At 40.7% G+C, this 144,179-nt stretch overlaps 1 protein-coding gene across 1 annotated transcript; it reads left to right on the plus strand.

The window, feature by feature from the left end:
- Positions 1–10,554: 10,554 nt before the first annotated feature.
- CD109 (CD109 molecule) lies at positions 10,555–99,753 on the plus strand. Its single transcript, XM_075144619.1, has 34 exons — positions 10,555–10,626; positions 14,523–14,590; positions 16,083–16,243; positions 32,628–32,656; positions 36,308–36,538; positions 36,684–36,809; positions 45,658–45,697; positions 46,340–46,424; positions 48,700–48,796; positions 49,868–50,003; positions 50,890–50,999; positions 52,725–52,964; positions 53,316–53,417; positions 53,512–53,574; positions 55,048–55,224; positions 59,196–59,348; positions 60,057–60,131; positions 60,540–60,600; positions 61,149–61,284; positions 62,051–62,168; positions 64,920–65,033; positions 65,247–65,465; positions 67,017–67,161; positions 67,976–68,152; positions 72,293–72,374; positions 73,702–73,930; positions 74,470–74,635; positions 75,776–75,966; positions 79,438–79,593; positions 79,679–79,744; positions 86,975–87,111; positions 91,293–91,449; positions 91,864–91,966; positions 94,449–99,753. Exons 1-34 carry the CDS (start codon positions 10,555–10,557, stop codon positions 94,637–94,639), a joined length of 4,413 nt encoding a protein of 1,470 aa, XP_075000720.1. The 3' UTR covers positions 94,640–99,753.
- Positions 99,754–144,179: the final 44,426 nt, after the last annotated feature.

Genomic DNA, 144,179 nt, shown 5'->3' on the forward strand with positions numbered 1-144,179 from the left:
AGCGCCCTTGCCAGGGCTGAGTGCTGAGTCATTATGACGATCCCAACGGTCATCCGCTGAAACCCTTGGCTTTGCTAGATGCCCATGCCATCATACCGATGTGTAAATAACTGCCTGGAAAATTTTGCGTACTGAAAAATGGAAGAATGTAAAATATTCCTGGCAGCATATTCAGCTATATGGTTTCACAGAAGGTAGATACACTGAGTTTGCAAGTATCAATAGAATGACTGTGGCTGTGTGCCAGTCATACAGTGTTACATCTATGCGAACATGTGAAGCAAACCAGGACTTCTGTTCTGGTTCTAAAATTTAGCCTGAGAGTGTCGTCTGTGAGTCAAACTTACCTGGAAGTCACTCTTACAGCCAAAATCACAGAAGCAAAACCAATTGCTTTATTCTGACAAAGCACACATCAAACATGTTTTGCAACGTTTTATGACAAGTGGAGATTTGGTTTGTAGTACTTGAAGACACTAGCTTTGCATTTCACACATCCTGTACTTTTCCCGGCCTTTCTGTACATACCACCAGAGAGAGACCCCAGCGCGCTGGCACCCAGCCCATGAGGAAGGAAGTCTGGGGGCATACGGCCAAGACTGATGTGCTGCACAGGGTCATGAGTATGATCACTTCCATCCATAGGCTGAACCCCAAGCTCTCCCTAGACTCATCTCATCATAACACAGGGAGGATGAGGGACTTCAGGGACTGGAGCAATAGACAACGCTTTTCCTAGGCTTCCCCTTTTTTTTTACGTCTCTCTCATTTCTTTTCACCAAGGCAAGTTGTATCTTAAATCTACCTACACTCTCAGCATGGGATAATGCCAACAAACCTAGCAAGGAACGTGGATTTCTCTGCCCTGCTGCCTCCTTCTCGGATCTCGCAGACCCTCATTGGTGAGTGAATCTTCCTCACTTAGCGACATGCTGCACCAAAAGCAGCTTGATTGCGAGGCTGCAGCCCCAGAGTCAAAAGGTGACACCCATAAATATGGATTTAGGAGTGTGTGAGGAGCATTGACCTATCACAGCAGATAAGAACATCATTCCTTATTCTCTGGAGGCTGACTTTTTATATAGCTGTATGTAAACAGGTATGGTTTGCCTCTGACCGCCTACCAGGCAATGCTGGTTGTTGCTTGCACTCTGCTCTGCCAGGCTCTGTGTCATACTTGCGATGCAGTCCTAATGTTTAGTATTTAAAGTATTTTCTGACTTTATTTACTTTTATTTCTAAAAGGACTGTTGTTTGTAGTCAACCACTTTTGCCCTGGTGACTTTGAATGGTGTATGCAGCTGTGCTCTGTGCTAGGCTGGGGAGGTGGTGGACAGCACTGCTCAGGTCCCTGCTTCCCTTGGCATCTGGCTCCGCAGCACGAGAGAGGAGAACAGCAAAGGTTTGCACTTCCTTCCCTAAATCCCACCCTGGCATTTCACATAATCAAGCTAAAAAGACACGCTGCAGCATGTCTCGTGCAGAGCAGCAGATGGCCCTCTTTCCTCTGAAGTCCAGTTGGGAAAGGAAACCTTGGATGGTGCCTGGGTCTTAAGAGAAACTCCAGCCTTGTTCTCTCCAGTGCCATGGCTCCTTAGGGCAAACTCTCATACTGATTCAGCGGTGCAGACAGGATATGGCTGTGATGATGTAGGAACACATTTTAAACTGTTTAACACTACCTATACTAAATAGCAACCCTTAACCCGAAATGTTGAGGATTGCTTAGAAGATGAAGAAGGTGGGCTTGGAAAATATATCAGTGATACTAACCTAAGTCGCAGCATTTCCTCACGGAGCAAGATAATGACTCTTCTGTCAGGCTATGAAGTTTTACAGGATATAATAAAAAAGTTGTCTGTTTCTGGGTTCCCATATCTTTTTTTAGTCTTTTTTTAATCAATATTACAAGATAACCTTTATTTATTTATGCCCTTTTAATGAATCTGACTTTTGAAGTCTTGTTTTTCTAGATAAACAGAAGAAAGGAGCAGAGAAATAGAGCTCGTACTGATTCATATAAGAATCATCTGGTTATTCTTAAATAACTGGAAGTAACATAAGCAGAATTCAATGAGTGAAGATTGAAATATCTACTTTTAAATTTGTCTAGGTCTCCTTATACGTAGTACAGTATACAGCATTTTTATGTTGTAAATGCCTAACAAGGATATTTATGTTTTAGACCAGTAATTTACAAAATGGAAGAATATAAAGTTAAGGTACCAGATCATTTGGACAAGAAAAGATATGCACATGCATACAAGCAAAAAATTTCTCCCCCACAAGACAGCAAGTTACAGTCAATCAAAAAGGAAAAGAATTAGGATGCCTTGAGCTGTGCAGTCCTTCTACTGTAAAGCTGAATACAAAATCATTACTAAATCATGCATAAGATAATGCTGACCAAGTCAGAAATGGTTTATGTTGCTGTTAGTACAATGTGTTTTCATCTGTCTGGAAATATTCTGTCTGTTGCAAATGCCTCAGGGCTCCCTGTCGCCACGGATATTCTTCCCTGGGGGTTTATGTTGGGAGGGGAGATATTCATCACGCCCGCTTTTCTTATCATTTGTTAGCAGAGGCACTCCATGCAGTTCAATTTTTGGCAATGGCCATAACAGCAGAAAGCTTGGGACTTTCCTTGGTTAGTAGCATTGCTTTCATATGGAAGAAAGGAAGCACGTATTGCGTCCTTTACGAAGTACTCCTCTGGGTTGTACGGCAACGCGCGACTAGATTCAGAGAAGTGACTTAGGCTTTGTATTGCTTAAATTTGAGTGTTGTGGTAGCCAGTGGAAGTATAGAATGGAAGTAAAGGCAATCTTGATGTCTAGACTCTCTTACTTAAAGGTATTCTTCCTAAAGGAAATGGGAGTAGCAATGACGCTGGACATTTCGTATTAAACAGCTGGTCTCTGTTCAGGAGACTCATCTGTACATGGAAACATGGACTCATACTTCTCCTCTGTCAGTGGCATTTAGTTTTACCTCTGCAGTGAATGCTGAACTTTAGGCAAGACAATGCACTGGGGCTTTGTGGAATCTTCTTTCTTTTTAACTGTAACTGTTTCCTCATGTATAGAAGCCATGAATGGCCTTAGGGAAAAGAGTAGATTCCACATCAGCGCTGTGGATGAGTTCTGTATTTGCTGGGTTAATGGCTTTCAATGCTTCACTGTGGATATATGGACTACTAAGGGATGTTGGAGAGCTCGCTAAAAAGTGCAATTCTTTTGTCAATGGGCTTATAAAAACATATGAATAGCTATAGTGCGTCAGACCAATGGTCCATTTCCCTCAGTATCCCTGTCTCTCACAGCAGTCAATAGCAAGTGCTGAGGGAAGGACTTGTACAGACCAAATACAGGGTGATGCATCCTCTGAATAGTCTCTGCATGTTTGAATACACTGACTGGTGACTCAGGCCCTTCCTGAGCTGGATGTGTACCTCTGTACTGAGTAGTCCCTGACAGATTTGTCTGTCGAGAATTTATGCCATCAGTTTTTTAATCCATGTAAAAATCAGTATCCATGTTCCCTGTGGCAAGGAGTTCCACAGCTGAATTATATACTATGGACAGGGGTATGCCTTTACCGTCTTAGACTAAGCATGCTCTGAGAATAAATGCTTATTTTTTGAATCCCTGGTGAAGACTTACCTCTCCCTGTGTACACGCCTAGCCATAGAAACATTGGCTTTTAAGGCATTTTACTAGTGGAGAGTCAGGTGCTGAAATATTAGGGATTTACAGGTTTTGGGATGTATTTTATGAACTCCAGTGGTGTGCATAAATGTTGGATTTATGCTTTCAGCTGTGTGGCTCAGTCTTGCGAAACCGTGCCTTTGCACCTGCCTGGTGCCAGGCTAGAATGATTCTTTTAAGAGTTTCCACCCCATGATGTGGTGCATTATAACACTGCAATGTTGAGGCTGTTAGATCTGTGGCAAAACAAAATTAATCTGAGTTATCCTGTCATGAAAGATGGAACGATGAGGATAAAAGATGCTGGTATCTCACAGGTTATCTCAATAGAGTTTTGTCCTGTTCCTGCCGGGAAAATCTGCTGGGAACTTGATTGGTAGCTGGATTTGCCAAAGCCTGGAACTGCCCAAGAACATGCTGCAGCTGTCACTTAAGTGTTTTCTAACTTTCTTTGAACACGAACTCTGTAGTGCAAGTTAATGATAAAATGTTTTAAAAATAATTCCAGCGGTGAAGAAGCTTTACTTAATCTTAGAAGTGCTGATATGTGCAAACTTGCCTTATGCATAATAGGTGAGCGATCCTGAAAAATATGTTTCTCTTTGTTATTTTTGTACAGATCTCAGAAAGCTGGATGTAAGCTGTCATGCAGGACAGGAGGATGTGGTTTTTTATGCTGAAAGAACACAATATGCCAGTTAAGGTAAGGACCTGTGAATTAGGTACTTAATACTGGGTAGTCTCTTGCATAACAGTGAATCTAGGAGACTTGAAAATGTGTGTAATAATGACACACTATCCCTTAGACTGGCTGGGGAAATAGAAAATGACTTTACTAGTTTTTACCAGCAGGTGTCTAAGGAAGACTTAAGTCTTAATATTCTCAGATGTTTGGTATCTAGGTGTGCCTAGCAAAAAGAAACAAAGCTGCTTGCAACAATAAAGACACTTCTCCTTTTATATTGATTTGAAAAATGTTGAATTTTGAAAGAGTAAACGTGATCTTTTTTTACTAAAGCAATTTGTTACAATGTTGCCCAAAATTATGCCTCTAATTTGTCACTCCATGCTCCAGAATTAAGCCTAAATTTATGGTAATTATAATACTTTCATAACAGAATCAACCTGCCTTTTCTTTTGCAAATACTGGCAACTATCCCCAGCTATTAAGTCTAGACGATGTACATAAAAATACAACAGGACTATTACAAAACAAATGAGAAATAAAGAGGAAAAGGAAGAGAAAGAAAGAGAGAGAGGGAGGACAAGGGAGAAAAGGACGTGGGTCCCATCCAGTTAGCTTCTAAAAAGCTGAACCTGGTTGTACAGCAGTGCTCGTACTGTCTCAGATGAGTCATTTGCAACTGAGGAGCCTCTACGTAGCTTTTTGACGTGCTGCATGGTAACTGTGGCAGGGTGCAGAAGCTGCTACGTAATCCAAGCCTCTGGCTGTGGAAGCCAACTGTCCCTCAGAGGTGCCAACGTAGTGGGGTCTCTGGCACCCTGCTGCAAGCCCAGCCTCATCCTGCTATGGAGTGGTGGAGCCTCTGCGAAGCCTTGTCTTTTCCCTCCTGCAAACTGGCTCCACGTCCTTGCCTACTGCAGGACATCTCTCTAGGCCCTCTCTACAGGTTACCTTGCAGTTGCTAACTCCGTGAAGATTTTGGTGTATGACTTACAGCTGTCACTCTCTCCACCTCAGGATTTGGAAAATAATACCAATGTTTAAATTCAGGCTTAAAAATTCTCAGCTAAGTAGGCCAATACACCCCTTATGAACTCTCAGTTTCTTCATGAGGTTTGTTTTTTTGTCTTACCCTACACTTCAGATAGCTGCAGGCAAACTGCTCTTTCTGGCTAGCATGGAAAAGTCTTCTCCAGTCTTTCATAACTTTTATATGTTTTTTAAATACAAGTATTTTTCCTTCTATTTGCTGCGGAGCATCAAGCCTCAAGGGCTGGAATTTTTTAAGACAGATGTAAAGTATATCTATACTTTCTTTGAGACCCAAGCCAGGGAGTAAACCCTGGCTTGACTCAGTTGGTGTCAACACATGCACATTGCTCAGGATCACTTTTGGGACAGCCTGGCCATGTACACTTTGAATATCTGTTGGATCGAATCCTGGCTTGATGCCTATCCATAATCCTTTGTACCTGCTCACTCAGAGCAATTTCTAGTGTGCAACTGCCATACCTCGCTGAGCGAGCTGAAACAGTGGTATCACAGACTCTCTGCTTCCTTACCACCAATTCTCATTTTGATTCTATTATGCATTGTATAAGAGCTGTTTGTCCTGTTGTCAAAATTTCTGTTTACTAGAGAAGGGGAAACAAGGCAATACTAATTACTGCAGTCACTCAAATAGCAACCTGATTGTGGTTTACATTATTTCAATTAAGATGAAACTGTATGAGCATTGGAGCTAAGCATAAGTAAAGTGCAGTTGGAAAATTTTAACAACTCTGTTTCAGACATAGTAAGGAATGTAACTGCAAACTCCTGAGCTCTGTATCGTCTAACCATCAGGTTTTGCAGTCTCAATCCTTGGAGGTTTTCAAGATCTTTCTGGATAAAGCCCCAAGTAACCTTGTCTGACCTCATTGCTCACCCTGCTTTGAACAGCAGGCTAGATTAGATGACCTCCTGAGTCCTTTGCCCTGAATTTTCCTGTGGTCCAGTGATCCTGCGACCCCTCTCAGGAGTAAAAAACATCATGTGCACTAGGTGCTTTAAATATAGTTTGTTTGGGTTTTTTAATATCCAAAGTAAATTACTGCTAAGGAACAAAATGAGAAGAAAAGAAGAAACTCCCAGAACTGCTGTTAGTGGTCAGAAAAATCACAGGGTGAATCTTTAGCCTAAAAACATGGCTCAGAGGCCTTAGAAAGTTGTCTAATATAGGACACATTTCAGACATATGACAGCTTTTCCAAATACTCGGTTGCTACCGTAAGGTTTGGAAAGATGTAGCTCTTGGGTTCACACCCTTTTCATTTAAATAAACAGGACTGCTGCTGTGGGTGGTTGGCAATGGAACAAACAGTTGCTTTTTGAACAACGTGAATGAATATCCTATAGTGGCATTACTCAAGGGCTAAGTTTATTTAGACCTTGGCTTATTTGGTGACTTGAAACATGAAACCTTTACTCAGGTCCTTCTTAATCACTGAGATCGGGCTCCTCACCCTCCCTCTTTTCCTGTAGGCAGTATGTGGTAAGAGTTAGTCTTCAGGGAGAGACAACTGGTATTTACCTGTGTCTAAACTAAACACAAAGTTTTGTGCAAGTTTTATAAATAGTTTGAGTGTATTTTTTTAAAAATAATTCTTAATCACTTCTGTCTATAGAAACCATTTTAGCTGCTACAGAAACTGATTCTGTAAGAGACAACTTGCGTAACATGAGGTTGACTCTCATGTTATGTGATTGTCAAATGGATGTCATCTAAAATATAATGGAGGTTTTGAGAGGTTTTACCTACATAATTAATGTCTACTTATCTCTACTCTAAATAACTATTGCTTCTTGATGTCATGGTGGAGTTGGTTGGAAAGTGAAGGATTTTTTTTTCTCTTTTTTTTTTTTTAGATTTAAAAAAAAGACAAACTAAACTTAAACATGGTCACAATTATAGCTTTTGACCAATTTCCAAGCAGAAAGTTTGGTTTTCTTTTTTAGAAAGAAAAAAAGCTGTCCCGCAAGAGATCACATCCTACAAAAACTTTCCATTTAGCAACTATTTCTAATTCTGTCTTCTTTTCTGGTGTTGACCTTTTCTGGACATGCCAAGATGGAGGAAACCAGGACTGAAATAGTATAGTCTCCACCATTATTAGGTGCTTTTCTTTCTCTCTTGTCAGTTCTATTTAATTTCCTTTAGAGCAGATTCCTGCTCTGTCCATTCTGGGATACATTCATCTCTCTGTGTATGATTTTGGTCCCTTGGCTCAAGAGCAACGTCATGGATTTTTGTCATGCTGCCTGGAGATCCCTTAGCCTGATCTTCTGTATGTCATGGAGTACAGAATTTCAGCAAGTTGTCCCTCTATTTAACCTAATTACTTGGTTTAGACTTTCGAAAAGGCATTCAGGTTTGATGGGAAGACATAAAAAGAAGCAGCAGCCACTGCTTTCCTCGGTAGTGTGTTCAGGAAGATAACCTCTGTTGATAGTATGTGTCTCATTTCTAATTTGCATTTGATTGACTTTAATGCCTGACCATTAGTTCTTTTTACACTTTTCTCCCATAGATCAGCACCTGTTATTTTCTTCCTATGAAAGTGTCATGGTGTTGCGGCATACATGCACAGCCTTTATCATAACAGGGCAGCCCTCCCATCTCTCTCTCCATTCATTGCATCTCTCTCCTCTGTCTCTCTCCGTTGCCTCTCTTATATCTTCCTTCCGGCAACGATCACATGCTCACAATTCCCTTCACCTGTTTCTGTTCTTGAATCAGCTGGTACTCATTAGGCCACCTCTTAATTCTTCTCCACATCTCCCCCTTTTTTGTTTATGGTTTTATAGCATTGCCAAAGTCCTATCCGAAACTCCTGATTCCAGAATTCTTCTCCACATCATGGAGGCCCCTGTCAGTCTTCTCTCTCTGGTGAGTTAAAATATGCATCTCTTTAGTCTGTTGCTTTAGGGCATTGTCTCCACACCTTGACTTCTTACTTCTGTGTAAAATGTGGGAAATGAGGTTGTCTGCTCTGTGAATTGATCTCAGGTCAGTCTGCTTTTGAAAGGAAGCTGCCTCTGCCTATAGTGATACACTGGTCTATAAAACAGACTGCTGTACTAACATCCCCTTTTTTATGGTAGATGAATGTCGTAAATAGCTATTACAAAAGCACACATTCATTAAAAAATCTGCCAGTTTTTATGTACTTAATTAAAAGTGAAGTTACAATGTATGAATGCATGTACTCCAGAATGCTGTGATATACTGCTCTATGACATGGAAACACTGGATTTAGAAATTCCTTTTTTAAAAGCTGTAATTTAAATTTACAGTTTAATTATAGGCTATAGTTTAAGATAATTGAATCCTCAGGGAATTCACACCTTCTTTAAAATGAAATAGTGTTAATGCACACTAAATTGTTTAATAAAAATAAGGTTTTTCTTGGCCGTTTCAGCAGTATTTGCAATGTCGAGGGGTTGCACTGACCTTTTGAAAACCCTCAGAGAGCAAAGGGAATAAGGGTGGCTAAGATAAAATGATTAATGAAGCTTGGTAAATGGAAATTCATCACATACAACTGTAAAAAATACTGCCCTAGGAAAACAGATTTTTGAGGACAACCTCTCCTTATTTGTAAAAGTTTTTAACTTCTCTCACTTTCATAAAAACAGCAGTTTTTACATGTTTTAACATGCCCCTACTGTATGGTTGAACATTTTACAATCAGAGAAAAATGCTAAAACAAAATAAAATTAAGGCATAACTTATACTTCACAATAAAAAAGGCATTACGTGAACCTGCTTCCTAAATGTTCTGCTCATATGTATCAAATAACATACAGTATATCAATCAAAGTTAAGGGGCTAAATGCAGCAAATTATGCAAGAAAGCTCAGTTCTTCATATCAAAGTTACAGAGATTTGAGCAAGGTGGAGGATACAATTTTGAGTCCTGACCTCACTGAAGGCAGTTACTTCAGTACCATTGATTTCTGTAAAGACAAGAGTCTACTTTGAGGATGCCTGCAGAGGAAGTCTGAAAATTCAGCTACACATAAAAACCTGTTACAGATGCCACATTTACTTGCACCTTGGAGGACCTTCAGCACATCAGCAATGAGAACATAGGGTCATTTCACAGTAATTCATTATGGTTCTGTGAGATCCATCAACTGCCAAGAGCTATTGTTCTGGGAAAAACAGGGGGCAAGGTCCTCATTTTCATTCCATTATGATGCTTCCGCACTGCTTGGTCAGTTCAAAAGGGCTGTAAGGCCAGGGAACTTGGTAACTGAGGATTATCTTTGCTGTAAGGGAACTCCTAGGTGTATCATTTGTAGATTTGCTCCTCAGACTTTCACATTTCCCATAGTATAATTTCGTCATTCCTTCTTTAATTCCCTTTCTTTCTGAATCTCATTTCTAAAGGTGAATCTGTCAAAACCTCATGAAGTCTTAACTATGATGTCCTTCTACATTTGATGTGTTTCCTAAAAGACAGTGCTTTACTTTGTTGGGGTATTTCAAAGCACACATATAATATTGCATATAATGCAATAATACAGTATTTACAGATTTGATCACATTATTTTTTTATGGGTATGGTTAAAATGCATACAGGTATTTTAATAATAAAAATTAAAATATTATGAAAATATAAGCATATCATTCCAAAATAATAAGCTCTTTCTATGCTATATTAACAAAGAAGCATCTTTTCTCCTGTTTGGACACTGCTTGCTTGTTCTTATGCCAGCCTTTGAACAAATAGAAACAAAATCTAATCCCTTCAAACAGGCCCTGATCCAAAGCTTGTCAAAATTAATGTCTATCTTTAGGTTTGACTCATTGAATACTCAGTGAGGACACTTAAGCTATAGTCATCTTACATGGTCTGGAAAAAATATATTTCAACTACTTGTCTTGACTCCCTGTTTAGACGTTTAATAGAAATTGGTACTTTTAGGATGGGATTCACTTGATTCATTTAGAAGGCCACTTTTGAATGTGGCTCATTCAAACGTTGGTATCTTAATGAGTCATATAAATCTGGTCTGAAAAATGCCTACTTTGCTCCATTGTCTACCCACGGAATGTAAATAACTAGTTGTAAACAATTGCAGAGTCCACATTTGACCAGGTGAATCCTACCCACTATGCCTGGAGGAACAGTTCAAGTTGGAAGTGAATTTGCAAATAATATTATTTATCAAGAGAGATGTCTTCAGGTACTAGGAAAAAAGATCTTAATTACAGTGCAGACCACATTTTCATGAAACTCCACCCTGATAGCTAAGGGCAAGTTTCAGTGTGTGGCACACCCTTCGTCAATGTAATGTAAAACGTTTTGACACATTCCATCATCAGGACCAGCACGAGAAGCGTTATTACTGAGCACTTCTGGAGAGCTTTATATCCTATGCTCCTATCAGTACTTTCCAGCAAACGCAAATTCTTCAGGCTTACATCCAAGCAAGGAACGTGCCCTCCTACTACCACGAATGATCTTCCACCCACCTATTTTTAGTATTCACTATAATTCTTGTCCACTCACTATGAGTGATAAAACAGACTTTTGCTTCCTTCCTGGTTCCATGAGCTGCTGAATCACAGGTCTGCTAGGACCTCATCTAAAGACTATTGAGATGAATTAAAAGATTTATCCAGCCCCTAAATGAGCTTTGTTGCAGGCCTTGGGTTCAGTGATGCATAAGGCAACTGGCTAAGCTTTTGAAAAGACAGAATATTGTGCTGGAAGAGACTATAGTGATCATCCAGTTCAAATTTCCACATAACATAGCTCTTCAGATTTCCCTGAATTTGCCTCATTTCATGGAAACACGCTTTGTTTGCACCACAATCTGGTTGAATGCCTGCTGAATCCAGCTGAATGTCTGACCAGCCAAGTTTACTGTTTAATGCTAAAAGCAGGACAGGGCATTGACCATTCAAGTCCTTGCTGTCATAATTTTTGTTGAGATTTTCCCCAGTATTTTAAGTACTATAGTGCTTAGGTTTTTACATTCACCAAACAGTACTATTTTCTACATGTGATATTAGAGAAAAGCAAACCTTGCTGTCCATGTGTTTATTTCCATCTTCATACAATTAGTAGTGGTTGCTAGGTGCTGTGATCCTTCTTATTTATCAAGGCAGAAGTTACTTTCTGGACTCATTAAGGAACCATTCCGGTTCTCTGTATTTACTTAAACACATTTTTAGTTACAGTATACCTAGGCTGCAACTCAAATTTCAGTGATTTCAGCTGATACTGATACATACGTTTGGGGTAGACTTAAACGAAGTTATACAGGAACAGACAATGGTATAGTTGTTAGCTGCCTGAGACTTTAACCAGTGCTGTAGATGACTTTTGCAGCCTTTACAGGCTCTGTTTGTAAGAGACCATGAAGGATTAGCAAAATTAGGCTCCTGGGGAGCAGTGAAGGTGGTAAAAGTGGAATTTGCATTATGGTGACATATCACAGATGGGTGTAAAACTTGAGTCTGGTAATGCTTGCTTAACTCCAAAACGTGAAAATTGAACAGAGAGGGATTTTTCAGCTAGCTTCCCTGGTTGGCATGCCGAACACAACGACAACCTGTTTTACCTCCCAAATTGTGTCTCCAGAGTATCCACTTCACTGGCTTGGAGCAGTTGAAGATTATTAAATCCTTTCATGCTAGGTTATACTCTTCCAAAATTATTCCTAATATGCAGAAGTCAGGTCCAAAACAAATTTCCCTCACATGGTGATCTCAATAAGTTGCTGTGCAGTTCCCTGCTTCCAGTTTTGTGCACAAATTAGTCTCTCAGGTGTTTGTCAGAGCCAGGCATTTAAAACCTACTCAGGCCTGAGACACTGCCAAATTGTTGTTTCTCTGGTCTTGAAAATGATGTGTATGCCAGCTAAGGTCTTTTGTTTAGTTAAACACAGATCTCCTACCAGTTTAATAGGCCTGTTCTGGGTGAGCAGGTATTTATTAGCTGAGGATGTTTTGTGCCTTATAACAGAAGCAGGTGGGTATGCAAAAACTTTTCCAATCTGGGCACCCCTAAGTTTAAATTTGACCAATTTAGCACAAATTGAAGTGCTGCTTGTTTTTGTTTGAGTTACCAGTCTGACCTAGATCAAACTAAACAGTAACATGTAACTGCATAATGAAACTCTAGTGTAGACAACCGTAAATGGAAATGAGCAGATTAAGAGAATGCAGGGGAATGTAACAGTCCTGTAATCAGTAAGGTTGCGTGATAAATTATGCTTACCTGACACACAAGTCAAGTCCAACAGAACAAATAGTTTAACCCTTAGTGAGTGTGAATAGGATATCAGCTTAGTCCAATTCTCTGTAAGTATGCTTATTTTCCAATTACTCCTGAATAATTTTTATTCTCTGTATGCAGAGGAGGCTCGAGATGCATGGTGTAGTTATAGCATACACTGGCTATAGGGTTGAAGTTGGCTTAAGATTTCCTTATTTCACCTCATATCTGCTCACACTCCACAGTTTCCTACCTACATACTGTGCTGATAGCCACTTGTGGGGCTGTGTTGCAAACAGGGCCACTGAAATGAGCTGTGTTAGAAGTAGACCTCTCTCCAGAAAGAGCTGTATGGCGCAGGCTGCAGAGTAGGGCTGGGAGGGCTGCGGGCCACAGAGCTGGGAGGTGCCGAGTGGAGAATGGGAGAGGGAGCTCCTGGGGCTGCCCTTCTCACGGGAACCATCACACAGTGCAACTACTCCCTGTTCAGGTACAGTATTTCGTGTCGTTTGGGCACCAAAGAAAGACCACATTTGATAAAAGCATGTAGGAGTTGAAGTGGTGTTTCGGGGAAATCACAACTTATGTTACAATGAAAATTAGCAGAGCACTTTTGAAAATCAAGACCTTGTTTAGATGCTGGTAAGATGTGAGTCTTACAATTATGTCTGAAGTCGGCTATTATGTGTTTAAGTTTTCTGCTAACTGGGAACTTACTGAATCCTTACGTACCACATTTGATTCCTAAATGGTATGTTTAACCATGAAAATCCTCTACAGCGTAGTATATCCTTTTTGGAAATGAAATGATGAAGAGGGGCTTTAAGTGTCTTCTGACAAGGCAGAGGGAATCAGAGGGTTGTGTAACTTCAGCAGAGGAAACTCCATGTTGGATTAGGAAGCAAATGAAGGAGGTATGTTCAGAGGACTTGGGACTTCAGAGATCTCCAAGCAGTAGGATGGTCCTCCATTAATTTAACCTGTCTCTGGGTACATGGATATATCTGTAAGAAATGGAGCTTGCATGTTGTTATGGAATGCATCTAACAATTTCTGCTTATCCATTTGTTCTTAGTGATAAATCTATCCAGGACAGATGAAATCCTAATATTAATAATCCATTTCATTAATAATCCATTTCTTCTCTTACTTCCTGCTGTAGGATTCCTTTATTGGTATTTTTGTAGCAGAAGAGATCAAATGCCTATATAAAAGTATCTTTGAATAACAAGCCCTTAGGAAAAAAAAGGGAAGATGGGAGTCCACGATACTGTTGCACAACTGGGCAAAATCTGTGACATTTGCAAGCACTTTCACTAATGGACTTTTGGGCTACATTCATGCTAATGAATTAAACAGTGCCAGCAAATGTTCTTGGGACTGGGATTTGATTGTCTCTACCCTCAAGTTGACCTTGGCATGGTTTTGTCCTGGCCAGCAAGTGCTCTCTTGAACAATAAGCGGTGCAGTTTGGGGGTTAGCATGGACCATACCCAATAGGAACTTTGGATGTGGCCACCTTGTTTCGGAGGCTGAGAGAGATGATTAGTGTTGACAGGTATGGTGGAGTGCTAGCTGGGCTCAGTGCCAGAGACTGGAGAAATGTGTACTATAAGTAGCTTTACCATCCGAGGCGGGGGTGCTTGGGATGCAGCACTACTTGTAAGCACTTTTTCTCACCATCTCCAAGAAAAGGAGTGGCAGTTCATCTTCCTGCCTGTTTCTCACAAGCAACAAATAACAACAGCAAACATCTCCCAAACTTTGCCTCATCATGCACCTTTTGCAGGTGAGGAGGTGCCAAAACTGACCTTCCAGGCATCAGCTGTGGCTGCTGTAATATCATCCCTTCCCTAGTCTACAGAGGTGGTATACCCTCTTTCCTGTCACTACAAAGACTGGCTCTCCAAAAAGAATCAGCAGAGGTATGAAAACTTAGAAAAGCAAATTTAAAAGATGTGAAAAGACTGCCTGACTGCCTGGAATACTGTTAGAGCACAGTGTTTATGTACATTACTGTTCATATCTGATTTTCTCAAGAACAAAACATGATGCTTCTATTCAGGGCTATAACTGACTGTATTTTTTCTGTGTAACACAAGGCAAGAGGACGTCAGCCCAGCACTTCTGAAGAGGCAGACTTCAAGAACTGGATGGAATTTCTAAATGTATTAGACTTGCGCAGGGATGGAAGAATTCACATAAATCAAAACATCGTTAGATGTGTCTAGTCTACATAGTTACAATGAACATGCCAAAGGAGCAGAATCTCACCCATGCTGCTTCAGTGCACTTTTTGGACTCTGAAAGTGGGTTAAGATGCATATGCAGACATGACCTTACTTTGCAGATATTGGGGACAGAGCACAGTCCAGCCAGAGCTACATTACCAATCGGTTCACGTTTAAGTAGCTACGAGGCTCCTTGAATTTCTGCCAGCATCTTGTTCAGACCCAGAACCGTTCCCGACTTGCCTCCGAGCCTGAGCCCCACGCCAGCGCGCCTCGGCGGGCTCTCCATGTCTCCCCAAATCTCTGCAGTGCAAAGCCTTGTCGAGAAGCGGGCAGTTCCCGACAACAGACTGCCACCCTGCTCGATGCTACAGGCAGAAAACATTACTCTCGGCGTTTATTTTGCAGGAGGTTGTGTTCGTCTGAGAATCCCACCCGCTCCCCAGCTGCGTCTGCCCGAAGATGTGGGGTGCGAGGGCTGCGGGGAGCAGAGATGCACCCGTGGATGCAGATGTGTATACGGATGTATCTTGCTGCTCGGCTGCCCCCCCCCCCCCCCCCCCCCCCGCTCCCCCCGGGCCGGCCTCGGGAACGCCCCCGCGGGTGCTCATGCGGCTGCCGCCGGCGGAGCGCCGGCCTCTCCCTTCCCTCCCCCGCTCGCGAAGGCGCCTCCCGCCCGGCCCCGGCCCCGGCCCTGCGCACAGCGGCGGACTCACCGGGCTGCGGGCAGCGCGGCCGCGGGGCAGCGCGCACGGAGCGTCATGGCGCGGACCCGCGGCACCGTCCGTTTCCTCCTCCTCCTCCTCCTCCTCTGCAGCTCCGCGGCCGCCGGGTACGTGGGGCCGGGTGGGCTGGGGGCGGGCGGGTGCGCGGGGCGCCGCGCCTCCCCTCCCCGCCCGGCGGGAGGCTGCGCGGGGCAGCGGGGCGCTTCCCGGGGGCTCCCCGGCGCCCGCCTGGCAGCCTGTCCGGAAAGCGGGCAGAGCAGCGCTGCCTCCTCCCCGTCCTGCAAACCCTGGGTGCGCTCCGTGGCGCCTGGTGAGTGAGCATCACCTCCAGCCTCCGCAGCGGCGTGCAAAGGGAGAGCTTTGCATCGTGTATCGTACGTTATTGTGTGGACGCCGTTACTTTTTGGGAGATTGTATTTCACTCCCTGCCCCTTCTCCCTCTGCCCGTTTGGATTTTCCAGACCCACGTTCCTGGTGGCAGTTCCCTGGAACATCAGGCCTGGAGCAAACGTGACTGTTGGGGTAGCTCTGCTGCCGGACAGCCCAGCACAAGTCACCGTAAGGGGAGAAGTGATCAGAGACAACGAGACCATCTTGAGCAGGGAAATGGTCTTTGAGAAAGGTAAGAGACTGGAGTTGGCTTAGAAGGATTTAGATTTGCCTTCTCCCACAAATATGTTGTTGCTCCCTAAATACCACAGCTTCTAAACAGTACTAAAATAGGAACTTTATTTTACCAAGTAGGAATCACTTATGGGAAAATAATCTTGTACTCTGCTGGCTCTGTGTGCAGGTGGGCAACTGAGCTGGATTGTGAGTGGTTGCATGGGTGTGCTAACTCATTGTAAACTCTGAAAACAATCAGATAGTAGCAAAGTGTTATGGATGTGGGATTTCTGATGAGCCAGGAAGTACTCTGGTCAATGTAGTGGGGCCACTGAAGAAAAAGTAGAGGAAGAGGTGCTCACTGGTAGGCTTGTTGTTAAGGTGCAAGGTGGAAGCAAGTGGGATAATCATAAGGGTGGAACAAACAAGGTGATAAAGCATCTGGAGCTGGCTGCTTCTCATGCCCTAAGAAAGGGAGGACCTGAGGACAGTACGAAACTGGAGACGACCGTGTCAGACACCGTTACTTGGAAGCTCTGTGCATTTGTGGAAACAAATTTTTAAGGATCAAGAACTGAATTGTGGGACAGGTTGGGGATTGAAGATAAGTAAACCTTAGACCAGGCTGATTTAATGTATGCCCCCTGGGCAGCAGAAGAGGACGTGGTGGCAGTTCTGAGTAGTTGGAGAATTGAGATATCCTGGTCACTGCTCCTTTTCATAAAGGCCAGCTGGGAACAGAAGCATAGAGATGTCCTGCCTGAGACTTGCCCTCATGAGAAAGAAAATACTTTGTCTGAATAATCCAGCTTTCAAACTGCTCTTAGTACGAGGCAATATAAATGACACCCAAACTCTAGCTTTTTGTTTGTCAAAAGTAGAGAGTCTGGGGGCAGTAAGAGGTCCTAGGAAAAACTACCCTGCTATGATGTGCTTTCTTCTTGTTGGTGTCAACTAATTTTTCTATTAATGTCTTATAGTTAATGTAAATGCCTTAATAGGAAGCATCACACCTTCATTTCAAAAACTTCATGAAAGCCCACCTCCCTTCACAACCTGTAGAGAAGACTGAGGCTTTGAGTGTGATGGAGTGCATTTGACCAGAACAAAAAATTCATGGCCCCGTGATGCAGAAAAGTGTATGTGATCAAAACCCTTCTTGCTATTTCAAATATTCTGAAAAAGTTTTCCAGGTTTTACTTCAGATTGGGTATTGTTTATCCACTCTAATTTTATATTGTTATCAGGTATATGTCCTCCAGCAGCTAGTGTAAAAGCATAAACCTGAGACAAATTTCCTGTAGTGCTATGGCTAATAAAAAAAAAATTAATCTAAGTGTTCATTCCTGATTTAAATCAAATTTATACACCTGATCTTTTAGTGTCCAAATCTAACACTAATAGTTGTGGTGATGTATGCCTAAGGCAATTACTTTAGGAGGACAGATTTGCTAGCACCTAAAATCTGCATGCAAGTAAAACAGACTGGCTGTCATGCCTATGGTCCTTAATCTTAAGTATCCATAACACACTACCTACCATATTTAGATTTTGCTTATTCAAAAGTATAGACCAAGCCTATTGGACCAGACATAGCGGAAGATTCAGCAGTGGATAAAGAAACATTCTTATTCTGTGGAGAAAATAACTTTGATGTATTTATTACGCTATTAGTAGTGAGCTTGCCTTTTTAAGTTCACAATTCCTCTTCAAACCTTTCCTGGCAGTATTTTGATCCAAAAAGAAAACAAAAACAAACCCAAACCAACTGATTTATTGTTTTTAAAAGAAAAACTGTCTTCTCCTTTTCTTTCTCTAACTATACTGGCTTCTATTTCCTGCTTCTGTTCTGTTTAACATCAAGTGAGCCTTGCATAAGTTTCAACCTGTTACCCTTTTCAACATTAAAAAGCAAACACCCAACTGGTAATTCCAAGCATGTGAAAATATGTGGATGTCTCGCTGCACAGCACAAATAACGATGTGTGACACTGGGAGTTGCTGAAGTCAGAGGGAATGGTGGGTGATCAGGAACAGGTATGACACTGTATCAGACTGGATACAGTGAGGAAAAAGGAGAAATGCTATAGTGCATTACTTGAAGTGCATGGATTTATTGTTAATTGTTAATCTTTTTCCTGTCTTTTAAATATATACTTGAATCTTCCATGCTTTTTTACCTGATAAATGGAACAGCAAAAAAAAAAAAAAGGTGCTGAGCATCCAGTGCATTTCCTGTTGCAAAAATCTTAAAATTTAGTATGTGGCCATCCATTCTTTAAAGTCAAGTTGTATAATTTGTTAGTCATTTTTTCTCTGTGAACAAATATGTAAGCAAAACTGTTACGGGCCAGGAGCAAGGGAACTGCCCTGAAACAGAGGATGTAGTGTGGAAGGCGTGTATCCGAAGGTGCTACGTGGGTGGATCAGTTGTGAATAGAGTTACTCAGAGAGAAAGCAGTTTGTCAGAGAGAAAGCAGTTTATCCGAATAAGATTCTAAAGCTTTAAATTCTTCACTGAAGAACAAAACAACGTTAAGATAAAATATATAGCGATATTGCTGTAGCTGTGTCTAAGAATGAGTGAGTGAAGGAAGACTGGGGGAGGTTTTATTAAGCCAGCTGTTGCAGATGAAGGAAAAAACCCAAACATATCTCCAGGCGCACAAAATCTTCTTTAAATGACATCATTGCTGCATATACTAGTGCCCAGAAAATGTTGCTTTATCTGTCACTTGGGCCCATTAGGTTACACAGAGTGACTAATACAGTGGTGTTACTGTTCCTGTGGTGCACATGAGTTTGATGACTTTTATTGCCATGTGTCTATGCAAAATAAGTATTAAGGGAGGCAGTGTGTAGCTGAAGTTGTTGACTGTGCTGAATATCCAGAAAGCTGGAACTGATCGCCTACCTTGTTTAGGCTGCAAATTCAGTGGCACTGTTGCCTAAGCTGGCTCAATTATGCCCTGTATTTTTCCTTGCATGGTGACAGCAAAAGCAGGGGATTAACTGCTTTGAGAAACGCATCTGACTGAAAAATAAAGTTTTTATTTTGTGGAATGTTCTTTTAGGCAGACAAGTTCCCTGCTTCGGTGTGCAAACATTTGTGCTGATGGAACTGAGATGGGGGCAGAGTTGGGAATTGGATGCTGGGGACAGAGGACGGGCTGAGGACACTGTTTTTATTAGTGCTGTTTAATCTTGCGGACCGAGTTCAGCCGAGTACCTAAGCGTAAGAGCTACGACATACCTGTCTGGCAAAGTGCATCTGCAGTTGCTTAAAGTTAAGGATGCGCTCTGGTTCTCCAGCAGCAGCTCAGTATGGTACATGTACTGGTCTAAATTTCTCAGTTAGCCCCATAAAAGGATCTTGTTGAATTAGAGGCATGGTTATTTTTTCTTTATATAATATAACTCTTACTTTATGTAAGAAGTAGAGTGCTTACCCTCTGATGGTTGATAAAACGTTCACTGTTGTAGTGTTACTGGAAGTGGAATTTTGATATCTGAGTGATTCTTGGGAACTTGTCCATTAGAGAAAGGCTTTAGGAGTGGAGGTTGGTTCACATCTTTATCGTGCTTTTCATAAAACAAAGGGAAAAGAAATATATTTATTAATAAGTGGCTAGTTTGTATTCTTTAGAGTGAGGGAGAAAGTGTGCATACACATGCATTTAAAGAAGTGCTGATATTTTGAGCTTGGCTCCATATTCCAGAATCCAAATGTAGCACGGGAGATTGTTTAAGACCAAAGTTTTGGTACAGAAATTAAGTTAATTAGATTAAATGTAGTGAAAACAGACCAACTGAATGTCTGCAAGCAGGATGTTGCTGCTACAGGTAAACTTTGTGTGAGCAAGCACAACCGAAAAAAAAAAAGTCAGTGCGTCACCAGGAGAGAATAGGTTTCCATTGTCTGCAGCGTACTCCAGAAAAACACAAAGCACTAGCTAAAGCTGTTTCTGTGCACCGTATCAAGCCTTGACACATTTTCTGTGGAGATGCAGTATCAGAAAGATCCTCACCCTGATTGAAAATGACTGCAGAAGATAACAATGGCTTATGTGCAATTTGAGCTGTTGGGTTTTCTGGGTCAACAACAAAAAAAAATTACGGGAATAACAGACAGGCAAGTTAAATTTTATGCATGAATGTCTTGATTTTCAGTGATTACAGTGAAGGGTGACTCTTGCTGTGCATATTTATCCAGTCACTGATCAATAAAGATGTAGTTTGAATTGACAAGAAGTGTTGTCTTACAGGGTTTGCTACCCAGACATTGCAGTGTGTGTTAGTATATAAGAAACCTTATACCTTAATTGCGAGAGCTTCTGAAAAGACTGTTTTCCTTGTTGGTGCTAGAATGATTTGGAAAGACCAAGTAGCATGTAAGTTGAAAAAACAAATTTATTTTAAGAAAAGCTTTCATGTGTAATGAGATGTCATCATTTACCCGACTATGAATGTTTTTAATTCTTAAGAATAAGATTTAGTTAGAGCTTCTGGTATTTAAGGTACAACATAATGTATTTAAGGCACAGTGAGTGAGAACTACTTTGTGAACGGAAGAATCGGGTTTACAATAGCATGCGTAGTTTGGGTTCCCTGTAAATTACGTGTTAATGAATTTGCACTGCTTTTCTGTACTTCTATAGAGGAGTAAATGTACTTGTTAACAGAGGTTACTGAGCTAGAGTGTGGTAAATACTCAGCTAGGATTTACAAAACATGATAGAGTTTGTGAGAATGTCTGTCAAGCTCAGACATGTAGTGATCATCCATATAGAGAATGGAAAATCTGCTTTTACCGGAAGGCATGTTTTGCATACTTAATAATATGGTTCTGATCACGTTAGTATGTGGAACAGTGAAAGACACTAGGAATAGTGAGTTGTAAAGTAACAGCTAAATGGGAATGTATGGCATAAGTACGCCAGTCCTTTTTGTTACTCTTGAGTTGCCTCTGTACCTTATTTCAGAATAAAATGACTGACTCATTGGTGACCACAAAATCTATGCTGAAAATCTGTGCGGTAAAGGGGTTTGCTGGCAGTTTAGTGGGACAGCTCCTTTCTGCCTAGTTCTGCATCAATGCCTAAAAAGCCAAACAGCAAGAGAGTGGGAGTCCCATGATTTTGTGTCCATAACCTCCACCTCCAAATGTATGTGTAACTGTGCTTCATGAAAAATAAGTTGTCAAGTAGTCAGCACAAGCAGATAACCTACGCAAAATCAGAATGAAGGAAAAGTGTTGGGGAAGGAGGTGTTCGGGCTCGACCCAGAGACAAGGGAGCTAGTAGAGAAGAGGGTGCTCTCTTATGGGCTTTTGTATTGCTGGAGTACATATAAGAAAAAAAAAAACAGATTTCTGTGCCTGTTGTTGAATCCATCCTGCTAACAGGCCCATTAAGTAGTTTGGAGAAAAATGGAAGTAGCAATCCCATCCAGTACTTGAGCTTTATCTTACTCATTGGATGCTGTTCCGAGATTTGAGGGAAAGAGTCCTTCTGTGGCTCAAGGCTTACGTGTTCGTATGCGAGGTCGTTCTGGTCACCATGTTCTTCACCGATATCCAGCCAAGGAGAGTGTGGCAGATCGAGCGCTACAGGCTGTTTCACAGTACCTTGGGAAGGGTGGAATAATACACTCAGCAGAAATGGTGGCAGTGGGGCAACTCTTACAGAGGAGGGAATATTACGTGCGCCAGTGTGGGGTTCCCTGTTGCAACTGTGAACTGGAGGGGCTTTACAGCTTTTAGGAAGGAGAGAGAAAAACAAAGTAAAGGCTGTGAATTTGGGGAGGGGAGGAAAAAAGTGATGCCAATAAACAACAGGAATTGGGAGGTAAGATGCTATCAGAAACAAGAAGGAAGGGAAGCAAAGGGAGGAAGCTCTTGAGGGATTCGTATTAAACGGATGAGTACACATTACCCTAACATAGCATAAGGGTAAGAAATAAAGTAACTAAACATGATCTTATCACTGGCCAAAAAACAACAGAAAAAGGAAAGCCATATGAGAATGAGATCAGATTGCAAAGGTTGAGCTTAAAGGAGTAGCATGGGTAAGAAAGGACAAAACTGGAAAGTCCAAACCATGAATAGGAAAGAATGTGAAGGATAATAAGGCAGGATTTTTAAATATTGTATTGGTAGCAAGAAAGCTAGCAGAGGATGTGGCTTGCTACTCACTCCGATGAGAAGGGCATCGGTCAGTGATGCTGAGAAGCAGTAAGTGTTCAGTCTTCACTAAGAGGATCAACTAACTGCCATGGAGGAGGGTTAAGAATTAAGGCAACAAAAGGGGAGGAGCAGGTTAAAGAGTACTTTGGTAAAGTAGATGTTTAGGCCTGATAAAATTGTCTGTAGAATATTTAGGGAATTGATTGAAATAGTTTTGAGAATGTGAGTGAAGAGAGAGGTTCTGGAAGATTGAAAACCTGCAAATAAAATGTGTTCGACCATGGGCTGGCAGGGATTATAGGTGGAGAAGCAGCGGGATATTGTTATATTTTGACTTCAGTAAGACTTTTGATAGTGTGGTGTGGCACTCTGACAAGCCAGCTGAGGAAGTGGGGGCAGCATGGAACTCTTATTAAATACGTTTGTGGCTGGATGGAAAATAATATTCACAAAGTAGGTCTAAGTGGTTCAATCTCAAACTGGAAATGGGTTGCCCTGAAACTGTATTGTTCAGTATGACTGACATGGATGAAAAAGGGAGCATGTTTATTAGATTAGTGAAGGGGTGGCAAGGCTGCTGGGAGGGAGGATTAGATTTTGAACTCATTTTGGCCATACAGGAAATGATTAGAGGAAAAACTGGAGTGTGATTCACTAGGCCAACTGCATAGTTCTGCTCTTGTTGAGAAATAAAAGAGCGTGCATCTACTGGATGGGGAACAAGGTGAGGCAGCAATCCTGCAGAAAAGGGTTTGTGTGGGGTGGGTGGGTGATGGTTTAAAGGTACCAAAAGGTGAAAGCTTGTAAGTAGTACTGTGGTGCTCAAAAAAGAAGGCAAATGCTGTACTCAAATGTATATACAGAAATATTTTCTGTAAGCTATGAGAAAGCATTGTAGTAATCTTCACAGCTCTAATTAAGCATCTTGGGGAACGCTGTGCCTGATTTGAGGCACTCCTCATGGAGGCTGTGAACCAACTGGAGAAATTCCAGGGAGAGCAGAGGGAAAGATCAGAGATCTCTCAGGAGACAAGTTCAAACCAGACAGAAGAAGGTAGGCTTTCACATGAGATGGAAATAAATTGTGGAACTCCGTGTCCCAGGTGTTGTGGATGGAAAATATGATTGCACAAATTCATGAGATAAAAGTCCATCAAGGGCTGGTCCAGTATAAAGACACTAATTTTGGCTTTTCAAGCCCCAAGCCTCAGATCGCATAGGCTGAGGAAAGTACCCAAGGAAGGGTCACTGTGTACTCGCTCTGTTTTTAAGCTGTTCAGATGTCTGTCCTTGACCATTGCTGGAGATGGGTTCTTGGGCTAAACAGACTTTTGGTTTGACCCTGGGAGTCTCTTCTACATTCTGGAAAGCATTTAAGGAGAGATGGGAGGAATTGGGGCGAAGTGTCAGGAGAATCGTGCTGTGCACCTGATTATTACGCTTCAGGTGCATAAAAGGTAGCTTTAAAGAGAGAGGGGTGGGAGCTAACAGTGGATCTCCAGACGGGTCTAGGGTGATGTCCTTAGTGGTGTCTAATTAGAAAGAGATCCAAGCTGAAGTGTTGAGGGTTATAGAAGTAGGCAGGAAGCAGTTGGGAAATTCATGGGTCTCCAGTCATACACAGGTGACTTCTCTTTTCATGAGAGTCTTACGACTATCTGCATTGCCAGCGTTGCTGGTTCCCATGCTCTGCGATCCCTGACTACCTGTTTGTGAAGGCAAAATTGAGATCCTATCTGCAGAGTTTGAATAGCACATGGCAAGAGGTGATGCTGGTTCACCTAGATTCACTGTAGTCCAACTAAGTATGTGCATAGAAAACATGGCCAGAGTGACAGACCCCTTCTCCCCCACTTCTCCAACTTCCTGGAGGTGCAGCTGTGAGGTCCAGGTGCTCATTTTGTATGGTTAGGGATTTATATTGCCTTCATTTACTGGTGAAGGAAGTCTCTGGTAATATTTTTATATATCTAAGTAATTTTGTGATCTCAGAAAAGTTATGTGGCTTTGTCATCACAGACTCTGAATGCATTCCAGAAAAAGGAAGAAAACCAATATGAAAACAAACTTTCTTCTTTCACTCCCTCTAAGAGGAAACTTAAATAGTTCCTGAAAGTTTTATTTGCAGTGAATGAGTTTGAGAGGTGACTTGACTTTGGAATTTTGCTCCAGTTGCAGCAATTGATGCGATGAGGGTGGTATTAATACCGCCAAATCTCTGGCATAGACAGGCTTAGCCACATTTTGTCCCAGTATGATTTCCCTATGTTTTAAGTCAGAATAAAAACTGCAGCTGCTTTAAATTGCAGTAATAGTGGCTTTGTCTGTGTTTATTTCATGGACATCAGAATAGATAATAATGATGGCAAATAGTGCCTTGAAAGCAGGATGTGCAGATGCCTGTGAGTTTGTGTATGGTCACCAAGGGAAAACTAAGTGAATGAAATGAGTTTCCCATTTAGTTGTGTAAAAGGCTTAAGTCTGAGATGATTCTGAATTGTCTGCGTAGTTTCATAGACTGGATCTGATGTCAAGAAAGTTTTCTCTGTAGTATTCAAAACTTGTCTTGCTAGCAGCTGTAAATTTATAATTCATGGCAGTATAGTTGTTTGGGTATGGTAGGCAGTGATAGTGTCATGTGCATGACAGAAAGTCCGTGGATGGCTCTTAGAGGCTGGTCTTGGGAAAAAGTTGAAAGGAGCCTGTATTTGTGTTTAAGCGTCGGGGATGGTAGCTGCTGGACAGCTGTCAGAAGTTCTCTGATTGAAGAGATGATTTAGTTTTAGAAATATGAAGCCATTTTGTTTTCCTACCCAGCATGCAGTGTCTCAGATAAACCACAGAGTGTTTTAAGTGTTGTGTTCTTGCAACTGGCCGCGCTCTGACCACTCGGCTGGAAGTGGCAATAATAGTATAATCCATAGAGTTGGTTGTTTTACTTTAGAAGTCTGAGTGGAGAATTAAATGTCTGAATTATGACCTAAGTCTGAAAATAAATTAGAAGGGCCTGTCTGCAGGAAACTTGGTGCTTGCTTGTGGCAGGGATCGTGGATGCGGCAGGGCAAGGGAAGGGTCGCCCAGCATCGGCAGTGTCTGTCTGTCTGAGGGGGTGGGGAGATGGTGGTTGTCCTCAGGGGTGGATCTGGCAGTGCTGGTGAGAGAAGGGCTGAACCAGTAAAAAGGACAAGCAGGGAAGTACCATGACTCCTTTGCCATGTGAAGTAGAAAGACACAGGGAATGCCATGGTGAGGGGGCGGAGGAAAGGAAGGACAGCACCCCTTCTCTTCATACCGTCTGGTAAATCTGTATCTATTCTGTCCTGGCCATGAATGTTTCTGGTTGTGCTTTCTATGGTTGGGTTTCCACTCTTCTCATCGTGGGGTAAAAACATTGGGGAAAAACCTTTGGATTTAGCTGGAGAAGTTTTTTTTGTCATGAATTGTCCTGGTTGTCAGGAAAATATCCCTACACTCTGCATTGCAGACTGAAGCTAGAACTTGCCAGTGACTGCAGGATTTGGTAAAATGTGGCTTTAATCGCAAAAATATCTGTGCATGTTGCCTTTCTCCTGTCCTTTAGAGCTGCGGTGCCCTGTCTCTGGACCGGACCCTCAGGTGATAAATTCTGGTCCAGTTCAGATTATTCCTCCTGTCCCTTTATACCTTTCTCCATAGGCAGTGCTGTTACCCAGCCTCTCTCTCTCTCTTTATAATTTCTGAGTGCTTTTAACCTCCAAAATCGCAAAAAGGACTGAAAAGGACAAGGGGCAGTGGAAATAGAGAGTAGGGTAATGGGTGGAGGGAAGCATACGTAGTGCTGGTGGGCAGGAAGGGTTTAGGAGGCTTTGTGGAGCAAAGTATATACCCTTTTGCTACAGGCCTGTGGGCTTCATTTGGCCTTGGATGTCAGCCTGTATACTGATGTCCACTAGCAATCCCTATTGCATGCGTTTGAGTGCTGTATTGCCCCTCCTTCTATCGTCTGGCCCAAATTTAACCATAACTTAACAGCAGTGGCTCACACCATGTATTTTGGGCTACTTGCGTAACTGAACAGTGCTGATTTCGGTGCTAATTTTAGGATAATAGATGAGGAGTATAACACATTTAAAGAAAACTCTGAACTCGACAGATTTGCAGGCCTTCTTTTATGAAGAAAAAATATTTTTCATTCCCTCGACAGTTTAGGCCTTGGTATTTATGCTTCCTTCTTTTTTTCTGAAAATGCAAAAATAGTATATGTTTTGGATAGGAAGAAAAATCTGGAAGGACATTGAAGAACATTATTTTTTATTTCTCTGATGTGAGTTTTTGAAATAGACTCCGCAGTAGAAAAAATTCCATTTACCACTGCAAAGCAAATGCTTTTCTGTAAACATTTCTTAAGCAGGGATATGTGAACACAGCTGCCAGAAGAAAGGCGTGGCATCATTTCAGTAAATCAATCTGAAGTGATTCCAGTTATATTTTTCCGCTCTCACACAGGACTAAGAAGGAATGAGGACGTAGGTAGAAAAGGTCAAGTGAGAAAGTCTCTTTCTAGCAATACCTGCCACATGAGCTAGAATATAAAGTCAAGGCTTGAGTTTGTGTAAATTAGTTAGAGATTGAAGTGCTGCTGTACTGATTTATATTGGCACAAGCGCTAGTTCACTGTGCCAAGCCATACGGTCATTTTTGTGGAACCTCTGTCCTTTTTGGGGAGTGGAAGCTGAAATATTCATCTCTAGTCCTAGTGCTGGTGGTGTCAGCTCAAGAAGGGGTAGCATAAGTTTCTGGGTTTGGGTCAGGCCCATGCGATGGGAAGAATGTAAGATGCCATTGTTTGTGCAGCTCTCCATAAGTCTAAAAAAACATGCATGTATTTGGCTCTGTAGAATTTTTTCCTATTTGCTTTGCTGATAACAAGACTATTAGACCTCCAAAAAATGGCATGGTGGCAAAGTACATTAAAAAGATGACTTAATTTCCCACTGCTGTGTATACTGGCGATGTGTCACTACCACACTGCCTTTGGTTCCTCTTCTGCTGGACTGTCCTAAATGCCAAGGACTCTGAAGAAGAGGAGCCAGGACAATGTGGCATTTGTTTCCACAGTATTTCCATGTATTTCCTCAATGCGGTATTTATTGAATGAATACAGTACAAGCTTCAGGAATTCTGTGAAAGAAGTGATTTTGCGAGTGACGAGGAAGGATATTTTTTCTTGAAGGATCATGTGACTTCTGTTGGGATTTTTTTGGTTGTTTTTTAACTTTCCTCAAGATTAGTCTGGAATGGTCCACTGAATTTTTCCTGCCTCCCCCTGCAGCTAGGGCATGGCTCCCAGCTGGGAGTTTTCTTTAACTAATCCCTTGTGGTAGCAGGGACCTGTGCTCTTGCCTGGTCTTTCCCCACTGTGGCCCGTCGCAGTCGTGCTGGTTAGTCCGCTGCTGCGGAGAGCAGATGTGATGGGTCAGGAGGAAGCATTTTGTGGTCTGCAACACTTGGTGCAGGTGGTGTAGCTGTTCTGGGCTCCTTTATAAACTTACTTCTGCTGGCTGGAGTTAGTTACCTGTAATTGTTGGCAGCTGTATTTAATAACTGAAGGGATCCCTTGCAGGGATGTGCCGAAGGAGCGTGACGACTGTTGCCATTTCTGGGGACAGTGGACTCGACTGATGTCATGTGTAAATCGTGTGGAAGTGTTGCACGTGGGTAAAAGTGTCCAGCTGCATGATAGCACAGCTTCCAGCAGAGCAGTGCTAGCTGTTGGACCGTGCTTAACTCCTTATAAACCGAAGATTGCTGTACGATTAAATATAACTTTAATTCATCAAGCGGACAGACAAATATGGTGAATTTCAGCAATTCAGCATTGGCATAAAGGAAATATTTTGCCTACGGCTCTAGCTTGAGTATATCCCAAGCCATCCCTGGGCGTAGCTGAGCAGAGCTCCAGGGGATTGATTGCAGCGTGGTAGTCTCTGAGAACATGGGAAAATCTTGCATGACAGGGAAGTTCACTGCAACGCCAAAGAGTTTCGGATCTGCCCAGGCTGCTCAGTTCCTAACAAAATAATTACGTAGTGACATGAATTGGAAGATTACCTCATGCCCCGGAGCCTCTTTATGATTTTCACTGGCTGGGAATGAGACGGCGCTCTGGGCTTTATCAAGGCAGCCAGGGAGGCTGTAGCTCCCTAACATGGCTTCAGAAGGTAAATGCTTTCTGAGTTGCACAAAGGAGAAGTGTGATCTAAATTTCCCTCCTCCCCAGCTGCTTCCCCCTCTGCATCACGGCTGTATCTGCTCAGACTTGATGTTAGGTCTCCCAGGCCTGGGAACGTGGAAGAAATACAGTATTTCTGCCTTGAGATTTCTGTCTTTTGCATGCTAGTTGTTCTCAAAATAGGTGGAGGCAAGCAGGCACTGCCCTGATGAGAAAGCTGCAAAGTACCTGCCCTGTTACGTGAAAGGTTGCTTTGAAAGCTGTTAGATGCTGCGCAGGGCGATGTATGGCAGTCCCCTTCGGCGCTCTGCCCTTGCCCTGCGTCTGTACTAGTGTGTTTGCATTGGCGCGGGTAAAGATGGAAATAGAAACCCTGTGGTGTGGACTATGGTGTGAATATCAGATTTGTGCTTGGTGTCTCCCAACGTACTGAAGTCACTCTATAGCTGTTGCTATAATTAGCTGTGTTGGATAGATTAAAGCTAGTGTAGCACTACGTACCACATGTGTATCCTCTCAGGTGGGTGTGGTAAATAAAACTAAGTTCCTGTTCCTTGTTAATAACCGATTATCAGCAGTGACAAAGGTTTTTTTTTTCTGGTGACACAGTGTCATGGGTTGTGGTCGTACAAAATCCAGCTTTAGCACAGTGTTATTTCACAGATGGATGGGAGCTAGAGAAGGGTTAGGCTTTTAGTATACAACTGAGAGAAATTTCAGGAGGTAGCTTTATACCATCTCTGTTGTTGCTAGTTACCCTACATCCAGTCTTCTTTACCAGTGAAATACCATAATTCCTTCAAAAAAATTCTTCCTAGTTAACAGTAACTGTCTGTCCTGAGTTAGGATGACGTAAGTTTCCTTTAGCTAAAATGATGTCTCTCTTTGTGTGGTTGTTTGGGCATGGAGTTTTTTGGGTAGATGTTGGGAATACATATATCAGCGAGAGGAGAGGGGTTTACATTGCCTATGAATCGAGTACTCTGCAAGACTGTGTAATTCCTCTCCTGTAGCTGGCAGTTGTCCTGTGGCCCTGTGTGCCAAGCAAGCCTGGCCGAGCGTGGGGCTCCCTGCCACCCTGCAGTGGGGCAGGGTGCCCCCTCCGCCGGCTACTGAGAAAAGAAGTGTGTATTTTGCCTGAGACTCCTGGCTGGAAAACCTCAAAGGCCAGTGAGGTTGCTCAGAGTCAACAACCGCGTGGACTGCTGCTTGAGTGAAGAGGAGAGAGGGATGATAGGAAAAAAATTGTGGCTTTAACGCTAGCATAAACATGTTGTGGAAAGAACTGTGTTGCTTAGGGCCCGATGCCACCCATCCCCGTTAAGCTTTTGAATACCAGAACGAAGTACTGGAGTGTGCTACCCACAAACTTCATTTGTGGGATGTGAGTCATTTGGTTTAACCCAGGTTATAATTTGAATAGATGGTACACGCTGGACGGGATTTTTCCTTTAGCGCTCTGGCAGCAGCCAGGACAACCTGTGTTCAGCTCATTGAGACTTCCTTCTGTTTGCCACTGTCAAAGGAAAGAATTCCTTGACTTTTAAAATTAATGTTTATTGGAGTTCAAAGGTCAAGTGATTGCTTCATCCTGGAATGCTTTTATGTCCAGGATCAAGAAGGACATAAATTAAATAAATTAATTAAATTTTTTTTTGCTTACTCCATGAAACAAGTGAGTAAATGATAGGTATAAACCCACTTTTTTAGGAGATATAAAAAGGTGTAACTGAATGCAATCAGCAAAAGAAAATATGAGTCAGTAGGAGTCAGCAGTGTGCCCTGGTAGCCAAGAGGGCAAACCGCAGCCTGGGGTGCATCAAACACAGCATAACCAGCCGGTCAAAATTGGGGATTATCCCACTGTATTCAGCGTTGGTGCGGCCTCACCTTGAGTACTGTGTGCAGTTCTGGACCTCACAATTTAAGAAGGATGTGGAGGTCCTTGAATGTGTCCAGAGGAGGGCAACAAAGCTGGTGACAGGGCTGGAAGGAATGTCCTCTGAGGAGCGGCTAAGGATGTTGGTTTTGTCTAGTTTGGAGGAAAGGAGGCTGAGGGGCGACCTTACTGCTCTCTACAGCTTCCTGAGGAGGGGAAGTGGAGAGGGAGGTGCTGAGCTCTTCTCCCTGGTACCCAGTGCCAGGACGTGTGGGAGTGGTTCAAAGCTGCGCCAGGAGAGGTTTAGACTGGACGTTAGGATGCATTTCATTACCGAGAGGGTGGTCAAATACTGGACCAGGCTTCCTAGAGAAGTGGTCGATGTCCCAAACCTGTCAGTGTTTAAGAGGCATTTGGACAATACCCTTCATAACATGCTTTAATGCTTGGTGAGCCCTGAAGTGGTCAGGCAGTTGGACTAGATGATTGTTGTAGGTCCCTTCCAGCTGAAATTGTCTAGTCTAGTCTAAAATACATTACATAATTAAAATAAAAGCTGTGGCACTAATGGCTCCATGATGTAATGATATCCAGGAGTTTAACAGCACATTTATTTGGATTCTAAAAATATTTGAGGCCAAATCTAAAATATCTAAAATTATCTAAATTAGTTAGATAAATTATCTAAAATAGTTAAAATAATAAGTTATATTAACCCACATACATTAGTATGTTAGTTACTTATTCCCATGGTGATGTAATACAGTGAGGATGGTTAATTCTGGGTGCTCCTTTGCTTAAGGGTGGTAAATCCTGTGCATGGTTTTGAAAATTTTAGCCTTTATCTGAGCTGCAGAATCAATGGAAAATAACAACTCAGGTGGAGTAGAGGACTGAATAGATTGTAAAGGTGTTTCAATCTATGTGAATGTAAAGGAAGATGTTCAAGTGGAGAACATGGACGTCAGCCCCCATCAAACAGAGAAGTAATGTTGCTGTAGACTGGAGTTCATACTTTTGCAGCCCTGCAAAAGGTATCACACATCTTCCATCAACCATGTAAGGGAGGAAGGGGTGGAGTGCCATTTTGCCTTTCTCTAGTAATGTGTAGTTTAAAGTCTTTCCTTTTTTATTCCTTTTAGAAAAGTTATTAATCTTGATAAAAATGATTACAAAAAGTAGTTGCCTACTAAACTGCAGAAGAGATTAATACAAAATATCCTGGGTTTTTCTTACATGTGAAGGAGTTGCAGAATCAACTTCTTTGCAGAAGCAGAGGGATGCTTTGGTCTTAGGGCAGTGGTACCCGAGAGGGGAGTCGTTCTCAAGGACAGCAGTGCCAAACCATACCCTCCTTGTTCAGGTAGCTCCCAGCTGGGACACCGTTGGCACCCTCAGACCATTATTTAGGTGGAGCACTGCATTTCAGTTTTTCTGGGCTGTTCTGCTCTGGCTGGTTCTTGTAGCAGATTTGGGATGGTAGTGATTGTTAGGGAGTTGCGGAATCTGGTAGCCTGATGGTGAGGGGATCGTGTCTCTGACTGGGGTATTGGGGTTCCCCCCTGCTGGTGTGCCTCCGGGCTTGTGGCGATGGGTGTGTAATGGGCTGAGCGCTCCCCTGGGATGGGGCTGGGTGTTACTGGGGTTCCCCCACCTGCCGTCCTTCCTTCGTGATCCTTCATGTGTCTGTGGAGATGAGCTGCTTTTCCCATAACCTAACGGTGGCTGACGGCGGCCTTGACAGGAATTGAGAGGAATAAATGCAGGGAATGAGATGTTGAATGAAGTATAAACACTGTATGTCAATACTGACTAATATAGCCGTTGCTCCAGGCTGTATATTTTTTGATTTCGTGTCCAGACGGTGTTTGGCAGCAATCAGCTTGCCGATAAGCGTGTACATGCTGGCAGCCAGTCGCAGCCATTGCATGTCTATTGGCTGGATGGTCCATGTGCCCTGAGCTCCAGATGAGCCGCATCAAGGGAATTTGGTTGTTCGATGGGTATTACGGGCAGTGTGGGAATGGGGGAGGAGCACTGCTCTTCTAATTAACCTGATAATGTTGATGTTTTGGTAAGTTTTTATAAGGTTTCTGACAGTGTGCTATTTCTTCTTTTTTATTCAGATTCCTTTGGGACTCTGGTTCTTCCAGTCGTAAGTATTTCTTTCTTTTCCTCCTTCCTCAGAAAATGTTGACTCTCTGTAACTTTTCAACAGTTGATGTTGATGAGATGATGTATTTTGTATGTGATCCTAGCTGTTTTCACATTCTCAGATGAGTGTATTTACTGACCAATAAGCCAAGGAGTTTTCAGATCAAGTGCTCTGCAGCTTGTTACAAGTAATTACAGGATTTGGGAGCTCATTTCCAGCATCAGCACAAGCTATCATAAAACTTGAACACAGGACTTTGCTTTGTGGTTTTTTTGACTGGCTGATACTACATCTCTATTTCAGATACACCATGAGGGCTAATTAGAGCTGAAAGAATTGTGCAAAGCAATAACTGAGAAATATTAAAATAGAAATGTATTTATATACAGTCTTCTTAAGGATTTGGAAAAGTACATTCAGTGAAAGTACATAATAAGCTAACTTGTCAACAGAAATGTATATGTGTGTTAAATATGAATCCTAAATTTATAATCCTGGATGTTCATCTTGAAAATCCGATCTAAAGAATTATGTATTTGTGTCAGGAAAAAAGTTTTACCAAAGTCTTTATTTTTTTTTGAACATCTGTAAGTCTGAGAATCCCTAAATCCAGTGGGATTTTGATCTCAAATAAGCTATATATCTGATGAAATAATCTGGAAATGTTTGCTAGATGGATAATCAATGACAATGAGCAGCTCAACATTATAAAGACTACTAGATTAAAATGCATCTGTACGAACTGTAAATTAGCAAACATAGAAAATTAATTAAAAAAAAAAAAAAGATTAAATTAACAAGTTCCTTAATAGAATCTGGCCAGGTCTTAGAGTGTTCAAGCACCTAAAACTAGGCGAGGTGAATTCCTCCCTCTGTTACCACTATCTGATGTGATGAAAATTGACTCATTTTTTAATAGTAAAATGTTTTTTTCATTTGTGTAGCCATGGTAGACTTATGTTTTGCCCAAAGTGTAGCAGAAGGTGGGTAATGAGTTTCTGGTTTCAGCCATCATCTTTTCCAGAGGAAACAGTAGCTTCCTTGTCTGAGGTGCTCGTGACAGTGGCTGGTGTGGTCAGGAGAAGTACGTGAGATGGCCTTTTTCTCTCTTACGTTAGGAATGCGAAAATGGGGGTAGAAATACCATTCACTTGGGGGATGTATTGACTAAGATAAAATACTTTCACAGCAAGTTCCTACTACCTACTGTTTAAAGCTGCCTTGCTCATATTTGGGTTGAGAAACAACCCTTTAGAGAAGGAGTTGGTAAGGCTGAGGTAAATAGATACCATTATTGTAGCAGTGACCTCCTGGAAGTGTTGCGTTAGTGCCGTTTCTGTTAGCATAGATTGTGTGAACCAGAAGGTGGGTTACTTTGCACCTCAGCTGTTGTAATAGACTGCCATGGCAATGCCAACTTCATTGCCGCTGACTTTTACATCAAGAAAGGTACAACAGGCAGTTTTGTCACCATGTTGCAGGAAGGAAAGATCTTTTGAAATATAAAAAGTATAAAAATCAAGGGGGCAACCCATGCTATCTGTCATTATTTATGATAGGAAAAAGATACAGAAAAATATATGAGGTCTCTAAGTGGCATTTACCGACTTTTAAAGAAGAAATCAAAGACAATCCTTGCAAGTATGTTAAAATAATGCTGTAAGAGCACAATTCACTGCTATGATGAGACAAAACAAGCTTATATTCCCTCCATTTTGATTTTGAATGTTTATAATGTTTCCTGGACTTCTTGTAGGGAATCCTGTCTGTTTTTTAGGGAATACACCTTCTTTAATAAATGGTAATATTTGTAAATGAATTAATTTTGAGATAATATTTGACAGATGCAGTAACTAAGGCTGTACCTCCTATTTAATATATTCCAGAATACTTGGCATGGAAGTTGGAGAGTGTTGAAATATGTGAATCATATGTTCTTGGCAATGTGTATACAAAAACCTGCAGTTGAAGAAAATGCAGAATCTATTTTAGTGTGGTGCTTTGTATCTAAAATTTAGTTATATAAGTCCAGATTTTAGAGGGGGAATCTCTTCTTCCTGTGTCATCATACACCTGCTCATGGCTGAAAAAGAGAGCCTGTTTATTTTTCCCCTTCCTGATTTTTTTTTTCCTGCCTTGTTTTTAAAAACAGAAAGTCAACAGAGAGGGATGAAGTTGTAGTTGATTCCTCTTTATAGGTAAACACATAGAGAAGGAAATGTATTCGATACAGACACTTGCATCTCCCTCATTTGTCACCCTGTGACATTTTTCCCTGTTTGGGAATTTCCGTTACCTCACTGTGTGTTCTTAAAATGAGTTTTGACAGCACGACAGCCTTTCACTGTAGAGCTTGGTAGGATACTTTTGAAGTGCTGTGCCTGGTGAGTTAACAGCTGTAATTTTCATTACCAGTGCAAGAGGAGTGCTTCATTTCCATATGTTATGCTGAAAAATGCAAGCCTGTCTGTTTTAGTTATCTTGACTTCAGAGGTTTTACTCCAGATTTACTGTTGTAACTGCAAAAAGAAGCATGTGACTCTTAAGCTTTTTCGCAGGGCTACTTGTTGAAACCAGCTGTGTTGTGTTAAAACCCTTTTCCTTCTTCAAAGAGACACTCCTAAGCAGACGGCGGTACAGAAGCCGGCATCTGGGCTGGGATGTCCCTGGGGTCATTCATTGTCTGTGTAGGCTCTGCTCGAGGTGAAATTCCCATGTGCTGCAGCAGCTCTGCTTCGAGCCTTTTGACCCCTGTGGCTGGGATTCCTCCCACCTGACTTTAGGAAATGAACTGATGCATCTGAATTATGAGCTCTAGATTTCCTCTGTCCACTGGAGAGACAGAGAGACAGACCTGTGCATGGTCATTCTGATCTCGCGTGGTCTAAATTTCCTTGCCAGTGATGTCTGCCTGTGTTTACTGCCATCACTGAAGGAGCCTTCAATGTCTATCCTAAATAAGTTAACCATATAAAATGTCTCTTCTTTTATTCCTTAGTATTTTGGAAAGAATAATTATTTTACTTTTTAGATGCGTTGCAATATGTGCTGTAATTATGAATCGTTAAGCTGAAATGAGAAAAAATCAGTGAGGTTTCTACTGAAAAACAGTACCTCACCTCATGAGATCTTCATTCTGAATTTGATTTTTCTACCCCATAGGACATGAAGCTGAAGCTTGTAAAAAGAAGTGCAAGGTTTTCTTACTGTCCTGCTCGTCTTGCCTGCATATAGCTTCTTCAGCTCTTTTATTTTTGGAAAATTCATTACCAAAAAGTTATGAAGTCTGAAAAAAATCAGCCCCCAAATCAAACCCAAGAAATTTCTAAATAACTGTGAAAAGAGAGAGCACAATGTGTGTGTGTGTGAGTCTGTGAATGGTATATGAATACATAGATACTTACATTGTTGAAAACTTGATTACTACTGAAAATTAGATGCAAATATGTTGAAAAGTTGCTTCTGCTTACACATTTTCAGGTAATTGTTGAAATGACAGTTTAAAGCCCTGAAATCCTCTTTCTCTTTCTGAGAATTTGCATAAGCTGACAAGTTCAGGAGTATGTCAGATCTTTGTCACATGTTTTTGGAATAATAATATCCTCAAGAATATTTTGGATAGTTAACAGAGACTCGGTATTTTCTTTTTAGCTGCCTTTGAACAGTGCTTCTGGGAATTATGAATTACTGGTGGAAGGCCATGCTGATGGCCAGCGCATCTTCTCCAACCGTACCAGCTTGATGTACATGTCAAAAAGCATCTCCGTATTCATCCAGACTGATAAATCTATGTATAAATCGGGACAAGACGTGATGTTTCGGATTGTCACTGTCTATCCTGATCTCAAACCTTACAAAGCATCTCTGAATATATACATCCGAGTAAGTATCCACAGGAACCTAGTTATACATCAGAATTTGTCATATGTTCCAACTTTGTCTGACAAAGAAAGATCATATGTATTGCTATGTAAATCTTGCTAGCAAGACCACTCACATTTAACGTGCAGCCTGACTTTTCTCCTAGGACCCTCGGAAGAAATTGATTCAGCAGTGGTTGATGGAGGAGGGTGATTTGGGCGTAGTTTCAAAAAAATTTCAGTTATCAGTGAACCCTCCACTAGGAGACTGGTCCATAGAAGTGGAAGTGAACGTGAGTATTAACATTGCCAAATCTCAGATTTCATGTCTCCTGATAGATGTGAATAAAATTGTGTTTACTTTGGTGAAGCAAAACCAGAAATAAGCATGGACCACGAGAAGAGGAAATTCTTCCCTCATGGCAAACCCAAGATATTATGCAAACCTCACAAGATTTTCAGTAGTATATGTTTTTGTAAGGAAAGATATTAAAAAAAAAAGCATATTTTATCTTAAGGTCTGTGTTTTGATTCTAAAATACGAATGTTATTTAAAAAGTAAGGGTTTTTAATATTAATATAAAACAAAGGTCTTACGGAGTACTAATTTTTTTTTTTAGTGAAATGCCCTTATGTTTATTTTGTAAGTGAATATACAGAAATTCATTGTGCCCTGCTGTGCAGCCAGTTACTGTCTCAAGGGGTGTGGAATCAAAGACTGTCATTTACAAATCTCTGTCTAGTTTTAGGGGTGTTTCAGCAATTCACAATGACCGAGGAGTTACTGAGGAAAAAATAACTATGCAAAATAGAAAGGATGAATAGTAAAGCAGAACTATTGCATAACAAAACTGGTATGATCCAGTTTGCGTGTTGCTATTAGTAATAGTTCTGTCAGTCCAATCCGTTAAGCTGTACACTCCTCATACACCATAGAACATGTTGCAAAAATAGCTGGAGGTTTAGCTTTTCAAAACTCTGTGTGTCAGGTTTATTCAGCCTGCTTTAAATGCCTGTAATTTGGGGACTGCATTTCCGACATGGCTTGCATGGCCATTCAGAGACATTTCACAAGTACAAACAGGACTGCTTAATGTTCCCTAATAAGGGAGATGATGGGGTAGAAAGCAGAAAAACTCATGTGAACATGTATTACTCAGGAGTAATATTTACCAGTACCAGTTATATGCTTCATAGATTTCTATAGGCTGAGGCAGGTGTGGGTGGTGCTCAGGTGAGTGTCAGGACTGGATTTTTTGAACACGTTCTCATGTGGGTGTGGAGTCGTTACTATTGTCTTTGATGGGAAAAATGTTTTAAGTTGTTCCTGCCCTTGTCCCTGTGCTCAGCCACTCCTTTCCATCCCTGTGCTGCTGTTCAATAGCTTCTCAGTCACGCTGAGGCAGCTGTAGTAAGGCTGAGATCTAAAGCGCGCTGGGGAAGTGACCCAGATTGAAAAGCATCTCTCTGTTTTTCTTTGCCTAACCCAGACGAGCTCACTGATCTGGTTGACAGCACAGGCCCGCTCACAGCTGCACAGGTGCTTTTCAGGAGGTGGAGAAGTGTGACTCAGACATGGGAACAAAGGCTGGTGGGCTCCTTCAACAGCTCACTTGTCACGCGAAAAAGTGTGTGTGAAGTTTTGCTTGGGCTTTCTGCGAAGTCTTGAGTAATCCTTAAGTCAGGAGGACACTGCTGAAGGAACTGCAGCAGCTGTTTTCAGGATCTGAATATGAGTGTCACTCCTTCCTGAAACAAAACAAAACAGAAAAGGAAAAAAATAATTGTAAAATTGAAAGAAAAATGCCTTAGATTCATCTGGGCTAATGAAACAGCTGTGAGAAAACAGACAAGTGAAGTGAAATGTTAGTAGACCATAGGAGATGGTATTTTAAATTTTAGCTGTTTAGTGTGTACTACAGAAGGTTAATGAGCATGGAAAACATATGACAGGGTGGGAATGTCTCTCAAGTCATGAATAAAAGGAAGAAGATAAATAGGGAACTTTTTGTTCACTGTCTCTTCCAATGCATAGCTAGAAGGCACCAGGTGAAGGAGGTAAAGAGCAATTTCAAAACAATTAAAACAGCATAACTGAACTGTAGAGCACAGCACTGGTGGGTGTTGTGAATACTGAAAACTCAGGTGGGATCAAAAAATGTCTGGAAAAATTCACAGAAGAACAGTCCATTAAGAACTGTTAACTGGAAAGCCCCGAGGCTCAGGCTGGCACAGTGTCTACCCTGCTGGCTACCCTGATGCAGTTCTCTAGGTGTCGAACCTTGGCTGCTACCAAAGACTGGACATTGGCCTGCATGTTAGATCTACCAGGGTGCGCTCTTTCCTAAGTTGTCTTTATCATATTTTATTAAGAACATCTCATTTTCCCTACTATTACATTTTTAAAGCTTAGGGTTTTACCACTGAGTGTGACACTGAATGCAGTGTTTGGGGTTCTTAATAGAGCTCTAAATACCTCAGCGGCATGAAGAATATCCAGGGGCTGGGATAATGCCCATCACACTAGGGTATCTTTCTCTATTCACCATTGCTAGAGAAGACAGTTCAAGGTGGAAAGGACTGCAAAATGCTTTTGGTACATTTAACAAAATGCTCTCTTGGGAAAAGGTAAACTTGGGCAGAACAGAAATGAGATTCTTTTTTTCATTGACAGAGGAAATAGTTAATATTTAAGAAACACTGCATTTAGTAAATGGATAAAAGGGGAACTAGGAGATAGATATCAATATAAATGAAAGTCTGAACTCTTGCATATTTGTAGGAAATCTAAAGATCCCGAGGAAAACTTGGTCGTTAATAAAAGCATGAAAGAGTTTTTAAAGTTTGCTAGGAACAAAAGAAAATCCAGCGGTGGCAGAGCCCAGTAACATGAGGAAACAGTAATTATGTGGCAGAGATGGAAGCATTTAACAGTGGTGATTGTTCTGTGTGGTTAAGTGAATCTCAGTGTGGGGAGATTTGAGAAGACCAGCGGAAGATGAATGTCCTTAACAGAAAAGAGTAGGTGAGGTAACTTGGGAAACTCTAGACCTGTCATCTGGCATGCGAAAAACAATGACAAAGGTGATTTGGGATTCCACTGATATAGCCTGAAAGAATTTAATTCTTTTATGGATTTGGTTAATAAGGTAGATTTACTGATGTAACAGATTTTTGTAAAGGCTTTTCATCATACAAAAACCTAATGAAAAACAGCAATGTATGTAAAGGGTGTCAAAGAAGGGTGGTTTGGTTTTTGGGCAATCGACAATCACCCAGGGTGTTTCTAATACAAACTGATGACAGAGGTTGTGGATGGAGCGGGGGAAGAAAGCTCCATGGTGGGAGACTGCAAAAGTCCCATCTGTTGACTGTATATCAAAGGATCAAATGAATTAACAGATTTCTTGATTACAGTCTGTGAGTGCCGTTACAGGTTTTAAAAGGCTTTTTAATTTAATGGAGGAAGGCATAGTATGAACCAACTAATAGAATTTGAAGCCAAACAAATTCTCTTTGGCATATATATGTCTTTCATCAATGAGGCTCTTAATCACTGGAACAAAAAAAAAAGAAAAAAGGGAGTGAGGGCTTCTCTGTTACTTAATGTTTTAGCATCAGGAATGTTTGCCTTTTTGGAAGATGCATTATAATAATGCTGGTTGCTGGAGTAGCGGAGTACTTGAGTAACCAAACCTGGGATATGAGCAGGTCAGGCTAAATGGTTCCTTCTGTTATTAAACTCTTTGAATTGAAAATTAAAATAGAGGAGAAGAAGAACAGTATATTATATAAAAAAAAAGAATTGTAGGCTTTGGGGTCCAGAAAAACCTGGCTATTCTTACAATTCTTACCCTGTGGGAATAAAGCAGCAACCCCAAGCCCCACACATAAAAACCTATGTTGTTTACTTTCAGACTCCTTTTCCTCCAACATTCACACCTCTGCTTTAATTTTCAAATTCTATGTTAAAAGAATATAATTACAAAGCAATGTGCATTACTTCTGTAGCATGTGCCTACACAGCGTCTTATGTTGCGTAAGGCTATCATGTGCAAAACATATTAAATAACTATTGCAATATTTACACTATTACACTAGGTCTGTCTAGTGGGTTGTCTCACAGACTTATTTTTCTGATAGTATGTCATACCATTGGATTAATGAAACCTGCAAGACACCTTGCAGAATAAAGGAAAAGAACTTTTCTGATGGGAAACTCTTTTTGATTCTCTTGGATACAAGTGAGCTTATGCCCTGAAATAAAAGGTCATATGGGATGGGATTCAGTTTGAGGTTTAAGGTTGTCTGTATGTAGGTGATGCGGTGGAGATTTATTTGGTGTTCAGTGAAAGCTAGTGAGTCACCCGAATCACTTCGAGTGGATATTCCTAGCTATAGCCTGGGTATTCCTCGCTGTTCTGCAGCTGTTCCGCTGTCCAAGGGAGGTACAGGTTTTTTCTGTGTCACATATAAAGTTGCATGGATTCACCAATCCCTTCCTGATAACAGAGGTCACTGAGAACTTGGATTTACTGCTAAGGAATACTTAGTGTATGTCTGGCATTTTTAATAGATATGCCTACCTATCCTTAACTAGTACTGCTAGCCCTGGCTCCACATGGGATCCAGCACAGCTTATGGATCTACTCAGGGCTTTAGGAACATCTTCAGGTGGCAAACCCAGGCTGATCTCTGCATGACTTAGCTATCCTGATGCCACGACCTGAGCTTTCTAGTTAAATAGTCAGCTGTCCAGCCTTTCTATCTCAAGTTTCCCTCTTGTCTTTAAAGAGTGTTGTTAAGTCAGTAAATAACATTTCTCTTCCAGTGGTTACAGATCAGTTCCCAAGTGTATCAAGTTTGGATTCCTGGAAGTACTGCCTCTGAATCCTGTTTTAAATCAGGTTCTGGCTGCTTGCTGCTGTTAAACATCCTGTAGTACTTTTTAATAAGAGTTCAGGTGTTAGTACAGCTGTTCCAAGAAAACTCAAGACAGAGTAATTGCAGTCTGGTTCCCAAGTCTCCACCTTGTATTTTAGTTGGATATCTTATATTTCCTGTTGTGGAGCCTGGCACTGAAAGGGTTTTAGTTGCTGAGTTTTAGTATTAGGCATCTCCGACCAGAAGTTGTTCCTAGTTATAAGGCATTTTGTAATCTAATTTATGGAAGTTGTCATTTGGAAATTTATGATCGAATACTAAAGGGTAGTAATGTTTCAGGTGCAACAAGGGCTTCAGCTATAAAGCAACTTTCAAAATCAACTGGGCTTGATTATATACCTTACACTTTGAATTTTTTAACTTTTGAGATTTTATGTACGTTACAGTGTAACCACAATGAATTCTGTGATGTTTTACTGCTAGGTCAGCTACAGATTTCACATTTGATCCATTGAGTTTGAGGTTACTTAAAAAAAGTGTCACCCTCTTTCAAAATCAGACTGTACGTAAAACCTTTGGAATTGGCTGTGTATTCAGTAGTTGCAAAGGAGCACTGATACTTAATTGGGATCTGATAGTGTGAATACTGGTGACATTGGTGGGACTCTGCTTAGTTTCTGGAGATCATGCTGGTGTATTTGAACAGAAGTTTGGGAATTCATATTTTATTTCGGGGCTTATTTCCTGCATGTGAAAATAAAGCATGAAAGTCATCATGAAATGCTTCTGCTAATTCTGTCTAGATAAAAATCTATTTTATTTAGCCGCGAAGCAGAAGCAGAGGAGTGTTTCTGGCACGGGCCGTGAGATGGCGGTGCAGCCACGGGAATACAGCCGGTGCCAGCACTGCGCTTTTTCAGGGCAAAGCCCTGAGACCACACCCAGAGTCTTTCCTGATGCTATAACTTGTGACGCATGTAAATGTCAGAAACAAATAAGAAAGTGGACCTAGACCACATTCATTTCAGGGACTTTGAATTGCCAAAGAAGAAGAAAAAATTTTGGGGGAACAATTCCTGTGATCTCACGTGTTGGATTAGACCCAAATGACTCCAAACAGGACTGGTTCATCACAGCAGCAAAATCTGGACTCTAGTTGTTAGTGATTCTTAGATGTCAGCATCCACAGCATCTAAGGCTCAACTGCAGAAAGACTCCATCATCCTCACGATCTCAGAATACTTACATGGATCTCTTTTTGGCACTGTTTTCTTAATACTCTGGGCAATGTGCATAGAATGTAATAGGTGTTTTGCAGTTTAAGAAATGCTGCTTTAGAGCAAAATGCTAATAGTCTGGAAGGGTGAGCGTGTTTAAGAAGCAGGAGAAGGCATGGAAGACAAAAACTGTACTACAATAAAGCAGCACTGGAAATAAGTGGAATAGACGTGGTGTTGTTTTCCTATCTTCAAAAAAAAAATATATCTCTTGGGTTGCATATATAACTAACTGCTTGTCTCAAAAGCCATCACTGCTGGAAACTGGTTTAACAACTTCCACTCCAGAATATTTGAACAACATTTGCCAGAGAGGGAGCCCTGGCCTGAGGAACTAAAATGATACGGGGTGGTTAAAGTGCTGTTACTTGTCCTATTCCAAACCAGTTTGGCTGAAAAGTGTGTGTTAGTGGGAAATCTGGCCTTGGTGTTCAGATCATCAAGATGACCTAGTAGGGTCTTTTCCTTTCCCCTGCACTCTGAAGCATGGCTTGCTTTCTGTCATAAAGGTTGTCATTTTAGAGAAGGCGCAGCCAGGAGCGCTAGTCTCACTTTAATCTGTTTTCTACTGCTTACAGTTCTCTTAGCTTTTAATTAATTTTTTTTTTGGACTTCTAAGGTGAAACAAAATTTATTTTCAAGGGCGATGCTTTTTCATCCTGCCAGGTGGGGTAACATTCTGTTCATGGTTTGCTTAACGGCAAGGGTTAAGCACATACATATGCTTAACGTTGGAAATAGAAGATGTACAGAGAACCAGACATGAGATAAATTCACTACAGGTCATTTTCCTAAGATACCTGTTCCTAAGATTACCTGATAGTAATCTGATTGTGGACTGCATGTCAGTGCTGTAGCATTTTTTGTTGTAAGGATTATGATCTGCCCAAATGTTGTGAAAATAGCAGATTCTGCATATATCTTTTCAAACCTGGGAATATAAATACGGCAATTATTTTGGTGATCAGTGACTTAATCATGAAATCGGTAGCAACTGATTTTTACTTTGATAGAAGTCTTTTGCTAGGAAAAGTGTAAATATAGAGGTATAAGAGGCTTGGTCTGAGATGCCTAATTTGCAAAGTTGTTGATCAGGTAAGAGAGATCAAGTTTCCGGCTTGGATCCTGGTCCTAGGGTTTTTCCCACAGGAATTCAGTGCCACAGACACTCATTCCCATCTGACGTGTCTCGATGCTACCTGACAATTGGCTATCCATATTCAGTCTCCTTTGCCCCACATTTCAAACCATGTTCACTGAGATACTCCAGCACATATGACTTGTGGTGGTGTCATTGTTCTCAGGAATAATCAAAGTAATCAGACTTCTGAGCTCCACATCAGTTATGCAATTGAGCAGCAGCTGGTGATATTAACCTTTCAAAATAGCCACCTCCTAGTGACAGACTGTTGTCTTTCTTGATCTTTCCCCTATTTCCCAAAGATTCTTAAGCGAAGAGGCAAAATAGACTTTCAAAAGAAGCCTCTCCCTTACTGTCCTTTGGGCAGTGAAGACTTCCTTGGTTTCTCAGCCCATTCTTCCAGCCCAGCTGAGCTCAGATTTTCCTCTTGGAAAATCATTGCTCCAGTGTAATCCCTGTTTCAAGCAGATCAGCTGAGATTCAGACCTCCACTTCTAGGCACTGCTGGTAAATCATCTCATGCCATTTCCCTGCTGATGGCAGCTTTTGGTGTGATGCGGTAAAAAAATCATTGAACGAGGGTTGTAAGTCTGCAGACGAATGACATGCTTGCTTGGTCAGAATCATAGAATCGTTTAGGTTGGAAAAGACCTTTAAGATCGAGTCCAACCATAAACTTCACACTGCCAAGTCCACCACTAAATCATGTCTCTAAGCACCATGTCTACACGTCTTTTAAACACCTCCAGGGATGGTGACTCAACCACTTCCCTGGGCAGCCTGTTCCAGTGCTTGATAACCCTTTCAGTGAAGAAATTTTTCCTAATACTCAATTTAAACCTCTACTGGTGCAACTTGAATTACTTGCACTTTAGCAAGGAAGAACAATCGAGTAAGACAACAAAAAGCAAAATTTGTGTGGATGACTATCATGACTTTTTGGTCAACTGTCATTGTACCGAAGAACAAAAATAGCTGCTGAATTTTTAATATTCAGAGAATGAAAAAAAAACCTTTAAAATTAATTTCTCAATGATGTGCTATATATGGCCTGATGTACCACATCTCAAAGATATGCCAGAATATGCTTTCAGATACCTTCCTGAGGAAAATCAGGAGATAAGTGAAAAAATTAGAAAAATAGGAAAATAGAAGAGAACCCAAATAACAACATATTGTATAGTTGTTTATTTCTTCCATTGATTTTTAACTTACAAATAAACAAGACAGGAAGATATAACCCAAGAGTATCTCTGATGAAGTAAGTATGCACTGTAGACTGTAGCGAAATTTTAGCTGCCTTTTGAGTAAATGAAGAACCATAAGATTATATATGCTTTTGAAATGGTCTTGTCCTGAAGATAGACACTGTAGGAGCTTCTCTTTTGTGTAGAGATACTTGAGTTAATTTTAAATGAGCTAATAATACCTTTATTATATACCTGACTGCTGATAGGTCAGTCATGGTTCATCATGATGACTCTGAATACTTATGCTAGGTAGTTTTATGCTAGCTGGCTGGGATATTTTTTTTTTTTGTACAGAAACCAGCTGTATGTAGATGTCTGCAGTTTGGAAGCTCCACAAACTCTTCATTAAGTATACTTAGTGTGCCGCATGTGAGCTTCTGAGTCCTCCTGTGGTGCAAATACATACTACTGGTTCCTGCAGGAGCTTGATAACAGGAGCTGATAATGGTTGAGCCATGATTAAAACCACATCATGTCAGAAATTGTAATTTAACTTGAATATGGGTGGGATTTGGCCTAGAAGGTATGTTAAACTTGCTAACCTAACCACAATTGTATGTATTTTCTCATATGATTTTGTTTTCAATAGGGTCAAGTTCATTATCAAAGATTTAAAGTGATGGAGTATGGTAAGTGTTACTTAAGGGCATTTAGTAGTGACCAAAATTGGTAGTTGATCCTCCATTAATTTAGACTAACTTCCCTTGGCTAGCACGAACCTTTTGAATACTCTCAAAAAGTCTAGTTTCCAAATCTCTTGCTTCTCTGAGACTGTCTCTGTGTCCTGGGAAAAACATTGTCTTATCAGCTGCCCTGTTTATCTTTGGTAGTTTTAATGACCTACTACTATAGCGTCTGGATGTCATGCAATCTTTAAAATAGTTATCTTAAGCATATGAGATGCAGTTATTGTCCATGTTTTTCCAGGATCGTGCAGGCAATGTGTTCATCCTAAAATATCTGTGTAATGTCTGATCATGAAACTTGCTGATGATTTTGTAAGGGCTGAATAAGCTAAACATTTTATATTTCAGTCTTACAAGCTTGTGTGCAGGCTGCTCTTATGATGCTGCTTGTTTTCCTTTCAACAAAAAGTCTTAGTCTGGGGCATGCATAGGGTTGGGTTAAAAAATATATTTACTTTATATTCCTTAGGAAACTGTAGTAGTCTTTATCATATTAAATGTTCTACCCTTATTACTTAAAAAAAGAAAAATGTGTTATTTCTTGTGTGAATTTAATGCTTTCTGTAATTTTTTTTTTTTATTTAGTTTTACCAAAATTTGATGTTATGATAACGACACCCTTATACTACTCTTTGAGAGAGGAAGATGTAACTGGTGTTGTCACTGCAAAGTAAGTAAATCATTGATACCATTGTCACCCTCGCTCTTAAGAAAATTATTGTGGGTCTCTAAGTGTCAGAGTGAAAACTTATATTTAGAAAGCTGAAAAAGTGCATTCTAGTCAAAATTAGTTGGCTAGCATCCATTTCTAGTCACTGGATTTTGTTGTAACAATGTTAGACAGATCGTCAGACTTCTAGTTAGTTTTTTTTTGTCTGGTAAAGGTATTTCTAGACTATAGCTATTTTCAAGACATTTTTAGCTACCTTACTCAGAAAATTTCTTGAGTCTTTTGCTTATAATGTGTATTTTGAGGCATTTTTTTGTCCTTATGGCTCTTTTATGGTGCTCTCCAACTCATCATGTCAAGGTCTGTAGGTAGAGTAACTATATTTTATTAGACCACTTGGAAAATTATGCAAACTTCTATGCACATCCTTCTTGATCCAATTTATCCACATTGTGGTTTTGAAGTGTAGGCTTCCACTGCCTATCAAAATAGCTATACCTGAAAATGGGTGAAGAATTGAAAACTCTCTAGAAATTCAGAAGAGGCTTCACTGTAGACTATTGGATAAATAATATTTTATTTTTCAGCTGAACAAATATCTAGACAAAAAAATTAGTATGCATTAATCTCAAATAGAAATTAATTTTATTTTGGGAAGATGAGAGCCAGATAAAGCTACCTGATAGATCCATTCAAAAAGACCTGAAATAAAAGGTCTTTCGTGGGTTATTTAATGGCATAAAATACATACCTTGTAAACAAGCACTCCATTTATAAGTGAAATGCAGAAATGATTGTTTAACAAGCTATTTAAATTAAATGTTTGGACTTTTGAGAAAAAGCTTCCTTTCCTAGAGGCAACGCAATCTAACATTATAAACCATCCAGGTTTCTCATAAGGGGCAATTTTTTAAAAAAAGTTTTCCTCAAGTTTTTTCCTCATTCTGCTTTGCTTTTGGAATCCATTATATGCCAATGTGAATTTGGTTTCCTAAGTTGTTTTGGTCTTCCACTCCTTCATTAGGTATACTCATAAGGTATTTGAAAGGTCTTGGCTTCTTCATTAGGTATACGTGTAAGGTATTTGAAAATGTACCTGTCTGCTGCAATAAATCCAGACTTGGGCGCCAGTGAACTGTCTGAGATTGAATCCCAGCAATGCCAAAGTTTTACTGATATGTCATAATTATTTAGAGGGAATGACTTCATTCCTGGTGACTGTTTTAATAAGCATAATGCCTCTGTATATGAAGAGTTTATATGTCCCTTACACTTGTAGATGTCATAAAACCCTTTTCCTTTCTCATCTCTGGAGTATTATTAGATTAAGTGCAGGAATGCTACCCAACAGCAGTATCATTTCAAGGTTAATGGCAGCTTATTACTGTAATTAGGTCTTCTTGGAAAGACTGAGTTCAGGTGCAAGACAGTGTTGTCAGAGTTCTTCCTGTAACTACGCTATTTGATTATTCTTTTCTTCTGCTTTTCAGCTTTGATGTTTCTTAAGTGGTTGCCAATCAAATCCATAATGATTTAAAGTACTTAAAATTACCACATCTGAATGTATTACTACTGATGGACTAGAATGATTTTGGGTTTCCCCCCACCCTTTCTCTGTCTGAATCTGATAATGTCATGATTTCTCTTATGTATAACTTGGAAACATTTATATAAAATTTTTATTTTATTACTGCTCACTGACTGCAGGTTGCTATTCGCATTCTAAGAAGTGAGTATGTTACAGTTTTCAGATTTGCCACAGCTGCAAATTATGTTTGCCATGTAATAATGCCATGATTTCTTTGGACTGTGATTACTAAATAATTTGAATACAAATATCTTGAGATCTCTCATTTTGTGTTAGCAGCATTTGGGAAGCAAAACACTTGTGCTTCCCATGTCCTGTTTTAACTCTACTGCATAGTAGTTATGATGCTACATTGGTGTTCTATTCAATAACTTCTTTCCAGCTTAGCTTCATGTAGTTAATTTTCCTACATTGTACAGCCCATAATAATAGTAATAGGTTTAGTGCAATAGAGCTTGTGTGCAGGAAAGAGCAGCGCTGTGTATCTTCTCCACGGTTTGGGCTTCTGACTTTAGTGTCAATAAACTGGTCTCAGTATTGAAACCTCCGTGTTTCAAAGTACAAATGTGTTCTAGCCATGTTTGAGGCCAGGGAAAAATATTTTAGTAGAATCTTTTGCCTTGAGAGCTCTTCAGGAGCCCAAGCCCCGGAGGGGTGCACTGTTTGACTTCGACTGATGTGTTTCAGATACACGTATGGAAAGCCAGTAAAGGGAACTGTAACGGTCACTTGCCTTTCTGTCTCTTACTGGACAAACAAGAGAAATATAACAACAACAATGGAGGTGAGTCTTGTGTTAGCAGTTTGTAATGTTGTAGATTTTAAGCCTGTGTCTGCTTTTGTAGGTTAAATATGTCTGGGATCATTCTTGAGTGCTGAATTCAGCTGGCGTGGTCCACGGAGTGACTTGCATGGGTAGTGTTAAACTCTCTTTGATTTCCAGAACAAAGTGTCTATATTCAGACTGCTTGTCGGGAATGATACTTGGCCACTGTGGTCCCTTGAACTGTGCCTGGAAGTTATTTTGGAGAGTGCTAGTTGGCCCAGGTAGAAAAACTTTCCAGGAGCCGCTGTAGCAGCGTAGGTGATGGAGGACCTGTGGCCAGGAACGCTCCCTGGCCCCGTGTGTGCCCCTGCACACTCAGCCCTATGTTACAAGGCCAGAGGAGACCACTGTGATTGTCTAGGTGGAGCTCTAGCATGGTAGAGACCAAAATGTTTTGCCTACTAATTGCCTAGTAATTACACGGGAGTTACTGTACTAGCTGTAACCTGGAGCATGAAATTTAAAAAGGCACGCAGTTTTGATCTGCAGACTTAAAAGTGGTATTAGATTCATAGCATCCTTTTGCAAAATCAGGCATTTTACTTTTGAGCTGTTGACTATGTTTAAAACAGGTTCAATTTCTGCTAAGTGGTGTGCCTGTCGTTTTCTGTTGGCTGACTTCAGCGCCTTCAGCAGCAGTAGCCTACAGAAACTCTGAGCTCAGGGACATTGGGTAGGGTATACCCTCCCTCCTCAGTCAGGGACCTGTTCATTGTATTTTTCTGTAAAGTATAGGCACCACTGCTCTGGCCATGTAGAAGTGGATAATTCTAGATATTAGGAAAAAAAAAGGAACTTTCTCCATAAGGCATTGTTGACTCTAAAAAGTAATGAACTTCTACTGGATTTAATGAAAATGGTTACTGAAAGCAAAAAATAAAGGTCAGCATTCATAATTTTCTGGTGTTGACACTCCAGAACTTTTATGTGGGGAGAGCTACAGGACTTAACCAGAAATAAGCTGTTGTAGATGGAGAGGTGTCCTTGGCTTTGTTGGCTCAACAATTTTTTTTTCTTTCTACGTTTTAGATAAATGGATCTGTGAATGTAACCTGTAACAAACTTATGTTGCAAAACTTGAATGCTGATCAGTCGTGGCACCAAGGTGACAGTGATTACACAGAGCCAATAGAAATTGTCGCGGTTGTCACTGAGTCGCTCACAGGTACATGGCTGTGTGATGTCTTCTGAGAGAAATCCAAAGAGTAGGTGGTGCTGGAAGAACTTACCGCTATGTGGAAAGGCTTGGAGTGCTAGAAAAGCATCATGTGCTGATGGCAGTACGAACCATCTACGTGTCAAATATATTATCTGAAAAAATAGATTATCTGAACTGTTGCTTGCCTAGATATTAAATAGTTTAACCAGCTGTTAACTCAGTTGAATACAGTTCTACACTAAATGATTTATTAAATAACCAAATAAAAAAATTAAATAACCAAATATGTTCAGATGGGGGCTTAAAGTCAATGACTGATCACTTTTGATGAGAACAGCAGGCATAAAGAATTGCTAGCATTAGCCTGAGTCTTACAAACTTAAGTTTAATCATAAACTTACTTTGCTTGTTTGTTTGTAAACCACATCAGTAGAAAGAGTTCTCTAGCCCCATGTTTTTGGGGCTGATTTGCAAACTGAGCCTTTTTATGAGTTCGTATTTCGCTGCACATTACATATTAGAAAAAAATAATTCGTACAAAATTTCTGCCTGTCCCAGAAACAAGCTTTCGTTACAGACTTTCTGTAGAAACCCCGGCAAAGTGAAGTTGGCTGATTTGGGATTCATAATTTCCTTCCTTGTGTCATTCTGACATAGTCTTTGTGGAATAGAGCACTACATGATATGGCTTATTTAGTGTTGTGGAAGACAGTACCAGTACGTTTGCCACCTTTGTACTAATCCTTAGCTGGAAGGATGAAGAGCAATAGGAGTGGAAATGGTGAAAAATATGATAGAATTATTTAAAAATCATGGACAGTAAATAGTATTGCTGCTAAAGGAATATGTATGTTAAAAGCATGTTGTCTAAACACATACAATTATTCAACAGGAATCTCCCAAAATTCAAGTACCATCGTATTTCCAAAGCAAAGTGACTATTTTATTGAATTTATGGACTACTCTAGAGTTATAAAGCCTTCTCTGAACTTCATAGCTACTGTAAGTTCTTTTGTTTTATTATGATCTGTGCATAAACAAATGTGACTTCTTCTCCTGTATTTTTGCTTAGATGCCAAAGTTTGCCTCGGATTTTTAAGTATAGTTTACAGATTTGTTTTCAAATTACCTCTTTTTCATGATAAATATCAGCAAATACTAAACTTAGGGGCATTTGCTCTAGAAAAGGGTAAAGTGGCAGGGAATGCCATAGCGTTGGCAGGATATGTTTGAGTATAGTTTGTCAGCATTCTTATGGAAGAGAAATGTTTTCAGTTTCTAGCTGATTGTTTTCCATTAGGTGATCGTGCTTTAAAACAATAGAGTAGTTATTGAGTCCCAACTCTCCTAATAATACATATATACACACACACACAAATATATACTTTATATAATGCATATATATAATTAAGCAGCTGTTAAAAAAATCAATAAAACTCATCAAACTTCATTGCTCTCAAGTGAAAGTGTCTTTTCTGCCTTCTGTCCTGTCTTTCTCATACCAGCTGCAGTCTTCTCATAGAAGTATTTAATGTTCTTCATGCTGTCCATGGCCGTTCAGTATTTCTACATTGCGTATTGCATATTGTTGCATATTGCATCACTGCATTTTGCTTGAAAAGGGGAATCGACTTAACAAATCTTGAGCCTTTACTGTGTAGAAATCAGACCTAAATATCAATAAAATAGGTTGAATATACGCTTTCAGAGTAGATTGGCTCAAGCCATAGCTTTGTGCTAGCCTGATCATTTGGATCTTTGGTTTTTGTCCTTTTCATTTTCCTTGCCAGCATCGCAGTTTGACTCCAGCTCTGATCTGCTGCTTCTTCCTCTTCCAAAGATGAGCTGAGTGAGAGGTAGCTGAGGCATTTAGCAGTGCTTGCAGCTGGCAGGGAGGAAGGTATCATGCTCCCAGAGGAGTGTGAAGGAACAAGTGCTGCTTTTACTAGTAAGTGGAGATGTGCATATGCTGTACAGAGAGAGGATAGGAAAATAATGGCAGAGGAGGAGAGGTAATGGAGTGACAGACCTCTGGATTGAAAAAGAAAAGGGAAACATAAGTTCGGTGCTTTTAAATGTAGAAGTTGAATTTTTGGAGTGTGTAATGCAGAAGGAGAATGGTTTTACTACGGGTGAGAATCTGCTCGAATATGGGAGTAGAGGTTGATGTAAGTTGTAGTGCTGATTGATGGATGCTGGAATGAAGAAGTTGCAGACTGTCAATTTTGGGCCTGTTTTAAGTCTTTTCTTCAGCTCATTTGATGAATCCATAAAGACATCCGACTCAGCACCATCTCTGCTCATCTGACACATTTTCTTGCACATGATATAATGTTAGGTTGTCCTTTGTTGTGGTGGTGAGATACAAGTGATAAAATTAAATACTCAGTCTGTAGGTAGGATATGTATAATTTGCCTGAGAGAAAAGCCTTTTCAACAAGAAGAGCTATTGGGAGAGCTGAAAGGCAGGCCACCTTTCAGTTCCATCTGCTTTGTTTTTGCTTTTTTTTTTTTACTCCCTGGAGTTATGAATAATTTTGTTCTTGGCCGACTTGCCTACCTGCAGTGCTCACAAGGGATTAAAAATGAAGTTACTGATGTGTGAGAAATCTGAGGATACCTTTGTTTTTTGATATGATGTTAGTGCAAATACATCGTTACATGTTATGTGTTGTGCATTTTAGCTTTACCCTGTTTGATGGGTGTTTTCTTTCTTTTTATTTTTAGCTAAAGGTGACACGTTCTGATAGCAACCAGCTGACAGCTGAAGAGAGGCAGAATCTTGTCACAATCACTGCACAACAGTCAGACCTGCTTTTTCACCATTCTTCACTTTCTCACCTTGAGAATGAGGCAACAGAGGAGAGAAATCTGACAGTCCATGTCCTGAATTACACAGTCCCAGAAAATGGAATAATTGATATTGAGTTTCCAATCCTGTCTGATACAAAAACTCTGAGAGTTCAGGTATTGCTTTGTAATATGTCGCTTTGGAGCAGCGACACATCAAATTGAGCACGCTGCGATCAAAGATATGCTGTTCCTGCCATCTGCAACAGCTGATATGTCACCTACTGTTATTTTCCTTACCTCATATTCATGTTAGAGCTGGAAAGAAAGTGACAGGTCCTGTCTAAATGTGATCTAATAATTGCACCAAGATAGCAAGGGAAAAAACAAAACAGATACACAAAGCAAGCAGTAAAGTGGTCCTGTACTGCCGTTAAGGCTACCATGCTCTTGTAAACAGCACCATATATGTGAACATCACACAGATTTTGCTGTTTTGTAAGAGCTTTGTTTTGCATTGTCTTGCAGGCAGAGTTCCTCAGCAGTAGGACCGACATAGGTGTTTATGATGTGTTCAGCTCCCCCAGCCAGACTTATCTCCAGGTTAAAACAAAGAGCCAGGATATAAAGGTACAGTCTGAGACAAAACTTGCCAAGATAAGAACTGTTCAGGTTACTCATCATGTTTTCATACTCATCCATATGAATCGTGTGCTTTTCCTAGGCTGGGAAGCCTTTTGAGCTGAGCATTGCAAGCAACAAGCCAGTGAGAGAGTTCCACTATCTGGTAAGTTACTGGTTTTACATATGGGGACAGTCCAGGATGACTTTTACCAACTTGAGAAATACTCCAGTGAGTGGAATGTGATTGAACATTAGAGAGATTCAGCATTTTTTATTCTGCTTTGTGAAAGAGGTGGCCCTAAAACTTCCTTTCCACCAGGATGGTCCTTTTTGAAAGAGAACTCCATTTCGTTACGTAGCAGAAATGCCCCTGGCGCAGTGAGGAGGTGCTCTCTGGGAGAAGCACGTCTCTGATTTGGGTGTTGAGTTATCTCTGCTTGCCGATGTGTGAGACAAGGTGCAACTGTGAGAGCAATACTGTCTCGGACTGTGCAGAGCACCCGTGACGGGAGGAGGGGCAGGGATGTCCCAGGAGCAGCCCAAGCTGGGACTTGTCATATCCTGCAGATGCAGGTGGAAGCGGGGTGCTGGTGGAGCCTGTACGCAGGTTCAGGACTGTCAGGGCTGAGCTTGCAGGCACAGTGAGGGGAAGACCTGCCTGCTGAGGAAACAGGTGGTCCAGCGGGCAGGGTGGCGTTGTTAACAAGGGAACTTCATAGGAAGCATTTTAAAATAAATGGCTTGGGTAATGGCTTGTTTGATGGCTCGGCTGCTGTACTGTGTCCTACAGCATCTGGATTGAAGGGTTTATTATATATACCATCACCAGTCTCCCATACTGTCCTTAACACGTGCCTGTCTACACCATAATGATCCTGATAACTACAATTCTTTTTCTTTCAGAGACTTTAATAGTAAACTGAATAAGGAAAACCTTAGGACAGTATAAAATGTGGGCATTCGTGTATTTTCTAAAATGGAAACACTCTCAAGAAGATTTAAAAAAGATCAGGTCCATGCAGTCAAAGGCAGGGAACTGCCCTTCATGGCTCTGTCTTCATTAGTAAGTGGTATGGCCCAATAGGAGCAGATTCAGAGTAAAAAAGTTGGTGCTGTGGGCCTGAACTCCAGGTATTTTGAGGTACCTTCAGACCATCTCTAATCAGATCTGGTAAAATGAATGCCTGTTTTTAACTGGAACACATTAGTGGGCCCCAGTTCATACTCTCCATGGTGCAAACCAAAGTGTGGTAAGAAGGGGTGTATGGGAGCTTTGCTTTTAAAATTGTATTCCTGATCCAAACTCAAATGTTATTATAGATGACCCACATGGCCCAGCATACAGTTGTATTTTTATGTTCTCATAGCATATGTTGTACTGTGCACTCATTGTTGTAGTTCTTTACTTGCCTATAGTGTTACAGGAATTAAAGCATGGAAAAAATCTATTTCTAATATTTAAATATTACATTACCTGTCTGTTCCATACCCAGTCTCATAGAACTGGTCAACAACTTAGTAAGAAAAAAAATCACAGCTATATGTCTCTCTTTTAACAGCTATTTGTAGAAGGAATTGCAGAGCTTACGACAGATTGAGATACCAAAAGATTAAGTGTTTCATTTTTCCCTTTCAGGTATTATCTAAGGAACAAATTATGGCATTTGGCACAAAGGCTGCAAAAACATTCACTTTAACAGCAGAAAATTCCTGGGCTCCTTTGGCATGTATACTTGTATTCTACGTTGATGAGCTTGGAGTGGTTGTAAATGATGCCCTCACTGTCCCCATTCAGCCTGTTTTGGATGACAAGGTAACGATATCAAACTTGAGTCTGAGACCATGTTTTCATCTCTTTGTTGTGTGTTAAACAGTATTTTAGATCATAGGATTGTAAATGTAAAAACTTCCTCATTGAGGATCTAATCTGAAGTTTGTGTAAGTCCTTGGAAAGACTTTTGATAATACGAGTGCAGTTAGGGTCCAGCTATTCCATATCTGAAAGAAATTTCTATTAGCCCTACCTTTTCCACATAAACAGACGCACAGCATCTCCTTGTGTTTTTAATAGTTTGGTCGATTACTGAGCCAAAGACTGCTCTGGCCAATATAGTGGAAGGGTACTCGTAAGTGCTCCAAGCGTGGAACTGTAAATGTTTATGAAGACCTTGTTCTAGCCAGGCAGTGGTCACATTGTATGTGGTGTGTCATCAGCGAACGTGACCACTGTTTGTGTTTTATGTGACCGTGCATACTTTAAGTCAAAAAAGCTTGAAGAGGAGTGGGAAAACTACTATTGCAGCAATGAATTGATTTTTCCAGCTTACTTACCAGGATGAGATTTGGTCCTTTGTGCAAATAAAAGCCTCACTGTGACTTTTTACAGGTGAGACCATTCAAAGGCTCTCGATGGGTTCAAATTCTTCCTCCCCTTTAACACTTACAACCAGACATCACTAGGGAGGCTGTTTGTCTTACTCCTGCATGAAAAATTTCTCCATTCACTTCATGATTTATCCAAACTCAAGATATGAGCGTTGTTATCACAGGATAAGGAAGTGGAGAGGCAGGATGGTGAGATAGCTGCAGACATATGTTTGTTGGTTATGGTTATTATGTACCAGTGTCTGAAGAATCAAAATAAATAGAAAATAAGTAAAATAATTTAGTTGAAACTTGGGAGTTTTAGGGCAGATATAGGAAGATATTTCTAATGAGGAGGGCATAACAGTTTGGATCAGCCTTCTGGAAACAAATTGAAATCTTTCCACTGATTGCAGTGTCCACAAATAAGATTGCATTATATTTTCTAGCAAAGAGCTAAAGCCTGATCTGGAAAATACCAGTTTGATTAAATGTAGTTTATGGATGAAAAACACAAAGAGCAACTGACTTCATTTACCTGGACTTGTGCAAAGCATTTCACACTGTCCTGCATGACATCCTTGTCTCTAAATGGGAGAGGCATGGATTTGGCGGATGGACCACTCGGTGGATAAGGAATTGGGTGGATGGTCGCACTCAAAGAGTTGCGGTCAACGGCTCAATGTCCAAGCGGAGACCAGTGATGAGTGGTGTTCCTCAGGGGTCGGTATTGGGACTGGCGCTGTTTAACATCTTTGTCAGTGACATGGACAGTGGGATTGAGTGCACCCTTAGCAAGTTTGTCGACAACGCCCAGCTGTGTGGTGCGGTCAACATGCTGGAGGGAAGGGATGCCATCCAGAGGGACCTTGACAGGTTTGAGAGGTGGGCCTATGCGAACCTCATGAAGTTCAACAAGGCCAAGTGCAAGGTCCGGCACATGGGTTGGGGCAATCCCCTGTATCAGTACAGGCTGGGGGATGAAGGGATTGAGGGCAGCCCTGAGGAGAAGGACATGGGGGTACTGGTGGATGAAAAGCTGGGCATGACCTGGCAATGTGCGCTTGCAGCCCAGAAAGCCAACCATATCCTGGGCTGCATCAAAAGAAGCGTGGCCAGGAGGTCGAGGGAGGTGATCCTCCCCCTCTACTCTGCTCTGGTGAGACCCCACCTGGAGTACTGCGTTCAGCTCTGGGGCCCCCAACATGAGAAGGATATGGACCTGTTGGAGCGAGTCCAGAGGAGGGCCACAAAAATGATCAGAGGGCTGGAGCACCTCTCCTGTGAAGACAGGCTGAGAGAGTTGGGGCTGTTCAGCCTGGAGAAGAGAAGGCTCCAGGGAGACCTTATAGCAGCCTTCCAGTACCTGAAGGGCCTACAAGAAAGCTGGAGAGAGACTTTGTACAAGGGCACATAGTGACAGGACAAGGGGTAATGGCTTTAAACGGAAAGGGGGTAGATTTAGATTAGATATAAGGAAGAAATTCTTCACTATGAGGGTGGTCAGGCACTGGAACAGGTTGCCCAGAGAAGTTGTGGATGCCCCATCCCTGGAAATGTTCAAGGCCAGGTTGGATGGGGCTTTAAGCAACCTGGTCTAGTGGAAGGTGTCCCTGCCCATGGCAGGGGGGTTGGTCTCTTCTAACCCAAACCATTCTATGATATACAGAGAGGATGAAAAATTGAGACGATAGATTCTAAGAATTTAATACCAACCTTACTGTATTTGCTATGTTAAGATAAGGAAAGAACTGATCTCAAAGGCTTCAAAATTTCAAGCTATTTCTATTTCGCCATTTTGATGCTAGCCACTGAAATTAATTCAGTACTGTGGAAAGCTACTTTCTCTGTAATTTGTAGCCTTGCCAAGTATTTAATTTCTGTAAATGAGTTGGTGAAATCAAATACACAGAGCTGCAGTGGCACAGTGTACCCAGAAACAAACCATTTTGCTGCGTGAATCAGTCTGATGTCCATTTACAGTGAAGCCCATGGTGCTAATCCCATTTATGTTGGCAACATTAGTGTGTTTGCTGTTACTCTGTGATTTTGATACTGAATGTGCTTGGAAGATACCATTACACAGATTTATCAGAGGAAGGGTATGATGGGGCTGTAGATTCAGGTATCTAACTACATGTATTTACATGTAGGGTCAGGATTCAGTTGCTTAAGCACAGACATCTAGTGTCCTCCAAGAGACCAGGGGGTATTCAAGATGTCATCATGGGACAGGTGGATGTTTCGAAGGTCCTTTGTGAGACTATCCCTTTCTGGAACAGGAGCTGAGGGTCAGTGTGCTGTGGGACATCTCAAGTGGTTCCAGGTGCCTTCAGGTGACTGAGTCTTATCTCTGTATGTGAATTATGTGTTTAAACTCAGTTTACGGAGAATCAGTTGCCCCAAAAGAGTGTGGTTTTAAGTTTTTCTTCCTGGACTCCAATGCCTGCTCCAGAAGGGTAAGTTATGTGTCGTGTCTGGCAGCACCACTGGACATGTCTTGGATACCGCTGAATGTCTCAAATGGCACTAAGTGCCAGTGTTCATGTAACTGAATCCCATCCTCAGCCAGTACAATCAGTGGAGCCTGTAGGACCATTTTCTTCACCACCACTTGGATTTATCCTTCATGGTGAGCCAAACTGCTATCTAGTCTCCGTTATTTCTTTTGATTCTGTGTGTGATGGGAGCTTAAACACTGAACTGAAACGTGGACAGCTAAATGTAGGTTAACTTAAGTGTGGAGCTGAATTCCACCTCAAGACTTTGTAGTAGTGGTATTTTGATGAGGGAAGAGAGTAGTATTGTTCATTTTAAACAGAAATTCTGCATTGTCATCTGATGCAGTGGAGGTGGGATGCATTAGAAATACCTTACAGCAGATGACCCTTCCTCTCTTCAGTATCCCAGGGAAGGCATACTGATGCTGTATTAACCTATTTATTTCCTTCTTCCTTACCCATGCATCTATTACATAAATCCCTTTTCTGTATTGATCTCACTGTGGAACACTTAGTTGTAATCTTTGAGGGCTGAATTTTTTCCCGAAATAATCTTTCCCTAAATACGTTACATGCTGTGTTGTGCATTGATGAAGAGCGAATGCATTTCTTTTACTGCCCTCAGCTGTAGAAACTGGTGTATGCTTGTGGCTCAAGAGATTGCTGCTTGTATACTAAGAGCTGGTTGAAATGATAACGGATCCTAATGCTGACTTTCCATTAGTCCAAGGAACTGATGAGCTAGGGGAGCAAGAGAGCAAAATGAATGCCGTAGTATTTTCCCAAAGGTCCTAGGAAAAGCAAATCCAGAGCCTTAATTATAGTCAATTAGGCTAAGAAAATGCTTCCTCGGAGTTGTTAGTGGCTGTAAATATCACTGTATAATTTAAACCAGTGCTGTTTTTTTACTTTTTTCTAGATTAAAATCTCTTGGAGCAAAAATAAGGTCAAACCGTCTGAGAAAGTCTCCCTTAAAATCAGTACAACAGAACCAGGATCAATAATTGGACTTGCAGTTGTTGATAAAAGTACAAAGCTTCTAGGAGAAAGTAATGACATAACAGAAGATTCTGTGAGTAAATGGGAAAAAAGGTTTTCATTATTGTGTGTATGAAAGATGTATGTTTATGGAAATGTTATAGTTTATATGCTGAATGAGTAATGTTCTTTAGGCAGGATTTTTAGTCCTTAATTATGCAAATATTTTTTACTTATGCAAGTAGTTTATCAACACGTGTGGAGAAGACTGTAAGGCTTACAAGGTAATAGGCTCAGCATTTCTAATTCCAATTAATACTGTATTGTTCTTCCATTTGATAGACTGTTCAGTTAACACTTCGCAGTTTCTTCTTTCAGGAAAGACAAAAAGTTGGAGAAACTCCCTAATGATTTGTGCTTTGTCTTCTTTAAAATTAGTAATGTAAAATAAAGAAAGAATTTTATTTTTTGAAGAGCAGAATAAATTACTCATCTTTTTGAATTCCCTTTACTTGCAGAAGCTCTAGTGCGTCAACAATTTGAAAGAGCTGACAATATAAATCATTCCTAAAGTGCTCAAATGACATAGCCTAAGTGCCACAGGATGTCAGTGGGCTGTAGGCTCCTATTTTAGGCTTATATAGTCTTGGTCACTCTTCATGAAACGATTGCAGCCTAATCCCCTTCATCCTGTCACAGATGTGTGTGTGTACCTCTATGAATTAGCATCTACAACAGCAAAAGTTCTGAAAAATGTGAGTTTGCTGTCACTCTTTGGATGATTTTGTTTTTCTTGTCTTAGGTCTTCCATGAGCTCAATTTATACAGCACAGTGCAGTATTTCCCCCTGGTCAGAGGTTCTTTTGGTGTCTTTCAGGTACTTTTTTTTTTTAATTCTAAGTTGGGGTTTTTTACTGCTTAATGATTTGCACATCACTTGCTAGAAGAAAATGCCCTTTTTAAAGGTTGGGACTGTAGACAATGTACTGTTTTCATGGCTTATAAGGGTTTTGAATTGTGAAATATATTTATACTTTCATGAATGTGGATTGGTTTATGCTTGATATTGTCTTCCCTTTGAAAGGTTTTCAGTCATTAAGGCAATATTCAGATTCAGATGATCTCAGTTTTGTTGGTTCCTGTATATTACTTGCTTTAGTTCTATGATTGCTTTATTATGATGACTTTATTTTCTTAAAAAGAAAGAAAAGAAAAAGAAAATAGATAAGCACTGTTGATGTCCTGAATGTCCTGTATTGAGATATACTGTATAAATTTTATCCAGAAATGCAGCCTTTGGGTATCAACTGATGCAATTCTTGAGGAGGATAAGGAACATTTTCTTTGTAAGTAATAAAAATAAATGTAGCCAAATCTAATTTACTGAGTGGGGAAGGAGGTCCATGGGTTAGGACCCCTATTAGGTCTTCTTACTGTACTGCATACAGGCTGCATCCAGCCTTGCAAACTGTTACCATTTCCAAGGTTCAAGACATACAAAATGCATATGACTAGTATTTTAAAAACTTCCTTTTTCTGCTGTCCTGAGCGACACTACCCCTTAAAGGTCTGAGGGTGAATGGAGTTTTTATTTGCAATTCCAGTTGATATATGTTGCAGTGGTTTGTCATGTGTAGCCGTATTACACCAGTTCCATAAGCACTCCAGAGAGGCCATGTAAAAATTTAAGTTTGTGTGAAACTTTTTTAATTCTTAAAATAAACAAGCAAGAAAAAAAAATAGTTCCTAATGTCACAGAATAGTATTACCATATGTAACAAAGCTATAGATTATACTCCAAACACTGCATTAATTTGACTTTTCTTAACTGTATTAATTTGGTTTTTCTTAAACCTAGATTTTTGTAGGTAGGACAATATTTTTTATTTTGTAGATGGTGGAATGATACCCATAGAGGATGGTTTTGGTGATGATATGCCAGTGTCTAAAAATGGACCTCCTGATTTCAGCAATCTCTATGTGAGGACACACTTTCCAGAGACTTGGCTTTGGATCGACACTAAAACTAGGTATAAGATTACAAGCAAATGGAAACTGATTTACACTTGCCGTTGTTACTTTGTAGGTTTTAGTAGCATTCTGCACTGGTGCTGAAGAACACTGCTTAAAAATGTAGTATTATTTATATTCTACTACCACCTAGAGGCCACAAGTGAGATTGGAGACCCACCAGATGAGGCATGGTACAGCTGCACAAAATAGGACAGTGCCTGACTGAAGGCCTTGTGGTTTCAATAGAAACTAGATAAAAATCCTGGAGACAAAAGAAACTCACTTTCTTTTACAGATGGGGAGATAACAGATAGGGAGACCCAGTCTTTTTCTCTACAGTACATGACAAGATGGTGATCAGCCCAGAGAGGGCAATCTGTTCCCGTCTGCACCTAATTCAATGAGCAGTTCAAACTGTCAAATAATGGTGAAATCTGACCTGTGTCATGACGCACAAATCTTGTATTCTTTCACAGCTGAGGAGTTCGGGAAGCAAGCGTCATCTGGGCTTGTTTTAAAGGATCTGTAAAAGCTGATTATATGTGATGTGATTCAATGTAATTACCTTAAATTCATGTAATTTAAAATAATTTAAATTTTGTAAATCATTTTGATCTCATCTCAAATATTTCTAAATGATTAGGAAAAGAAAAACAGATAATCAGCAGCTTTTCCTGCCAAGAGTTTGGACTTAATTTTTGATGCATTTTAAACATTCGTGTTCACTTACTGATGTCTGTAAATGGATGCTTTTGAAAGTCTGCTCTTCCCTTCTGCCATCAGATCTGACACAGACACCACAATGGAAGTCATTGTACCTGATACCATCACATCCTGGGTAGCCAGTGCTTTTGTGATGTCTGAAAACGGCGGGCTTGGAGTGACGACTGCTCCAGTGGAGGTACCATGGCACTAGACAGTTCTCCTTTTAAACGCTGGTAACACTGTAGATTACTGGAAGCTGTATTTTAGTTCTAACAGCAGCTGTCTCCTTATACTAATAAAGTGATTGAGAGACCGCGTGTATTCAAACTGTAAAGAAGACATCATCACTGAAGACATATGTGATACTGTATCTGCCTCCCCTTCCTGCTCATATAAATATCTCAGACATTACACAGATACTTGGGTGCCTATTTCTGTTGGAGCAGTTGTTTTGTTAGAGCACTTTCAGGATGTGCCCGCTTCAGAATCTTTGTGTGTAGAAGGGGGGAATGACTGCCTGAGGACAGCGTGTTTCCACGTCTTCTTGGCTCTGCCAAGAGGGCTTTCCATGAGTTGGTAGTGCATGCAGGGAGATTTGCACAGACTAGCTGGGAAGAGGTGGCTGAGATGGGAGCAGCATGTTGTCTGCTGCAAAGATCACGCCACTGCGCTGCTCCGCTAACACTTAGCCCAGGAGGGAGGGTGGGAGAATTGCTTAAAGACTAAATTCTGGCCTCACTTTCATTTATCTGTCAAAACCACTCTTGGACTAAACATAGGTGCTACTTTTTGAGTCACTTAGCTTGAGGAGCAGAGAGGACACTGAGAGCCAGCGGTGGGATGAGATGCTTCTTCCTGCCAAGTTCCTGTCTCCTGAGGCTCTTTTTGTGCTTCCAAGTGTTCGAGGAGCTTAGCAATTTAAGCTAAATTCAGCACTCCTCAGGTTAGGTCTCTAACCTGAGATTCCAAATGTACAAGTGCAGTTGTCCTAGGCTCACTCTGTGTTCATGGAAACAGTTTAGAGAGAGTTATTTAGACTGTTTAAAATAGGAATTACTTTTTGAAGTCTCATTTAGCTAGTATTTTATATACGTTGAATAATCCTCTGACGGTATTTATCTCTTTCCATTCATTATGTAAAGATCCTAGAGAAACTATGTTCCTAACTGAGACAACTCCACTTAAGTGCCTAAGGTTAGAAAGGTTGAGACTGTGCAGTGCTGGGGTCATAGATTTCCAACTTGATGCCAGGACTAGTACAAGCATAGCTTGGAGACAGCCATTTACCCATTTAAGTTCTCATGGGGAGGGGCAACTTTTGGATCCAAACTGAGGTCTAGGTCCAGATTTTGTAGTTGGCTGCTACACCAGACACAGAACATGTGCTTTGAACATCCTGATCATAACTCCACCACAGAATGTGGAGCCCAATCTGGATTTTGCGGCTGAGGCTCCTTTGAGACTGGAATCATGATTCTCGTTTCTTTCACTTGGCTTGGCAGAGATGGGACAGAAAGAAGAATAGTTTTCTGATTTAAACTGTATGAAAATATACACTTGGCCTCTCATCCTCAAATTTGAGAAGGCTGCAAGTTGAACAGATGTTGAGATTATTATTTAACTATAATCACCCGCATGCACTGTTCGGTACTTCACCCTCGTTGGGATGTTTAGATTGTGCTTAGTGTTCCATATGGCTGAAACATGTTAATCAGTACCATACAGAGAGGCAAATAAAAGAAATGCATGAAAACTGTAATGGGGAAATAAATAAGTGACATCTGCATGCTTAATGTCATTTACTGCTTTGCATCTTGTTTTTATTTGACTTCTACTACACAGATAGTCGATAATTTTACCCTATTGTATTTTATTGTAATATACCGGAATATTCCCGAATGTAAAACTTTAGTGTTGCAACAGTTTTAGAGAAAAACAAAACAAAAAAGACAAAGAAAATAGGTGCATAGGGAAAACCTCGACTAAGAACTAATCAAAAATTCTCCATCAGAACTTCTCTAGTGTCTAATATCTAATGAAGTTTTTGACACTGAAAGCTTTAGCAAACAACTTTGAAAAGTTTTAAAAAGAAAACATTGGAATATTTGCTCACTAGAAAGAAAGCTGAGGGGGTTTTGCATCTGAAACTCAAAACACTTGGAAGAATTTTTTTAATGAAAACCAAATTAAAACCATTTTTAGTTGACATTTCAATAATAAAGGATATCATGCTTCAGCCATTCTTATTGTACAGATGTTCATAAACAGTGAAATTTTGATCCCATTCAGCTTGATGAGAGCTTACCACTGACTTCTTAGAGCCAAGACTTCATCCAAAAACCTCTGTTCACAGATAAAAGTAACTGCTTGCTGGTATATTTCTGCAGTTTTTCTTTTAATTAAGAAAAGATGTATTTTTATAAATATAACTAAAGAACTTATGCCAAGATTAATCTTACAAAATAACACATCATTCTAAGATGTTGGTGAATTACAGAATTTGGGAGAGTTAGTTATTTTGTATTCCAACATGCATTTCTCTATTGACATGGAGACAGGGCAACTGACAGATTCTTAATCATCCATTACTTGTGCAGTCAAAACAGTTCACGGTTACCTTAATGAGATCTCAGGACAGGTCACAGCTTCCAAACTTGCCAGATGATAGACTCTTAGTCCCAATTCAGGTGCCTCTGTTGGAACTTACCCTGTCAAAGCTGTCAGCAGCTGTCATCTGAATGGCACCGCTGGGTTCCCACAAAGGTGCTAACGACTAGAAGCATCTTTGGCTTCTGCTTCAGCCCTGCAGTAATACATTTTGTTAACTGTAGAGTACAAGTAAACATACTCTGTCATCTGAATTTAAAAGTGATCAGAATTCAAGTTGTATAGGCATTTTCTTGCTAGTATCTGATTCTAGGGGCTCACTGCTGATTTTGTTTTGCAGCTAGAAGCTTTTCAACCTTTCTTCATTTTCCTGAACCTTCCATACTCTGTCATCAGAGGAGAGCAGTTCATTTTGGAAGTGAATGTCTTTAATTATTTGAAAGAAGAAGCTGAGGTAAAATAACAGTCTTTTTGTACTTGAATGTTACTAGACACTGCAGGGTTTTCATCACCGGTGGAGACCACGTCTTTCTATTGTGAGAACTTTAATATTTTCTTCAGTGGGCGGACCATAAAGCTATTTCTCTCTACACAAAAAAAGTGGCAGCTTATGAAAGCAGTCTTTCAAAATTAACACTTTGTATTGCAAATGTTACTGTATTTACAGGTTACTGTGATCCTGGATATGAATGATGCTTTTGAAATTATTCTAACATCCAATGAAATAAATGCTACAGAAAATGAACAGTCTATATCTGTACCAAGTGAAGATGGGAAAACGGTTCAATTCCCAATCAAGCCGAAACAGCTGGGAGAAATTCCCATCAAAGTGACAGCAATATCATCTTCTGCTTCTGATGCTATCATCCAGAAAGTTTTAGTAAAGGTAAACAGTCTGCAGCTTGGCTTGTTCCTGAAATAAATTGTTTCCCAAAATAGACAACAGAGTGCAGCAAAAAGGCAAACCAATTTACTTGTCTGCCTCTTGCTCTGTAAGGTTGGTTTTGGGTCAGGTGACTTTAATTAGAAAACACTTCTTTTAAAATAATTTCTCCTTTAAAATTCTTTAGACCCCTTCCAGGAATGAACACATAGATCTGTTCTACAACAGATAGTGTGTCAAATGCTTCTGAAAGCAAGGTGAGACCTATTTGTACATTCAGTGAACCCCTGGTGCTACAGCTAGCTTAATCATCTGTGGAGAGTGGACCAAATAACTGTGTTAAGTGCAGTCAATTTTGCCATACACCTGGCTTTAGTTCAAAGCCTATTTCATATGAACATTTCTGTATTTTGCTAGTGGTGGAAATTTAGCCCCCAGACTTTCTGATAAACCAGAAACTGGTAAGACTTGCCTAACTTTGGACATCTAAGTCTGATTCATGTTAGGCTCCATTTCAGTGGAAGGTGGTATCTATTTGTATAGATAAAATAAATGCTTAAGATCACAGAATCAGAGAATGGTTGAGGTTGGAAGGGAGTAGTCCAACCTTCCTGCTCAGGGCAGGATCAACTACAGGATGCTCAGAACAATGTACAGTCAGGTTTTTAATATCCCCAAGGACAGGGACTTCACAGCCTCTCTGGGCAGCTTATTTCAGTGTTTGAACACCCTCACAGTTAAAAAAAGTATTTTTTTATGTTTAAAAGGAAATCCCTTTATTTCAATTTGTGTGTGTTGCCTCCTATTCTGCTGTTGGGCACCACTGAGAAGAGCCTAGCTCCATCTTCCTTGCACCCTCCCTTCAGGTATTTATACATATTGATGAAATCCCCCTCAGCCTTCTCTTCTGCAGGCTGAACAGGGCCAGCTCTCTCAGCTTCTCCTTAGACCGCTTAAAACCACTATCCGGCAGAGCTGTGAATTGTTTTCAGGTGGAGCCACTTACTGCCCTTTCTGTGGAAGTTCAATTGTTGTGCAGAAGAGAATAAAAGTCTGTTAGACTAAGGTGTAGGCTGAGGAAAGAAACTCATTTATTTTCTCTGCTTCAAGGACAATTTTTCTCAAAGGATTTTGCATGCATGAGGAAATGAAACCTTTATGATCATGTACATAAACTGAAGTTTAAGTCCTCCTTGTATGACAGTGTCCTGTTAGGATTGCAGACAGCACCTCTGGCCTTAGCATGTGCTTGGCCGTGGAGCTCTGTGCTTGGCATGGAGCTCACTGCAATCAGAGATGCTCTCATTGACTTTGCGGGTGTATTTTTGTCATTGACATGTGGCCTCGAGAAGCAGATAGTGGAGGTACGTCTTTATAAGAAAAACATTTCTGTGTCAGTTTGGACAGGCCAATAGCTCAGGTTCTTGATGTGTTAGCAAGCAGCACAAAATACCTGGCAGTGTTTTAGATCCCTCAGTACAGTAAGCACACAACTCCTGTCCTAAAAGCAACAAACTGTTGGAGATGACAATAATCCTGTCTTTATTTTGATAGGCTGAAGGATTGGAACAGACGTATTCTCAGACAGTCCTTTTGGATTTGACTGGGAATAAACCACAAGCAGCGTCAAAAACTTTGGATTTCACTTTTCCTTCTGATGTTGTAAGTGGCAGTGAGAGAGTGCAGGTCACTGCTGTTGGTAAGGATTATCTTATTCTGTTTCCATCTTTATTGTTTACTGGTCAGCTATATACTTTTTTAAAAATAGTTTTTTGCCTGCTGGGCTTCTGTTGAACTCAGTATCTAAATATATGTGCCCATAATCCAGCTGCTGGCATCTTCTGCACTGCAGGTATAGGTGGTTTTTAAAGCACAGAGCAGTTGCCAGTAGTAACTAAAAGTAAACTCTGTCAAATAGAGCAGGGAGGCTGGTGTGTAATAACCTGGGCTACCCTAGCAGGATTTGCCAGAGCTTCTCTCAGAGCCCCTGCTGAAGGACCCCTACAAGAATTTGCCCAGTATGGCTGTTGCTTTACAGGTTTTTAGGAGACTGCATTAATTTTTATTTAATTGCTATATTAATAGCAAAGTTTGCTAGTATCATGTTTTAATTCTGCTTGTCTGCAGCATAAAACTTAAAACCAGACTGATTGTTGTTTCTTGTGACACCTAGGCTTTGATAACTGTGGGTGAGAGAACAAATACAGGAAGTTTCAAATATGTACCATTACTGAAACATTTTCCAGGATTAAATATCTTTTTTTTTTTTTTTTTTAAAATGGTGGCTGTTTGAAATTACTCTGTAGTTGGAAAGATCTGTGGGGAGATGGGTCAGTGGGCACAAAGTTGATCAGAAGATGAAGTATCTTTTCTGTCTGGTTAGTGGTGTTTAGTACAAACATTCCTAATGTATCATATTTTCTCCCAGTTTAGATGATACCACCCTTTATGTGTGAGGTATGCATTTATTTGCAAGAAGCTTTAATTTATTTTCATTAAATTTTATCTTTCAGGTGATTTACTTGGGCCTTCTATCAACGGTTTGTCATCATTGATTAAGATGCCTTATGGCTGCGGTGAACAGAATATGATCAATTTTGCTCCAAATGTTTATGTTTTGCAATACCTGACTAAAACCAGGCAGCTGAGAGAGGATATTAAATCAAAAGCTGTATCATTTATGAGAAAAGGTCTGTATGCTTAAAAGAAAGATGTTAGGTTTTTAAGAACTCTTACTAGTAAAAAGGTATCTGTGACTCTGCATTTGGTATTTGAAATACTGCTCTGTTGGTGTCCTGAGAACTGGAAGAAAAGCCCATGTTCTCTTTCTTTTCCTCTTTCTTCTGGGCTTGAATTGAATTGAAGAGCAAATTATTTTGCTTACAAGGGCAAGTTTGCTCATAAAAACCATGTTGTTTTTATATAGTTACTTTTTTTCCAGATGAAAAATGCATTTTAGAAGGTAATTCATATGGATTTCCTAGGTGGTTGTTATTTCTCCTTTGACAAAACCATGTGTGAGCAAACATTTCTGACCTCTGCTTGAAGCACAGGGGTTGAAAATTAGTCAGGGGGCAGAATGAACCATACTCATCCCACGTGTGTATCTGTCTTCAGTGACACCATCCCCATCCTGCCACGTCCTTGTAGAGCTCAAGGAGTGGCGTTTGCTCTCGTGGCTGGCTTTCGCCCACCCAAGTTTTAGACTTGATCAGAAGTGAACTCTGTGCTGGAAATCAAAAGCTGGAAAATTTTAGTTGGAAATTGTTGTACATTTTAATCGGGAAATACTCCAGAGCATCACAGAGCATGGAGAACATAGTTGCACTGTGCGTCTCTGTGCCTTTTGGATCAGTGTCTTAACTGCGATGTACCACGCTCGCCACGTGTCAGTCTGCATACTGAGAGCCTGGTTCACAGAGAGAAATGAGACCATCCTCATGTGAACCACACCCCTACTAAGGCACCATGGTGACATTTTCAAATTTTGTTTACTCTCTGCAAGGCTTCGATTTTTTTTTTTTTTTGGTGTTTGATTTTTTTTTTGAGTTGTTGACATTTACCTTGGAAAAGACACAGCTCAAAATAAATCTTCCTTTCATCAAGATCTCAATTTTCTGTCAAAAGCAGTTAAATGATTTTTTTAAACCCTTCGTGCTAAACATGGTTTAGTTGAAAAGTAAGGTGGGGGGGAAAAGGTGTGTTACGTAAACAGCTACTCTGTAGTGTGTAAGCAATCTACCACTCTTCGAGGCCTGAGTTGTGGTACCATAATTTTCTGAAGTTTTCCAGTAACAGATTTATTAAACTTATTTCAAAGCAAGTGAAAATTACAGGATGTCACATATACAAAGTATTGTGTTACTTAACTTGTTCCTGGGGCTTTGAATTTAGGTACCTGTTTTTAACGTTGTAGTAGCCAAAGCAGTAAGTATGCTGAAATATTTGTAACCTTAAGATAGAAGAGAACCACAATCTAAAAAATATTCTGTTTTTTTTGCCTTATTTTAACAAGTGATTTCAGATTTTTTAAAATTGTAATCTTAAAGTTGAAATTTATCTTTAGTTTGAGATGTAACTTTTATAAGCTCAGTTTTGAAAGATTGTCATGAAGTTTAATTTAAAACAAACTTTATTTCACATGTCAGAATTGACTAAATATTTGAAAAAGTGACCTCATAATCTGAAGTAAATATAATTAATTTTAAGGCTAAATGCTTGTGAGAATAAGGGATCATATAGCTAGCAGAGACTGCTATATGATCTTTCTTTTAGCAGTTTTTATTTGCCTGGAACAAAGGCAAAGCAAAAGAAAAGATGCCTTTTAAAAAAAATTCCTTCAGTTGTGGGAATGACAGATCCCATCTTGAAATCACTTCTTCAGAAATAAAAAAAATCCTGGTTGGTCTGAAAACTTCGGTGCTAGACCCAAAGCAAGCAACGAGTTTGTGCAGTATTTCCAAGCTGTTTGAAATGTGAAACCCTTTCGTCTTTCACATATTTCTGAAGTCCTTTCTGTCCTGATGCACTCCTCTTTCAGCCTTGCTCAGTGAGCCTTCTACATCTCTTGGGTTCCAGCCAGTCCTCTGGGAGTACTAGTGTACATCTTCATAATAGGATCCTTCTTTTCCTTGCCTTTCCACTTGTATGTGTTGACATTTGAAGTATCGTTTTTCGTGTCTGATTGAGTGTCCGTTGGAACGAACGTGGTGGTTCACAGCCCCCAGGTCTCTTGTTCCAGCATTTCTGCAGGCTTCCCCGTGTTAGATACGCTCGTGTTTGGAGGCTTTTGCGTGACTGAACGGGGTTGGCGTTGAGAAGAAAGCAAGCAGACTGTAGGAAATAGCTGAGTGATCGCTCCATCCTCCCTCTGGTTCTGCTCATCTGTCTGATCCCTCCCAGTCTTAACAAATTCTGAGATAAATTTATCCTTGTGTAAGGGCTGCTCAGCAGTCTTTGTTAAGCAGGCTGTTAGTCTTCGTTTAGTGCTTTTACAGTACCAGCGGGGTGGTGATTATAATGCTTATTGCTGTATATCGCCTGTTCTGCAAAGAAGCAGAAGACCTCAGTTTTCAGGCCTTGCAGCCAGATACTTTTGAAGGGGAAGCAATCTATTTGTATATATACATATATTCGTGTTCCTCATAACACATTATTTTGAGGCTTAAACTTTGACAGTGACTTTTGCTTTCCTTGGTGACAAGTGCCCCTCATTCCTTCTTTTTTCCTCCCACTCAAGAGTGCTTAACTCCTCAGCATCATTAACTGAGATGACAGATTTGTCTGTATGGGAAAGATTCACTAGTTCTAATCATGTAATTAACCACTGTCGTGCTAAATATGTTATAAAACCCCTATATTTAAGTGGAAATTGTAATTTAAAACTCTTCTAAAGAGACAAAAACTAAACCTGATGCTACTGGGATAAGAGTTTATATGGGAAGGTGCACTGGTATACTGTAGCAGTTCAGATTCACATCTTTATATCTCTTCTGTTACAGAGGGACGCTGACTAGGATTTCATCTTACACTGTAGCTTACATTGAGGGACCAGGCCATTTGTTCCTCAGTAATTAAGGCTGTGATTCACTCACAATGTACCTATATTCAGGATAGTATGTAAGCGGGTGATTAATCCTTTATCAGTGAAAGCAAGGAACATTTCGCAGGGGAACGATTGTATTTAGATGGACCTCAGGGGACGTATTTGTAAATTCATTCATTTGTGTAGGACTTAATGATGATTGCCTGAGGGTTTTCCTTCTGCCTGGCTGATTCAGTATTGTGTCTGTATCTGTCAGGTGTTAGGCTAATGAATATACTTTCTTAATTATAATAGCCAAAATAGTAAAGCCAAGGAAAAAGACAAGGTGGGGGGAAAGAAGAAAAGATGTCTTGTGAAATGGTATAAATAGATGCGATTATTGTTCTGAATACACAAGTGGCAAGCAAAATGTAAGGGAAGGAAGGCTTTAGATACCAGAAACTACAGTGAGTAGCATATCATAGGAAGTTCTTAATTTCTAACATTAACAAACATTGGTTCTGCACTGAAGTCAGCTATTGAGTAAGGATGCTGCTGGTGGTCGTGAGCAGCTAGTGAGCCCTTGGGGCCCTTTTACTACAGATGTTCAGCAGTCAGGAGAAAGCTGCACTTGTTCTGGATACTGAAAAATCTTTGGATACATTTTAAATGGATCCTTCTCAGGATTTCAGGATCTTCAGGTCTTTTGAAATTTTTCACTTGTTTCAGAACAGCCTCTTCCAGCACGCTTTTTCTGATAGGTAGTCCTTTGATTTGGCAGAAGCAAGCTGCTGAAAGGGTCTGTTTTTCAGCAGCATCTGTAGCTTTGCTGTACCCTTGCCCTTCCAGTTGGAAAATACTTCATTTTTGCTTGTCCTTCCTTCAGCTGGAAGGATAGAGCATTTCTGTAGGTGCATAACTCCAGCTCCCCAAAGCGACGAAGAACTGAACTATAGCTGCTGCTCTGCTCTGCGCTCGCTGCTGTGCTCCTGGAGACACCGAGTTATGTGGGAGCGTGTCTCTCTGCACCTCGCTGCCGTGTTTGGGAGGCAGATGAGCGGGAGCAGGAGCTTCTGGTTCTGCTTTTGTAGATGGATCCTCCCTGTAACTGCTGCCCGCTTTCTCATCATCTTCTGCGTGGTTTTGTGTGTTCCTGCATATTCAGGAGATTTTTTATGAAATATGAGCTCAAGTTTTGCCCTTCTCAGCCTTAGAAAGTTGCCTCACTTCACATCAGCAGACAGTTTGTGCTGGAACCCACATGAGAGGAAAGTGTTCAATACCTGTGTCTGCTTTTCCACTTCAGGCTACCAGAGAGAGCTGCTTTTCCAGAGAGATGATGGCTCTTTTAGTGCCTTTGGAAATGAAGATCCCTCTGGGAGCACATGGTAAGTAGTTCTGCCAGATTCACTGTGGAATTTGAGTATTTTAGATATTTTCCCTGCGACTCAAAATTTTTTGTGAAGCTGGTAAAAATTTCCAGCTGTATTAGCCTTCAGCCTGGTTTTCTTTAGGTGTTTGGGCCAAGGCTAAGATCATTCTGCTGGATAACATGCTGTCAAAGCCATTATTAGGGCAAGGCTTTTTAATTTTGCAAAAAATGAATGATGAATTATTTTAGCCAGGGGAATAGCTTGGTCTGAAAGTTTTTCTGTTGCTTTCCTCAAAGGAATGAAGAATAATAATTAAATGACTTATTCTTGCAGTTGACTGAAACCATTTAGGGCTATGTGATCATCATTGCTTCAAACAGATTTTTAGTTCTCTCCATACTGGAGGCAGAAGACTGGCTGAGGCATATTTCCTAGGAGGTGAACAGAGTTACTGGTGGTAAAAATTTGTCCTACTTACCTCTCTTACACCTTCTTTTTTTGAGACTGTAAATGCAACTGAAAAAGCCTTTTCAGTGGTGAATTTCACCTTGAGAAGCATAGTGAGCATAGTAGTGGAAGCTAGATAGATTACAGAGACAAGTTCCAGCGCTTTGTTCAGCTAATCCATGTTCAGTTAGTTTAAATATACTTCTGTATTTCAGTACACTCTGCTGACTTTAAATAGAACCATCCCAGTTACTGTGCCACTGATTGAGTCACTCCTTCTGGAGTCAGTGAGTATCTTTCATTGGAGTCAGTGAGCATCTTTCGTTGACATCAGCAGGATTTGCCTTAGACTCAGTATTGATGGATTGGAAAATGAAGATAATTTATCTGTACTGGCAACTTGGTACTTAAATAGTGCAGTGACAGGTTACATGAATGCACGTTTGGCAAAGCAGAACTTGGGATTATTAATGAATAAAACAACAAAGGTTGTTTCGATGATATAATTGCAGGGATAATCTGATAATTAATGTCACACTCATAACTGCATTACTTTGTAAACTATGATTTTTGCCACTTTAACCTAGCAGCAGAAGGCAGGAGAGCAACATTTGAATAAAGATAAACATGTGCTGGCAGACCTGGAGTCTATAGTCTGTATTTATTTTTGAAACATAACAGCTGCAAAAAGGACCACTGTTAGGAACAAGGACATAGCTTCATTTTTTGGTGGATTAAGCTTAGTCTACTTGCTTGTCTGGGTGAGGCATGTATTCTCCTCTGTGCTTGGGAGGTCTGTGTAGAACACCTTAGGCATCACAGTATTCTTACATCATCTTAAACAGAAGAAGCTGTAATACGTTGTTTGACATATTTGATCAACCTTTTCCCCAAGGTTATCAGCTTTTGTATTAAGATGTTTCCTTCAAGCTCGTCCATTCATAGATATTGACCAAGATGTACTCGTGGATACGGCTAAATGGATTGTCCGGCATCAGAAATTAAATGGAGAATTTCATGAGCCTGGGAAAGTGTTACACGGTGATCTTCAAGGAGGCACCAATAATCCAGTCACTCTCACAGCTTACATCATGTCATCCCTCTTAGGGTTCCCAGATAAACAGGTATTGGAATTCTTAAATAGAATTCATATTTACTGGAACACTTCATAAATTGTCATGGCAAACACTTGGTAGTTTAAGGAAATAGAGGGACATCTGAACAGAGACAAACTTTAACCTGATTTTGTTAAACTTCCCAGTACTTTGGCTTATCTGCCTGAGACAATACAAAGTTGTGCTGTTGGGCCCTTCAATTTTATGTGCCTTTGCAAAATCTAAAGGCAGTTGTTTTTAGCAAGAATGTTGTCGTGGCTTTAGTCCAAAAACTTGCAAAGAAATTTATGGGGGGAACTATCCTTAAGGATGTTAAGTCATTCCAATTGTTTTCATTGAGATTACTCACGTTCATAACAGACAGTGCCAGATCAAAGTTTTGCCTTTGAGATTCGTGCCTGTGACTCTGAAAGAGATTTTCAGTATTTCTTGGTTGTTGTTTGGTGATAGTAATGTTTCTGTTTCTGTAGAAACTTTTCTTTTAAATTATAATATTTCAATATATATTTTATTCACTGTACATTCTTCAATATGACCTTCATTTCCAGCATGCTTATGTCATCAAGAGTGCTACAAACTTTCTAGAAGATAAATTAGAAGAAGGTATTTCGGATAATTATACTTTGGCAGTTGTGACGTATGCGTTGTCCTGGGCAAAAAGTACAAAAGCAAAGGAAGCACTGAATATACTGAACCAGAGGGCAGAACACCAAGGTATTGCACAACTATCTTATACAGTTGTAGAGATGGATTTTTGTCAAATTTAAAAATACCTATCATATATCTACAGCTGCATATGGAATTAGAGATGAAGAGAATCCTTCTTGTGAATTCAAATCCGTTTTGAGTATGATATAGAGAATAAGCTAAGAAATTCCAAGACAGCCTTAATGAAAAGCGTCCATAAATGAATGACAATTCACAACAAAGCTAGGCCTTTCAGTCTCATTTACAGTGTTCCTGATGGGAGTACCATGGTGCTGTTGAAGAACATTACTTACCAGTTTTTCCCTGTTATTATGCGCACTTGTAAGATCAGCCTGGTTAAAGAGAGATGGATGGGGTTAGCTATTCCAAAGTAGTTCGGATAGATCAGGAGGGTATGGGGGGGCAATTAGTTAAAATCAGTACCGGGATGAAGAACTGAAGGATTGGACTTTCTGTAAGACAATACAGAGGTGTGTTGCATTTTCTGTAGGGACCCATCATCACATCATGTTTAACCTCTTCCGAGTTCAGCATGACTGAATTTTGTTCCCTGTTTTGAGGGGAGACCATACAGAGTATAAGAAATGGAAGTTTTTCGTTCAGAATAGTAACTGTCCTCTTGAAAAATCCACAGGAATTCATGTTCTAGCCTAGAAATGGAGCCTCTTGGGTGTCACTCTGCGTTTACCGAGTTAGGCCTTTCGGACAGTCACTCTTGGGAAGGGAGGAAGTCACTTTTTTGGAAGGCTTCACTCAAGAATGAGCCTAGTGAGCAGCTGTGCTGCCTGAGGTGCCTTCTCTAGTCCCAAAGAGAAAGGAGCGCCCCAGCAACGAGGTGGCCTTTTCCCAAGGGCTCCTTTACATGGGCACTTCAGGGTGACAACAAAAGGATCAATGTAAAGTTCACTGAAATCAATGGGAGTGACTATTTGGACTCCAGCTTTTTTTGTATCTAGATTCAGCCATGGCTGAGGATGTGCTCAAGTCAGTCCTTTATGGGGCATACGCCTAAGCATTAACACAATTTTAAAGAACCTTGCTAGATCCCGTACGTAAGTGTCAATTAGGATGTTTCCCTTAAGTCTTTCCCAGAAGTCCAAAGACTTCAGTCTGTGGATCTGAGGTTATTATTGGTTCCTTTTGCAGGAGAATTTCGTTTCTGGATAACACCTGCTTCTGAAATTTCTGATTCATGGCAGCCTCGGTCCATCGATATTGAGCTTGCAGCATATGCTCTGCTCTCGCACTTTCATCAAGACAGATTGGCAGAGGGGATCCCTATCATGAAATGGTTAAGTCAGCAAAGAAATCACCTTGGGGGATTTTCATCTACTCAGGTAATATCCGGTCTCAAGGGGCTTTGTTATACTTTCTAAATGAGCACTGTATATTTTTTTTTTTTTTTTAAAAAAAAAAAAAAGAGAGAGAGGAAGAGGAAGAAAAAAGGGACCATTTGTTTTGACGTGACAATTATTGAATTTTCTTTTGCTCTAACAGCCTGGCTTATGTGCAGGCTTGCATTCTTTGCGATATTGGCATCTTAAACCTGGACTACCGGTTTTAGTATTTTGTCAAATTATAATAAAAAGCAGAATTAGAGGGTCACCTTTATTATATAAAATATTAATAACAAAAGATCTTAAATTAAGAAGAAGAAGTGATGTCCATGCAAAAATAATTAATCAGATTTTCCAAGCAAGTGTGATAAATATCTGTGCTTATTTTCTTTCCAAGGAGAGAAAGCTCTTTCTATTCTTTCCATATGTGGGTCCTCAAACTCCTGAAAGGCTATTAACTAAGATAAGAAAGGGGAGTAGGTTTTAGATAAACAGCCTAACCTAGTGCCTCTGTTGGCAGTTGGTCTTAACTTTGTCCTCATTATTACGTAGATTTTTGATGGGCCATGAAATTTGGAAAATCTACATTATCTCCAGGAGGTTTCCATGTTATTGAAACCACATCTTGTAAGCTGTGCTGGCATCCAGAAAATTTATATAGTACTTTGGATTGCATTAGTTTAAACGAGCTTTTAAATTAACTACAAATGCTGGTCATGGTAAAATGTCACATTTCATCATGCTGCTTGGTACCAAGCTGTACAGGCTATCCTTCATTATTTTCAAATGTTTGTTGGTATTAATCTCAGAGAAATTAGTTCTACTAAATAAAATGCAATTTAAGAACCAGCCTGGTTCCCCTGAGGTTTTAGTATTTTTCTAATGTGTTAATTCTTACTTATTATTTGAAGAGGCTGATTGAAGCTCTAAATGAGTTGAAAAAGCTTTTCTCCATTCTGCAGAAACCATTTTTAGTTGAAAGTTTGAAAATCCAGCAGTGTACCATTTACCCCTGAGGGTGAAGTTAAGAAATTAATTTAATCCTTTTGTTCTTCCATAGTCTAAACTATTTTGATTTCAAAATTACTCCAATGTCTCTCTAGATGCCTTTTTTTAATTTGTGGAAATGACCCCATACTTTTTGTTAACTTCTAAGATTGCTTTAAAAAAAATGTTTGGAGCGTTTCCTTCCATGAGTTTATTACATTAGAAACTTAATATATTGTTAAACAATAAGGAGGAAAGTAATCAGTTGCATGTGTGATGTTTTGTAAGTTAGGATATGATAACTCACTGCAATTTGTATATGTGGTATAGCTTACTATGAATTTGCAATCAGTATATTTTGCTTTATAATGCTTTTAATGTTTGAGCATAAAATGTACATATCTCTCATACACAGGAAAACAATCCATACAAAAAAAAGCATATATATGAATGTAGACTTAAATAGTAGGGAAGAGTAGCAAATTCTGCAAAGCCTGTATTGCTGGGCAAGAGGGGCCTATGAGTCTGGGTTGAGACCGTATTCCCTAACTTTTCAAGTCGTGTATTGGATGTGGCATTGTCATACTGAGCCGTGCACCTTGTGCTTCAGCTGGGAATGTTCCCTGGTGAAAGCCTTGGGTATGTCTTCTGCTTTAGAGCATGCCAAGGGGCACGTTTATCTTCTCTGTGGTGGTTCTTTGCCCTCTTGTTTTTCACTTGTGTTTCTGAGAGTCATTTGCGCCTAAGATGTGGAAGAGCTCTGAAGCCACCTTCAGCAATGGCAGATAGCATTTCTAGACATCTTGAACTCTGTCTCAATTTAGGGTGAGAAATGTAAATGTGAGAAATGTAAGTGTAAGGACTTGGAAAACGTGCTTCAAGGTATTCCTTGGTTTCCACAACTTTGGTAAGGGCAGGCATATATCTGCTTTCAGATGTTTACAATCAGATTCTCCAACAAGATCTTACAGCTCCTTAGGTCTATAAGATAGATCAGATATATAGACGTGATAGGTTGCTGTAATTTCATTCACTTCAATGTGAAAGTTTTGTAAGTTTGGGCTTCCAAGCTGCAGATCTTCATCAGAAACTGACATATGAGTAGTCTGAGTAAGGGCAGAGTCATTCAGATGCTTTGTCACTGTCTTCTGCAAAGGAGTAATCGAAGACATTCTTTCAAGGTAAATATTGGCTTCCTACTGAAAAAGTCTGCCACTTACTCCAGACTATTAAATCTTCTTCTAGCCCATTACTTGCATCTGTTCTGTCACACCACATTAAGCACTGGAGTTGGGATCCCAGCTGTAGTAGTTCAGCGTACCAGCAACTTTGGCACTGTTGCTAATCAGCTGATCTTTCTGGATTTTGATCAGTGAAGCAGGTCACCTCAGACAAGGACGTGGCACGGGAAGGAGAGTGGTTTCTAATAATTTGGAGTGAATAGGCAGCACATGCTGGTACCTTAAGGTATGGCACAGTCACCATGTCGTAGGTAATGAGCTTCTGTTATGTTAGAATTCTGTTGCTAGAAGTGACCTAAGAATGAATAAAACACCTCTGTATGCTGAGCCTGCAAGGCCAATTCCTTCACTGTCACTGGTTAAAAATAGGTGCAAAATGAACTGCACAAACAGGAAAAATCCCTGAGAAGCATTAGAGACATACAATTGATTACTGTATTTTTTTCCAGAAAACAGTGGATGTTAAAATTCTCATTCACTAAACTGTGCTGGACCAAACGTTTAAAAACTGCCTTTTGTGTTCAAAACCTGGAGAGCTAAGCCTGCAATTGTACAGGAAGATAAAAAGAAGAGAATTTTAGATATATGTATGATAATGTGTTTATAAGCATATTCTGCAGTGGTTAAACAATTGCACAAATCCTTTTGATCAAATACAGAGTATAAAAACTGGGCTGAACGCCTTTGAAATTGCTGCCGGGCATCTGATAAAAACTCATTTCAGGCTTTTTTTAAATAAATGTTAATAGTTTTTCAGACCTATAGCTTTTGCTGTGGTGATCAAGGTACCCTGAATAACTCCTGTGCAGTACTGGATATTTAATGCATATTCACTAAATAGATCTAGAAAGTATCATTACTTTCCTCATTGGCTTTCTCTTCACTGTCTGCGTGGTGTGTGATTCTGACTGTTGTGTCTACCAGCATGTCAGGTCTCCCAAGACCTTGCACAAGAGGAAAACTTCTTTAGCTGGCTCCCACCTCATTCTCCAGTGCACGTCACAGTAGCTAACTTGTTATCCTTGTTTGGCAACATGGATAACATACCTCTTCTGTGCTGGGATCCTTCATGTGAGAGTGGAATCCCAATGAAGATGTGGAGGTGGCTGCATGAAGACCCCAGCGTAATCAATGAGTGGGACAATGCAGGGACCGTGAGCTCCCCGAGGCATGGCCTATACACAGGGAGTTCACTGCGCAGGCTGCTTCTGTTTAATACAGAAGGATTTGTTTCTCTCAACAGGACACGGTGGTGGCTCTGCAAGCCTTGAGTCTATTTGCAACTCTCACTACTGCAAGCAAAACAGAAATGGATGTAACAGTGACAGCACCTTCTCTGAAAACACCAGAAACGTTTTCAATTGATACTCGAAACCGTTTTCTGCTTCAGACAAAGGAGGTACTATAGAGAGCGAGGAATACTTCCGTAAAGTCTGCTGACTGAAAGTACTTTGAAAATACTGTTTTACTCATCTTTCTTTCAGATTGCCCCTGCACAACCGATGACAATTACAGTGGCAGCGGAGGGAACAGGATTTGCTGTCTTTCAGGTGCGCAATGCAGTTATTCTTGCTGAAGATATGCTTTCTATAAGGAAGGTATATTTTGGAAGTTTTATAAAACGTTAATAAGAACAATCTTCTGAAATGTCTTAAATCAGTACCAAAGCACTTCACTAATTGAGGAATGCTGTGAACCAAATGTTGTGTGAATTGACACGCTCGTGTGATTGTTTATATCCGATGGCCTGGCCTTTTAAGTACTCCTGGATGATTGACAGTTTTGGGGCATTTCCATGGGCCAGAGCGATATCAAAGCAGCCCTGTCCTCCTGCAGAAATGCAGTGTCTGTTTGCAAGACAAAGGACTGCAGTGGTACATGGGCAGGCACAAAGGTCAGAGTAAAAAAGGCATGTGGGCCAGGCGGAAATGACTCATCAGGAACCTGTGGTAAACCATGGTAAGGCACAGATCAGTATAGAATGAGATTACGCTGCTAGTTATTAGAGTTATTTTCCCTTTATTGAAGTAGAATACAACAATAGTGCAAAAGCTAAAAATAAAAGTTTATTTTTAAACTTTATTTTTAAACTCGGCCAGGTTCTCCAGCAATTTTTACACTGTTCTGAAATGGCGTGAAAGACAGAGTCAAAGGATCCTGCAAATATGTAGTATAGTAACTGATGCTTAGCATCAGCCAAATGTGGGGGCATGGCAAAGAGTGGAAGGAGGTATAGTGATCCCCTCTCTGCCTGTCCTGCGGAAGACTGTGTTTCGGTAGTATAAATTCAAACATCTTTACTTATATTTAAACAAATTAAGCTGGGATCAGCACATACTGTATTTAAAACTAGCAAATTGTAAATATGCTTTTCAGCTGCTTGCTCTTCCCCCATAACAGAGATTATGTTCTGAAGAAATTCCACCTCCAAGATTTTCCCTAACCCTATGAGAAAATATCATATGAGAAGACGACAGTATTGGATCTGATCTGATACGGCCACTAATGGGTCTCCCTTCCCTGCTGTCCTGTCCATGGTAGTGGCTTAGAACCACACAGGTGAAAGAGAAGACCTTTGAAAAGCTATGGATAATACAGAAATATTAGTCTCTAAGCATGAGAGACTCATTTTATTGGAAGTATATAGATAAACTCATAATTGCTGAGTGTATCGCAAAACCAGAGTTCCTAGTAGACTCCTTCTAGTCATAATTGGGAAAAGTGAACTTAGGCTGCCTTTAATGGTTTCAAAGTTTTATGCCAGGTCAGATTCCATCTCAAGTTCCTTCCAACCTGACCTTCACTTCAGTGTTCTTATGCATCTGGGAAACAAAAAAGCTTGGTGATGGTTGGTAAATATGCTTTTGCATAAAAGACCTTTACAAAGAAACCTTCACAGCTGCCTATCAGCAGTGAAGAACAGCTAGAGATACACCTCATTCATTCAGCACCAGTCTGCAAAACCCACAGTGCCATAAATCATGGCCCATGTTTATTAATTCCCAGAAGCGCGAATGAAGTTTACAGCAAAGTTCAAAAGTTTCAGAGGCTAATTTAGATTCAGACCTGCAGGCCAAGATAGGAATGAACATCTCAGCAGGACTGCGTTCACACATCTTGTGGTTTCAGTGTGTGTGTGTATGTGGAATGTAACAAAGTGGGGCTCCAGAACAGTTATGACTACTTAACCTTAATCATTGTTGAGAAATACTCCCTGATATTAAGTCAACTAATTTGTCAGGCGAGCTGATCAAAAAGTTTTCAGCAAATTGTTTCTTGCTGGAAGATGCTGATTTGTTGAAATGAATGCCTTTTGTGGAAGCACATTGGTTCCAATTACTTTTTTGCCAGCAGGAAAATTTCATATCCAAACCAGCATGTCTGGTGGAAGCTGAACCAGAAGTCTTCCACCCAGAATAGCCAGTAGTTGACTCTGTGGTTAGAGGGCTCCTTGGAGGTGTATAGCACCATGATTTAAGTTCCTGATTCGTCGTATGAACATGCAAATGTGCTCCCAAATAACTGGTGTTCAGGAACCAAAGCCAGGTTATCTTCTTCATTTAGGTCACTCTGGTATTGTCTTTTTTCCTGCATCTTTGAGTCAGAGATGCTGTGACTTGATTCAAAATATTGTACTTAACACACTGGAGTAGCTTCTCCAAAACCTTTTCTTTGCTGGGGTCAGTTCTTTCCTTCTGTTTCCTTTGGCAGGTCTGGTATCCTAAAAGAAAGAGCACTGATGCCATTTGAGTGAGATTTCTCTTTTTCCCAGACACAAGCTAGATCTGGGTCGCATTTAATAAATCAGATAGCATATGACATTGCGATCACATTTCTTCAGCTGGGTTTCATTGTCTTAGGCCCGCCAAAGTACAGCGGTGAGATTCACTGTTCTGGGATTTGACTTCCTGGCCAAATGTAGCATGTCAAAAAAGTAATTCATTTAAATATCACAAAACACAAGATTCAGTCCATTAATGGAAAAGGCTGTTTTCCCAACAGAATGGATTCTTAGGAAAAAAAAAACTTATTTTTTTGTGAAATCTCACTGTCTGTGTGTGCGAGTTGGCAGTGCATTCACTCTTGACCCTGCAGGATCTCATAAAATGTATTTATTTTGGATTGTATAATTGCAAAAGCAGACATTTACTTGTAGCTTTGTGGTCTGCTGTCAATAAAGTCTCCCAGCTCATCCCTTCATTATGTGGGCCCACAGTATGGATGACCTAAGACACTGACTCTGCAAGAGGAAGGAGAGGATGATTGTAGGGTTAGGGTGTATGAAAGGCACTCTCTAGAGAAAGGAGTCAAAGAAGCGATCTTTCCTAGGTGGCCTGCTGAAAGTCTTGGAAGAAACACCTCTCTGCTGTTTGGAACCACTGTGAACTGGGCTTGGCAAATGCCTCAAAAATTGGGCGTGGCCCATGCCTTCTGGAAGGAAGGAGAATGCCACTGAAATCCAGGACTAGCAACGAAGGGAGGGTGGGCAGGCTCAAGGAGAATGGGTATGGGCAAAGTGGATAGGGGAACAAGATCTCCTGGTCATGTATAGAGAGGGAGTGAGGAAAAAAATGAGTCACTCGTTGCTGAAACGCACTGACCATTTTTTCCACTCAGCATATTTTTACTTAGGCACGGGACTGAGTGTTATTCAGTGTGATGGTACTGAAAAAGGTACACTGTGAAATGCACACATATTTCTCTGTTACAGTTTGAGTGGATACTAAGTAGTCAAAAAGGGACAGAAAAATATAGGAGATTATTTCATTGAATTCATGCCCTCAATCAAGCGCATTTGTGCTGCTAGTTGAAGAACAAAAAGGATAGGGAAAGAGACATTGATTAGGGCATTATGAGTCATGTTTTTTTGAAATGTAGTGCAGTTGATTGGATCAGATACTGTTACAAGCATCTCTCTCATGCAGAAGATTAGTTTTCTCTTCTTGGGCCTCTCACCAGAACTGGTTTGCAGTATGACAAGACTGGACCAGTTCTGCCTTTAGCTTTGGCAGCTGCTTCTTAAAAGGGTTAAGAAGAAATGCAATTGCTCGCTTTGTTGATTTAATGCTAATTTCTGTATAATAGCCTTCTGTCCCCAAGATAAGAGTGTATAAAGAAGGAGGCTTTAATTAAACTCTGTGTCGCGAAAAAGATTTTTCCTTCATTGTCATGAGAAATCAGGAAAGGAAAGTCAGACCGTAACAGCGATAACTTATTCCATGAAAATACTAGCTTATTGACCTGTTCAGTATGTGGTTTCAGACATCCTGCATTGGCAGTAAATTCCCATTCATTAGCTTTTTCTGGCAAAAGTTAAAACAGCTTTGTTTCTGTGATGACAGATCATTGAGGCACCGCCAGCTTGTCTTTACCAAACTTTCTGCATGCCTTTAACTGGCAGGCTTTCTAGATTGGCTTAATCCTTGGTACTACCGTCTCCTGCAGAGCAGTTGTACAGGATAAATCTTCGCTGTTGCACCACAGTTGTCCTGAGCGCCTGTACAGAATTGGCTCTGTACTCATACAGCATGCTAAATTCAGCAACGCAGGGCAGGGCAGCGGGAATCGTGTGTGTGTAGATTGAAAGAAAGAGCATAACTTTTATATCAAGGAGTGAGAGACGTAGCAGCAAAAGCAAAAATCAGAAATTAGAGACTCCTTTGTTTGCACAGTCTTGCTAGCTTATAACTGACTTGCTAACCTATAACTTGGACAAGCTACTGTCATACCTTTAAATTTGGATTTACAGTTTTCCATTTGCTGCCAGAACCTGTGGTAAAGGGACTATGATTTTCCAGAAGCACTCTTCGTTCCCTTTTCCTTAGCCAAGCAAAGTGCATGTTGGGGTCTTGCAAGGGCAGTTATTTGAGCCACTTTCTGATTATTCTTCTATCAAAATCAAAGACGATGATCACCCCCTGCCCTGCCATGTGTTTTATCTTGATGACTAAGGGAACAGATAATGATTATTAGTTTGTATGTGAAAACTATGCAAACTTACTGTTCTGTTGTTGGTGAAAATCACTCTTTTGCCAAATAATATCAACTATTCTTTGATAGTAAATATTTTCTTAGTTTCTTGTATTTGATTTTGTCATTCTAGGGTTTTCAAAGTTGAGCTTTCTGATTCATCACATTGAAGTGCTGAGTCAGCAACCCATTCTCTTGTTCTCTGTCAGAGGTGGCGTCCCGTTTGTGCCACAGCAAAGCGATGCTGCAGATCAACATCGCATCGGGTGTTAATCAGTCTGAAGCACCTTAGAATGTTTTCTCAAAGTTAAATTTCATTTTTGGTGTCTTTTGTTGGGTATAAGTACACGAGTATGCTAGAGCAGATGTGCTGGGACAACTGATACAGTTCATTATCCTGTATCCCATAGTGGCCAATAGAGGGAGGATGACCAATGAAGGTTATTAGAACAGGGCAAGCATGAAGTGATATCTCACTGGTATACCCTCTTACCCTTCACCATTTTGCAACACAGGGCCTTCCCAGTCCACAGGTCATCCCTGTGTGTTCTCTCTGGCTTGGTAGATATTTCCTTGATAGATTTTTTTTTTTTATTTCATAAACATTTAAAATATTTCTAAGCTTTTAACAACCATAGCTTCTTGCGGCAAGTAGTTCTGCAGCTAATGGTGTATTGTGTGAAGAAGCACTACCTCTTTCTCCTCTTGAAGCTGCTCCCCTAGTTCTTGTACTTGGAGAGAAGGTGTGAGAGGGACTGTGTTGGGTCAGAACAAAGCTCAGTCGAGCCCAGTGTTCTGTTTTCCACAACAGCCAGAGGTGGATGCTCAGGAGAGAGTGTAAGAAGATAAATACATGTAATATATTACCTGACTGTCTTCCACCTCTTACCATGTATATTATTCAAGACCTTCAGCTGGACTGTGGGCTTAGAAAATTTTGATTCCATGAAGTTATGTATTTTGCCCTTGAACGCTTGTACAGTTTAGTATCTGCAGCATCTTGTGGGAAGGAATTCCACAATTTAATCTTGGATTGCATGAAAAACTGTTTCTTATTCATCTTTCCCATGCAGATCATTATTCTGTAGACCTTTACTGTGTCCTTCCAATTTACCTGTTTATGGCTGAATTTTCATCTATTTTACCATTTCTTAAATAGTAAACAGATCTGGTAGTAATCAGTTCAAAACCCATTATTATGTACATAAAAATTCTTTCATTCTGCAACTCCTTGCAGTAATCCTAGTCTTTGCTACCTCAAATAAATCAATATAATCAGCAAACTTTATCACATCAGGATTCACCCTGTTTTCTACATCATGTATGAGTATGTTTAACGGTGGTCACCCAGCACAGATTTCTTAAGGACTCCACTCCTTTCATGTATGAACATTCACTCCTACTTTCTGTTCCTGTCTTTTTAACAGCCCTTTATCCCTTGGCAGCTTCTTTTGTTCCAGTACCTTTGGCTAGTAATCTTCCTAACCAGCTACATGCCAATGTAACTTCCAGGTAGCTTATACTAGACAGAGCTCCATTGTCCATGTTTTTTCATTTGATTCAGGTAGCTGGTGGGATTATAGCAACAGCCTATTACCCAACACGTCATATTTACTCATTTGTCCACTAATTTGACTCTTTATTATAGTTTCAAACGTGTTTTCTGGTACAGATACTGAGTTTACTTGATATCCACAGTTCTCTAGATCCCCAGTACTCTTTTAAAAATTGCCGTCACATTTGTCATCTGCCAGTCTGGTACCAAGGCAGTTTTAAAGCAGCACTGCAGGTAATGATTCAGCTGTTTCTTTACCTCGTCAAGTTCAATTCTGTAGGCAGTACAGAATTTTTACCGCATAATTTTCTGTCATGGCTGATAATGTGAGAGTACTCATCGGTTGCTCAATTCCAGCTCCAGCATTTCTGCTTTGGCTCGTGGCATTGGTGATTTTATAGGATATTGAGATAATCAGGCTATCTCCTAATTATTCAGACCTCTTCTAAGGGCTTCTGGTTTTACCACTCTTCTACAACTGTTTCAAGCATCTTATACCCGTTTACACTAGAAGAATTGGAAACTCTTCAAACAGTGCCTAACAGATGAGCTTATTTTGTATTAATGTTACTGTCCTCCACTGGACATCCTGTCATACTTCCTTACTTGGCTCACTTAGCAGAGCTTGGCAGTTGTTGAGCAGAAAGGGCAAAAGCTCTGTCCTTGAGGCAGACTGAAGCTTTGTCTTTGCACAGATGAACCAGATGATGAAACTACTTACTTAACTGCAAGAAAACTGTGTTGTTCTGAGCTTGGAGTAACACGCTATTCCTCATCTGTTTTGAGTGTATGAATGCTATGACATGAAGACTGAAGACAAATTCTGTACATAAGCTATTTATTTGCTCTTGCTCTGCTTTCATATACAGCTTGTCTCTTTTAACCCAGTGGGTGTCGGTCTCTGAAGTTTGCCTTTATTCATCCCATTTCACCCTGTCAGGAAGTAGCTGCACACATTATAAACCAGCAGACAGCAACTAGGGAGAAAATTGCTTGTTGTCCTAGAGCTCCCTTGTGTTTGCCTCAATTGTGTCCTGCTAATTGCATTGGTTCTGCTGCATTAAAAAAGTGTTCAGAAAGGGTATTTATTTCAGAGAATTCCTATGAATCTCATATGCGCGACTGTTGGATGCAAGGCCATGTATCCTGTCTCATGTGAGCACTCCTCTGCCATTATACTGTTACAAACGTAGTGTTTTAATCACACAGATTTGCTTTACGTATGTCATCTAATGTCTCTACTTGCAATCCACAGCTCAATGTTATTTACAACACAAAACACACTGATCAGAGGCTCAGATCTGTCCGAAAACAAGAAGCCTTTGACTTGAATGTTGGTGTAAAGGATGACAAAGACGATAAAAACCATTTGACTTTGAATGTGTGCACAAGGTAGGTAATTCAATTGGAGCATCTCATACACCTCTTTCTCTATACAGCTTTTAAATTATTTAAAATGAGCTAAACGATCGGTTTCTTTGTATGGATTTACTAATGTATAGGATATAAATGTATAACTAAAGAGAATAAAAGAATTACTTTGTAAAAACAGCAGTAGTTAAACTAAGAAACAATTTATAAGTCAATAAATAGTGTGATAGATCTTTTGTGCAAAATTGTTGGTGGCCAGGTCGTATTTTTTACTGGTATGCGTAAAGATAGTGGTACCCTAAATGTTTGAGGTATATGGAAGAGTTTCTATGAAATACAAGAAAAAGCTCAAAGGCTTCTTTGGTGCAAGTGCTTCTTAGCTATATGGAGAACTGTGGACAGACTTGAAAATTGAACCAATGTCTTCCACATTCTAACTTCTAGTAACAGACTGTGACAACTGCCCATTACTCTTACCTTTCGTGAACAGAATGCTTTGCTTTTGATCTAGACGGAGATACTTCTTTGTTTTGTAAAAAGAGAAGAAAGTTCTGAAGAGCTGAAAACACCATGATATAGAAGTAATCATTCTTTGGTCACCTCTGTTAATAAACTTTGCTCGGAACAATTTTGGCAGGAGTCAAAATCCATGTTTACATAATGATAAATTCAGCTTGTCTTATTGTGCAAGTATCTTTGTGGTCTTTCATTTACCAATATGTCTTATAGTTATGAATTTTGTAATATAATATAATGTAAGCATCATTCTAGAGTTGAAAGAGGTGGTGAGTTTTCCGGCCAGTCTAATTCTATTATTTCTGCTGAATAAGGGAGGTGGGGATGCATCTGGGATGATGTTTCTTGTTCAGTAAACACCTACTAAGAACTGAGCTGAGACTGCTGAAGCATCATCTCAGAGACCACAGAACAGCCACCAAATGTTACCTGGATAGAATTTGGGTCAGATGAGAACAGGTGACATTGAGCAGTCATATTGCATATTCCTAGGTCAGCCAGTCATGAAACCAAGTTGTTTCTTTGACTGCTTTGCTGCCTCATTTTTGCTTGCTGTGAAAGTGTTTATACATGTATTTAAGAGAAATATATGAAGATGTTTGTTCTCTGGCAGTTTCTTCAGTATGCACTTCTTATTGTAGTTAAAGAGCACTGCATATTTCACAGAAAACCCTAGAGAACATTGTATCTCTATATATATTTATGTTTTTTATCTTCTATCTTTTATTATCTACAAGGATGTTGAGATGACTACATTCTTTGTATTTTAGGATTTCATCTGTTTGTGAATACTTCCTCTAAAACCACTTTTTCTTCTTGTGACATTGTAATGGGTTCCTTGTAAATGCAAGATTTGCAAAGTACTACCTGATCCACCATGTTTACTCTTGCATTCCTTTTCTCCACATCCTCTTTTTGTTATTTATTTAAACTTTAAACACCATGTGCCAAGAACTGTTTTTATGCTCTGCCTACCACACGGGAGCTGTGACTGGAGATGGAGCCTCTAGGTGACACCATCATACAAATAATCAGCTATAGTGAATATGACTTCAGTACAGAGAGGATTGATTTAATTTGGGAAATAGCCAGCAGGCACAAAGCCAGAGCCCTGTTTTTATGTGTTTCTGGTAACCAATTCAGTGATACAGATGGTGGGCAGGGACACTAGAATACATGAGAGCTCTTGAAATAGAATGGGCTTTTTCTCTTTTAAAGTTTTCTATGAAGTGTCAACAGCTTTCTAAAGTCTAGCACAAACTCCTGACATGTAAAGCGCTTACATGATGGGTCTGGGATAAGTCCTGGCTGAGCATTCTGATTTTCTAGCGAAGACCTTTGGCTCAGGAATACAGACAGGAAGGGCTCCATCTCTCTGGGAAGGCTCTAGGGTGATGATGTTTTAATTGCAAAGTGTTCAAAGGATAGGGGAAAATCTAGTGGCAGTTGTAAAACTGCCCCAGGAGAATATTTGGAACATTAAGAATCATCAACTCTTATGATGGAAAGTGGACTGGTATAAGTTCTAGTAACTCTGTGTTCCTATTCTTTAGACTGAGACTTCGTCTCTGGTTGCTTGGCTTGATAGACTAGTCATCCTCTTCTTTTTTCTCCTATATATTGTATATAATGTATGCATTATCTATATTAAATTCCTGAATTAGTTTAAAGTTGGTTTACTTATAATCTTTACAGCATGATGTGGCTTTCTGGTAGAGAAACCAAAGTAGGCAGATACAGAAAGACTGCTGAAATCTCAACCAGTTTAGCTAGCTGTGGGTATGCACAGTCAGGTGATGGAGGCTGCAGCTCTGCAATTTTTTTCTTTCTTTAATCTGCAGAATATTCCACCTTCTTTCAACCAGCTGGTAGTGATTGGCCATGGTCATCTCAACTGGGAATAATTTATGACACTGGAGCAGATAATGTCTCATTCAAATTGAACTGATTCTTGGTTAGAGGAGCTAACGCATTGTCTGGGAGACAAATAGCCAGGGCTGCCAGTTTCTTCTCTGGTCGGTCTTGTTGCCCACATACCATTTCCAGGCATGGGAAACCGATCACTGATGGTTCTACTCACTCTCTTGTTTATGCTTTCTGCCTACACTAGCCTGGTGTTGTTTTCTCCTCTTTGCATCATTTATGAGAGGGTCTCACACAGATCTCATATTGCTGAAGAGCTGAAATGTAAAATTCAACTCAAAGTATTCTCGATTCTCTTCAGGTACAAGTTTCAAGTCTTTCTTTCTCTTACTGGTCATTCTTCTTGCATGGTGATTTTTTTTTCTTTTTTAGGAGACCATGGAGTTGAAGAGATGATACCAGGAGCCACCCCCAAGGCTGTCTCTCTTCTTTATTAAGAGAGCCAGATCCTCATAACTTCTAGGGATATATCTTATCCACTTCTTGACAATACCAAGCTGGTTTGGTTACCTCTTGGTATTTTGGTAGCATCCCAGGCTGGCTAGACAGCTTGGGTATTTTCCTCCCGTCTTATTGGTAATTATGCAGAAATAATTACATCCAGTTCCAATTCAGTTATTTGTTTTCAATAGCAGCTACTTTGGCACAGCACATCATCCGACAGATGGTTTCATTTGTTTCTAATCTCATGAGCCAACTGAAGTCAGCAGTTGTGCTGTATTTCTTTCAAAGTCGTATCTGCGTTCAATCAGCTGTGCTGCCAGGCCTAACAGCATTGCTTTGAAAGCAAGTCTTCCCTTTTTTGAAACCATCTAGCTCTACAAAGAAATAGTTTTATCCAATTACTTTCAACTACTGTCAGGCCTTCAAAATGAGGATTGGAGACACTTCTATTCTATTATAAGAATAATCATTTACCCTCTGTGCCAAGGGGGGCGAAATCTCTTCTGCCACCTACTTTATTTAAAGCAATACTTTCTTTTGCATGTCATTTAAGTACCACTTGTAGCACAGAACACCATAAATATATTTTGATAGTTCTGTTGTGCACCATAGTATGTAAGGCTTGCTCAACAGAGCAAAGCTTTTTAATCCAGCATCTGATTCTCATATTGGAAAAAGATGTAATAATAAGCATTATTTAGGAAAAAAGAAGGAGCTCAACTTACTAAATCCTCTTTTTCCAAAACTGGATGAATAACATGGCTATGCATTTTAAAACTGGAGCTTTGAGAAATAATCTGATGATGTCTTTGTTAATGGAACCATCAATCTCTATGAAGAAAATATGAAATACTGTTATCTCACCCTCCAAAAATGAATAAAAGCAAAACAATGTATTCATAAGAGGTAATATGTATATTTCAGTTCAAGAGTTCCTATAGCAGTTTCTTAATTACTGCTTTTGAAACGTGTTTAATTGCAGTATTTCCTACATATTTGTGATGTAAACCTGCACTTATAGGTGGCAATGGAAAGCTCCCAGTGGCGTCAGTGCACTCTCTCATATGATTCATGTACTGTAGTTTTCTCAGTGCTAAACCTGCTTTTGCATATGTGGTTGAAATTATCAGGCAGAATAATAGAGAAATCAATTGTTATCTCTTCATCATTAGAAATTTTCTTGTTGGCATTTTGTTCTATTTGTTTCTTAAGTATTTTTAAGCATTATTGCTTCTATAGTGGGCATTTAGTGATCAAACAGTTTCTTTGGAGAGTGGACTACTGTATTTCTACTAAAAGTTTCTTTGTGTTTTGAAAAGGTACTTGGGTTCTGGCACAGCTCCCAGTAGTGGTATGATCCTCATGGAGGTTGGCTTACTCAGTGGTTTCTCTGTGTCACCAGATTTCATTCCATTAGACAATACAGTTAAGAAGATGGAAAAGGACAATGGGAAAGTCAACCTATACTTAGACTCTGTAAGTTGAAAATAACAAAGAAATGTGTTCGTAGTGATGTTAATCTTGTCTCTGCTATTGTTTGGTTTAAATTTGGAAAGACATTATGATTGTATTCTTTGGGGAAGTCAACATCTGCTATTCACATTGAATTAATAGTTCCACTGTTTTTAGTGGACTGATTAGGTAGGTACAACCCAGATGTACTTGTAAGGGGTTTCTAGATTAAGCCTCTTAAAAATCATATATAAGAAGGCAGACGTTTCAAGAAGTCTGTAATTTGGCCAAAATGAATATGAGATAAGCATCTTTATATGCATCCCGACTCCAAGTCTTTAGAAATGAAGGGGACTACCGCTGAGCTAGAAGTCCTTACCTCTTCCATGAAACTGCCACCACCAGGGTTCTTAGGATGTTTCTCTTCTGTTTTTCTAGCTAAATGAAACACAGGTTTGTGTGGATATTCCGGCTGTGAGAGACTTCAAAGTGGCAAATATCCAGGATGCTTCAGTGACTGTAGTGGATTACTATGAACCTCGTAAGTGTCAGTCATTCCAAATGGATCTTAGTGATTCAGAAGTTTAAAATAAAGTTTCTTTTCGTGGAAATAGGACAAATTTTAGTGAAGAGAAAGCCACATTGCTGAAATTTTCTTTTTTCATTGAACTGCAGCCTTTTTGGACATTAACATGCCAAATTGTCTAACAAATAGTAATGTTTTTCCATATACATGTTTACTGTGCTAATGGGTTGGTTCCTCAGCTGGTGTGAATTGTCATAACTTAATTGTCAGCTGGTATAAATTGGCTTAAATCTGGCCCAGTGTGTTCCCAAAACTACCAAAATGAAGCAGGAACTTCACTGTGGTTCACTTACCAAGTTAATGATTATCTTTCAAGTAGCTTTTTCATCTGTTTCTTGTTTAAACTAAGAGTCCTTCACTGGAGAAAATGCCAGTGTTTTGATTTCTATAGTTATGTAAAAAAGATGTACATAGGAAAAACAGTTTCAACGTTTTTTGGTTTGGGTTTTTTTTTAATAGAGTGTGTTTTAGAGAAAGGCAGCAATGTACAAAGCTCTTGGGCAAAATGAAAAGCAAAGAAAGATTACTAGCTGCTGGAGAAGATATTAGAGAGGTTTTCATTACAGCAGCCAGCTGAAACATTATTAAGGATTTGGGCTTCGTTTGAGATAAGGCATAAAAGAGTTGTATAGGCAATTTTCTTCACGTTGGTTTGTTTTAGCACAAGACAGAAGACAACCATATATGCTATGATGTGTACTACTTTAGCTAGATGAAGATCACATTTATTTTATGTAGGCTGAAATGTTTGTCCAATCACAGAAGTTTAAACTAAAATAGGAAATTAGCGGATGTAACTAAACTGCCCATTAACCTAGAGCATGTTTTAAGTCCTAGTAGCTTAACAAATTAGAGTAATTTTTATTTGAGACAAACACATAGCGCTTAGAATGTATGGCCAAAATGAATTTCCACATGCTTCAATGACTAGGAGAAGATCTCAGGACCGAGTCTTTTGTAAGAATGCTGCTAGACAGGCTAATCAATACGTGTATAAAAAAGTCACATATAAATGCACATGTGTAAATACTTTTATTCTGTTTAAATACATTTAGTGTCTATAAATTCTCAGTTAATAAATCAATATTAATTAAAAAATATAAATTAATATCCTTAAGGACTAGAATTTGTATGATGTAATCAGTGCTGCAGTAAAGGCTTTAACTTTAAGAAAAAGATTGCTTCAAATATTATTTTACAAGATGCCATTCCTATTACTATGTAGCATAGACATATTATTGGTCAACATATATACATATGCCATGATTCTGAGTTCTTCTGAGAGAACTCCTTCCTATCTAATACAGGAACGTGCTTTTATTTTAATCTGTTATTTTCCATCACTCTCATAGTTGGTGACCCAAACTGCAGGTGTATATTTTATGTAATGGTGACAGTCGGATTCATGTCATATTCAGAGCTAGGAGATGTCTAAGGATTCCTCATGCTCTGGAATTTATCGAAAAAGTTATGTCTGTGTGGCAGATACTACAACTAGTATAGGTATAAGAACTGGGCTGGATGCCAATATAGCAGTGCCAGCAAGGAGATCTGCCAGGGTTAATATACATAGCTACTCAGCACATTCAAATGACTGTGCTGCTTCTCTTAACTGACTTTGTTCAGAGCGAGTCGGGTGTCACTGTTGGGTAAGCGTTACGCCCCGTAAAGATACATCTTTTATTTTTATTTTTTTAATATCTTGCGGCTTGAAAGGAAACTGAATATAATTTCAGTTAAAAATTTTTGATAATAAAAAAAGAAATTGCGGTGTCCCTAGTTGGAATGAAAACCTTCAAACCACAAAACCCACTTGGGAATTAAACTTTGCAAAAGCTTGTTCTGTGAACAATTACCATGCATTGATGTTTTTGAAATGAATATGGCTTTCCAGGCTTCTAGTCTGTTCAGCTCTGTAGCAACCCTTCAGGACACCGGGGAGCAAAATACAGGCGCAGGAGCTAAGTGAGGTAGGCAGTCCCAGATTCAGGAAGCTGAAGCTCCCAAACATAATAGTGAGAGAGAAAGCGTCAGTTATGAGAGACCTAGCGCTTAAATGTCATAGCCAGTAACCTGCCAGGTAAAGCATCCCAATTCTGTTGTCATGGGGGTTACTGCGTAGGCAGGGGCAAAATTCCTTTTAAAATATTTGACTGAGGTTTCTGAACAGACTGGGTCTGAGAGTTGAGATTGAGTCTATGAAAGTGTGCCTTTCACCAAGCATTTGCCTGAATATATTGAGAACGTTTTGATGTTTTGGGAAAAAAACAAATGTTCAGGCCTAGGCTTAAAGACCCACTCAGAGAAGTATTTTGCAATGTATGACGAGGTCTGCATCAGTTTAGTGCATCCTTTAAAATTGCTTTCTTTGCGAAGCTAATTCATTGGTCAGTTCTCAGAAGTTCATTAACTAATGTTAACTAACCTTTCTGAACAGGGAGAAGAGCGGTGAGAAGCTACAATTCAGAAGTAATGCAAAGTATAACCCCTTGTGACTTCTGTGAAAGTGATTGCAGTCTTTGCCACCGAGATGGTTCTCCAGCCTTGCTTCAGCACTCTTCGTTGGCCTCCTTGTTCTGTGTGCTATTTGTCCTTCATGTAAACTTGCTGTGTAGTTGGGTGCTGTAAAAGGCAGATTGTTTCGCATCTGAAGTTTTGATAAATTATCCAAAGAAAATTTTATGTTCAGATACCAGCCCGTCTTTAGTGATTACAGTGACCAAACTCCTGCTGTGTTCAGGGAGAACTGGGCTGGCCCATATGGTAAATTTCTGGCTGTGCCAGAAAACTTCTTTAAGTGTCTGCTGGAAAAACTTTCCAAGTGTTAGTTTCATACTGAAGTTATTTTCTGAAGAAGCACAGACTTAACCAAGAAAGCAGACTGAGAAAATACAAACCTAGCTCCATGTTCCCACCCCTTTTCACCCCAGCTTTCAATTGTGCTTGTTTTTTAGGGACATATGTTAGTTTACCATGCTTTTCTGAAACACTGTCTGCTTCTTCATTGGGGTGTTGGTAAGCAGAGCGCTGGGAGCTTGGTATCAGAGCTTGCTTTGTTCAGATCTGCAGACACGACACTTGACATTAATACTGAATTTCGGGGTATGCTCTCATGGGGAATAATATGAAAAATAAAAGGAGCTGGCTTCAGAGCAGATCCAAGAGCCAAAAAGTGCTGCATTCACAAACTGCTGAACGCTCCAGAAAATTGTCAGTATTTTTTTATCATTACAGAGAAGCTAGGTGGATTTTTTGCCAATTCATAAGCTAATCATGTTTGAAAATAAGGCCTCAGGATGTTCTCATGCATTTTACTCTGAAAGGCTTTTACTGTAAATGTATCAAAGATATGTTTGAGACTTCATTTTTCCAGGGTTATTGAGAAACAAACCTAACTCTCTTCCCATATGAGAATGCTGGTGTCCACTGGCATATTTATGGCCAGGAGGATGAAGACTGCTTTGATCCTTTTCTGGTTTTCGGAAGTCTTCTAGAAATGTCACTCTGGGGCATCGTTTGTGTCTTGCGTTTGCAGTGTCATCTTGTCAACGATTTAAGTGGCATAACCCTAAGCAGCTGTTTACTGCTCTCTGTGCCATGTCAGCTGGTTGGCCCTGAATGCCACCTGTGCATGCAACTCCTGTTGTTGGTTGGCAGGAGAGGCTTTTAGGAGGTGTGGGCCGCACCTGTGTTCAGTCCAGCAGAACAATTGACATGCTTGCTTAACTTTAAGCGCATCCTTGTATGCTTAAGTGCTTTGCTGAAGTGGGACGGAGGAGAGGGACGGTGAAGAGCAGCCGGCACTTTTACACCCAAACCCGCGCTTTGCACGTGGGGAGAATTTCAGGTCTCTATTAATGTGGAGACGTGTGAACGTGGGAGCTCTTCCCTCCCGAGGGAGCGTATGAACGTCTTCCCTGTCTGGCAGCCGATTTATCCTTCTTGAACACTGCCTGTGATATCTAATGCTTACTTCTTTTGATAAGGAAGCCAAGCCGATAACATTCCTAGTTACTAAAATGAAGTTAATAGCTGTCTTGCCCACTAACAGTTAGAAATTTTAAGGCTATTGATTCCCTTTCTTTTATACCTTTTTGAGACGGAGTGTGTACGTGTGCACATGTAATAATATGGCAGTCACTTTACTTGAGCAATTTCTAATTTTTATTCAAATTTTGCTACTGCTTAAAATGTATATTTTTGTATTCGATGCTTATCTATACTTTTGTTCAAAAAGGAAATTAGTGCATGGTAGCATGGGAAGAGGCCTGAACTTCCTGAACTGGGTGCCTTCTAATACTGAGGCATAGGTTTTTAACTGCAAAACTAGTTTAGGTGGGGTTGTTTGGTTTTCTTTAGCTGTATTTAGAATTTACAATATTTTTCACAAACTTGGGGTTCTGTTCTGTCTCTCTGGCAGAGCTGAGGCCTCGTTCTTTGTAGTCAGTTCATGCTTTTCACTTGCCTTTGGTGCACTTTGGATCTAGCCCCTTGAGTAGTTCATTAGTGCCTTAACACGGTTGCCCGTGCTGCTCTCCCACATGAAGTAATATCATATTTATTGCAATCCAAAGCACTGCTTAGTCAATAGGATGCAGGATCTGACCCTCTGTAAGTCATGCCCTTGGTTACACGGGTCCAGAGCTAACAGAAACCAAGATACAAACTGAAATATATCTTTGCATCTCAAATCCTTTACCCATGTTGGGAGCACAGATTGAATTGTGCCAAGTGTAAGATCTGGAAGACATTCACACTCCGAACTGGGATGTGTTTTGCTGTGAGTGAACTGTGAAAGCAGGTCTTCTTTTGCCTTTGGGGACAGCAGCCTTGACATGTCATTTGCCTCCATTTACTATAATTTCAAGAACCCAAAGGTCACATACTTTCAGTTTTTACTATATGTAGAACTTCTAAGAGGGACATTGATACCTAATTAATGTTAGGATAAAGAGGCTTATTTTCTAGACAAGATGTGTACGGGAGATAAACTACTCCTTTGCAGTAGATAGTAGGAATAAATTAGTTTTATTTTGCAGGCAGTCCCAGCTTTCTGAATATCCTCCAGAAAAATGGATTTAAACTGATTAGCCTAATTTCAGACAGGGCAGCTTTTATTAGTATTCCCTTACATTTGTTTTTGAGACAAACAACACATGTTTTTAAATGACTCTTGGCTGCCTTGCACACCCTACAAAGAAGCATCGGTCATAATGCACCATGTCATGGAAATTGTCGGAATCAGTGAACAAACATCCTCTTTTATTTTACTTTTTTCTATATAGCAGGCATATCATTACAGACCTCCAAATCTGCCTCTGTACTAAGCTATTTTAAAGGAACAGTGTACATCGTATGACTTTAAACAAATGTTTATGCTAGGTGGCCTTGAACTTTCCTACACCAATGCCTTTGGTCACTTTGTGGTTGCAGCTAGTGCTTTGAATGAGTTGCAGAGGATAAATTTTGTATTATGTGTTGGCAGTGAGTGGAACAGAGGAAAGGGAGTATTATGTAGCATCTTTATATAGGAACCTTTAGACAAATGCTTTTTGTTTTCCTCATCTTTATATAGGAAACTTTAGACAAATGCTCAGCATATGGGTTTTTTCCATTGCTCTGTAAAGTCAGTTTTTGATGTTAGAGGGGCCATGCTCCCACTCAGTTACTAGGAAATCTTTTAGCAAAAGATCTTTAGGAACTCTTTAGGAAAAAGGTCTTTAAGGAGCTTTAAGGCATGGTGCTAAAAGCAGTCAGGAAAAGGTATTTTGTGATGGAGTCTTCATGTTGCATTGCCTGAATGTGTTTGTGTGGTTGCTCTTTGTTTGAAATTTGAGTATTCTCTGGTACTTCCTGTTCCCTTTTCAGCCACGTGCTGTCAATGGACATAGCCTATGCAAAGCCTTTAATAGACTATTAAATCAGTAAGAAATAATAATTTATTTAGGATTGAGTTTAAAACAAAACCATAATGCATTTTAAAGGATCTCCCTCCCCAAATTCTACCTTCACTGTCATCCATGATCTTAGCTGAGGTTTTCTTTACAGGTTTCTGTGTGTGTGTCATCTAGAAACCTTCTATACTGAATGCTGCTGTACAAAACAGGGAACGAGTGCTGCCTGATGAGTTCACAGCACCTTGGAGTCTGCATGCTGGGCCAGCTCGATGGCTGGTTTGGTTCCCAGCGTGGCACCTCCATGCTCCCTTTTACTTCACAAGCAGGAGCCTGTGGCTTGTGCACATCAATGGCACGTGATAAAGGGGGAAGTGGCCAGGCTGGTGCAGGAGAAACAGAAGAGCCAAGGTCCAACGTTATGTGCCTCTCTTTTGACTTGAAAGTCACTGTTGGAAATCGAACCTAAGATTCAAAAATTGTTTTATTCCGTTTTCGAAGTATTATCCTAGCAATATTTCTCCAAATGTGTTGTTCAAGTTGGTATGAATATTGACAACATTTGGTTTAAGCAGATTCCTGTAGAAAGCATATGTATATACATAGCCTTTATATAGGCTCCAGCGTACTACAGTGTGCAATGTATGTGCAATTAAAAACATACAAGATCTTCACAAAGTGCCCAAAGCAACAACATTGTGTGATGTTCTGTTTTTTAAAACATACAGTTAAGTTTTCAGGAAAGATTATATTTGGAAAGCAACTGGTGCCTAATGGCATAATTTTCCTATGATGTCAAATACTAAGAAAGAGTATTCAATTTTAATTCTAATGGCCAATAATATTTCTTTTATAGCCTTTCTTCTTCTACCATAAATCTTTATGCAGTGAACCATCTTTGTGTTTAGTCCGCTAAATACATAGAAGATTTTGAAATTAGATGTTGTTACTAGTAATTTATCCATAAAATATAACAGCAGTTATGTGATCAGGTCTTTTGAGTTATTATTAGATTCTCCTTTTCCCCATGTCAAAATATTTGACTTCAGTGTTGTTCCTTACTCCGTTTATTACATTTTTGTTTGCTACTTGGAAATATCATTACACTAATGCTGTTCTATGCAATAAAGTCTGACAGTGTGCTGTATTAGATCACTCCAGTGATTATTTTTCCTAATGGATAGCTCGTTATTTTCAGATGTGTATGAGCATTAATTGCTTATGTGCTACATTTGAGTCACCAGAACTGCAGTGTTAAGATTTCTCTTTAATTTCAAATCATACATTTTATTTCTGTATTCCTTAGTGGTTACCCAAAAGCTTCCTCAGCCTTGCTCAGATCTTACGATGTTATATTAGGAATTGATTTTTTTGTTGTGGTCTTTAGTATTGCTAGGTTGGGTGGAATAAGAAAATATAAAAAACGCTGGCTCAAAGGAAGTATCGTATAGGCAGGTGTAATGTACCATACATTTGCTGTCCTACTGGCTATTGCATCTCTTCTTTTTCCATACCAGACCTTAAGCGATTTGAACTAAAATACTTGGCTGCCTTGAGACGTAGTGAGATACCCACTTTGTTCTAGTTTAGGATCATCATATGCATTTCCACTTTTGATCAAATAAGAAATGGTAGAAAAATAATGTTTTTATGAGCTGTTTTGAGCAAACAGAGGTGAACTAACATGCCAGCTATGCAAATTGCTTCTCTCTTCTCAAATAATAAAACAAATGTTAAGGAACTAGACTGTTTCACACGATTTTGGAAAATTGTCATTGATTTATTTTTCTTCAAATAAAGTTTGCAATAGCTATTTTTAAATTCTATTAAAGATGACTTTTAATAATATATGCCTAGTGTTTGCTTGTTTAACAATACAGCCACCTGTAGTTGATCACAGTTTCAGTACTGTGTTGACCACTGCCCGTCCTCAGCATGTCTTAGAGGCTGCCTCACCTGTGTTTTAAAGCTGGTATTTGAAGTGGTGACTTCTGTGGTCACGCTGCTAACTATGGCCTTACGGATCATTGTTTGGGACTTTTCCGACTAGGGGTCACCACATTTTAAAAGCATAGTATTTTAGTTAACGTGAAGTTATTGGAAGCTTTGCTGTTAACGTCAACAGAAGTAGTATACCTAAGATGATGTGATGAACTGAAAGCAGGCCCTTTGTGATCATGGAGATCCTCAGGAACTGTACTGTTTCTGTGAACAGGAGCAAACCTTTCAGATATAGAGCTTATTGATGTATGGGCCCTGATGTGGCAGTAAAAGAGCTCCAAGTAATCTTTATACCAAAGTATTTTTTCAGGTGAACTGCTATTTTAATGCTTTAGAAGAATACGTTTTTCATGCTTTAGAAGTTTGGCCTTCAAGACGCTACCTTTCCCTAATTCTCCTGACAATTCTCTCACCATTCCTGCTGCCTGCCCTTGGAAGAGCTTCCTGGCCCGTTTCAGCTTTGAGGTCAGGTTCTGCTCAGCCTTGCTCACCTCTTTTACCCTGACCTCTCAGTGATCTCGCCCATGAGCTCAGCAGCCATCCCTGTGCTGATGTCTCACAAATCTACTCTTTCCTTCAGAGCTTTTGTGGCCTGTCAAAACTAAATTCTTTTCGGTCTTACTTACGGATAAATAGCTATCAACTCAAACTCAGGGTGGATAAAGGACACTTGGGATTGTCAGCATGATGGTGTGCATGCTCTTATATGCACTTATAAAGCTGTATCACTGCTTTCCTGCTGTGGTGGGCTGACATCAGCCAGCAAGTAAGCACCCACCAGCAGCTCGCTTGCTTCCCACCTCCAGTGGGATGGGGAGACAATCGGGAGGGCAAAGAGAGAAAAACTCATGGGTTGAGATAAAGACAGCTTAATAGGGGAAAGGGAAAATAGAGGGGGGGGGAAGCAATTGATGCAAAGGCATCACTGACCACCTCCCACCAGCAGACTGATGCCCAGCCAGTCTCGTGAGTAACAGCAACTTTGGAAAGTACCTCCAGTTTTATTGCTGAGCATGACATTACATGGCGTGGAACATCCCTTTGGTCAGTTTGGGTCAGCTGTCCCGGCTGTGTCCCCTCCCAGCCTCTTGCCCAGCCTCAGCCTACTTGCTAGGAGAGCAGCATGAGAAATGAGAAGGCCTTGACACAGCTAAAACATTGCTGTGTTATCAACACTGTTTTGGTCACAAATCTGAAACACAGCACTATACGGGCTACTATGAAGAAAACGAACTCCATCCCAGCCAGATCAGTCCACCTGCAAACCCCTCCAGCAGGTCTCCTTTGCTGTGATTTTTGAGGTGATGGTGTGTGTCAGCACTGACAAGCCTTATGTTCCCATGGAGGGGAGAGCTATTGCGGTGACCAGCATCGCCTCGCTGCTTCTGGTGCCCTCTGCCTGTGTGTATCTGCTGCTGCTGTCTCTTCCCTTCTAGTGAGATTGCAAGCCTCTTGCCATCTAGGTAAAGCCTGCCTTTTCCTGCGTGGGTACAAGTTTGTTGCAACAGGGTCTCTCACTCTATGTTCTAATAATATCCTTTTACAGGAAAATACAGTAAAGCCTAGGAGTATAAATTTGGAAATATTTTACTTTGATAGAATTTAAAATACCTCAGTTGTACAGATCAAGAATCCACTGAAGTAAAATTACTGTATTAGTTAGCTTTGAAAAAAATCCCATTCTATCATTTGTTTTGCTCACTGAGAGCTCTCCCCACTATCCTCAGACCTTTTTCCAGATGTCAGCAGTTGGTAAAAGATACAGAATGTTTCACTCTTGTTTCTTACTTTTTTTCCTCCCATATGTGTAATTCCTTTAAGAGCTGCAGGTTTGTGGGTTTATATTTTTTTTGCTCAGTATGAGAAGATAATAATGCAATAAAAATACTCTGCTTAATCTTATTACCATATGTCTTAGCTGTGTGTTCTTATCCTTAACACATAACTTATGCTGATGTTCCTTTAATAGAAAAGCACTTCCCAAAGTGGAAGATGGTTTCATGGTTTTTCTGTTTTCTAAAAATATTTTCCCTTACCCTCAAGACAATGTGTGCCCGATGTCTGACGTTTGTTCTTGCTCCCTTTCTGCCTCCTTTCTCCCCATTATTAGCACATTAGGGACTGAGGAGTGGTAACCTTTAACGGCAATTAGAACTGCAGCAGGCTGTGACTGTTAAATGTGGAGAATACAAATTTCTAACAATATAAAATGGTGGATGCTGTTTGCAAGCTTTGCATGCTTTGCAAATTATCCTTTTCTTGTTTTCCCTTTGATTCCTTTCATTTGAGTTTACTTCTTGTCACTAGCATATTACTGCAGTCCCAGTAAACACAGCACAGTCCTGAGGGGTAACAGGACTGTGGCCTTAAGGGAGTAACCGGGGAGGCGAATCTTCCTATATGGTCTGAAAAATCGATGGAAGGAGATGGGTTTCTGAAAAGGGCAAGTCAGACCACCTGAATGATCTCCTGTTGGATTTATTTATTTATTTATTGTGCTTCTGCTGTAGAGGGAGCCTAAGGAGACTGATATCCTAGTGAAAGTATCTTGAGATCCATCAAGCTCAATAAGTTAGGGGGAGAGATGAGATACACGTGTAAGGGTAAGAAAGGGTTAGCTATGAACCACCAGTGCACCCTTTGGCTTCTCTTGGGAACGACCCAAGTCCCCGTCATGATATAGAAAGTCCTGGGACTCCGTCAGAGGTAGAGCAGCCCCTGAGCGAGACGTGCCCCATGAGACATGGAGCTGCTTCATACAGTGACCACCTTTGTGGGAAGATACTTTCCATGTGAAAAAAAAATGCAGTCTAACACAGCCATGACTTCCAGGGTTGATTTTACCTCCGAGCATACTGTGACTGAGTACAGCTGTACTTACCTGGGCAAAGGAGAAGTTAAAACCTCATGCATCAGAGTTTAAACTAGCCTTGAACTGTGAGAGATTAGGAATAAATTGGACATAATTGTGCACCTAAATTTTCATACCTTTCTTTAGAAACATCATCATCCTTAGTACTGGGCTGGATGTGTTTCTGTTGTTATCTGCTATAAAGCAAACCCTAAGTCCTGCTGGTGCAAGGATCCCTGGATGGAACTGCCACTTGCTGGTCATCCTGGTCATCCTCTTCTGGGCTTTGAAAGCCTTCAAACAACCGACAGGTGCAGTGGAGGAAGGATTACGCAGGTCTGGCCGATCTTTTGAAGCCCCAGAAGGGAAAGTTACATGGAGTCAAGTTTCACAGGAGTGTGTGGGGGTCCTATTTGGAAAGCTAGAAAAGAGTCTTATTAAATTTGCAGGCAGCAATAGGCTGGGGGGACTTCCAGCACTGCAGAGACCAGAATTCAAGTTGACGGTGACAAAATGCAGAAATGCTCTAAAAGCATCGCTCCCACTTTAACAGAGATAACAGCAAAGCTCTGCGCTCAGGAAAGACAGTGCTCAGCTGCACAGATGCAGACTGGGGAATGATGAACAAGGTAGAAATTCTGCAGAAGAAAAGCGGGCGTGCAAATGGATCATTCACTGAACGCTGGCCAAGCTATTGCATCTGACAACATTTGTCAAGCTATTGCAAAAGAAGCAAGCATGCTGGGCTGTGTAAACAGGAGTGTTGGCTGAAAAGCAATGCTTTCTCCAGCCAATGTTGCTGCAGTCTCAGCTGGAGCAGCTGCTCCGACGTGGGCACAGCACTCCAGTGACAAGGGGCTGCAAATGGAAACGGCAGCCAAAGTGATCAGGGACCTCGCAGATGAGATGTATGAGGAAGGGGTTAAAGAAAGCAGTGGTTTAATCTACAGAACAGAGAGTTAACGTGATAACAGTTTATCATAGAGGTTATTATGATAATAATAAAAATAATAAAGAGATTTGAATAGCAGCAAGGAGCATTTAGTGTAGATATTAATAAAAAGAGTCAAAGGATCTTGAATACTTAAGTTTCTGAAAATAGCTTGTAGGCTAAATAATATGGAAGCCCAAGAGATGAAATCCAGTTGTAGCTGGACAACTGAAAAAGTGCGAAGCCTGATAGTGGGGCTTTTAAGCAATTAGGTACAAATGAGCTAGAAATGCCTGTAGTGCACTGGGAGACTAACAAAGGCCGAAATAAGACAGCGTAGGAGTTCATGGAGGAGCTGTTGTAAATCCTGCCTGGGGCATGGACAAGATTTCTCAGTGTCCCTGACACTCTTATTTCTCTGGTCCAGAAACCTATCACTGGCTCTACTTCCATTAGGCCATAGCAAGCACTTGAATAAACAGTTGCATAGCAGAACAGGCTTATTTAGATGCAAAACTTGCTCTGTGTTTATATTCCTACTGGCAATTTACATTTAGTTTTTGTCTTGTATTTTAGGTATTGTTTGTTGCATTTCGTATCCTGTTTTATTTTCTTCATTTGCCCTCAAGTCTTTCATGAAATCCATACTGCTGATTCCTTCCAAGCTGACTACAAGGTTTGCTTTGTACTTTTACCATATAATATATCTTATGTAGTTTTATGCACTATTGTCTGCCATAATCTCCCAGCTGATATATGAACAGGTTACTAAACCTAGAAGTGTATCTTCTAGGCCAACACTTTTATTACGGTCATTGAAAATGCAATAAAACCGATTCACTGTTCATGAAAGCATGTAAGGAAAGGGAAACCCACTGAGTTTATTACAATGCCATTCAATATATTTTATTATTAGAAGAAATTCGTATACAGTTAAATTTTCAGGTTGTTTAAAATTTGTAGGGTGGTAAATAACAGGAAGTTAATTTTGCTGTCTGATTGGAGATACTTGGTACTGTGGTCTCCATACTGAGTCACTTATATGGAAACCTGAATTTCAATTTTGTCAATAATGGTTTAATTTAAAAATATATTTGTATTAAATATCAAAAAAGAGAGACTGTATAAATGTAACATGGAACAAGATCTTAAATCAACTTTGGCTGTCAATCAAAACATTATATTTAAATATTTTTTTGTTTCAATATTGATATTACCCCTAGATAAAGCGAATTGGGAAGATGAGACAGGTAGACTATGAACCAGTTCCTAGAAAGGTGGCTTTGGTGCAGGCTAAAAGATAAAACAGAGAAGCAAGCAGAGCTTGAGTTTAATGTAAATATTGGTGTAAACATACTGTCTTTTCCTACAGAAGCAGTCCTGGAAGTGTCAGGCAGATGCATGTGTAAGTGGTACAGAAGCGTTGACTCCTTTCTTTTTTTCTGGCCCATGGACCCCTTTAAAATACCTGTTACCACTTGCAGAGGAAGCCCAAGTTGGTGGTGCTCGCTTTCAGACCTCTGTATCCCGTTCCCTTTGCTGTGGTAGCACACGTCTGCCTGGCACTAGCAGGGTGCTCGTGTCTTGAAACCAGCCGAGACCTTATAGGCACTGCTGCTTAGGCAAGAGAGGATTTTAATATGTCTGGAGCAAAGAATGAGAAATCGTATCCCTAATAAAGAGGAATAAAATGATATAAAAATGAGCCTCTCGATCTGATTCACAACAGCCGCCTACCAGGGAGACTCTATGCATTTCCCTGGGGATTCTTCTGGCTCATGTTGATGGAAAGGGAGGACTGGGCTGAGGGATACTTTAGGTAAGCGGATAGACATTTCTTTGTATTTTTTTTTAAGAGATGAATGCTTATTAAAATGCTGGATCAAGGGGCAGGGATAGTAATGCAAGCACATGTGGAAATAATGTACTGAGAAAGCTCTGTGGTTTCATATGGAGAAAAAAGATAGCAGCCAATTCTAACTCAGTGGGCAACTAATTAAGCCAGAGATCTCTCTGTACATTCTATTCTAAGTTCAGTACAAGAGCATGTATCAGCAAGGTGCCGTATGATTTTTCCTTTATAGTTTGCAGTTTGATTTCAGGAATGTCCTGTGCATCATCACCGTAGTGATCATTTAAAGATGAATGGGTTGGCTGGATGTTAGATGAGAGTCAGTATGATTAATGAGTCTTGTTCCTGCGCATGATCATTTTCCTTGGTCAGTTGTTCACATGCAGCTTAGGTCTGTTGTTTCTCCCTCCTTGGTTTTAATTGGATCTCAGTTAGAATAAAAATATGAACACTTTTAATATTTAACAAGATTAAATTATATTGAGACAGTTGTAAGGAGTGAGTTTGCCATTGCTACGTATTCTGCTTGCTCCATTTACAATGGGATCATAGAATCATAGAATCATAGAATCATACAGGTTGGAAAAGACCTCTAAGATCATCGTGTCCAACCGTCAACCCAACACCACCATGCCCACTACACCATGTCCCTAAGGGCCTCATCTACACGTCTTTTAAATACGTCCAGGGATGGTGACTCCACCACTTCCCTGGGCAGCCTGTTCCAAGGCCTGATCACTCTTTCAGTAAAGAAATTTTTCCTAATGTCCAATCTAAACCTCCCTTGGCGCAACTTGAAGCCATTTCCTCTTGTCCTATCGCTAGTTACTTGGGAGAAGAGACCAACACCCACCTCGCTACAACCTCCTTTCAGGTAGTTGTAGAGCGCGATGAGGTCTCCCCTCAGCCTCCTCTTCTCCAGACTAAACAACCCCAGTTCCCTCAGCCGCTCCTCATAAGACTTGTGCTCCAGGCCCTTCACCAGCTTCGTTGCCCTCCTCTGGACACGCTCCAGCACCTCCATGTCTTTCTTGTAGTGAGGGGCCCAAAACTGAACACAGGATTCGAGGTGCGGCCTCACCAGTGCCGAGTACAGGGGCACGATCACCTCCCTATTCCTGCTGGCCACACTATTTCTGATACAGGCCAGGATGCCGTTGGCCTTCTTGGCCGCCTGAGCACACTGCCGGCTCATGTTCAGCCGGCTGTCAACCAGTACCCCCAGGTCCTTTTCCTCCGGGCAGCTTTCCAGCCACTCTTCCCCAAGCCTGTAGCGTTGCCTGGGGTTGTTGTGGCCGAAGTGCAGGACCCGGCACTTGGCCTTGTTGAATCTCATACAGTTAATACAGGGATGCTACTGTTTTCATGATTCCTTCCCCAACTCCACCACCATGTTCCCAATACACAGAGACCAACCACAGTCTAGAAGACTTTTATTACAGGATACAGGAGAAGCAAAGCCAAAGAAAAAAGGTGTGAATTCTTTGTGAGGAAGCACAGTGTGTGGTCTCAAAATGGCACCCCTCACCAAAGGAGTGTGAGACATTTGACAGTACATTCTACAGAAAACAAAGCCTAGTGTGACCTATCCAGCTATGCCTCAGCTGCTTCTCTAGTTTCATTCTTTTTCCACTTGTTCATAATGACTTTATTCTTCTACATTGGCAATAAGTAGGACTGGGATAATGCTGCACAGGGTCAAATACAGGAACACTCTCAAAGACAAATCTACACCCCAAATCCCGCTAGATTAGCACGTTTCACCTGGCAACTGGTGGGGCACATCTGGCTTGGAGGAGGTTCGTACCTAGCCCTTTTCCTCGGAGCTGAAGGAAAACAAGTTGTGTGAACCGCAGGCAAAGCCAAGTGCCACCTTGTGCTCCCCAAGCCCGGGCAGCTGCAGGGGTGACAAGGAGAGGGGCAGAGAGCAAAGGCGGCTGCTTGGAGCAAAAGCAGCCGAGCAGGCAGCGCTTGCTGTCCGCACCGCCCTGCCCCAACGCCCAGGCGTGAGTGCGGCCGTCTCCCACCCGGGGCAGCAGTCCGCCTCTGCGCCCGCTCACTGGCCAAAAAATACCTTTAGCAATGGGATGTGAGTCTGAGAGACATACATAGGGAAAGCTGGCTGTGTGGAAGAAGGAAAGCAAGAGGGAGAAGGAACAAAACTTTAATCAGGCTGATGTTGGACTGCTGGTGTTAGATCAATGTATAGACCAGTATTTACTTTGTGCTAGTGGCAGCAAAACTGACTTTTCAGGCTGACATTACATGACCTGTTTTACAGGTTGCAAAACATATTCCTACACGTATTCAAGATGCATTTTATTGGCCTGAACATGAATCTCTTGCTCTGCATCACTTGCAGCGTACGTGTAATGTAGATCACGCTGTGAAGGATGTCAAGGAACAGGACATGCTAGCATAAACAAGCCGAGCAACAGTCAACAACATCACGCTGCAGTGGAAAAAGGCAAACAACAGACTCTAATGTATAAACAAGAGTACAGCTTGGGAGATGTGTGACGCCCTTCTACTTCTCAGCTACTGGGAATGCCACAGCCGTGTTTTGTTGAGGTCTGCGACAGGAAACCAGTGGTCTGGCTGTGGAGCTCCCGGGGGCAGACAACAAGGTTGTCTAGAAAGCACAGCCACCACGGGAAGGTTAAATGAATTAGGGTTGCTTGAAGCCCCTGGAGGTAGGGGTGTGGGGTAAGATGTTTCTCTGTCAACTATGTCTAGCTATATCAAAAAGTCTTGAAAAGTTGAGGAGGATAATTTTTTTGCTGTGACCATGAGAGGTAAGATTAGAAGCAGGTGATTAAATTGCACAAAGAAAGTTTCAGTTTAAACGTCAGGAAGAACCTTCCTAGTGGGACAAACAAACTGTGGGATAGGCTGTTGTGGGAGACAGCCTGCTTCTTCAGCAAGACACTCTTTCAAAGCAAGTTAGACAAACATCTGCTAATAATGACCTGGGTCTCTACGAGTCTCTCTACGTGGTGGAGATGGAATAAGTAATCTCTTGATGTTCTTTCCAGTGCTGTTTTGTTGTGAGCTGATGTCTGCAAGCTCTGCTGCAATGACACAGCATTGGATGGCTTTTATAAGATGTGCAAGACGTAACTTTCTGCTGATGCTAAGGCAAGTGCTGAAAAACTGCTTTGAATTTACTGGAGTTACAGTGGGGTTACGTGGTGTAAATGAAAATCTAGCCCATAATTCCTCCCATAAGTCAATGCTGATTCTTAAAAGCACAGTGGGACCGCCGGGACATTGGACTTCTGATTTATAACAGGGTCCACAGTATTTGCAGAATGAAACAGTCGCTCTTGAAAATGCCTCATTAGAAAGTATAGGATCAGACATCCTATAAGAAGGGGTATCAGATATAGTGATCTGAATTTCTGAGTCTTTTAGGGGTTGTCTATGCCTAATAAATGTGAGCAGGCAACCTAACTACAGATCTGAGTTGCATGAACATACATCAGGTGCCTTTTTCCCAGGCTGCTCCTAAGGTGAGGCCGAATCATATCATAGGTTTTATAGATTTCAAAGTCCAACTCCTCATTATTGTAAAGAGATTTAGATGACGTCTTTGTGACTGTGCTGGTTACAGCTCTGTTGTGAGATTACAGTGTGCAGATTCAGCTTTACAGAGTACGAGCAAGCTACCTGGGGAGTGTTTTCATTAGTGGCTACGATTCTGTGCCAAGCTTTGTCCTCCACATCACACTTCTGCTGAACTTCCCTACTTCTTCACCATTTTCTTCCCCAAGGATAAAATCAAAATGCTAGGGGTTACAAAATTAGAAAAATGATACTGAATATACCTTGGGTACATAATAACACTCCCAGAAAGCAGGATTGTGATAACCAAGATAACAAGAACCTTTTGATTTTTAGTTACACTTTTCCATGCAACCAGAGCTCATGTTTGCTTATCCAAACAGATATTGAACAAATAAACTATTTATCACTGAATTAAGTGTGTGCTGAAGGCAGGCTGTTAGGCAGAAGCGCAGCTCTACACCCAGTACCTTTAAAATACATCTATAGATAAGGCTGGCATGGTCCCAATGGTTCCTATTACCATATTTATTGCTGTACTTACAGCCACATTCTAAGTGCTGTGACTGGTTGTGCAAGGGCCTTAGGAGTCCAGGACTACACAAGACCCCAAGAGTCAGGGCCCTTTTGGGGTGTCTTAGGCTTAGGAGTCCTCATGAACTTTCTTAGCGAGTAGCCCTGCTCTTGCTGTTCCCTGGCACGGAGGTGGTGGGGAAAAAGGCCCCTTATTTAAGTTACTAAATATCTACCACATGTAATACATTCACTGGTGTGCTGATTGTTTCACATTTCTCAACAAACTTCTTCTCCAGGAAAGACTGTGTTGAGGATTGAACCCTGAAGGGGTCAAACGTGCAACAGAGTACCGTAGGGCATCAGTCTAGGTAGGAGACACTGGCTGCCGGACACAGCTGTTGGGAATGAGAGCTGACAACCGTTGGCCTGATTATTCAAACCAGAAACAACCCCTGTTCCTTGGGAGGCTGACACAATTTCATGATGGAGGTTGATGACATGGGTAATAAAACAAATAGGGAATTTCTGGTGAGAATACTCACTACCTCCATAAAGGCAACTCGGAGAGAGAACGAGCAAGGACATAGAGATGTCCTGACATCTTTAAACTTTTAGCTCTTGAAAAATTCTTTGGCACTGCTCTGCATCTTTTCAAATAACCCATTAACATTTGCAGAAGGAAGTCTATCCTGGTTGTTCAGCAATGCTGCTTGCTAGAGCTGCTAGTCACTGTTTCAAGTGACTGAGAGAATGACAGAGAATGTAGCTGGTGGCACACAATTGTCGAGCAGAAATCAACCAAACCCAACCTGCAGGATTATGTGGGAGCAGCGATAACTGTAGCGAGAGATTTTTGACCTCTGCAAGTTACTAGTTTTGCATATTCATATGTGTGTGGCTTGAATAGAAGCACAGCAGTTTGTTATTTTCTGTTCTACAGCTTGCAGCTGCATGTATAAACACTTTAAATTTGAAATCCTCCCAAATCTGTGAAATCCCCAATGATGTAGGTCTTATATCCTGGCAGGAGTTCAACTCAACATCTCCAAATGAGTGTTGATGAGGTATGCATACTCAGCAGATACTTCCTGTATTTCCATTCTTCTGGGGTGCAGATGCCCATGAAAGAAACCACAATGCTGGGCCAGAGCAAATACCAGAATTGCTGCCCTTGAGCCATTGTAGCTTTACCATCTGGGAAACAATTGATTGCATCCATTTTAAAAATCAACTGCTGTGTTATTAACTTTTTAAAAATTATTATTTCTTGGTGAGAGCAGTAATCTAAACATTAGCACAAATTGGTGCTCGCCTTGCATCACTTAGAGCACAGGCAGAGCCAATTTTCTTTGGAGGCCACCAATGAGTCTCAGCTGAGGCACCTTCTCGAAGTGTGGATGTAATGCTCAGCCACCAGCTGCACATATTTTGATTTTTTAGGCCATCTTCAAGTACTTATGTTGAATATTTCAGAATCAGAAATGGAGATGAATTTCAGTTCTTGGTTTCTGAAAGTCCCAGAGTCCCAGGGAGCTGTAAGTGATCTGATCCTTTGAAAATGAGCTCACTGCTGTCCTGTGACCTAACTATGATTATAAGAGCTTACTGGTAGGTTCACATTGGAAAAAACATTGCCAATAGTCAAAATGAAAAAATCTGCACATACAGTATTGGCATAACTTGGGTAATGACTAGCGAGTGAGCCTGGCACGGTCTGAGAACCAGGTGACAAAAGTTTTTTTAGTCCTCTTTCTCCTGATGCCAACAAACAGCCCGGTGTAACTCTAGTTCTACTCCTCAGCTTGCTGTATTGAATTTTACCTGGTTTTATTAGAGTAGTCAGTTTTTGTGCAAGTCTTTCCATACATGAAGTTAAGCAGAGAAAATAAAGGAGGTAGAAAGATAAATAACTATGCTGTTAGATTTTTTTCCCTTTTATTACTTACAGCAGAGCATACAAAGCTTGTATACCATCATGTTTTATGAAGGAGGCTGATGCTCAAGCAGAAGAGATTCACATATAATTTGTGATTGAAAATCCCACTTTTTTAGCTTACTTGGGAAATGCCACTAGTTTAGAGAAAATGCACATTCAGCCACAGTCTGTTTTCACTGCATCCTATGCCCAAACCATCCTATTACAGAGTTCCAAAGCCGCAGGAACTTACCGAGTTTCCTTTCAAGCCTCTGGATGATCTATAGGTATTTCACTAAGTCTTGTGTGGACTCCTGATACAAAATTAGGTCCCGTAATTAAAGAAAGAATGTGCAGTTCTGTACCCAAAGATTTCTGAAACAGGATTTTCTTATAAATGTAATTATAGAAAGAATGTATAGCTGGTTTTATAAAAGTGTATCGGGTAAAGTATTTCAGATACATTCACTAAAAGCTTTTGCAAATGAAGAGATTTTCAAAAGCTCAATAAGCAGTTTAGTCCCCAGCAGCAAATTCCCATTTTGAAAAAAACCCTGTAACTGATTGTAAATGATGCACTGATTTCCTAAGCAGATTTTCTGAAACCAGATTCTACTTCAGGTCAATCTTCTGGACAGCCTTTCAGGTGCAAACTAATGGAATGTCGTGTCCAGCCTCGGTTGACTGTAACCTAACTGAAAGCTTATCAACCAAAAATGTTCTAGTCGGATCATTAAACAGCTGCTTCATGTTCTTTTTCCTGGGGTATGTGAAACTTCAGGCATGCACACACAATATCCTGTTTTAAAAGGTGCAGTGGAGGAGCGGTTGTCACCTCAGCACACTCAGGTGGGTCAGGACTTGGTGCACATGTGGTTGTCACTGACTGTATTGTTACCGTTAGCTGGGACAGCTAAGGAGTCCTTCTCAGTGGCTGTGACCCACCTGTGCCAGGCATCGTACAATCATGGAGCAAAAGTACGGTCCCTGCTCCAGAAGACTCTCTATCAAGACATGAAACAGGGAGGACACAGAAGGATGCAGACGGATGAAGGAACATGAGGAAATAGTGAGACAACTAGAAAGCAGCAGGTGGATCAATCCTGATTCAAGGTATGGGTCTGGTAGAGCCCAGATGCAGATAACACTCTGGACCAGATTCTCTCATCTTCTCTTTGAATCTCATTAAAGCTACAAAGCATCGACAACTATAAACTTACTTTAACTGCGTAACTAAATGGGGCTTATGCTGCTTTGCGTGAATGGTACTTTAAGGGCACATTAAGATCATTAATATTACTTTGAGTAGGACCCTTAGTGGTGTCATGATCAGTTTTAAGGGTCAGAGGAGGAACCATGGTGGGATTGGAGTTCAGCTATAAACTTTTGCAGTGATTGCAAATTTGGGGGTGACAGATTGCTTCTTGGTTTGAATATTAAAAAAAAAAAAAAATTGCCTTCCTTTGTTTTTATTACTCTCCCATGTAACTAAATAGTTATTCTGGAAATATCACTAAAAAGGATTAAAAAGAAATGTTACCCATAAGAGAAGTTTCATCATTGCATTCAATTTTCTCCATGAAAAGCAGTAGGTTTTTAATGTAATTGAATGTCAAAGCTCTGCAGATGTAATTGTTGTGCTTTTTAAACGAAAAAGTTAATTAAATAGAAGTGACATCATTGCCCCGATTAGCCTTTCTCCCTTTCGGATGACTGCTGCTCCACCTCTGTGTGCAGAACTGGTGAGTGGAAAAATCACACAAGAAACTGAGAAATGAAAGAAATTAAAAGCACCCTAAAATTGCTGGCTCCGTCTCCTGTTCAGCAAGTACTGTTGTCATAAATAGAAAGGATGACCACGGTATTCTGGAACTGCCTTGCCATGCAGAAGGTGATTCAGAAACGGAGGAGGTCCAGAAGAACAATGGGGGTGGTGAGGAGAGAGGGAGGATTCCGGATTCAATAATATTGGAAAATTTGAATCAAACCTGAACTTCATTAAAGTTGCTGAGTTTCTGTCCTGAAATTTGGAAATATCAGAACTGTGCAATTTCTCCAGTGGTTTCATACTCGACTTTTTGCAGCGTGAGGAGAGATGATAAAGCAGCTTAATTCAGAGTTAGCTCCAGAGAGCTCCTGCATCTTAGGCACACATGCTGCCGAGTACTGTAATAAAGCCAACAGTTTTACGCCTCCAGGAGATTGACCTCATTGCAAGGGCTTAGGAAGCAAAGTATTTTAGGATTGGGAAAAATCTTTATCAGCCAACTATACTGGGAAATGTTTGGGTCTGAGTGAAGGGTAACATACATTCTTGTATAGGTTAAAAAGATATGTGCTCATCTGGCTGTACTTCAGAACACTGTACATACTGCTCTGTGTATGGAAAGTGATGTATATGAACACCTGGAACTAGCAGATAGTATTTTTGATAAACAGTTGGTGCTACGATCATTTTGTACTTTTTCACAAGCCCAGAGATCTATTAGAAGGCACTCATTTGCAAGGGTTGAATTTTGAAACAACAGCAAAATAAGCAAGAAGTGGATGCAGTTCCCCAGACGTACGTATTCAGAGAGCATGTTTTATCTGCCAAACTGAGGCACAAGCACAGGGGCCTCCTAAGTGCCCAGTTTCGAGAGTTCAAGGTGGCTCAGATGGCTGGTTTGGCCTGAGGTTTATTATTGCCACTGCATTGGGATAAAAGGCGGAGTATTGATCATGTTGATATAATTCCCGGAGATACCTGCAGAAATTTCTCAGAATTTCCCGGTTTTCTCTTTCTCTTCTTTTCAGTTTTGATGCTGAATGTGAATTTTCAAACCAAGATATTCTTGAGTGGTTTCTATTTTGAGAGTGTTTCATGATGAGTGCATTACATATCTTTGCAATGTCATAATTCAGCACTTTATGGCAATGATTTCATTCTGTAAAAGTTGTAATTCACCATAAAGTTAGGGAAAAGACCATAAAACATTGCTGGAATTGTAGAAAAATTACTAAGTCTAACTCACCTAACAGAAGGTTGGAAATTTCAGTAAGCTGAGGTTCAGATTTGATTCAAATATTCCAGATTCACTGAGTTGTGATAGTTTTTCTTAAATGATCTTCCTGACCTCACTTAATAAAAATACCTTAAACTCAAGACTGATTTAGTGTTCGATATTTCAGAAACTTGGCCGGGGGTGGGATGGGGTGGGTGTTTGCACCTCCCTGAACCCTTTTGATAATATTGAAAAAGATACTGTTTTTCTCACAGTGTTGTCTAGAAGAGTCCAGATACGGTAGTGCCTATTTCTCTTGTTATGGATTAGACAATGTCTGATAGGATGGAGCCCTAAACAAACATACCTGTTACGTGAAAGGCTGAGTTTTAGGACCTACATCGCATGAAACCTGCACCTCCAAATAAGTACCTAAATATTTGGCTGTTGTTATCCTCTTGTGGACTGATTTTCTTTGGACTAGAAGTTCTAATCGAGGATTAAAGAAACTCTTCCCCCCAAAAGTTCTTTAAATTTCTGAGCTCTGGGTAAAAAACTATTAAGCCAAAAGTCATACCTTATGGTAATACAAAATCTTTTTTGTCCTTAAAAACCTCAGAGAAATCAAGACTGCACCAAAGTCGTAAGAAGACTGGAAGAAGTGGCATTCAAATTAAAATAAAGCTTTGGGTTCTGATGAGAGGCAATACTGAGATAGTTGCTTCAGAAGAAACAGCTACTGAAAAACAAAACCCCAAGCCCAAAACCTCCCCAGGAGAAACGGATGGTTTTTGCCTAGTCTTTATCAGTTCTTAAAATTCCAGTTTCACAGCTCCAAACTCATAAAACAATAAAGAACATCTTTAATATTGGCATATGAATACATTGCTCTCAATAGGCAGATCCAGTCAGACTATTGATGAACTGTACATTATCAATTGGTTTCAATTCTCTTGTTGTATCAACATCACATAACGTCATGATCTGACTTCTCAAGAGTGTGAATGAGGTAATGTTAAATTAAAGCTTCTAACCCAAGTTAGTCCCTGCACAACAAAATGTTTCCATCCATGCTAGGAATCACGTGGATCACATTTCAGGACCCTATGGATTAAGCTAAAGCAATGGAGCTCCAAACCGTATTTCCTTGCACAAAGATTTTCTCACTGATTCCCACAATATGAATATACTCAAAATGTGCTGAAAATGGGCTTGGCACTATGTACGCTGTCTGGTAAAATAGTCCCTCCCTTCAGCTGTCTATAGACTGAAAACCAGACTGAGAGAAGGTTAACTATTGAGAAGGCAGACAGCAAAAGAAACTTGAACGCATTAGAAAAACTTAGCTGCAAATCTTGTGATGAATGACGACTGCTTTGTTTCAAGAGTCTCTATGTCTATTGATCTGGCAATGACCCATTACTTAGAATTGATAAACTGAATTTATAGACTAACATTACAGGATTTCTCCCTTCCTTCCTGAACTCATATAAAGTGTCATCACTTACCTTGAAAAACAGCGTCTTTACCTCATAGCATATCGAATGACTGAGCCTATTAATTTTTTCCAATTGTAAAGAATGCCTAGCAATAAAACTTAAGATGTTAAGTGGCCCCACCGAGCCAAGTATCAGCCTTTGCCATTCAGTGAGAAAAGTGGTGTGTTCTCCAGATGACAATGGATCAAATTGTCATGGTACTTAGAGATTCATCCAGAGATGCTGGGCAGCCTTAACTCCCAGGCATGTCAGAGGGGCTTAGGAGTGTTCAGAAACTTGTAACTTTGGAGGATTCTAGATGAGGTGCTGGCATAGTGCTTATTCAAACTGATGAGCTCTGTTCACAGTCTTATTTCCTTTCAGGGATGGGTAAGACCTGCCATCTAGCTCGTGAATCATGCTTTCCTTTGTCTCCTGCGCAACAGGCTGCCATTTACAATTCCAGAGCAATGAAACACATAGTCTTTTAACTAATTAAAATATGAAAAAAATGGTGTTTTCAACTTGCAAAGTCAGTGATGTTTTCTTCACTGAACTGGTCAGGTTCCAGTGCAACCTGGAGGCTGCCTGGAGAAAACACTGGCCTGGGAATCTGGTATGGAACCAGAGGGAGTGACTCTTGTCTCCATAACAGCCCTTAGTTCATTAAGTGTTGCTAGAGATACCCTGAAAATTTTTCAAAACTGAAAATTCACAATCTTGGTATTGTGGGCCACAGGGTGGGTGACAACATTTTGGCCTGCCTTCTTCACCCCCATGAAAATCTCACATAGTTCAAGTTAAGCAAACCTAAACTAAGCAAGAGTGAGTCAGCCTTCTCTACTGCCATCTAACCTGAGGTGATCTCTAGGAAGCACGTACCTGTTTTCTACTCCCTTTCCTTGTAGACGTTTTCCCACCCAGATCTTTACCTACTCTGGCTGCTCTCTGCCAGGCTTTTCCATATCTCTTCCCTTCCAGTAGCCGGTCACTCTTGGGGTTGCCCTGAGCACTCCTGTGCAGATTTCCTCCTCTTCCTCTGCCTAGCTTTTGTTGACTTCATTGTTGGGGCTTCTGCTTCCCTTGAGAGAGTTTATGACCATCCAGAAATTACCTCTGCTAGGAAATTATTCTTTTCCTTAATGGAATGTGTTCTTAAAAATAACACTAACCTTTCAGGGTAGACTCAAGGGATGACTAATATTTTGGCGTACTCTCAGCAGTTCATACTCTCTCCTTCTCTTCTCTCTCTTTCCTTCCAGTTCCATTGTGTGGATTTTCTAACTCTCTTTAGAACATAATTGGAAAACATATCTTTGTTTATCTCTTGCACTGCACTTTTTTTTTCCTCTGTAACTCTTCTTGCTACTATGGAAATATGAAGGACTGTGAACAAATAACAATGGGTAACCAGTGCTTTGATGACCATTGTCCTTATTTTCTCTAGGTTCTTTCCGATACGGCTTTTGTCTTCCTCATTTTTTGCCATCTGTCATGAAGACAATGGAAACCTTAACATTTTGCAGAAGACATCTGTAATAATTCTCCACTTCCCTTCTTTTGTCTACAGCAATTGATCTCAATCTATCCTCTTCAGTTTTAAAGGTTTTGGAAACTATAGACAGTATATATCTCTGTTCCTTTTCTCTCGTCCAGCTGAAATGGTGGGGTTTTTTCTTGTTTTTATGAAGAGGACCAGATGATTACTGTGCTGTCACCAGCATCCTCTGCTAAGTTGCATAACTGCCAACTTGAAAATCCTCCTGGATGCTTCTCTTTCCCAGCACACGCTGTTCTACTGTTCACACCATTAATTCTAATACTTGTCAGCTATGCAGTGCTTTTTTTTTTTTTTTAATACTAATCAGCCTGAAGACCCCATGAGAATAAGTGTTAGTCCCTAATCAAGAATGATTAATTTCTGAAGGAGAAAGGGGTGAAAGCCATTGCACCTGCTGGCTTCCAGAGCAGTTAAAATCACAGAGGTGACTTCAAGGCCAGGTTTCCAAAAGTGTTGAACTGCTGTAGCTCCTACTGCCTTTGGTTGGGATGGGAGGAGGTGACAGCCTGATCCATGTCTGCTTGGGGAGGGGCGCGTGGAGGCTTTTGGCAGCGGAAGGCCTCCTTCTGATCCTGCTGAGACCAAGAGGATGCTGGGGACACAGCCCTGGAGGAGGGTCTCCAGATCATTGACCTGAGGCCAGCTGCATTAGATAGCCCCTTCCAGTAGCTGACTGGACTCCTTCAAGAACAGTCTGGAAGCCCACTTCATTTGCCGTCCCCCCCTCCATTTAATCCTTGTGTTGGGAATCTCATTTTCATCTGCGTTGTTCTGCTTGTTAGAAACCTTCTCCCAACATCCAGCCTAAATTTATCATTTATGCTTATGGGCTGGGCTGCAGAAAGCAGCCAGAAGAGGCAATTCCAAGAAGAGGTGATCACCGATGGTGTGTTTTACTGGCTTTTTTATAGGTCTTGGATGCTAATTAAACAAAGCTGTCTGTTACGATCACTTTTTTTCTTTTGATTTCCAGCCAGAAATGAGTCTTCTCTTAGGATGCCACTTTATCCCATCTCATCAGCTCGATGCCATCACGGGATGAATGCAGTGCCTGCTAGTGAAAGCGGCTCAGAGGCAGAGACACACTTGTAACATGGAGACACCATCAATTGTACTTTAGATATAACAATGGGGTAATAAATGAGCTCCAGAATGATTCAGGTAGCTTGGAGTCATTCAGTGATCCCACCTAAAATACCATTGCCCCATTTATTGCTATGCTGTTTGATATGTAAACAATGAAGGCAGGTGGAAATAAAAAGGAAAGGCATTTTCCATCAGGACTCTTTGACAGCGCCATTCCCTGCTGTGGTCCAAGATCAGTGAGGACAGACCTTCAGGGCACACTGCAGTGTGTCCTGTAACTGATAGAGGGGATCAGTAGTGTGCTGCCCCGTTTGTTCTTCACCTGTTGTGCATGACTTTCTGTTTGGCTCATTTTCCTTTCCCTTGGTCTGATGTAATTTTTGCAGATGAGGCATAAGTGGAAAGATTCCAACAGACCTCTAGTAGCTTTTTCCATTGACATAATGCTTTATGCTTTTTAAACGGTTTCAAATAAATATGATAATTAATAGAGGTAGTCAACAAATTAGGAACATGAGGCATTTTTGGAGGATGAGCAAAGACCACCCGGCATATCACATATTTCCCTTACACACATATCTTCCCAGCCCTACTCTAGCCAATTGCTACACAAACAGCTCTCATATTACAATCCTAACTGTTTTATTGGTTATGTCTAGATTTGCCACAGTCATAATTAAAAAGTGTGCTATATGCTTGACCAAAAAGAGTCACAGAGCATCCCAGAAATGATAGAAAACAGGGCTGCTAGGAACTTTAGCTGATCATTATTTCCATTGCTTCCATGGCCACTTATCATGCCTGACACATATTTGTCTAACCTGTTCTTAAAAGTTTCACATCAGCCATCGTGCTGCTTTGGTCTAACAGCTAAACCAACGTTGCACTTCAATAACTACCCCCCTACCACTCCTGCTCCCTAACAACAGGAGTTCTTACTCCCCAAAATTCCCATCCTGTGCCCCTAATGAAACTGGTGTTGGGATGACAGTTCAAACTGGGGATATGTTTTACTGTTCCTGGGTAAAAAATATCTCCCTGGAGTTTCACTCCATAAAGCCCACTGGCACAAATGAGAGCTGCAATTTCTCACCTGGGCATTCAAAATGTGCTGGTTTTGGCTGGGATAGCAGGTTGTTTTTGCCAATCACAGTAGCAGCAAGGGTAGAAACCTATTTTTCAAAGCTCTTGAGAACCTGCTTCTCCTTTCTTTTCGTGTATGACTTTTTATCTATATAGATGCTCATAAGAAAAAGCACTTCCAAAGTCTGGCAGATTTTGAAGTGTATTAAAATGATCACTTTGCATTTCCTTGAGCGTAGCCCCAAAACACAGCTAGGTCAGAAGGAAGGAAATGAGTTCACCCCTCTGTCATCTGCAGGGTTTTATGTCCCTCGGTTCCCCACCCACCTCCTTGCAGGCGAGGAATACGATTCTCTCTCAGAGACTAATGACTGCATGTGGCTCGGGGGGGAAATCATTTCCAAGACGTTGAGCCCTAATAGAGAATTTCCTGCTGTGCTCTTGCTCTTACAACAGTGGGGCTCAGCAATACCACATTGCTAAGGCAGCTCTGACCAGCCGCCACAGGGAAAAGAGGACATCTCTTAGGAGAGACCTGGCTTCCTAAGACTGGTTTTAAAAACCCAGACTGGCAGACAGCCCATTGCCAGTGCAAGTCAGCGGAGAGCCCACATTTGGTATCTTCGTGAAGGGAAATGCCTCATCAGAAGTGGGAGGCTGCACTGATTAGCTGCAGCCTCCAAACAGAGTTGAAGCATTGCCCTGTGCAGAGCACAGCACTGCCATCTCATCTTCAGCTGACACAGGCTCAAAAGACAGTTGCAAAGTTCATATAAAAAAAAAAAAAATGGGCGCAATCCTTTAGCCATCTGGTAAGTGGAAAAAAGCAAACTTTGCTATAGTGGTTGCTAATCTTCGCCTGGCGGCTGGGATGCTGACCAGACACCCCGATTGCAAAACCAAAGAGCAGAAGGCAGGCACACACCTGTCAGGAAACGAGCAGAAAGTGCGGCTCTTCCAACTGCTCGGCACAACCAGCCAGTATCACCTACCCGGAGCCAACCCCGCGGTGTCCCAAAATGCTACGTAATGCAACTGACAGCTCCGGTCAGTGGAGACAGTGATTTTAAAGCAGACTGTCACTGGTATATTGCCCTTGCCACATCCCATGGCTGTTCACTAATGCAATCCGGAGACCTTCAGAGTTGCGGATGCTCCACATATCTGAGAATAATGTTGGCAAAGCAACATCTCTGTCCCCCTTTTATGAGCGTCCTATCCTCAGCGAGAGGACAGTGCGGTGGGAGAGGAGCAGAGGAGGCAACTGGATTTCATTTTGGCCACCTCTGCAGAGGGGTAGGAATGAGGAACAGAGGTAAAGGAAGCGAGCGAGTGACCCATTGTTCCTTCTTTAAAAAGAAATATTTAGGCTCCTGTCTTCAGCCTATGACTTCTGAGTGGATGGGGGAAAATCCTAAAAGTCAAGATGCAGTACCAGAAGCAATGGGGGAAGAGCAGAAGCCCCTGTCCTGAAAGCACTGGTGAGATTTGTTGGTTTCCCCCTCAGTGCTGGGTTTTTCTTGAAGCTCCTGTCCTGAGGTCCCTAGCTCACCTCATGCATTGCGTGGTGAACTGAAGCCAGACACCTAAAACCTAGATCTTGTGAGGCTCAGAGCACTCAAGACCCTCTCTGGACTTGATCCTAATGCGTGTCCAGTTCATATCTGATGAGGGGTGGATAGACTGGCCTGCCTGAGAGCCGATGCCATCCGCAGTCCATCCATCCATAAGAAACCAATGCTAGGTTGGTTCCAGTCAAGGGTAACAACAACCCAGCCCGTTTCAAAGTCCTGTGAGTGACAAGTATGCCTTTTGAGCCGGACTGGCAGGTGGGAGCTCTGGCCTCTCCTTGGCTTTCTGTGCAACTCGGGGTGCAGCTCAAGATGACAGCAGAGCTCTGGCAAGCCCCCTGAGGCTGGGTCTGGGCAGACCCAGGGTTGGAGCTGGCTGTCCCAGAGCTGCGCCGGGCGCTGGTGCTGTCCTTGGCTGGGGGCTCTGCCCTCTGGAGCTGCATCCTGCTGGAAGCGTGGCCTAGGGAAGAGCTGTGCAGCAGACAAGATTCATTTGCTTAGCCTGGATATTTAATCAGGGGGAGATCACTTTCTGTGGAGGGCTGCGTGTCCACAAGCAAAGGAGATGTCAGACTGGGTTGCCAGAAATAGGTGCCTTGATGTAAGTGCACCTCAGATGGGGATGTTTTTTAATATCAGTGTTAAAAGCATTGGAGGCAAAAAAGTGAGATAAATCCTGTTTACAGACTTTCACTTTAACAAAGAAAAGTAAATTTGCTTTTCTTGCTTTTTGCTTCTTACATATGTCTCTAAACAGGGATCCTGTCTGTAGCATTTTACAGATGATGGAGTAACAGTGCAAAAACTGGCATTACATTCCCCTGATTTCCCATCCTATTCCCATGGGGATTTAGGGAGGAACTGCACCAGACACAGCATTTGGCAGGGCTTTGTTTTTTATTTTTTTCTGAGGCCCGAAAGCTCTGTTTCTGTTTGATCCTGATGAGACTGGTGTTGAGGAATTTGCCACCAGTGAAAGGGCCACTGAGCTTTCGGGGAGGATGAGACCACAAACATTCACTGTTACTCCTGGATGAGAAGGGAAAACGGCACGCACAGTAGCCTTATTTAACCTGCGCACTGCCCCTCAGACAGCCTGACATCAGGCCTGCCGCGATGGCAAAATAGCGCTGCTCTGAGTCTGCAAAAATAATTAGGGTATTCTGCTGCCGCAGGGACTGGGGCCAGGCAGCAAAGACAATCTGCCTTTGAATGCAATCAAATGCGAGTTTCTGCTCCGAAGGCTGGGGGGAAATGCCAGGAGGACAATTTGAGTGCTAGCGGGACGTCTGGCCCCCGGGGCCGGGCAGCGTGCCAGCCTGCACTGACCCGCTCAGCCACCGCTGCCTGCCTCCGTCCGAGAAAATGCTGGGACATTTTAAGAAGGTTTGTCAACCAAGACATCTGGTCTTTCAGTATTTAAAAGATATTCGAACTGTTATCACGGCTACTACTGGTAACAGTAATAATCACAGCAAATTCTAATGAATATAATGGTTTACCTTGAATTATCAGAACAAATGTGTAATGGGAAAATGGCAATGTTCCAGTATTATCACATTTGTTTATGGTTTAATATACATTCAGGACAGATTCCGTTTCTTTTTCGGGTTGAAGAAAAGAAAGTTTACAAATACCGTGGCTGAGCACCTGTTAGACCTCTTGCCGGTCTCTGTCCAAGCTTGGATCCAACCGCTTTTCACCGTCAAGGTGAAATTCCCAGCTGAAACAGTACTGGAAATTTGCTCCTCATTCATTTTTCCTCTAGTTCCAGGAATGAAATAACACTATAAAAAATGCATCAAAACAAGCCTGGAAAAATATTTGCTGTAGTACAGAAAGCAGGAGATAAGACGACTTGCGAACCACAGCAATTTCTGTGCGTATGTACTCAAAATCAAATTTGATTGACAATGTATGATTTCTTCCAGACTCATTTTTCTGCAACAGTTGAACTACCACGTCATTTGGTATAATGTCTGTGTGCTTTTTTCTAAGACAGGTCTTGTTTGTACTCTCTTCTGAAGCAGGGAACAGTAACTCTTATACATGATGTGATTTATTGTCCCAGCTGCTCTTAAACAACACGGGCTTATAGTCAAATCAGTCTGCCGAATAAAATTATTAGTTGAATAAATCTGAGGAGTGAAAGAAACTCAGTGAAACTTCTCACCAATATTTCACAGTCTTCTACCTGAATAAAGCTCTTTTGCCCAGACTTTGTGAACAGCTGAGTCCATAGAGTATATATTTTACAACCCCAGCATTAAATATATTATTTCTTTCAAGCAGAGATCCCGATGAAGTAAAAGCAATTGAATACTGGATTGCTGGCGTTTGCAGTGGGAAAGGAGTAAAGCAGCCGGTAAGAGCCATCCATGAGTTTGTTTCTCAGCGAGCAGTGCAGCTCTCGCTGCAGCTGTGCCCGGGGCTCGCTGCCTGCGGCTCTGATGCAAGGGATGGCAGGCAGCTCTCAGTCCCACCAGCCTTCCTCCAATTTTATACCCAGGCACTTGGGTCTTCTGGTTCATGGCCTGTACTGTTGGAAACTGGGTTGCTGAGCCACCACAACAGCTGGATGTCATTGCTGGTGTCGTTTCCCTGGTAAGAGAGGGACTCGCTGCCTTTTCATCATTCAGGGATGACTGTTACTAGTCTGTTCTTCTGTCAGGCACAAAGATATCTCACCAGCCCAGCAGATCAAGCCAATAGGCAGCTGGCAGCCAGTTATAGTCCCTATTTTAGAGCTGAGGACAGAGACAAGGAGGGCTTTCCTGCCGTCCCACACCGAATACCCTCCCATGGCCGGTCACAGACCTCCCAGCCCCTTACCTTCCAGCCCTGCTGACTCCTCTCCCTTTCCCTTGCCTAGTCTCTCTCGTGGTTTAACACAGTAAAATGCTTGCCAGAAAAAAAGAAACCCCAAACCGTTCCTGTTCACAGTTGCCAGGGAAGCCAGGCTTCGTCCCCAGGCGCGCGGTGGGCTCCTATCCAGGGGCGGCTGAGGGGGTGGTCCAGCCTTGCTGCAGCACGGTGGCCGGGGGGCTCAGGCAAGCTCCCCACCATGCCAGAGGAGGGGGCTTTGAGAGAGAAAACCCTTCGGTAACCAAAGGGATTAATCACACCTTGGGGGGGGAACGGCACATCAGAAGCACAGAACAAAGGGAAAAGATGGCTTTGATTATAAGAGGATTCATAAAGTTACCACTCGGAGCGAAACCCAGAACCTGGGGAAGGGACATGTTGCTGGGAGGGGGAGAGCAACAGAGGCTTTAATTTTCATGTGTTTTTCTTGGGCCACAAGGCAGAGATCACACAGGGGATGCTGTGCCCTGGCACCGCTCCGCCACGCACCGACTGCTAAGAAATGAGCTTCGTAGTCCTGCTCTGTCCATGAACCTCTCCCTGGGGGATAAATCCTCACCCTTTTCACAGGCGCCCAGGCTGGGAGTTCTGTCCTCGGTCCAAACCGAAAGGATATTAACCAAGATTGCTTGTGGGTGTAAGCAAACGATCAGTTGTACAACTGTGACTCCTCCATGCGGAGCAGACCTTTGCTCTGCTTCCCTGAACCGTCAGAGCAACAAGGAGGATTTACATGGCAGACCAGCACTGGGTATCTCACAGGGACAGAGATCGGGGACATAGTTGCTTGGAAAATTTCAATGTGAAACTAAAAAAAATTAAAATTTCATCCAAAAAAAAAAAAGAAAACTGCAGGTTAGGTTTCAGCCAAAATTGTCAAATGTTGGGAGAATTGCTTCAAAAAGGCAAATGATGAAAGAATTGTGGTTTCCTATGAAAAAGCAAGAGAAAATCTTCCAGGAAAGTTTTTGCCTAGTCAAAAATGTACTTTTCCAATAAAAAATAAAAAAAGATTAGATCAGACAATTTCTCCCCAGTCCTGGTTAGGCACAGCATTCCTGAGAGGACTATTTCCACTAGATGTCAGTCTATTGCCATGCAATAAAAACAAATGAGCCAGAAATGTCATCGGGAGTTTTTCAGGATGAGGATATTTCCACTGAGCTGTCTCCTGTCAAAAATGTTGCCAATAACTCCTTAATTTCTATAAAATTCCTCAGCTTTGGATTTCCAGAGTTTTTCGAAGTGATTGCAACACATTCCATGGACTATCCCAGCCAGATATTTTTCCACTACCACATCTAACCCCTGACTGACCTTTGATTCCCCAGATCTTTAAGAACTTTTAAGCAACATCTGAAGAGCATATAAAGAGTTTAATCTGCCCTAACTCCTCCATCCCTCACGCCTTCCCCTTCAGTTCATGGTGTTACTGATTTTCTAGAGACAGAGAAACAAGTACCTTATTTAGCTGAGGTATGTGTACACAGAAAAAATTTCTTTCTGCAATATTTTGCATAGCTGAAGTAAACGTCTTTCTCCCTGATACCGACAGAAGTATCTTGTGAAGACAAATGGGGGGTATTCCATGAAACATGGTGTTTAAAAAAATTGTTGTGATTATCCTGCTCTCAGCAATCATTCATTTTGGGCTGCAGGTGTTCCAAACAAAGGCCAAAAAAGCCATTGGAGATAATGACTACAGAAAAGGATATTCTTCCCACCACACGTGACAAATGCTGTGATACTGTAAATTGCTCGGACTGACTTTCATTCCCAAATTGACTTCTGTGGAATTTGTGGCAGTTGTATCACAAGAAAATGTGGCCATCGCTTTCTAAAAGTTGTGGTCTGTTTCAGTATATTCTGCTGCTTGTGTCTTCATCAGTATTGTTTGTGCCTTCTTTAATATTGATTCTGTTCCAAGAAAAATATGTAGGATTTACCGCTGGCATGGAATGCAATAGGAGAAATTATTTAAACCCCAGTTCAGAATGGTACTTGCTTTCCTAGCAGCAAAACTATAATTTTAGGAGGCTTGTTTACATAATTTCCCTGCTGAATTAGAACCTGAATTTTCAGAAGATTGAGACTCCCTTTCACATACACATACAACTATAACAACAAGGGCAGTTCAGATTTGGAGGGTTTTGTATATGACAAGCCAGCTTTTCTGAATAGCACATGGACACAACTGGGCAATACTTTAAGCACAAAATCTGCTAGGGTATCTGGGTTCAAGCCTTTTCTTGATGATCAGTTGCAATTCCTTCATGCTCAGAAGCAATTCTGTGTCTTAAGAAAAGTTATAAAAATTTTCTGAAGACGGTTTTTTTTTTGGTACAATTAATTTACACCCAGTACTTGCAGCTGAATTTCATGGGCTTGCATAGCTCCTACACTTTTTAATGCTGGGTTATTGGGAGATAGATAATCAGCTGGCAAAGTAATAACGTGTGCATCAGATTTGTGCGCGTAGACTGGACAAAATAGGAAAGAAAAAAAGATCCCAGTCAGTCATAAAACTTCAAAGCCTCACCTTCCTTACAGTGAAAATTGAGAAATGTACCTCCTCACATGAAATACCCTCCTGTTCTGCTAGGTGGTGGGCATCAAGCCATGCTTCATAGTAATGGTCTTGGGAGAGATCAAGGGACAGTTTCGGGTGACCGCAGGCCTTATGCTGGTAATGAGAGGAACACATCTGTTTACAAATACTGAAGCCTCATCTTCCCCCAAGAAGCTGCTGTGACTGAGCTTTACAAATTAAACTTGTTTTTTATTTCTAAGATAAGTGGCTGGCCTAACAAAGAGGTGTAAAAAGGTAGTTAATAAACTGAGTCTCTTGGTATTGACTGGAGTTTAGTGCCGAGAAAATTGTCAGTAACGAGACCTAAGAAGCCATACACACATAGCTTGCTCAAAAGGAGCCTAAAGAAATCAGCAGCAAAAGTCTGGAAGAAAGCAATAGCTAAATACATGTTCTGACTTTCAAGCACTATTTCCAGCCACATTTGGCTTTCATTTACAAGTCTTGCTTTGCACATGGGGTCTGTCTCACAGGTGTAGTGTGTTCCAGACAGCAGAGATCAAACAAAATTGGATAAATCTGCCTATTGAGACTTAACACATGATGTATGCTGGAAGATATGATACAACACCTTTGGTCCTCTGTAGTTATTCATAAGCTGGAACATACTCGTATTTAAAGACGTTCACTGGAAAACTGTTGTTTAATTTGCTCTAGCCTAACACTTACCTTCAAACCATCAGTGGGATTTTCCCTGTAACTGCAACAGTTTATATGAGCTGTGACCTCTCAGGTGAGTCTTCTCTGTTTTTCAGCTGGCCCAGGATCATTAAACTGTCTGCTGATGACAATTCTTTCTCCCAGGTCTTTGGGAACACACAGTAATCAAGCAGTTAAAACAACAAGGGAGACAACCCAACCCCATTCTATCCCTGTGCAGTTTCACTATTGCACGAGCCCTAGCTTAGAGGGTCACCAGAAAGCTTTAGTTCTTCTCACATAATAGTCCAGATCCCTCTAGCAGGTGGGAAATAATAGTGCTTTTGGCTTCAAAGTTTGTTCAACACACTGCAAAACCACATTCCCTTTTTAGCTAGCTGGCTTTGCTGGCTAGTTGGGCTTTGCATGTAAAATCATCTGAGAGCAGACTTTCTCAAGACAGGTACTCTGGGCTCTTCCTTTGACCAAAAATATAGCTTCCTTTTACATAATTTTCTTTTAGATTTGGCTCTGGGGCTAGGAAGTACAAAAAAGTTTACTTTATTCTGAAAACACTCCTTAATGACAACAACAGAAAAAAATCCAAGTGTTTTTTTGTTTTTTTTGACCACTCACATGGAAAGAATCTGCTAGAAAATGTGTTGCTAATAATCTCTCTATGTAAGCTATCTTTAGGATTTATTCTGATACCCCTTTCCCTGTAGAGTGTCCTTGGAATAATGGCAAGGCTTATATGTTCCCACAGTTCTAGAAACTATGTGGTGTGGGTTTTTCCTCATGCTATAAGGCCGCCTCAACTTAGATAGTTGAAAGAATAAGGGTCAGGTGAAGACCCTTCTTTGAGGGTCCCAGTGGTCCTTCAAACTGTGAATAGAAAGATGAATCAGCATCGTGTTCTGTACAGACAGCCAAGAAGTGTTTCAGCCCAGGGATGTAATCTCCCCAGGTAGCAATTTATTTAAAAATGACTCTCTTGTGGAAGGATTCTTTGGGACAGGCACCAGGAAGCAGAAGAAAGACTGAGAAGTCTGAGATGAAGCAAACTATTGCAAATGATAGGAATAGGTCTCAAAAATGTTAGTACAAAGCCTGCAATGGCAAAACTGGTCTAGAAGTGAAACCGAGATATAGTACTGCCCTTGTGCTGAGGAAAAGTGGCTGGTTGGAAGGTGATAAAAAATAACTTAAAAAAAGAAAGAAGTCTCACTTAATCTAGGGAGGCATCTGTGAAGAGGTACATTAATTATGTCTCCTGAAAGAGAAATGCCACTTCTACAGTTGAAGCCAATTGGCAGCTAATTGTTTCTCTCCATTCTTGAAAACGACAATTAGGAAATGTTACACACCAGCAGACAATGTGAATGAAGAGACTAGATCAGCAGTTAAAATGCTGATTTACAAAGCCCCAAGAACAGTATCTGCTCCATAAAGGAAGATGGGGAGAAACTCCACTGCCCTGAGATGCTCCATGTTGACTTAGTGTGATAAACAGGGAGACCAAGAGGAGTCAAGAGGTCTCCTAAGGGAGAAGCTGCTGGCCATCAGACTGTCCCTTTGAGGCCAGGAAAGCCTGGGTCAGAGCTATCCCTGAAGCACACACAGATGACTGGGTCCCATCTTGAACTGGGACACGTAATCTTCGCTTTGCTGTGTTATGTGTTTTTGGGGAACTATGAAACTTGTTTGGGCCCTCTAGAAGATCCTGACACAGTGTCAGGACCCCACCTCAGGGCTGTCTGAAACATCGTGATGGGCTGTCTGGGGACAGTAAATAAAATGGCCAGACCCCTAAGGACTGGATGGATGTTGTTATATTGCCGCAGTAAATGCTGCCAGTCCCCGGATGATCAAATCTAGAGTCTGAATAAGCAAAGTAACGCGTAGGCGTGCGAGAGAGGAAAGCAGCCACAACAAGCAGCAGCTCCTCAGATCAACTCGAGAAAGGAAAGCAGTAAGAAGATGGGGGAGTGTGATGGCAGAGCACTCTCCAGAGGTGCTGGGCAGACTAGTAGTACAAATTGCTGCTGCCCAAGGTTAGGGAAATGCCATGTACCTGCAGGCAGGCGCTGTCATACCACAGACTGCGGAGACAGAAAGGAGAGGCGGGGGAATGGAGTGGAACATTTTATGCAAAAGCTGCAATACACAGCTAAGTTATTAACTACAAAACCCCTTTGAATCAATTTACTGAGAAAAGGATGTAGAAATATCTGGATAGATGTTTAAAAGTGAAACAAGTTGCTCTGCCAGGACATTCTGCCTTTAGACAGCTGGAAAGAAACATGAAAGGGGCTGACTAGCAGTAACCTTCTGTTGAAGTCAAGCTGAGAGGGAAAGCTTTCGTGTCTGAACATCAAAGATGGCTAAGAGATGTAAGCAAAGTTGAGAGATTTTTTCAAACATTGTTCTTGCCCTAAGCAATGTTTGGCAGACTAAATATGATTTTTCTTCAAGGTGTAAATTTAAGTTAGCATAGATCCGAGATACAGCCTGAAATGAGATGTGTAGTATCCATATTACTGATTCTCCACATTAATCTTTAATAGGAATATATTACCATTTGATAATAGTAGTCTGGGGCAATAAAGAGCTTGAGGATGAGTTTTCCACTGCTGGGGCAATGTTTAGCAAGGTTACCTTTTACAAACAATACTCTGGGAATCAACTGTTCCTTCTGAGATTTTTCAGCTTCAGAAAGCTCTAAGAAGGTCACAAAAAGAAATGAATGGGATTGTTTTGCCCATATAAAAAGAACAGGGGAATGCTAAAATTCATCATTATTGGCAACCTCAGGGCACATTGCTGTAAGTCAGTGTTGCCGGGACAGTACAGGGAAGTTTGGACAATGTCTGTGTGCACTTTGCCGAGTTCTCATCGTTGCTTATTCATTTCTCACTTTCCAACATTCTAAAGCCAACATTTTTCATATTTGGATGGCAAAGTCCAGCTGAGTTAATTAAATCAGAAATGAGCAGGATACCAAGTGATTTCATGAGTACGTCAGTTGTGGTTTTTGTGCAGGGGATTTTCTCAGTATGCTCTGTTTGGAACATGGAAGAAAAACCAAATTTTGTTGTTTTTTCCCCCCGTTTTTAGTGTGCGCATTGAGTAATGCCCTTCCAACTGTGCCATCTTTGTCAGGAGAGGTGCGGCAGCTCCTCACGAGCTCTGTGCCTGACTAGGTAAGTCACAGCAGAGCAGGCTTAGGGTTCACACAAGCAACCAAATTGGTGGAGTTTGACAAGTTATTACAAGTCAGCTGAGCCACAGTAATTCTGTGGATGTGCTTTAAACATGTGGCAAACCTAAGTTACTGTAGTAAAGCTTCAACCTCTTTCATTGCAGACTAAGAGATCTGCTGCATCCAAATTAGGAGTTATCTTCTGTACTTACTTTGCTGGGAGAGTTGCAATACAAAGACAACGGGGACTTTGCATCAGGGCTATACATACGATATGGCTGCACAATGGTTATGAAGTATGCCTTCTACTGTTCAAGACTAAATAGTATGTCAATCTTCATCATCAGCATGTTTTGACCTTTATTTGCCTAGAGAGCCGAATAACCCAGTTTTTACCTCTAAGCAGTCCTCCCTTCTGCTTCCACTTGTTGTGGCTGCTTTCCTCTCTCACACCTGTGTATAACCTTGCTTAGTCAGACTTCAGATTTGATTATGTGAGGACTGACAGCAGCTGGTAAATAACTGTGATAAAGGTTTTTGTAGTAAGAACATTACCTCTCCAGGAACTGCTGCAAAGGTGATGTGTTTCACAAAGGCTATTAGCAGAACCAAGAAAGGATGAGTTTGTTTGCTTTGTACAAGGACAGCAGGATTTGAACCCTACAAACTTAAATTTGCTCTACCTTTTTTGTTTGTTTGTTTTTGTTAACAGCTTTTTCTTGTCAAGTGCCTACATTTTCAAAGTGACATTATTTAGTGAATCTTACCATATAAAAAATGAAAAATACTTTAGACTTTTATCTGAGATGGTGAGATGCACAACTTGGCAAAACTGAAATTTGTTTTTCTTGCCATTAGAGATATAATGGAGTTATTTTATAGCTCTGTGATCTCATTAGTTTTTGCATGTAGTTATTCATCAACAAATGCATAGTACAAGCCATTACCGTTAAGAACAGCAATGTTAAAGTTTTAGGCTCTCACAGCATGACTGGCTGAGAATCCAATGAGGTCAAAACATAGTAAGCAGCTAACTGATTCCCTCAGGTAGCATTAACGGAGAGGAAACCAAACTGCCCACATGCATAAGACAGCTTTCCATGGATTTTCCATTAAATATTCTGTCAGTTTGCTGAAGTTTTCTTTACTTGTTGAAAGCAGCCAAACTAATGTTACAGAAAAGAATTAGAGGTGAGAGGATAATACTCAGGGAGTTTCCTTTTGGAGTTTCTCTGTGATTTTTTTCCAGTTTCCCAGCCAACCGCAAGATAAACTGATACCTGCCTCAGTGCTGCATGCAGTGCTGTAACGTCTTGCAGTACCAGGAGAAATGTTTTTGTGACATGCTGAAAAACTCTTCTGGTGTTCTCTCTTTTTGTCTTAAATCTCTATTGTAAATATTGCTAGAGGAATGGAGTCAGAGCGAGATCAGTTTAGAGAACGGTTGCTGCTGGTGTGAATGCAAAGCATCAAAAAGAGAGTGAGAATGGGTGGGGATGTCTGAAAACACCGAAAGGGAAATCTTTGAATATACACTGCTGTTATGTTTAAAATACACTTTTAATCTGCAGTCGCTTGGTGATGCTCTTGAGTTGTATTTCAGTTTTGGAACAGATAATTGGCAGAAGGGAATATATTACTTAATTGTTCTTCCATTTTCACTCCCCTTTCTCAGCTGAATCCTGAATTTAGGATAGGGTCCCATCATACAGTCCTGAGCCCTCTCCTAGGTGTCTCCTGCATAGACTCAATGAATGAGGCTAGACTCATTGTGAATTCTTCTGTGCCAGAAATGATCAGCCCAGGAGGTGAGATTCATCTCACTATTTCCAGCCATCTAAAAATATCCACTGAAAATTAGTTGTTCAGACTCTCTTCATTCTTGCTAGAGAGACAGAGGCCCTTCCAGAGGGTACTTCACCTCTACTCACCACAAGGCAGGTAGCCAACTCTCCTTTGACCACAGAAGAAGCCTACATGAGTATCATATACTGGATTACCAATTTTTTTTGTGCCCCTTCCTAAATTCCTTTTCTCTTTTTTTGGCCCCATGGGCTAATCCAGTCCCATGTTGCATTCACTGTACAGCACAGCCAGGATCTACCTGAGATACAGCAGAGAGCATGTCATGCTATAGAAACCATCATAAGGCATATGACCAAATGGTCAGAGATTTCTGCAGTATCTCAACTGTAACAGCAATCTAAGGAGCTAAACCATATCTTGAAATGATGCTAAAAATAGCTGCATTAGTTCTGCCCTGGTATTTCCAAGACTTCTGTTCATGCCAGCCTCCCATGGATGCACTGGGGAGCTAAGTCTTCTGAAATTGTAGCTGCTGAAGATCTGGTCCTGGGACTATTCCGACACAGCGCTGCTCAACTGAAACACTTAAAAAGGGTTATTAGAGTGATAAAATGATCTAGTCAATTCTGACTTGTATACAAGGCCAGAGAATCCAGCCACATTTTATTTTTCAGCACATATATCTTTCTGTAGCACCTTTTCGCTCAGATGGGTATGATCTTTAATATGTTGACTCCTTGGATGAAAAAAGTATTGTAAAGTGTAAATACTTACATGTGCACTTTATGTTTTGTGTTTTAACAGTGTGTAACAAAGGAAGCTACCTTTGTGGTGCCAGAAAATATGCCTTAAATAACTGGTGTTTATAAGTAAATAACTGCAAGTTACACAACTGATGATTTTGTATTTATGGGAACTCAGTGGGAAGTGGGTGACTTTTAAACCAGAGTCAAATATGGAGGTCTTTTTATTGGCAACATCCTGTCTTTGCAAAGCGTATGCTTAAAAGCTGTGAGTTAGATGTTTATTTCTTTGGTCTCATGGTCTGATTAATTAGAAAGCCTTAGAATTTGCGGACGTTGAATCAGCACCAGTTTTCCTTAAATTCTGGGTATGTTCATGTGCTGTTCGTCTACGCGTGATTTTTCAGAATTTGTTCTTGATCAACAACAATTGAAGCGTGATGCAGCAGACCCTGTCTGGGCTGAACGCTGCATTTATATTGCTGTGAGATCTGAAGTAAGTGCTATTGGGAAGTTTTATTATCTGCTGTAAACAGTGGAAATACCAACAAGGAAAGTCAATTAATGTCAAAAATTATTTTCATACTGTCCCATCCTGAGGGTTGCTTAAATCTGGTCAGCTGCATGGGGATGTAGTGGAAATAGGGTGCAGTAACAAAGTCAAAAAAGCTGCTGAAGAATTGCTGGCACTCACCACCTGTATCCAAGGAATTTTACTCTTACAGGCAAAAAGGTCCTCTGAGGGCAGCTTGCAAGGCATACGCAGCCTCCTGTGACTCAGAGGGTCGAAGGCTGAGCCTCTCCTACTGTCGAGCTGCCAGTGAGTCTCACTTGAACTTGGACTTTTTTTTTTTTTGCAATCTGCAGTGCATTGATCAATGCTGCTGGCAGATTTGCCACTGCAGTATTTTCCTATCCCAGTGCCCGGAGGTCCCCCTCTGCTCGTGTAGGACACAGATTGTCCTGTCGCTGCAACCCAAGGGCCATGGCAGCTTTATCCCTCACTCCAGGAACAAAAAACAAAATGAGGAATCCAACTAGAAATGTTCCTGAGCTTTCAAAACCAAAATGCACACGGGTCAGAGTCCTTGGCCTGTGTGCTCCATCTATAGCAAGAAATAATTAACTGCTGAATCAGTGAATTCCTTTCCAGCAGATTTCTCAAGCATTATAAAAGAGATTGATACATTGGATGAGACATCTGTGTTGAAGAGCTGAAGAAATGTTTATTCCTATTTTGTCTCAATCTGGTTTTTTTCTTTCTATTTATTTTTCAAGAAAAGAAAACATTCTCAGTAGTTGTCAGCCTGATATCTGTAAAATACTCTGCTTATTCTGAATGACCACAGGAAAAGGTCTAAAGTTGTATGTTTACTGGAAATTGTATGAATTATATGAATTATTAGTCATAAGAAAAATATTTTTATAAAACAAGGAAGAACATATGTTTCCTATTTGACGTAAAATACAGTCATCTTACAAAGAGACAGAAAACATTGAATTCCATACCACAGAAGAAATAGTAATCCAGAGTAGTTTTAAAGTATATTACCACAGCCTATGCCAGTCACTGAAGATGTTTTCCACTCTTTCCTCCACCTGTTTTTTTTTTTTTCATACAAAACCACACTTTGCAAAAAGAGGGATTTTATATCAAGACTTGATTGGTAATTGAATGTAAGTGGTGTTTTTCAACTGACATGTTTGAATATTCAGTATTAGTCATTTCTGGCAGAATGGGTGCCTTTAAAATTTAGATGCTTGTTCTTGCAATAGTTACTCATTATATTCACAGGATTCTCCATTTTAAATATAGCTTATGCTGCAAATGACATAGTGAAACCAATGATTTTAGTAACCTCAGAATATAAGATTATTTGTAGATCTTACGTTGTTTCTAGACTAAATGCTATAAACAGACATCTTTTTACTGCATTCTAAACTATCTCTATGTGATGTCTCGATATAATTTAATTGATGCATCCAGGTAGGATAGAGCTTGTTGAAAGATGATTGAGTGATACTTCTTAGGTTGGACTTTCCTAAACTTGAGTGGTTACCAGTGAATACCATGGAAGTTTCTGCAAATTTCTACTGCAGAAAACTTAATTGTTTGAGTCAAATTTGGGATAGGTAGAATGGGAATGAATTGGTAAAATAATTTTTTACAACAACTTCTGGCTTATTACTGTCTTCTCCTGGAGATTCATACACCACATAAAAGCATTGATTGATGCTTAATGATCTGAAGAGTAGTGAATTGAGTCTAGGTACGATTACATCTGACTTACAGAGTTCTTTAGTGATCTGGGAATCAAACTGTGTGGATTTCATTCCTGACTTGCTTAGTGAGTCTAGGCATATTCCCCATGTGCAAAAACAGAAGGTCACGGCAGCTATGGCTAAACCGTGGAGCTCAGGGTACTTCATAGCTCCCAACAGCAGTAGATATCACTCATGGTCCAACCCCGTTTAGGACAAGATCCGCATGAATGCTATCGCTCCTTCACCTTGCTTTTCATGGGAATTGGTGGCTTGGTAGCGAGCTATGGGTGGCTGGGGGCCAGGCATTGAGGTATGCTAAATATATTAGGACTGGAGCCCAGAAAACCAAATTCTCTACTCAAATGAATCAATAAAACTGCATTCTTTGAGCTTTAAGCTGCTATTTAATAATTGTTAATGACAGATCTGCTAAATAGCTTGGAATATACTGTGTAGTCACTAAAATGTGCAATTTTGTGGCAAGCCAGGAGCCAATGGTGCCCCTGCCAGCAGCTATTGGTGCAGGAGACAAGCTATAGTCTGTAGTTACCTACACTTCAGTTTCCATCTTTTTCTTTTATATGCTATGAAAGAAAGCACAAAGCTGCTGCACATTGAGGATGGCCTAGGAAAGGGGCGTGAGATATTGGCTCAAAAGCAGAGATGCCTGAAAGGTATTAAAGGGATCAAAAGACAGCGGGTAGGCAGTAGGGAAATAAATGCCTTGAAAAGGTAACTATGTTGAGAGCAAAGGTGGCACAGGGTGTTTCTGCCCAGCAGATGGAGATCTGGTCTGGGTGCTTCAGCCAACCTGGCAGTATCACCCCGTGTTGTACCGGGTCGTTTTGCCCCAAGGTCCCTCGCAATGGGGCATCAGGACACAGTGGCCTGGCTGCAGTGGTGTGGACTCAGAGATATTTCCATGAGACTGAACCTGTCTTTTGCAATTACTGGGTAGATGACCCTGAACATAAACTTCTATAATTAGTGGGTCATTTTAACTTTCACTTTCTCTTTTGTGCAACTGCTGCCATGCTGAGCTTCTGTGCAGCTTGAAGCAAGAGCTTAACAGTATTCTTACTGAGTTGCATTGTAGTTTTTTAAGGTCAGCTCTTAATTTTGTGAAGGTCAATCAGAATTCCCATTCTGCTCATCACAAACTTAACTCCAGCATTCTTGTGCCTTCCCAGCTCTTCCGTACTCCAGCGACACCTGCACTTTCAGTAGCAGTGCTCTCTTTGACATTGAGATCATAAGGGCAACAACTGTAGATCCAGCAGAGATTCCTCTGGATGCTCCCTGAGATTTCCGATTTGGCAATTACTCTCTGATAATTAGTCTCTAGGCACATTTACTTGAGAAAATTAAGCATGTCAGGGAATGATCCTGGGATTGGGACTCCATCATTTGTGCTATTTATGAACTGTTAGAACAGTCATGGTTGTGATTTTGGACCAAGCCAGCTAACACTTTCTCAAGCAATGTTTGAGCATGAGTGAGGTTGAAATGGACCAGAGGTCACTTAGGCTGAGCAACAGGCACCTTTGATATGGTCACCGTGTTATGAGGGGAAAGAAGTTAAACAATGTGGACATAGGATGTTCTGTGCCAGAAAATGTGTCTAAGCGTAGTTTAGTTCACTTGTAGATTTGTATTGTCTGGATCTAGGTTTTTCATAGTAGTTGTAGTATTTATTTATAATTTGTGCATTATTTATTTATTTCTAAGTTGTTTATGAAAATATGATGTAGGACAGCACCAGAAAGTGTGTGAATGTTAAGATACACAACATTGACTGCATTTCCTTTATCTATAAGGCCCAAACTCCTTTTGCAGGAGGAAATTAGATGGATTTGTCAGAACTATATTGACTATGACTCATCCCCTTGCTATTTTCTAAATGTTTTCAAATTACATGGATTTTCATTCTAGTACTGACCTGAGGTTAGGCTGACTGACCGCTAATCCTCTGACTCCCATTTCCCTCATTTTCCAAAGGGAGACCCTTGATTTGCCCTTTACCAGCCTTCTGGAGCCTCAACTATCCTCCATGAACTCTTCAAGGTGATGGCTTTGAAATGATGTCAGAGTAAATTTAATCAAACCAGCTGTTACCACTGCTCTTTCCTCTGCTATTTCCTTGCTCTAGACTGGATTCTTGTTCTCTTCTCACTCGCAGCAATACCATTATCTCCTTCGAACTTTTTAATGCTGTTGTAAGCTTTCCTTTTCCACCAAGCAGGGAACCATTCTTTGAAAGGTCTTCAGGTATTACCTTGAAATGAGACACGATTTTTAATAAATTTGAGTATTCTGTTGAGCTTTGGGAAAGTAAGGCATTCATAGGTCTGTGATCCCAGAATAAAGCCTGCATTTTGTTAGTTGTTAAATACATTTGTGTGAGACATTTGAGAAAATGTGGGAAAGAGTTGTGTCAAAAGCTTAAATTCTACTTTGTTTGCCACAGTGATTCTTTTACCTTTAGCAGTAGTTACACTGTTTAACTTAGTAAAGAATGGTTTATGCATGCACACGTGGCAAAGCATATAGAAAATCACTTTATCATTTGTCAAAACCTATGCTGAATAATTTGAGACAGTGTTATGCAGACTTTTTTTGGGGGGAGTGATATGAGTGATTAACTTGGTAATGGAATTGGCAGAGACAATGTTGGCTAAGTGCTTGGACTAAGAGCTTTGATGTAATAAAGCTGCACTTTCAAGGCCTTTTCTGCAGTGTTTTGGACAGTCAGGAGATCCAGCGATTACTGTTCCATTATATCAGTCCCAGCGGGTATTGCATGCTGATCCCCACCAAGTTGCTTAAGTGCATTAACTTCCGAGAACTCATAATTTAACTAATACAATTTTTTCTTTTCATTCTGGATTAGATTTATTAATTAGTTTTGCATGGATTTAGAAATTCCATTTAGAAATTATTTCTGGTAGGAATGCAAGTGTGCTTCTGAGTTTTAATGGAAGTGAAAAAGCCACTTTAATCTCTTCTGTATCAATTTCATTTAGATTGAAACCTTTTGTTTTCACATGGAGTCTAGTTAGGAACATTCTTAATAACATGATTACTGGTAGAATCATTACAGGATTTTATCTCGGTCCCAGGCACAGTCTGCCCACTGAGACATGATGTATTCATCATCTGTTCTCATGTTTAGAACATATTTAATTATAGTCTGACATTTCCTAAGTTTTCTGACCTAATATTCTGGAATACCATATTTTGGATAGAATTAGAATACTATCATTAAAAAATAGCTATCATATTTTCTAGCAAAATGCAGCAGTTCCTCCTAGATGTTGAATACCTAAAATACGTTGTTATGATACTGGTGCTTCCACTCTATCAGTAAAGTGTTTAGCAATTTACTGACTTCTGTTATTAACATACGATAAAAAAGGTAAAAGATTTTATCAAAAGGTTGGTCAGTGGTATAGAAGAGACTGGTCAATCTCTCAAGGCAGGATTCATTTGAGACTGAGACACCTAAGATCCATAAATATAGGTGCTTGGGAGTTCCTGTTATGGAATCAATGGTGCTTGGAGACTAGCCACTAACATCTTAATTTGATTGCCTTAACTTGAGGTGTCTACCATTACTTGAGGTGCCTCAGGATGTATGAGACATCCACACAGCACATCCACAGGACAACGCCCCTATGGAAGACCTGGGTCCTTCTGGAGTGGCACATTAAGGTGAAGCAGGATGCCCTACTTGACTTTATACAAAAGGCAGTCAGTCTTTAATTTCAGGCAAATGAATCAAGCCCTTGACATTTATTTTGGGGCACGATGAACAGCTCTGCAGGCTCCACTGACTGGGTTCACCAGAACGCTGCTGTGTGTGGAAAGCTTACACAGCTGGCTCACACGTGGATGCCTACGTGTAGACATCTGAATTTAGGTATTTGAATCTGGAGCCAAGTTCCACTCTGGTGCAGGAACTGAGAGCTTGCAAACAACTTGGAATATTATGCGTATGAAATTGTTGTAGATGGAACAAAGAGAAACAACTCCATGTTTAGAAAAAATAATTTCTGTGACGGTCATGGAATACTACTAGGGAAACAATTTTTTTTTAATTCTTTATCTTACATCTTCTATACCATTCTTATTTTCTCCAACGACTAGAAAAATACTCTCTTACCTATCAGAGCCACTTTTAAACTTTTGTGAATTCATGGTTTGCTGCAGATAGATAGCATTTGGGCTTCCACATATCAGTCAAACCTGTGGTTAACATAAATGGGTGAAATCAAGCACAAAATGCTGTCTTCAATCCCTTAGGATGTACTCTTGAAAAGGATTTCATCATCCTCTTTGCATGGAAAGGCACATATTCTTTAGCCTTTGTATAGCCCTTTTAAAGGTGTTCACAAAAATTCTTTGACAGTTCTACATTCTCAGCTTTGTCTGTTCACAAAACTCCAGAGAAGATCCTGACAGCTAAGGACAGAATTATGGAATAACTGTACGATAGGGAAGGCTCAGAGTTTCCTAGTCCAGTTGCATAAAAGCTTCGGGAGGCACATAAATGCTTTCATGTGCATTGGAAAACCAATCTAGATTTTTTCAAGAGTGATAACAAAGTTATCAGGAAGCAATGCTGTTCCATTCCTCATCATGCAGAAGGTATGAAAATGAGCCCTCACGTATGGGAAAGACTGTAATCATACATTTATACCAGTCATACGTACTTTAAAGGATTGGGGCCTAATTCTCAAATCCACACAAAGCAATTTGTATCACTGAGCAGCAAAAAGTATCTTTTAACTGCATTAAGGGTGAACATTTCTCCTTACGGGGAGGAAGATTAGCTGCTAGAAAGACTGCAGGATCACTCTCTGACCTCCAGTGCCAGCTCCCTTGTTACTCGCAGTAATGGATAGTAGTTGTCCTTACTCCTGTTGGAGCATCATCACACAATGGCAACAGGCACTTCCCTGCTCGCATTTCTGTTTGGGAAGAATTTGGCTAGAATGAGCTAAAGACAAAAACATGAAGCCTGAGGCAATCCCTTTGTTAGTGGCGGAAAAATGTCAAATGAAGCCTCTGAAGAAAGTTCAGTATAGGGGCTCTTTACACTGTGATATGCACTCGTATTAGACATTTCGTATTGTTGATTCAACATTGCTATAAATCCATATGCTAAACTGATTACAAATTCCATCTAGCTTGGTATTAAATTACAGACTCGTAATCCTGCTTGAGGCTTTCAGCTGATGTCATGACACATAACTGGACTGAAGAAAGTAAAAAAATTTCAGTAATGCTGGGCTTGTTTTCTGACCTAGGCTTGGTTTAAACAGCTTTCAAGATCTGTCACATTTTAGTAAAATGGAAGTTGGGAACTCTTTCAAAAAACAGTGAGATTCTTGATAGCATTAGCCACAACGAAATCTGGTGTTGCTAAGAGAAGAAACCACTAATAGGCATTCTGCATTTCATTGCAAAGCAGATAATACATGTAAGGCAGCACAGTACATAAGTCAAGGTTTTGCTCTAAGGAAATCTCTGCCTGACATACATTACAGCACTGGTGCTCAGTTTCAGCACCAGCTTTTACTCCATGCTCTGTGGAGAATGACTATTTGTTCATTCTAACATCTAGCATGCAATTAAATTAATGAGGTTATGAATCAGGGCTGTTTTAGCAATAAGGTGGGGTGTGGTTGAAATAAAGTTCTCTGTAAGGCAAAGTGGAGGGTATGTTTCTAATAGCACTGGGCACCTTCAGGTGGCATTGGTGACAGTAGCTTTGGGTTCTTCCTGGAAAGGAACAGCATACGGGAGGTGTCTGTCTCTGTGGGCTGCCCCAAGAGTGATGGAGTTCCACTGAAATGTGTAATGAATTCCTGCTAGGATATTTGCCTGGAAAAGAGTGTGTTTTTACCAGCTCAAGTCTAAATAACTGAAATGTCTCATCTTGTGCAAGAGCTCATCAGGGTTTGGAGAACAAGCACACAATTTTCTTGACCATATGACTGAAATCTGAAATACTTGCCATGCTGTTAATACCAATTGCATTTTAGGAAAAGAAGTACAAAAATGCAGGGTTATAGTAGTGATAAGGAACAAAACATTTCAGAGACCTATTAATTTACACGTCACAGTTTTATATGACAGATTTTTCTTTCTTGTCCCTTGAGCTGTTCTTCACTTGATTTCCATGTCTCTACTTAATTGTTGCAAATGTGCTGTGTAAGTGGTATGTTTTTCCATGTCATGGTATCCAGAGGCTTTTTTCCCCCAGATATTCCCCTGTCTATGTTACATCCTGCTGTCACTTTCAAGCCATCTTTGGTTACAGATATATCACTTGTATTTGCAGGTACTTCTACCACAATACTACAGATATCCTCAGAAAAGCTACACTGTTGAGAGACTAGACTGTCTGTAGCACTGTCTCACCACCTGTGAGATTTCCGGGTTGCACAATGTAGTTTTTAAGGTTCTGTGCCAGTGGTGTTGTGAGACCTCTTTTTCTTTGGACAAAGCCCTTCTTATATTGAAGTCAATGGCAAAACTGTCATTTCATCACAAATATTTCTCTGATATTCATGGTGCTCTTAAAGAATTTACAAAATCTTGTTCAGGGTAAGCGTCCTGACTCATCGTGTCATGTCATATCAGTGAAATTTGGCTCAGATTGCTTTGATTTCTTCCTGAAAAGGTCCTTCTCTCTTCACTGACAGATAAAATCCAATTGGACTGGCTTTACATACATGGCCAAGGACATGCCTTTATGGGACAAAGTGACTTTTCATGCTGACTACTAGTGTCAGTTTGCTTAGCTGACTTAGTCAAACTGATATCCTGGCAGTAGCCTGGCAGTACCTTAGCAAATTATTAACAGCTGAGGAGAAAACTTGATCAGTACTGGAGTTTACATGTTCTAAATGAAGATAGGATGTTCAAAAATATTCAGTGTTGACCTGATCGTGTTACCACTGTGAAGAATGGCAAGATCGCCAAGACTCCTGCTGGGAGGGAATACAGCATATTTTGCAAAATATAAAAGAGTCATAGTATTTATTAGTCTTTTCCTCCTTTAGTTTCTTTGATAAATTGGTGGATTTACCATCCAGATATATGGCCAGATAAAAAAAAAAGAGTTAATGCAAATCCTTTCATTATCACAAGCTAGAAAATATTGGAATCTAGATGACATTTATGGGAGAATCAGCAGTTAAGAATTATCCAGACAGACTGAAACTGCAGTGTCAGAAGGAAGCTAGTGTCCTGTCACTGATGAACACAAAATCCAAATTTAAATTCATGTTACATTCCGACAGAAGATCTGTAAGCTTCCTGGTATAAAATTATTTAAAAATCATTTTATAGAACCATTACTATTTAAGTCTTAAAAGGTTGTTAAATTTGTGCTTGAAAAACAGAGGGATGTAAATGGTTCTCTCTGGATTTAGTGGTAATTCCAGTACCATTAAAGTGCACTAAGCTTCATTATTGTACTTTAAAACTGTTTGCATCAGACTGCTGTGTGTACGTGTGTGAGTTCAGAATGTGTGCGTGTGATAGCCAGGGGACAATAGGCATGCCTAGGTTAGCTTGGACACTCTTTCCATTCCACAGTTACAATCAAATGAAAATATGTAGAAGTTTAATTTAAAAAGCACCACTAAATTGTAAAACATAGTAGTGCTAGGACACAAGCTGTGTAACAAGCCACATGGGAAAGTGGTGATTACAATCTTGCATTTCTTCTTGTGGGCTCTGTTGGGTTCATATGACGTGCACTACCAAAGTATGTCTGTTCTCTTTTCCTTTCCTCAGTGGAACAAAAGTCTTACAATTGCTGCTTCCTCTGCATTAGCCATGGTGTTTTATTTTGCTCTGTGGACATGCCATCAGTCCTGTCATTTAGTTCTGTTTCAGCACAATGTTTAGGTTCATGTGGTGTCTCCATCAAGACAAGCAGGACTTTCCTCCATCCCCTGCTGTGTAGCACGCTGGCTGGCAAAGGTGACACAGCAGATCTCAATGGGTTCATTATGTGTGATAGCTAAAAGCACTTCCTTACATGATTTATTTATAGATGATAACTGGAGGCTGGACTGAGTAATGGAGTAGATTACTTGGTCTCTTGTAAACAATATCCTATTTCTTAAGGGAAGGTATTGAAGAATTACTGGTTGTAACCCCGCAAATTGGCACCATTTCAGCAGTTTTGGTCAACTCATAAAGTTGACAGCTTCCAGGGGCAGTGCAAGCAGCACCTTCTATTCTTCAACATTTCCCCCAGCCTGCTACAACTATAAAGAAAAGCTATGAATGGTTTTATTATGAATCACTGAGCTGATGCCAAGTAAAGATAGACCAGAGCTCTCCTTCACCAAAGATCCTAAGGGCTTGCTCGTGACCCTGTAATTCTGGTCCCTCACAGACTTGGCAACAGTCAAACTGATCTGTCTCACTAGTAAAGGGTGGGAAAGAGGTGGGTCATATAAAATGAGATACTTCACCACCCAGTTTGCTCATCTGACAAATTGAATTAAGCTCTTTGGGGGTTATCTGAAGTCTTTGTTAGAGAGGCTCACAGCAGTTCTCCTGGGTGAGCTCCAGGGTGAATTGAGGTCTAAATCCTGAATGGCAGAGAAGGGAGCTGAAGACAGGGAAGCCTTGCCGTGTCGGTGAGAGCTCGAGCATGAGGAGCATGCCTCCTGCTAGGTTGTGTTAAAAGGGTCACTAATGGCTGCGTTGGAAAGAAAAGAGGCCACCACTTGGGTGGCAAAAGA

The sequence above is a fragment of the Calonectris borealis genome, chromosome 3 (genome assembly GCF_964195595.1).
Source record: "Calonectris borealis chromosome 3, bCalBor7.hap1.2, whole genome shotgun sequence".
Lineage (NCBI taxonomy): Eukaryota > Metazoa > Chordata > Aves > Procellariiformes > Procellariidae > Calonectris > Calonectris borealis.

Excerpts from the sequence above, each read along its gene's own strand:
- CD109 (XM_075144619.1), top strand. The coding sequence starts at position 10,555 with ATGCCTGGAGGAACAGTTCAAGTTGGAAGTGAATTTGCAAATAATATT. Across the intron at positions 32,657-36,307 it reads GGACTCTGGTTCTTCCAGTC|CTGCCTTTGAACAGTGCTTC; the intron begins GTAAGTATTTCT and ends TTTTCTTTTTAG. Across the intron at positions 67,162-67,975 it reads AGTGCAGGTCACTGCTGTTG|GTGATTTACTTGGGCCTTCT; the intron begins GTAAGGATTATC and ends TTTATCTTTCAG.